Source organism: Chiloscyllium plagiosum, chromosome 2, assembly GCF_004010195.1.
Source record: "Chiloscyllium plagiosum isolate BGI_BamShark_2017 chromosome 2, ASM401019v2, whole genome shotgun sequence".
In the NCBI taxonomy this organism is placed as follows: domain Eukaryota; kingdom Metazoa; phylum Chordata; class Chondrichthyes; order Orectolobiformes; family Hemiscylliidae; genus Chiloscyllium; species Chiloscyllium plagiosum.
The window spans coordinates 82160322-82288565 of NC_057711.1; the positions used below are offsets into that span (position 1 = coordinate 82160322).

A 128244-nucleotide genomic window follows, 5' to 3' on the forward strand; every position below is an offset into this window, starting at 1 on the left:
AGACTTAAACACAAAAACTGAGCTGATACTTCAGTGCCAAGGGAGTGCAGTACTTTAAACTTGCCCTCTTTTAGACAAATATCGAACCAAAACCCTGAGTGCATGCTCAAGTGGATGTAAGATCCAACAAAATTGAAAGAGCTTGACATGATCCAGGACAAAGGAATCCCCATTTGATTAGCAATATATGCACAGACATCCACTCCCTCCAGTAGCAACAATCTACTATCTACAAGATACATTGTAAACATTCGCCAAAGATCCTTAGACAGCACCTTGAAAACGCTCCGCTTCCATTTCGAAGCAAGAGGACAGCAAATTCATGAGAACACTACTATCTGCAGTTCCCCACCAAGCCACTCACCATTCTGACTTGGAAATATATCGCTGTTCCTTCACTGTCACTGGGTCAAAATCCTGGAATTCCCTCCCTAAGAGCATCGTGGATCAACTTGCAGCACATGGACTGCGGCTGTTCAAGAAGACAGCTCACCACCACCTTCACCAGGGTAACAACGTCCAGGGAATAAATGATCAGCCAGTGACATACACATCATACAATTTAATTTAAAAAAGACATGATATTATTTGAAGAACATTTTAACTTTCTTTTGAGTCCTGGACAACATTTATCCCATAATGAACCTCACTTAAACTAATTATCTAATCATTCATCTTACTGGTGCAACTGAGCCTTTTTGTGTGCAGTATTTCATACTTTATAACAGCGACTGCAGTTCAAAAATACTTTGTTGGGTGCAAACATTTTGGAGAAGGCCATTCTATGTTGAATGGTTATAAGCTAGGACTCGAGATTGGACAAGATAGGATTTTTTTCTTTAGAGCATAGGAAACTGAGGGGGGGGGGGGATTGGAATCTGAGAGAAGTCTATAAGATCATGAAAGGTATGGATAGGGTGAATGCACTGCCTTTTTCCCAGTTTTGGGGAATCAAGGACTAGAGTGCATCAGTTTGCAGTTAGAGGGGAAAGAATAAAATGGAACCTGAGAAGCAACTTTCTTTTCACAGAGGGGAATAGCAAATGGAAAGAGCTGCCAGTGGAAGTGGTAGAGGTGGGTACATTAATAGCATTTAAAAGGCATTTGGAAAAGTATGTGGCTAGGAAAGGTTCAGAAGTTTATGGGCCAAGTACAGGTAAATGGCATTAGTGTGGATGGACATTTTGATTGGTATGGACTAGTTTGGGCCAAAGGGCCTGTCTCTTGTTTTGTAGGACTCTATGACCATGGAAACCACAATCTAAAGGGAAATTCTTTCTAACAAGCAATGGAAGAAAATTAGAAGCAATCCCTTTGAATTGAGGATGATGTTCTCTGACATCTATGTTATGGATCCTAAGGTTACTAAATGGTCCAATACTGGATCTGCACACTAGGCCATAGGTGAGCAAGGTTGATTGGTGGGATGTTTACATTTCTGCACGTTGTTGTGTTTGCACTTGATCTATGTCTGGGCATGTTAGAGACTGTGAAAATGCTGTGCACCTTCATGAATGCTTTTCCATCATTTTGTGTGGCCCTGGGCTAAAAATGCCCACACAAGTAAGTGGGGATATTGCATATTTTCAGGTAGGCTTTCAGGACACTTTGAATTATATCTCAGCCCTCCTGGTAAACAATTTCTATGAAGCTCAGAGTGCACAGCTTGTTCTAGAGGTCTTGTGTCAAGCACGTGTAGCCCATCCAATGCAGCTCATTGGCAGGAAATAGAAACCTGAGAGAGGACACTTGATATTAGAGTGGCAGCCTGGCAGTGGATTTTGAGGAGATACTGTTGGTGATACTTCACAATGGATTTGAAGTTTATAGCCCATGTCTCCAACATTTACAGGAGGGCTGGTAAAACTGCTGTTATCAAACACTCTGATCACCAAAAGGCCAAAGTTTGTGCTGGCACAGTGGTTGAGGAAATTATCCATATTTTCCAGTACCTCACCATGAATCTTGATAGTAGGAGTGCAATATTGAGTGGTAGGAGAAGACCGATAGAGGACTTTTGTCTTTCAGCTATTTAGCCTAAAGCCAATTCTCTTGCATGCTTCTGTGAATGCACCAACAACAGTTTGGACAAAAAAGAAGAAAGAACTGCAGATAGAGTCAGAGAGATGTTCAGCACGGAAACAGACCCTTTGGTCCAACTCATCCATGCCGACCAGATATCCTAACCTAATCTAGTCCCATTTGCCAGCACTTGGCCCATGTCCCTCTAAACCCTTCCTATTCATATACCCATCCAGATGCCTTTTAAATATTGTAATTGTACTAGTCTCCACCAATTCCTCTGGCAGCTCATCCCACACACACACCATTTGTGTGAAAAAGTTGCCCTTTAGGTCCTTTTAAATCATTCCCTTCTCACCCTTAAACCTATGCCCTCTAGTTCTGACTCCCCTACCCCAGGGAAAATACCTTGTCTATTTACATTATCCATGCCCCTCATGATTTTACAAACCTCTATAAGGTCAACAGAAATTGCTTGAAAAACTCAGCAGGTCTGGCAGCTTCAGATCCAGTGACCCTTCTTCAGATCAATAGTTTGGAGTTCGGTCTCTGAACGAGTGCAAAAACAAGTATTGTCTGGACACTACAGCTCAACAACAAAGGCTGGGGTTATAGACTTGAGAAAATTTGATCTGATTTGATTTATTTAGTGTCACGTGTACCTAAGTACAGTGAAAAGCTTTGTTTACAAGCAGTACAGGCAGCAGATAGTTAAGCAAGGACATAAAGAAAACAAGGTGGAAAAAAAACGTTGAGAGGCATGAAGATGTTCCTAAACCTCCTGGTGCATGTGTTCAAACTTCTGTTATCTTCTGCCTGATGGAAGAAGTTGTCGGAGAATATTACCAGCATAAGAATAGAATCTCTACAGTGTGGAAGCAGGCCATTTGGCCCATCGAGTCTACACTGACCCTCTGAAGAGCATCCCATCCAGACTTACCCCTCACCCTATCCCTGCATTCCCCCTTGGCTAATCCACCTAACCTACACACCCCTGGACACTATGGACAATTTAGCACAGCTAATCCACTTAATCTGCACATCTTTGGACTGTGGGATGAAACTGGAGTATCTGGAGGAAACCCATGCAGACACGAGGAGAGTGTGCAAACTCCACATAGACAGTCACCCAAGGATGGAATCATACCTGCGTCCATAGTGCTATGAGACAGTAATGCTAACCACTGAGCCATCATGCTATCACTATGCTCTATGATTCTATTATTCTAGAATGTTCCCTTGATTTAGTACCATCTCCTGGAGGTCCTTCAGGACTATCATGCGGCACTGGAATAAGCACAGCAGGTCAGACAGCATCTGAAGAGCTGAAGACAGGACTGTCCAATGTAGTTTACAAAGAGGCAGACATAGCTGGGGCCCATCTGAGTGCCCACGAACACCTCTGGATTCTCAGATGGGCACTTGAATGGGCCCCAACTACGCCCGACTTTTTGTTGGCTACAACAAACAGTTCGTCTTCAGTACCTTCACAGGAACTGTGCCCCAACTCTTCCACTGTTACATCTATGACTGCATTGATACAGCATCCTGCAACCCAGGTTGAACTGGAGCAGCTCATTGACTTCGCCTACAATTTCCACCCTGCCCTCAAATTTACCTCCCTTCCCTTTCTTGACCTCTCCATTTCCATCTCCGGTGACAGTCTCCAGACAGATGTTTATTATAAATCCACAGACTCTCACAATTACCTGGACTACACCTCCTCCCACCCAGTATCTTGCAAGAACTCCATCCTGTTCTCCAAGTTCCTCCACCTCTGTCATATCTGCTCAGATGAGGAGACATTCCACTCCCAAGCATCCCAGATGTCGACCTAGTTTGAACAACGTGCTTTCCCTCCGCAGTCATCCAGACAGCCCTCTACAGCACCGCCTCCCCTCCCCGTTCCACTGCTCTAAACACCAACCCCCCCCTCCAAATGCAATAAAGACAGGGTCCCCTTTGTCCTCACCTACCATCCCACCAGTCTCCATGTCCAACGCATCATCATTAAACAGTTCTGCCAACTCCAACTAGACCCCACCACCAAGAACATCTTCCCCTTTGCATCCCTCCCTGCCTTTCACAAGGACTGTTCCCTTCGCTAATCCTTGGTTTGCACTACTCTCCCCACCAACACCCCCAAACCCTCAGAGCCCCTCCATCCAGGGTCCTAAACAGTTCTTCCAGGTGATTCACTTACCTCTCCTCCAACCTAGTTTACTGTATCCGGTACTCCCAATGAGGTCTTCTCTACATCAGGGAGACCAAGCATAAACTAAGGGAACGTTTTGCTAAGCACCTCAGCCGAGCCTACAGGGGCTGCTTGGACCTCCTAATCACCACCCATTTTAATCCCCCTTCCCATACCCCTTCTGACATGACCATTCTTGGCCTCCTCCATTGCCACAACAAATCAGACTGCAAATTGAAAGAATACCTAAGTTTCTGCCTGGGCAGCCTCCATCCCCAAGGACTCAACATTGAGTTCTCCAATTTCAAATAATCTCCCTTCCCATTACTGACTCCCTTCCTAGCAACTCCCACTCCCATTCCTCTCATCGACTCTTCCTCCTTGCCACCAACTGGATTCATTCCTCCCATGCACCAACCAGGTCGTACCCTCTACCTGTGTTCACCTATCCCCACCTCACCACCCTCTCCCCCACCCCTTTATCTGCAGTTTCCCTTTAACCACCCCCTGTCCTGAAACATTGACTTCCCTACCTCCTGCTGCTGCCTGCCTTGCTGTGTTCTTCCAGCCTCCTCCTTGTCTACCTTGGATTCCAGCATCTGAGGGTTTTTTTTGTCTCTAATGAATTCAGTAGACAAGTCAGGCGGAACAATGAGGCTCGATTTTGGAGTACCAGTGGAATTAGTTGGTACACGGTGGTGAGGAAAAGCTGGAGCAATCTTTGAAGGAGAACCAGGCAGCACGGTGGCTCAGTGGTTAGCACTGCTGCCTCACAGTGCCAGAGACCTGGGTTCAATTCCCACCTTGGGCAACTGTCTGTGTGGATTTTGTACATTCTCCCCGTGTCTGCGTGGGTTTCCTTCAGGTGCTCTGGCTTCCTCCCACAGTCCAAAGATGTGCAAGTTAGGTGAATTGGCTATGCTAAATTGCCCGTAGTGTTACGTGCATTAGTCAGGGGTGAATGTAGAGGAATGGGTCTGGATGGGTTGCTCTTCAGAGGGTCGGTGTGGACTTGTTTGGCCGAAGGGCCCGTTTCCACACTGTAGGGAATCTAATCTTTAAAAAAACCAAGAGCTCCTACAGAACAAATAAAGGAGTTAGTCAAATACCCTGCTTGATAGTTACTCTGCAGATGAGCACGCATTGGTTTCGCACTACTATCCCTCTGTTGAAGGGTTTTACACTGATATTCGCAGCCATCTCTTGAGGAGATATCTCCTGTCCCCCTAACAGCCTTCCACAGAGTCTTGCTGCATGCTGGGCTGGTTAATTTATTGCTGAAGTCAATCTGGAAGGACAGCGCAGGCGTGAGCGTGCAGTCTGGGTCCCGGAGATCTCGTGATATGTGAACGGGGATTCGGGGAAGGAGGCAGCGACGGGCGGAGGGACCCGGGAGATGATCCTCATCCTGATGGGGGTCAGCGGCAGCGGCAAGTGAGGGAGTGGGAGTGGGAGTGGGAGTGGGAGTGGGAATGATAATGATAATGATAATGATAATGATAGGAAAGGTGACAGGCTTTCATTATGTTCATTCTCTCCTAGGACCGCTGTGGGCTCATGTCTTGCAAATAAGGTACGACTGTCAATTATTTGTGAATTAAACAATATATTTCGTTTTCTTTCCTGTAAAGGCTGTTGTTTTATTTCACCTTTTACTTTCTTCAGTCAGCAAGTACTCGAGCAATTGTAAAGCAACAAACATTGCTGAAGTGAGAAAAGAAAGTGATAAGTTGAGCTGGATTTTCCGAAGGCCAGAATTGAGCAGTGCAGGACTGGAGTTAGACATAACAATCTCTGGGAATTGCCCAGTAAATAGGAGATTCTTCACCTTCACCTGAACACTTCGAAAGAATCCATTAAAGGCAGATTAATTTAGTGTTTACCCAGGAAAAGCCAGAAGATTGAAAGCCCAGTCTGCCTCCTGGGTAACAACTTAAACTGTGTCTCCTCCAAAAAGAATCAACAAACCTCCCCACCTCCAACTCCCGTGAACCCTTACAACATACCACAGATTTCTGACGATCACAGTTCCCTGACCACACCATCCCAATCCTACACGATTCCAGAACCCTAACCCTTTAACAGACTGCCACTCTGTAACCCTACTCTTCCCTTTCACAGCAGCTGTCAAGCTTTCTGACTGTGTATTGAAACCTCAGAATTTGGTAGACTAACTGCTGTAAGAGGAGGGGGGGGGAGGTTATTGTTGGATTGCTGAGTGTATGGATGGAGTGGTGATTAAACAGTAACTGCTGTGTGTGTGTATATGGGGGGGGCTTTGGGAAGTGGGATTGCAGAGTGATTAATAAGGAGTGGGATCCCAGTTGTGGAGAAGGGTTGCTGAGTGAGTTGAAACCTACATGTAATGTATACATGAATTAATATTGTCACAGTATATTAAAATAATTTCCATAAACTTTAACATTCCAAAAGTTAATAATTGTCCTTTTAATGGTGTTTTCTTTTGTTTTGCTGGTGTTTGGAGTCATGTTAATTTCCAAGTTTTTGTTTTTATTCTTTTGTGGAATTTGGGCACTGCTGGCAAGAACAATCTTTGTCCATCCTTCAATTGTCCTCAAGATTGTAATGTTGAGTTAAGATGGAATCATGCTGGAAAATAGTTTATGAAGCACTACCTATCATGGTGGTTTTACTTCACTGCACGTGTATAATCCAGCAAGATCATATTAGAGTGATAATCATAGATATCTATAGCACAGAAAAAGCACAGCAGGTCAGGCGGTGTCCAAGGAGCAAGAGAATCAACATTTTGGGCATAAGCCTGTCATTATTCCTGATAAAGGGCTTATGCCTGAAATGTTGATTCTCCTGCTCCTCAGATGCTGCCTGACCTGCAGGGCATTTCCAGTGCCACACTTTTCGACTCTGATCTCCAGCATTTGCAGTCCTCACTTTCTCTTTTACAGGCAGTGTGTTCTGGATTTCCACCACCATGTTCGTGAAAAAGTTTTCTCTCACATCTCCTCTTAAACATGCTGCTCTTTACCTTAAATCTATGCCCAGTCATTGATCCCTCCAGCCAAGGAGAAAAGTTTCTTCCTGTCTGCTCTTTCTATGCCCTTCATAATTTAATACAATTCAATTATGTCCTCTTTCATAATCTTCTGCTCGAAAGAAAACAACTCCAGCCTGTCCAATCTCTCTTCATAACTGAAACTCTCCAGCCTAGGCATCATCGTGATAAATCTCCTCTGCAGTCTTTCCAGTGCACATTCATCACTTCCGTTATTAATATTCATTTCATCCTCTATTATGTGCACTAACTGCATTGTTCACTGAAATGGTGAGGTCACATTAGTGATTTAATAGAAGCCAAGTGAATACCAAGCACAACATGGCTACCGCCTGTGACCTGAGCTGGCCACAGGATGCATTCCATGTGCCATGATGTCAACATCAGACACTGTGTTGCTGTCAAGCAGTCAGGAGGCAAGGTGGTTGCTGGGGCCCCATCTGGAGTGGGACACAGGTCAACACCAAGAGCAGGGAGCAGAGGAGTACTGAGATGGTAGGTCCTGTCGAGCCACTGTCTCTCTGCTTGCCCCAGAGTTTTGGTTGGCCCAGTCAGAGCTGGATAGGGTCCTGCCATTGTTAACATTTCCAGAAATGTCATTTCCTTCTGTGACACGTGTCTTGACAGCATTACACCTTTGCTCTTTGTGCCACTAGGTGGTAGCATTCGCATTAAATGTGGCCTAATGCAAATACATAATAAGAAAAAAGATTAACAAAAGTAAAACTAGTGTTTTCCCCCCACTTGACTATTTGGTAGTCCTTAATATGCTGCAAACATCATCATAGATCATTGTTGAACAGCACAATCAAAGAGCCAATTGTATGACGTAGCCTCGTCTGACTGTCACTTCATGACTGTCAGTTAAATTCAATGGTTATAGTCATTACTTTATTTCACAAGCCATCCTTATCTTCCACTGCTGATAATTTAATAGGAAGAAATATTTAATTCCCAGAATGTGCGCCCTGTACCTAGAGATTTACAACACCAGAGGTAATTCAGCTCTTTGTATCTTTGTTAACTCTTTGCAAGAACTATCCAAAACGATTTCCAATTTCCCACTCTTTCCCTGAAAGTTGCTGTTGCTGCCTGCCTCGTGTTTTGCCTATGGCAAAACATTCCATGCTCCAGCAAATTTTGTCTAACGTTTTTCCAAACTTTCCTCTTCACTCAATAACAATTATAAGGTAATGACTTCTCATCACTAACTTCCCACTTGGAGAAAATGATCATTTTTTGGTTGAAGCCAAGATTTATTAGTAACGTCTCTCCATTTCAATTAGTGTTCTGGATTCTTGATTAATTTCCAATGATTTTCACTTTTGTTTATGAACATCAAAATGCTATCCTTGTTACGTATTTCTTTTCATATCCCTCTATCTGCATGCATCTTTCCAGTATCATGGGGATATTTTGCACTGCTTTACCTGTTTAATAATCTTAATCCCAACCCTATCCCCTACACTCCATGGTTTGCTTTTTTCCCTCATTAGTTTAAATCATATTTTCCGATAGCTCTTGTTTTTTCTGTTCGCGTATTAGGTTTTGGTATGAATTTTGGTAAAGCATTTGACAAGGACACACATGGCAAACTGATCAGAAAGTAAAATTGCATGGGATAGAAAGGAATTTAGGCAAGTTTGATCTAAAATTGACTCAGTGGCAGGCAACAAAAGGTAATTGATGCATGTCTTTGCAAATGGGAAGTGGTTTCCAGTAGCATTCCAACAAAAGCTCCTTCTTGGGTCTCTTGCTGAAGTCTGTACTCAAGATCTTGACTTAAATGTGGGAGTCAGAGTGTGGGGCTGGAAGTGCACAGCCAGTCAGGCAGCGTCTGAGGAGCAGGAGAATGGACATTTCAAGCATAAGCCCTTGATCAGGAATGAGGCTTAATGGGGAAATTTGCACAAAGATGACACAAAATATTGATAGTGAAGATGACTGTTGACTCCAGAATACTATCAGTGGGTGCGAATGTGGCAAGTGGAATTCAATCCAGAGGAGTGAGGTTATATATCTGGTGAGGACAAACAAAGCAAGAGAATACACAGTAAACAGGAGGCATTGAGAGGAGTAGAGGAAGTGAGAGACCTTGCCTCAAGGACCTGTGGACAAGATGTAGATTAGATGGTAAGGAAAGTATATAGATGCTTTTACTTGACACTATATAGTCTATAAAAGCAGGAATGTAGTACTGGAACTGTGTAAAACATTGATTAGGTCATAGCTGGAATTTGATGTACAGTTCTGGTTGCCATTTTAAAGAAAGGATATAATTACTGTGGAGAAAATACTGAAGAGATTTCTAAGACTGCAAAACAAAGACTTGAAAATTGCAGCCATGAAGATTAGATTATGTTGTTTTCCTTGGAATAGAAGAGGCTAAGTGTGATCTAATTAAGGTGCACAAAATGATGGGCATAGATATACAGGAAAGACCTGTGTCTCCTAGAGGAGACATCAATTACCAAGGGACACAATTTTAAAGTGAATGGTAGAAATATTACAGGGAATATACCGAAAAATATTTTCACCCAGAGAATGGGGAGATATAAGCAATTTGCTGCTCAACTTTATGGGAGTGAAAAACCTCAAACTGTTTAAAAGGATTTACATACTAAGTGCTGTAACCTTAAGGCAACTGACCAGATGCTGGGATGTAGGATTAGAATGAGTGGCAGAGGAATGATCATTGAACGGTGCCTTTCTGTGCTGTAACCTTTCTCCTCTCTTCAAATAATCCTTACACAAGTTAACCCCTAGTATGACACTCTTAACAAAAAGACAAAAATCAAATGATAAATGGCAAACTTAGAACTGTAATGGAGACGTAATTCCTCTATGGCTATAGTCCCATGATCTTTCCACAATGCCTGAGAAATCTGAAATGTCTCTTCGATAGCATCTGACAGAATACAAGGCAAATGTGCTTCTCCTCAATCAGCTCTGGTCCTTAAGCTTGCTGTTTGTATTATTCCCATTAATCTGCCTTACTTTAAATAATTAAACCATTTAGCCAGATTTAGTATCAAATGAATGGAATTTTAATTGTTATATCCTTAAAGACTGATGTTTTCTTGGATTGTACAATGTTTTATTAAATATGTAAGATGTTAAAATATGCAATGCGATCACCTAATTCTTTTCCATGAAGCTTTTGTATGAAGTTGTAACAGGTAGCCAGTATAGATCAGATGCAATGAATCTCTTTAATCTAACTCTGGTTATTTAAAATCATGAGTGCAATTTTTAAGCTGCATTTGGCTGTCCCTTTAAAGGCTATTTGGGTTATGTTCAAATATGATAACAAAGACTGCATCTTATCTTTCCCCAGAGATTACAATCAGGACAAATAATTGGGCAGCATGGCTCAGGAGAGAAGCTCTCCTACTTCCCACTACCTGACTAAATTCTAGGTGAGATGGTCCATAAGGAACCTTCTTGATCCGCCACCAATTAAAACCCTTATATGGTCAGTGTGTTACAGTTAAGAGCCATAACACACCACCTTCCTAAGTACTTTCCTCTCTGACAGGTAAGCAAGTTTGGTTAGTTTTTCAACTGGAAGACAATAGTGACCTGTCAGGCTCTTGAGCCGAGAGACCCAAGTTCAAGCCGCACTTAAGTAACATTTCTGAACAGGTTGATTAGAGGAAAAGAATGTTTTTCTCAAAAATAAAATGGTGACCTGTCTGCTGGGTTAGGCTGAGTTGCTACCAATTACATCATTCTGGAGACAATCGTGCATGGATGTATGGACCTCTAAAAGCTGCACCCTGACCTTGCCTCTGACCCCACCCTTTAGTAGTAGGATATGAGGAAATGGCCGAGACATTGAACAGGTATTTTGTGTCAGTCTTCACAGTGGAGGACACGAATAACATGCCAGTAATTGACAAAGACATGAAAGTAGGTGAGGACTGGGAAACGATCATTATCACAAAAGAGGTAGTGTTGGGCAAGCTAATGGAGCTAAGAGGAGACAAATCTCCTGGCCCTGATGGAATGCATCCCAAGGTAATAAAGGAGATGGTGGGAGAAATAGCAAATACACTTGTGGTAATTTTCCAAAATTCACTTGATTCTGGAGCAGTTGGAAAACGCAAATGTAATGCCACTGTTTTCTAAAAAAAAAAGGAGGTAGATAAAAGCTGGGGAATTACAGACTGGTTGGCTTAACTTCTGATGTGGGGAAAGTGCTTGAGGCTATTATCAAGGGAAAAATAGGAAGGCATCTAGATAGAAATTGTCCTGTTGGGCAGACACAGCATGAGTTCATGAGGGGCAGGTCATACTTAACTATTCCACTGCAATTCTATGAAGACATTACGAGCACAGTGGACAACGGGGACAGAGTAGATGTGGTGTATCTAGATTTCCAAAAGGCATTCAACAAGGTACTGCACAAAGGCTGCTGCATAAGACAAAGATGTATTTGCATGGATAAAGGATTGGTTAACAACTAGGAAGCAGAGTGCTTTTCTGGTTGGCAATCAGTAGTGTGCCTCAGGGATCGTGTTGGGACTGCAATTATTCACAATTTACATAAATCTGGAGTTGGGGACCACATGTACTGTGTCAAAGTTTGTGGATGACACTAAGATTAGTGGTAAAGTGTGCAGAGGAATGTGAAACATTGCAAAGGGACATAGTTTAAGTGAATGGGCAAAGGTCTTGCAGATGGAGTACAATGTTAATAAATGTGAAGTCATCCATTTTGGTAGGATGTTGAATGTTGAAGCAGGCTCAAGGAGCTGAATGGCTTACTTCTGTTCCTATTTCGTATGGTCTGTGATTTTAATTCCAAAATGCCTTAAGTACTAAAAGACAGTAGCAAAAACTAGAGACTGTCAAAGTAAATGTAAAATACAGAAAATTGAGATTTTGTGAAAGTGTTGAGCTTTCCATCACCATAACATCGTATTTTGTAGCTAGTGAAGTGGAATGCTGTTGTCTCATGTAGGCCTGCACTTTATCAGTCTAAGAGGCCTGCAGCAAACCCAACAGATCTTAAAACAGAAATTACTGTGAACACTGCAAAATGTTGAAAATTATAAAGTCCTACTTGGCTAATTCTCTGCTTTCTTCACCCCCCCCCCACCCACCTTGCACCCCACTGCATTTCAAAACTTGGATGGAGGATGGTGTTCTTTGTTGATTCAGAGCACCTTATCTGTGGTATTCAGCTTAGTCAGATTGAATAAGTTGAGGATAGTCTGACAATGCAGGTTGTGCATGATGGCTATATTCGATTTGCTCAATAATTCTGTCTTCCTGTCTACTAAAATGAGCAAGGATAATTTTGGGATGGTGAACAGAAAAGGAAAGCTCCATTTGATTTGCTCGAAAAAAAAATTGCTTCACCTGAGTAATTGCAAGTTAAAGTTCATGTGGCATAATGGAATTAGAATTCTGCAATAACTTTGATACTGATACAAGACCTTTATTGATTTTCAAGTACTTGACAAAAAAAAGGAATGAACACAATAAGCTAGGAAACTTAATCAGTGGAATTCAATGGGTATTCTTTGAAGAAGCAGTTAAAAATGGGAGTCAATGTCGTAAGACAGAAGTTTCTAGAATAATGCAAAGTTCATAACAGCTAAGGGAATAGCAAAAAGGATGGTGGCAGGACGATGTTGAGAGTTGTAAGTTGACTAAATTTGGAAGAATGAAAGGTCTAAGCTTAGATGTTGGGCACAAGGAGGTTGAAAAGTTAAGAGCGAGGATGTGCCAAACAATCCAAAGATGTGCAGGTTAGGTGAATTGACATGCTAAATTGCCCATAGTGTTCACAGATATGTAGGTTAAGTGCATTAGTCAGGGATAAATGTAGAATAATAGGGTAGGGGTCTGGGTAGGTTACTCTTCAGAGGGTTGGTGTTTCCACACTGTAGGGATTCTATGATTACAAGAGAATGTTGAAATCAGTGCATTCTGTGAAGGGAATATTGCTGGGTTATGTGAATGTAGAGATAACTGGTAAATGGGACTTGGAATGTAGACTGAAGAAATTTGTACAGATTTTAAGTCTACCAAAGATGAATTTCTTAAGTTTTGAAGGGGGCGCATTGAGGGAAGGGCTATAAGTGATAATTGCAGGCAGGTTTCAGTGGTCGCTGGTGAAGTCAGGTCAGAAGTGAATAATAATACCATGATGGAAATAGTTAATTATTGTGATGTTTAGAAAGTTTGAAGGCCAAAGTAAATATGCTTTGGCTGCATATTATCTTGTTAGGTGGAAAAATATCAGGCAAATATCCTTGACAGTATCTGGCACATGGTACGATAGCAGTTATGTAATTCAAGATGCTGGCAAAGTTGGAGCTGTTATGGTAGCTGATCTTTCTGCTTTTACAGAATCTCAAACACAAGTATGAGCAGAATTAATTTGGGCACTGTATTAATTCTGAATAATTTTGATCCCTTACCCGTGGCATTGCTCAACTTTGACCACTTAAATAAATTGCCTGTTGCCTCACTTCTGCCAGTCCTGTGCTGAAGGGAGGCATCTTCCGTCAGTTTTCCCTCTCTGTGAAACAGCATCTTGTATTCACTTTGCATACTTGCAAAGGAGACAAACCGTCCTTTTCTCAGTCCAGAATTTTTTGCTTGTTACTTGACATGTCTTTTCTCACCTTCAGTGTGTTTTAAATACATTTTTATTGAAAAATAGATTTTTTAACAATACAACAAATGCAAAACAATACAAAAAAAAACCAAAAAAATGTAAAAAAAATCCAATCCTCCCTTCTATACAAATGTATAAGTATGTATAGAAAAATACATAATTAAAAAATCTGCAATTAACAACTTAAGTAAATAAATAATAAGATATAAATTAATAAATAATAACACTGCTCAGCCAAACAAAACACTCGCTCTCGACTATCGAGGGCATTAGTTTTCAACATATTCATACGTTAGCAGTTTCCCCTGTCTGCTTATTGGACTCGCAAAGCCCTTGTTAGTGTGGCAAACAAATCTGGTCAATTATTCGACCAAATCAAATAGGGCCGCCATGTCTTAAAAATTCTCAGCTTTGTGGTGTACCATACTTGTGAAAAAATCCAAGGGGATATGCTCCATAACAATCTTCCGCCAATCCGACAGGCCCGGGGGATTTTCGGATCCCCAAGATATTCTTGCGCAGAAAGTGAGGATGTTGAAAAGTCTTTTCTCATGCACATCTACAGGGAGTACACTGGGCAGGCCAAGAAGAGAGATCTCCACCCTTACACCCAAATTCCCCTCCATTGCACCTGCCACAGAGTTCCAGTATGTTTGAAGCCTACTACAGGACCAGAGACAATGGCTAAGATTAAATTCCCTACAGTGTGGAAACAGGCCCTTCGGCCCAACCAGTCCATACCGACCCTCCGAAGAGTAACCCACCCAGACCCATTTCCCTCTGACTACTGCACATAACACTATGGGCAATTTACCATGGCCAATTCACCTGACCAGCACAGGGAGGACACCCGTGCAGACACAGGGAGAATGTGCAAACTCCACACAGACAGTCGACCGAGGCTGGAATCGAACCTTGCACCCTGGTGCTGAGAGGCAGCAGTGCCAACCACTGAGGCACTGTGCTGCCCCAAAGAGTGCCCATACCACTTAGGACATGCTGAAGATACCCCTGGTTTAAATTTTGACAGATGATCCAGAGACAAGTGGAGCCTTTGGAGAATCTTTGACTGTAAAGCGGTGGGACCTATTGCAAATTGATATCTATCTTGCATTTTCCCAAATATCCTCCCATGCTTTCGAGGAGACCTCAACGCCTAGCGCTCTGTCCTACATCCTGCAGAGTCGATCAAACTCATTTGAGAGGGCACCCCCAATTGATGATGGAAAGTGCTGACAGAAAGTGCACTCTTAGCACTGAGCACCCTCCTCTCTGGCAGATTTATAGGGATCTGTCAAAAGTTTAGTCTTTTTTTTGAATAAAATCCCTAACTTGAAAAAAAAGTGAGGTCCCTGTTAGATAGCTTGTATTTCCATGCTAACTGATCAAATGATATTGTGTCTCCCTCAAATAAATCGCTCATACAAGACACACCTCTAGCTGCCCAATGTTTGAATCCTGAATCTATCATCCCCGGTTGAAAACCAGGCATACCCATTGTAGGTGTAAGAGAAGATGTTTTGCCAATATTGCCTTCCGTCTGCTGAATTGCCCTCCATGCTTTAACAGTATTGATAACTATTGGATTATGACAATATTCCCTAACCGTCCTCATTTTGTCCAAAAACAGCGAGGTAGTAAGGGGGCACTCTGCCTGATATCTAACCATATTGAAGGAGGGTCCCCACAATCCCAATCACTCTCATAAGATAAAAGCGAGCTTAGTTGATGGTTTTTAATGTCTGGGAGATCACTCCCCTCCAACCTCCTGCCCCGATCTGTGAGGCAATTGTAGTTTATCTAATTTAATAAGGGGCCGATTACGATGCAAAATAAAAGAGCTGAACCAGCCATTCTGTCTCCTAAATGTTTGCTTATTGAAGATCAGGCAGAGTATCTGTATAGGGTACAACAAACTGGGGAGAATATTCATCTTCATAAGCGCTGTCTGACCCAAACACTAGACCAGAAGTACCTCCCATATTTGAAGGTCTTGTTTGATTTGGTTGAATAATTGAACAAAATTAGCTTTAAACAACTGATCAAGAACTGGAGTGATGAATGTGCCCAAATACACAAATCCCTGCTGTGACCACTTAAATGGGAATTGATATTCACCCTCCAGACCTAGCTCCTTCATAAAACCACCCATAGGCATAGCCTCTGAGTTTGCAAAATTAATCTTGTACCGCAAAAAGGTGCCAAACGGACTGATGCATTGTATCAGGCGAGGCACCAAAACTGCTGGATTTGACAAAAAAATGAGGACATCGTCCACGTACAACAAAATCTTATGTAATTTTGACCCCACTTCTGCAGTGATATATTGGGATCCCTACAAATGGCCTCTGCCAATGGTTCAATCACCAATATCGGCTGCCCCTTAAAATGTTAAAATTGCTTGATCATATCCCATTGGCGATGACCGCAGCGAGAGAGTCACTGTAGAGAATCTTTACCAATCTTACAAAGCTTCGTCCAAACCACACTGCTCCAGAGTATAAAAAAGGTACAGCCACTCAATTTGGTCAAATGCCTTTTCTGCATCTAGAGAAATTACCAGCTTCTGTATTGATTGTTGACACGCTTGAATTTAAACAGCCTCCTAACATTATAGGAGGGTCTACGGCTCTTCATGAAGCCCATCTGATCCTCTGTAACAATAGAAGGTAACACAGTCTCCAGTCTTAATGCAAGAGTCTTTGAGAGGATTTTGAAGTCCACATTTAATACTGAAATGGGCCTGTACAAAGCACAGTCCTCTGGGACCTTCCCTCTCTTAAGAATAAACAAAATATTAGCCTATCTTAGAGATGGTGGGAGATGATCATGACGAGTCATTGAACATGTTGAGCATCGGGTCTGACAATATGCTTATAAATTCCTTTATAGAATTCGATGAGAACTCCATCAGGACCAGGTGCCTTTCCGTTCTGAAGCTGCTTCACAGCCTCCTGCACCTCTTGCTCTGATAAGGGGGCATTGAGAAAAGACTCTTGTTCGGGGGTCACGCCCGGGAGCTTCAGATCCTTAAAAAAGACTCCATCTTGGCCCGCCCCTCCTCACACCCTCAGATTGGTATAACTTAGAGTAAAATCTCTGCAATGCCACATTAATCTTTTTTGAGTCAATGTTAAGTTCCCAGATCCTTCCCTAATCGCCGTAATGGCTTGTGGGGCACTCCATTTCCTGGCGAGATATGCTAGGTACTTGCCTAGCCTATCACCCTGCTCGTATAACTTTGCTTTGAGAAAATAAGCTTCTTTGCTGCCTGCATGAGCACTGAATTCAATGCAGACCGCAGCACCGTAATCCTCTAGAACTTAGCCAACGAGGGCCTGTCAAATGAAACCTCCTTGGCTGTCATCAACCGTGCTTCGAGGAGACGTTGCTGCTCACCCTTCTGCCTCCTACTGGCAGAATAGGAAATAACTAACCCCCGGCATAGGCTTTGGCAGTTTCCCAAAGGACAGATGGGCTACTAACTGAGCCTGAGATAATGTCTAAGGACGCTCAAAATTCCCTAGAGAAGTACTCCACAAACTAAGGAACAAGGGATCCATTCGCCAGTGACTCGGGCGGGGGGGTCCTGAAACGTTCTTAATCTTAACCAACAGGTACACTGGGGCATGATCAGAAATGGTAATATTACCAATCGTGCAAGATGCCACCAAGTCCAGGGTTGCCACAGGGGTCAGAAAAAAAAACAATTCTGGTGTGATATCCATGTGGATTGGGAAAAAACATAAAATTCCTGCCTTGTAGGGTGGAGACACCTCCAGACATCCATCAACCCTATCTCCACACACACATCCACTAATTGTTTAGTTTGTACAGATTGTATCGGGGGCCTTTGTGTAACCTGTCTACTGTGGGATCCGTGAGACAATTAAAATCTCCTCCTAAAATGACATGCTGGGAATCGAGACTGATCAGTTTGGAGAATGCTTCTACCAGAAATTTGAAGGGATAGGCCGGAGGGCATTAAACATTTAAAACACCATATTCTGCCCTGTTTATCCAGGCTTTGAGAATTACAAACCTCCTCTGTGTGTCTTTAACACGCCTAGTAACTTAAATGGGAGATTCTTTCTAACCAATATAGCCACTCCCCTACTTCTGGTATTAAAAGATGAAAAGTAAACCCAATCAAAGCTGTTCTGCTGTAGTTTCAGATGCTCCCTATCATCCAAGTCTGTCTCCTATAACAAAGCAATATCCATCTTTTTCTTTCTAAGACTTGAAAGTACCTTCTTCCTCTTAATTGGTGAATGACTCCCCTTAATTTTTCCAGGTACACCATTTAATCAATTCATTAGCCATAACCTTCCGCAGTAACATTTAGGTTCCAGAGAGGAGGAACTCAAACCACAAATCGCCAAGCCTTACTGTTATAAGATCCATCGAATATAAAATCTACATAAACTAAACCACTACAGTTAACAAACCTACAAAGCTGTCAAAGATTATATAGAACAAAAACCAAAAAACAAACCAACATATAAAGCGCCAACGGCACTGAATAGGGGAACTCACCCCCTGCCCCAAGGGGGCAACTACACATCCCAAAACCCAACTTCCCATCACACTGCCAATACTGCAGCCAGGGCATTTAAATACCTGAACCAGGTATAAACTGCCCATAAGCAGGATCTTGCCATCTCAACTATTTTCTCCCCTCCTAGCTAGAGCTGCAGCGCAAACACAAGCAGAAGAGAAAGAAAATAAATCATGGAATAACAATGTGAATAAAGAAAATTTGAAAGAAAGAAAATAAGTGCCCCACCCCTCCTTTGGTATAATTTAACTTAGAAATTGAAAGTACACATCTCAACCACCGCCAAACGTAGTGTAGACCAATTTAAAATAAAAGGAAAAGAAAGCCCCGACCGAACTTCCTCCTTTTTTTTAAAAAGAAAAACAGAGACATACCCAAATAACTATTTGTACATACTAAGTTGTTCAGATTGTTAATTTGTACACAGTCTCTTGCCTTCTCTGACGTATCAAAGAAATGTACGGATCCATCTCAGGTGATCTGAAACACCGCCAGATACCTCCAGAGAGTACTGGATCCCAAGCTCCCTCAGTCTTCTCTTGATACCATCATAACATTTTCTTTTATGGATCACCGCCGCTGAGCAGTCCTGGAAAAACATAATCTTAGAGCCCCATAAATTAGGGGCTTTGGATTCTGGAAGCTTCCACGATTCTCTCTTTATCTCTATAGTGATGAAACCATTCCAAGATAGGATGAGGACGTTGGTCCAAACCTGACCTCTGCGGCATGACCCGGTGAGCCCGCTTGATCTTCAAACCTCCGTTAACAAATTTCGGCAACCGGTCCTCAATAAATTCCACTGGCCACTCACCTTCCCTACCCTCCAACAGACGAACAATCCGCATTTTTTTTTTCTGCCCCTGTTCTTGAGGTTATCAACTTGGTCAAGCAACTTATGGACCTGTGTCTCCAGGGCTTGGATCCTATCCTCGGAGGAACCAGTATCAACTTCCACCACTGTGACTTTGCATTCTACGTCATCCGTCCTTTTTTCTCCAGGTCTCCCAGCTGTTGTTCGTGCTTCTGCAGCATGATAGAAATTGGGACCAACTTCTTTATCTGCTTACCCACCATCTTGAGAGGTTTCACGATCTCCTTCACCAGGGCCTGTTAAGAAATAGAGTCTGAGGATCTGGGCCTGGTCTGTGCCTGGCCTCGGATGCTGCTCCTCCCTTCTTTGGCATTCCTCGATTGCGAAAACCAGGGTAAGTTGATTTTTAACAGTTTGCTGGGACTCCACGACCTTTCCAGAGTCCCAGGATATTACAGTGGTCCACGTAGGGTGGGTTAAAAGTTCGTCCTGCTTGCGCTGTGGTGCGGAGCTCTGCTACATGATATTCCTAGATCGCCACGATCTTGGATCACAGTGTTTTTGGTGTTTTTTTTCTGCTATTTCTGCAATGAGCAGATCATATATCGAGTTGTTTAATAACATTGCCCTTCAGGTGTATCCTCAAAGCAAATTCATCAATCTCCACAGCCTCCTAAAAACTAATTTGCACATAGCGGTTCCTTTTCAATTTGCACTTTAGCAAAATTTGTAAACTAATATCCATTTTCCAACAAGCCAACAGGTAACTTCACAGCTCTAAATTAGTGTTCCACCAGTTTCTGTTCAATATAAAAGTATCCATTCAGATTTCTACAATAAGTTGTTTTGAAGTTTGAAATAAGTTGTACCATTTACCATAATGCAAAAAAAAGTAGGTTCTCTTGCAACTTCCAAGTTCAAACTCTCAAGTCCAGAATTCTTATTTCCCTTGTATTTTACTGATCTCTGCAAGTTGTATTTGTTGTTTCTTAAGACCTAATTTCAGCGCTAGGACTTGAAGTTCCATTGGATATGTCGACGCTTGTGGGCAAAGTAGTGCAGTGGTTTGCTTTTGCTTTTTACATGACGGCTGACCACAAAATTCTCCTGCTCTTAACACCTGTCATCAAGCATTTTGGAAGAATTTACAGGCTGATAATCGACCTTTTTGGCTATGTTGCAATCACCTTTCATAACCAACCAGTCCTAATGTGGGGCTCAAACTTGGGACTTCTGGCCCAGAGGTAGGGATGTTACCACTGTACCACACGTCTTGAGAGAAGATAAACAAGACCAAATGACATTTTTACTACTGCTTAGGTTCTGTTTGATGAAGTAGAGTAGTAACATTGTTCATGGATGCATATGTAGCTATCTTTCAAAATTTAAAGTGAAATTAATAAGTATTCTGAAGTGTTTTTCTTTTCAATAGCGGGGATGGAAATTTTATGATGCTGATGACTACCATCCTAAAGAAAACAAAGAAAAGATGGTGAACGGAATACCACTGGATGATGAGGTATATTTAATTACCTGTATCCAATCACTGTTTTACATATTGGTGGAAGTATTACAGTTGCTTATCTTTACAAAATGAAAAGATATTTGTAAATTTGTACTTAATATTGATGCAGTTATTGCGCATTTTCTTGTCAAAGGATTTCCCAAGAAGCTACATTAATGCCCTTTTTTTTTGGTGGGATTTTAAATTTGCTGTAGTTTCTTCCACTTATCTGAACTTTTATCAACTTTTAGGTCTAAGATTTGAAAGTAAAAGCACAAACTCACCGTACAACTCTGTTCACTATTTTCTTCCATTTGTTTACAGGATGCAGTCATGGCTATCTAATTTAAAACATTTTGATTCCATGCCTTTTTCAAAGGAGCAAGAGATTCTGTCTGTACTAGTGTGATTTTAAAAGTATTTATCTTTTAAAAGGTTGTTACATACAAAACACAGAATAGTCTCATCTTGAGTGAGGTAGATTTTGCCATTGGTTTTTAAAGCCCATTGATAGGGTTGCCTCCTGTTAGACAGAGAAGACTCCAGAGGAACGCAACAGGCCAATTATAGTTGAAAACGTCAATTTGGGTTAGCAGTAGGGTCAGTGGTGATTTCTGATTCTAGGCATGGGCACAAATTCCAAGAGTTAGAAGGAATTTTCTAACACTGGTTAGGGAAGCAGTGGGTTGGGAGAAGGAACCACTCTTGATCTGCCTGAAATATAAGCAGCCCATACTTCCCTTTATTTCTTCTCCGTTTTTGCCTACCTACTTTAACCAGACCTCATGATCCTGAAAACTTCTTTCAGATTGTCTTAGCCTTCTCTCCAAGGAGAACAGTCCCAAACTCTTCTTACTATCCTCATAACTAAAGTTTGTCCTTAAACCATATTTTGTTTTTAAAGTTTCTGATGCATTCACATCTTTCCTATAGTGTAGCACATGAACTGTAAACAATAGTGTAGCTGAGGTCTAACAAGTGTCTTATACAAAATCAGTATCACCTCCTTGTTCTTGTACTATAACTTCTATTGATAAAGTCCAGGATACTGAATGCTTTATTAACTGATGTCCCCACCTATTTTGCCACCTTCAATAATTCATCTAAATCCCTGTGCTCTTGCACCTCATTAAGTTTAAGAAAAAATAAGGTTTCCAATACTAACCCCTGGGAAAACTCAACGACAAACTGCTCTCCAGGATGCAAAATGTCTGTTGACTCTTTCTACTTCCCATTTTTCAGCCAATTTGTATCCAAGTTGGTACTGCCCCTTCTATCACTTAAGATGCAACTTTGCCTACTATGTGGCACAATTTCAAGTATCTTTTGAAAGTCTGTGTGTACCGTATCAACATAATTACCCTCATCAACCCTGTTAGTTATCTATTCAAACCACAATTTCCTCTTTTGGATATTCATACGGAGAGTCCCTAAATTAGCAAGCTTTTTCCCGTATGGCTACTAATTCTAAAATTAAACTGACTGGACTGTAATTACTTACTGGACTTATGCTTACAATCTTCTTGAAATAAATTTCCTTTATAAAACTACAATATGTTTGAGACTTGTGTATTATGGTAGACATAACGGCTTAATTGCAGTGAAGTATTAGAATTAATGTAAATATCTGGAACTTATGAGCAAATGTAATGACGGTCCTTTTATTCATAAGCCTTTTCTCAAGTGGTGCCATAATTGTGGAACAGTGTTAACGCACACCTGGTTTTCAAAATCTCAGCTGGCAGAGAAAAGACAACTTGTTGGAATGTGGGAAAATTGCAAGAATGATTTGACCCTGTGCATCTTCTGGGAGCCAACTGCAGTGATTTAGGAGAGCCATTTTACTTGACTATACCATTTTGTACTCAAACACTGAATGGGAAATTGAGAGAAAAATAACATTTATTTCCCAAGTTTCTTTTTTTCAAAAGAAAATTGTATAAATAAAACTTGTACCATCCCAATTTTTTAAGACACTTGTTTCTGTTGGTCATAGGATCGAATCCCCTGGTTGTGCACTTTGCATGAAATATTAATGAGGTAAACTGAAAATTTTAATTTTTTTTGTCAAATAAGATTAGAGTTAAGTAATGGAGCAAAAGTAGACATTAACCATAAATTTGTGCATATGTTATCTGATCAGATGAGTAAATTCTGTAAATAATAAGCTTTTCGTGCTTGACCTTCAATTACAAAATACTTTAGTTCAGTACTGATGAAATTTTGTAATGTGGTGAAGCGTGATGGATGTAGATCTTGCATTTATTTGTAGATTTGAATATTTATTCATGATGAGTAACAATTATATTTAACAATAGGGAAATTTCATTTGGAGAAAACGTGATCCTTGCTTGCTCTTCTCTGAAAAGAATGTATCGAAGAATTCTGACTGGTGAGCAAAGTGCTGTCAACAGAACTTTAAAAGAGAACGAGGAGCGATCACAACTTGGCTGCAGCAAGAACATCTTGTTTGTATATCTTCATGGCCCCATACAATTGATTACTAAGAGGTTAGACAGTAGAAAAGGACATTTCATGTCACCTTCTTTGCTACAATCTCAGTTTGCCACACTAGAGCCACCGGAAGGTACTGAGAATTTCATTAATATTAGTATTGAGAACAGCATTTCAGACATAGTGACTGAGATTGAAAGACATTTAGGTTAAAATTTTTTGTTTGAGGTCAGCAGAAAGCAATGGCTGCACTGTACTGATAGGAATAAATGTTCCATATCACTAATTGCCAGTTATATTGTGACATGCAATTAATAGAGTGTACAGTGGCATTAAAAAAATTCCCATACATAAAACCTTAAAGACACCTCAGTAATTCACTGGGCAGTAGAAGTTGCAATTAACTTGTATCATACAAATCACATTCTCCAGCCAGCACCAGCATCCAGTAGTATTGGTAAATCAAAACTGATAGTCAATCCATTGCATTTTGGAGTATTAGTAGTGATTGAATGAAAAAAGGTCTTGACATAGGAAGATTAGCCTTTGGTTTGTTTGATTGTGAGCAGAAGGAAAAAGAGTCAACAAGTTCTTCTCCAAACACTTCAGACTGATAATTGATACTTGTGACATCGACAGGAGTTAGCAATTCTGGTTGGATACCATCTACACACAATCGTAATATTTAATTTTGGACTGCTCTGTTTTAAACAATCAATTAATGACCTGATTTTAAGATTGTTTAATGTTCAGACTTAATTTATCTAAATATAATGAAATACTTCTGCAGTGGTTTGAAAATCTGACAAGTTCAAAGTTCCCTTCTTAATAAAGCAAATAAAAGAACCATCCACATTTCCCACTACCATGAACACAATGAGAAAATGTTGCGCAGTAATGATGTTACTGGACTAAAATTCAGCAAATCAAGCAAATTCTCTGGGGACATCAGTTTAAATGTAATCGTGGCAACATTGGTGGAATTAAACTTAATAAATCCAGATTTTTTTTGTAAATATATTTATTAGCAAATATTTTAACTTTACAAACATATAAACTTATTGAAAAATACAATCAATAACAAATATCAGTATAATAAAAAAAAGTTACAATACAGCTACTGTCTACTAACTAGTAACCTACCCTATAATACAAAACAAACCCTAACACTGTGCAAAGCAACACCAAAAAAAATGCAAAAATCCCCAAAAAAACACATAATACAGAACAGCTATGCTCAACGCAAAGCTCCCAAACAAAGGAACAGGAGCATTGTATATACACCCGTATTAACTCAGGAGATCCCCCTCCAGGGCCCACAGCTTGACAAATCTAACCATCCTGGTTAAACAAACACCCTTGTTAAGATAACTGACAAATTTATCTCCAAATAACTCAATTAGGGCTGCCATGTCTTATAAAAATGATCTGTTGTGTGGTGCACCGTGTTTGTAAAAAAAAAAAAGTCCAAGGGAATGTGCTCCATAATTAATTTCTGCCACCCCAGCAAGCCTGGCAGGTTCTCAGACACCCAATTCATCAGAATATTCTTCCGTGCACAGTATGCAAGAAAATAATTTCTTCCCATGCCCATCTAAAGATGGTAAATTTGGTAGACCTAAGAGGAGAGATATTGGGTCTACTTTGACTTCAGTCCTCAATACACTCTGTATCTCTCCTGCCACAGCGCTTCAGTAAACACTGAGTCTGTGGCATGTCCAGAAGCAATGGGTAAGAGTACCTACACTTATTTTACATTTGGGGCACACTGAAGATGCCCCTTTTTTAAACTTCGCCAGACAGTCTGGTGCCAGATGAACCCTGTGCAGAATTTTTAACTGTGTAGCACATGTCCTATTACAGATTGCGATCTTTCTAGTATTCTCCCATATGTTCTTCCATGTTTCAGAAGAGCTCTCCACTCCTAACTCTTGCTCCCAGACCTCACGTAACAAGTTAATATCCTGTTAGGCCTTGCCACCCAGCAGGCGATAGAGGGCCCTAACCAAAAGAGTGCTTGTGGAACGTAGCAATAACCTCTCCGTATCAGGCTGATAGGGCTTAGTGAGAAGCGTAGTCTTCTTATATCCCCTTTCAGAGACCCTTGAACCCCTCAGAGGGAGAACCCTGCTTTCAAAGCACCGAGCACAAGTAAGTAAAGACTCATAGAGTCAAAGAACTATATATACAAAAACTACTCTATCATAACTATAAACAACTATTACTACCAAAAAACGACAAAGAAAACCAACTACAAAACCTTGACTGGAAGACTTTTCCCCCTACCCATAGAGGGCACTCACCCAACCCATCCCTCCTTCATAGCTCCTTCAAACCTGGACTGTGCCCCAGCCTTAGACCAGAAAAAAACACAAGGAGATGATCCTTAAAACAACAGAAAAAAGACAAAGTCAGGATGAGTACTCCACCCATCCCTGGCTTCATGTCACCCCTACTTGTGACTAAAAGAGAAACAGAACAAACAAAAAAAAAGGGGGAGAGACAACAAAGAACATCCACAAAATTTCCCATCAGAAAATCCAGTTATTAAAAAAAAGGAACAGCTTATTCCAAGGTCTTTTCCCCTCTTTCCAAAAAGGAAATTAATAGGGAGAAAGAAAGGAATAAAAAAAGGAAGGGAAAACATGGGGGAAAGATAGAAAAAAGAACAAACATTAACCGTATTCTTCAGGCCAATCCGTCGATTTTAAAGTGTCTACAAAGTTTTTAGCTTTATGCGCTGCATCGAGTGTATAAATTGAGTCCTCGTGGCTGAAATGGAGCACTGCGGGGTATCTCATGGAGTACTGGATGCCCAGGTTCCTCAGCCTCTTTTTAACTTCATCGAAGTTACAGCTGCAGAGAAATCCTGGGAAAACATGATTTTTGACCCCTTGTACAGCAGCGCCTGTGGATCTTTTCCCAGGGATCTGGAAGCATCTATGACTTTTTGCTTGTCCTTATGAGTGGAAGTGCACTAGCACTGAGCAGGGGGGTGCTGCACTGGGCCTGACCTGTGCACTGTAACCCGATAAGTCTTTTCAATCTGCAGCCTGCTGGACTCATTGCGAAATCCAAAAAACTTCGGCAGCCAGCTTTCAAAGAAGCTGACTGACTGCTCACCTTCCTCACCTTCAGGGAGCCCAACAATTCGGAGATTTATCCTCTGACCTCAATTTTCAAGTTCATCGATATGGTCTCGCAAGGCCTGCACCTCTCACTCCAGCACCTGGATCCGACTGCACGAGGACTCCATCTCAGCTTCTGAGGCCTTAGTTCGACCCTCCACCTCCTCGAGCCTCTCCCTGAGGCCCTGGATCTCCTGTTCGTGCTTCTGCAGCATGGATGTGATAGGTTGGACCTGGGCACGAATCTCCCCACGGATCTCCTCAATCACAGCCCCAACCTTCGAGGTAAGTCTCTCTATCGCAGCAGTCAATTCCTGTGAGTCTGTCAGGTCCCTGGGGGGTTCAGGAGAGGCTGCTGCTGCTGCAGTCTATGGTGTGGTAGGTGCTGCAGGGGAGTGCCCTCCCTGCTGCTGTTTGCTCACTCCTTTTCCCTTTGGTATCCTTCCCACTCCCAAATATTAACAAATGTGTGTTCTGTAAGGTTTTAAACTAATAATTCCATCACATAAGTTGGCCAGGGATGGCAAAAAACACCAGTATGCCTTGGCTGTTAGGCAGACCCGTCCACAGCAGTTCTACAGAATCACCGCCATCTTGCCATGTCCCCAAAAAATCCAGAATTTAAAAAAACTAGCCTCAGTAATAATGGTCAGAGCCTACTGGATTATTGTAAAACCCATTAAATTTACCGTTTGTCCTTTAGGGAAAATTCTACAGTCCTTATCCTGTCTGGCCGACATGCGACTGCAAAACCTACAGCAATGTTGTTGAATGTTCACTGACTGTTCCACAGCTTGGTCAAACCATGGACAAGAGAGTTGGATTCAAGACTTGGTTGTTTTTCTTTCATGGAATCTCTACAGTGTGAAAGCAGGCCTTCTGAAGACTATCCCACTCAGAGCCCCCACCACATTTACCATGGCTAACCACATAACCTACACATCCCTGGACACTACAGAGAAATTCAGCATTGCCAATCCATCCATCTTTGTGCTGAGAGAGGAAACTGGAGGAAACCCACACAGGCAGAGGGAGAATGTGCAGACTCCACACTGTCACCCAAGGCTGGAATCGAGCCTGGCTCCCTGGTGCTGTGAAGCAACAGTGCTAATCACTGAGCCACTATGCTACCCCATCCCTTACATAAATACAACATATAACAGGGAATAGCATCATAGAACCCAAGTAAAATTGAAGGCAACCGGGAATTGGAGAAAACTCTCCTTTTGCAGAAAGGTAGGTAGCCGTTATTATTTGATAGCAGTAATCTCATTTGGAGGATATCACGCAGGGGTTCTTCAGTAGTGTCCAAACATCATCATCATAGTCTGACCTTCTCTATAAAGGTGGTAAGTGAGAATATATGACATTCAGTACCATTCACAACTCTCCAGATACTGAAGCATATGCAAAAACACCTAAATGTTCCAGTTTAGGTTGATATAAAATCCCTATGTTACGGAAAGAGGCCATTCAGCCCATCGGGTCTGCACTGACTCTCAAGAGTATCCCCCTCCAGCCCTGTAACCCTGCATTTACAATGGCTTATCAACCCAGCCAGCGCATCACTGGACACTACCCAGGTCCTGGCATTATGAAGCAGCAGTGATGACAGATGTTGATTTCAATTCCTGGTCTTGAGGGTCTGACAGCATCGTCTTTGGGTACTCACATAACTGGCTTAGATTTTCTCAGCTTCAAATAACTCCTTCAGGGTTCTAACCAAAAACCTGAGGTCTAGAACTTCCAAACTAAAATCCTTGCACTGACCAGACCTTTCTGAGCTAACTGTATGTTCCAGAGCTGATACAATGGATCCAGCTTCAACCAGAATGTCTTTGCATAGAACCCAAAATGCTTTCCAAGCTATAGATGTTTCTGTCAGCAAATCAAATTAATTCCTATTCCTTCTAACTGAAAGCAGACTAATGACCTTCAAGTCATTATTCTTTCTGTATTTCAAAAGCTGCCAAATTCCAATGAGAAAACCAGGAACATTGACTCATTTTGACTCGGAGATGTCACCAAGTCATTGAAAAGGTAGGGCTCTTGTGACATAGTGGGAGTGTCCCCACCTTCAAACCAGGGGGCTGTGCTCCAGAGGTGTTTCATAATAAACCTGAATAGATTGATTAAAACTATCCATCAATGAAATGGTTAGCACTATCTTGAGTGATGAAGGACTCAAAGTACTTTAACCTGATTTGTCCTGTTGCTCATTCTAGACCAGTTTATTTATGAGGGCACTTTGAGGCACAGGGACCATCCTGTTCAGGAAAGTGACTGTTTGCAATGTTAGTAATTCCAAAATAAAAAATACTGATTCAAAAGGTCTCCAGAAGGGAAGCAGATCAGCTGAAAACAAGGCTGTCCAATATAAAATTAAACAAAAATGCAACCCTCAAACGTTGCTCACGTTTCTGACTGAAGCTCAACATACATGACCTCCATTTGATACATGCATTCTGACTCAGTGCAAGGCAATTAGTTTATTTTAGTTTATTTATCTCCATAAATAATGGAGATTTATCAAATGTCAATTTGACTTCAGGAGGGAAAGGTTTTTAATTAATCAATACAGGCTAGGTGAAGTTTGTTCATATTCCTAGGACTATAATACATTACAATTAATCAAGGTCTTACTTTCTAAAGTAAGGAACTCCTGCCCTTGTATTAATAGGGAACCCACTTTTAGACTAACATTTTCTACCATATGATTAAACAAAGGGTAATCCAGAAACAGACCAACAGGGGCATATTGTCAAATACTACTACAGAGTTCAAAATCATCACTATTTGTTACTAGTTACTCGGAAAGTTTCAGATAGTTTCATATTTTAGCATATTTGATTTGGCTTCAGATGGTAATAGACAAGTTCTTTTGCGACAACTTGCTTGAGGTGATTGAGCTAAATGCATCTTATAATGATAAGTTTTGTTTTTAAATACATTTTTGGTTCTTTCAGTTAAAACTTGTTTTAAAAAATGCACAAGCCAGTGAATCATATGATCCATGTGTCTTTGATAATCAATGTTGTTTAGCGTCTTAAATGCTTACCTCTTCAATGATAGGATCAGTAAATTAAACAAATGATTTTAATTGAAATGCACCAAGAGATGATCACCTTGTTGGGCTTGTTCTATAGAACTCCCAATAGTCAGTGGGAAATAGAGGCGCAAATTTGTAAGGACAGTTCAGTTATCTAAGAAGAACAGGGTGGTTATGGAAGGGATTTTAACTTTCCAAATATAGACTGGGACAGCCAGAGTGTTAAGTGCATGAATGGAGAGGAACCTGTTATGTTTAAAAAAAAAACTTTCTGATTCAGTACTTGAATGTACCTACTAGTGAAAAGCAAAACCTGACCCACTGTTGGGAAATAAGACAGGGCAGGTGACTGAGGTGTCAGTGGGGGGAGCACTTTTGGGGCCAGGAATCTTAATTCTATTAGACTCAAAACAATGATGGAAAAGGATAGACCGAATCGAAAAGTTAAAGTTCTAAATTGGAGGAAAGCCAATTTTGATGGTATTAGGCAGGAACTTTCAAAAGTTGATTGGGGGCAGACGTTCGCAGGTAAAGGGACGGCTGGAAAGTTGGAAGCCTTCAGAAATTAGATAATGAGAGTCCAGAGGCTGTATGATCCTGTTAGGATGAAGGGTAAGTCTGGTGGTGTTGGGAATGCTGGATGACTAGAGAAATTGAGGCTTTCATCAAGAAAAACAAGGAAGCATATGTCAGGTATAGACAGCAGAGATCAAGTGAATCCCTAAAAGATTATAAAGGCAGTAGAAGTATACTTGAGAGGGAAATCAGGAGGGTAAAGTGGGACATGAGAGCATTTTGGCAAGTAAGGTTAGGGAGAATACAAAGGGATTCTACAAATATATTAAGGACAAAAGGGTAACTAGGGAGAGAATAGGGGCCTTAAAAATCAGCAAAGCTGCCTATGTGTGGAACTATAGGAGATAAGGGAGATACCAAATTAGTATTTTGCAACAGTATTTACTGTGGAGGAGGCTATGGAAGCTTGACAAATTGGGGAAATAAATAGTGACATCTTTAAAACTGTCAATTTTACAGAGGAGGTGGTGCTGGACATCTTGAAATGGATAAAAGTGGATAAATCCCTGGACCAGATCAGGTGTATCTGAGAACTTTGTGTTAGGGAAGTGATTTCTGGGCATCATGCTGAGATATTTGTATCATCGATAGCCACAGGTGATGTGCCGGAAAACTGTAGGTTGGCTAACGTGATACCACTATTTAAGAAAGGTGGTAAGGAGAAGCCAGGGAACTATAGTCCAGTGAGCCTGACATCGGTGGTGGGCAAGTTGTTGGAGGGAATCTTGAGGGCCAGGATTTACATGTATTTGGAAAGGTTAGGACTGATTAGGGTTAGTCAACATGGCTTTGTGCTTGGGAAATCATGTCTCACTCACAACTGAGTTTTCTGGAGAAGATTGATGAATGCAGAGAGGTGGATGTGATCTGTATGGACTTCAGTAAGGTGTTTGACAAAATTCCCCATGGGAGACTGGTTAGCAAGGTTAGATCACATGGAATACAGGGAGAACGCACCATTTGGATTCAGAACTGGTTTGAAGGTAGGAGACAGAGGGTGGTGGTGGAGGGTTGCTTTTCAGACTGGAGACTTGTGACCAGTGGTGTGCCACAAGAATCGCTACTGGGTCACTACTTTTTGTCGTTTATAAATGCTTTGGATGTGAACATATGAGGTATAGTTAATATGTTTGCAGATGACACCAAAATTGGAGGTGTAGTGGACAGCAAAGAAGGTTACCTCAGAGAATAACAGGACCTTGATCAGATGGGCCAATGAGCCGAGGAGTGGCAGATCGAATTCACTTTACATAAATTTGAGGTGCTGCGTTTTGGAAAAACAAATCAGGGCAGAACACATACACTTGATGGTAAGTTCCTGAGAACTGTTGCTAAACAAAAAGACTTTGAAGTGCAGATTCATTGTTCATTTAAAGTCGAGTTGCAGGTAGATAGGATAGTGAAGAAGGCATTTGGTATGCTTGCCTTTATTGGTCAATGTTGAGAGTGTGTTGCTGGAAAAGCACAGCAGGTCAGGCAGCATCCGAGGAGCAGGAGAATCAACGTTTTGGGCATAAGGCCTTCATCAGGAATGAAGCTTGTGGATCGGGGCTGAGAGATAAATGGGAGGGGCTGGGATTGGAGGGAGGTGATAAGTCGGGGGGGAGTGATAGACAGGTCTGGAGTGAGGTGCCAAGTTGGAGGCTTGGGACTGAGATAATGTGGGTGGAGGGGAAATGAGGAAGCTGTTGAAATCCACATTTATCCCGTGTGGTTGCAGGGTCCTAAGGTAGAATATGAGGGAGGTTCTTCCTCCAGGCATCGGGTGGTAATGGTTTGGCGATGGAGGAGGCCCAGGACCTCCATGTCCTTGATGGAGTGGAAGGGGGTGTTGAAGTGTCCAGCCATGGAGTGGTGGGGTGGGGTGTGGGTGTCCCAGAGATGTTCTCTGGAACGATCCGCAAGAAGGCGTCCTGTATCCCCGATGTAGAGGAGACCATACCGGATGCAACAGATGCAATAGATGACATTGGTAGAAGTACAGGTAAATTTCTGATGTGGAAGGATCCCTTGGAGCCTTGGATGGAGGTGAGGGGAGTGGTGTGGGCGCAGGTTTTACAATACCTGCTGTAGCAGGGAAAGGTGCCAGGAGTGGGGTGTGGGCTGATGGGGGGTGTGGACCTGATGAGGGAGTTGCGAAGGGAATGGTCTTTCTGGAATGCTGATAGGGGTGGGGAGGGAAATATATCTTCGGTGGTGGGGTTCATTTGGAGGTGGCGGATGTAGCGGAGGATGATGCAATGTATGCAGCGGTTGGTGGGGTGGAAGGTGAAGACCAGGGGCATTCTGTCCTTGTTGCATTGGGGAAGTTGGGGTTCAAGGGCGGTGATGCGTGAAGTGGAGGAGATGCACTGGAGGGCATTGTCAACCACGTGGGGAGGGAAGTTGCGATTGTGGAAGAAGGAGGCCATCTGAGACTTTCTGAGGTGGAATTGATCATCTTGTGAACAGATGCTGTGGAGGCGGAGGAATTGGGAATAAGGGCATTTTTATAGGAGGTAGGGTGGGAGTCGGTGGGCTTGTAGTACATGTCTGTGGATAGTCGGCTGCCAGAGACATGTGAGATCTGGGAAGGGGATGGTCCAGGTGAATTTGAGGTCAGGTTGGAAGATGTTGGTAAAGTTGATAAACTGTTCAACTTCCTCATGGGAGCAATGGCGGCGCCTATACAGTCAACAATGTAGTGGAGGAACGGGTGGGAAGTGGTGCCGAAGTAATTGCAGCCAGTGCATTTCTTGGTCAGTGCATTGACTATAGGAGTTGGGAGGTCATGCTGCAGCTGTAAAGAACGTTGGTTAGGCCACTTATGGAATACTGTGTTCAGTTATGATTTCCCCTGCTTTAGGAAGGATGTTGTAAAATTTGAAAGGGTTCAGAAAAGATTTAGAAGGATGGTGCCATGTTTGGAGGATTTGAGCTATATGGAGACGTTAAATAGGCTGGGGCTGTATTCTCTGGAGCATCAGAGATTGAGGGGTGACCTTATAGAGGTTTATAAAATCATGACGGGCACAGATAGTTTGGATAGTGAAGGTCTTTTCCCAAGGGTAGGGGACTGCAAAACTAGAGGGCATGGGTTTAAGGTGAGAGGGTAAAGATTTAAAAGGGACCTAAGGGGCAACTTTTTCACACAGAAAGTGATGTGCGTATGGAAAGGGCTACCAGAGGAAATGGTGGAGGTTGGTCCAATTACAACATTTAAAAGGCATCTTGATGGGTACATGAATAGGAAGGGTTTAGAGGGATATGGGCCCAGTGCTGACAAATGGGACTAGATTAATTTAGAATATCTCGTCGACAAGGACAAGTTGAACAGTAGAGTCTGTTTCCGTGCCTTACAGTACAATGACTCTATGACTCTAAATGGTAATAAAATCAACCCATTTCAAGATCAAAGATACCCATGAAACACCTATAAGGATAATTACACATCATAATCTGCTTAAGTCCTTGCCACAGAACATAAATGATTAAAAAGCAGTTTGTTTCTCAAAATGCCACCCATCTTATTTTGATGTGATTAAAAAATATTATATGTGAAAGGTATTCGAGGAAACAACCACCTATCTAATTTTAAGCATACCAAGCACAAAACAATACATAAATAAAAAGAACATTTCCACCAAATGAATTAGCAACCAGTGCAATAAGTTACATGAATTCATTTTTACATTCATAATTTATGCACATGAAATGATCTATCAGCAGTGTTGAAAGCAAAACACATGATCACTAAAAGAGAAACGGATAAATATATATATTTTTCAAAGTGAATGACCATGGAGACCTTCCATGGCCTTCGAAATGCCTCAACTAGAAACCTGTTGGCAAAATGAGCCAAATGTCTAGCATTAACCTGCATTCAGAAGGGATTAGCTTCTCGCAGATGGAAGAAGAAATTGAGTTTGGTTTGAGGAGGTAGAAGTGGGCCTTATTGCTCAGGTTTCTTGCCATTTCTGCTGTATCTCTTGAATCTTCATGATAGGAAATACAGCACTAAAGCATGACATTGCCCTACTCTATCGTAATGTTACTAATCTAAAAATCCAGATTACATGAATTCAGAGCCCACATTGCAAGTGGATTACCTGCACTTGGTTTAAGAAAGATTTTAAAATATAAAAGCTACTAGCAGTACAAGTAACCACATAACTGTCAAATGCAGAAAAAAACCTATTGATTTATAAATATTTGTTTGAGAAAGTAACCGGTTGTTCTTATTTGGACATGCTAACTACTCTGGTCCCAAATCAATGTAGTGGACTCTTTATTCCCCTCGAAAATGAATTATAACATCACTTAAGACAAAGTCACTGGAGCTTGGCAATAAATGACATTCCTGAGAGGGCAATAAAAGAACAACAGGTACTTCACAATCACTCCTCCACTACTAAATGCAAACAAACAGATGAACTATAGCCCTGAACAAATGTAATCCCAGGCCCTGAGAACTGACACCTCTCCAAAAAGCCACACATTCCCACACTCAAATGAACAAGAGCATATCATGTGCACAGACTATAAGATGCTCCACACCCAGAGAAAAGACAAAGGAAAAAAAACTTAAATTAATTATAAGCAAATGCACAAGAGATCAGCATATGCAAAAATAAGCACCTGGAGTGTATTACAGTTATGTTTGTTTTCACACTTTGAAACAGTTATAGGAAGGATATTAACAAGCTGGATAGGGTTCAGAAGAGATTTACCAGGATATTGCCGGGTATGGAAAGTTTGATTTATAAAGAAAGGCTGGATAGTCTGGGACTTTTTTCACTGGAGCGTAGCAGGTGGAGAGGTGACCTGGTAAGTTTATAAAATAACGAGAGGTATATATAGAGTTGATGGTAATTGTCTTTTCCCTAAGATAGCACATTTTTAAGGTGAGAGGAGAGAGATTTTAAAAAGACATAAGGGGCAAATCTTTTACACAGAGGGTGATTCAAATATGGAATGAACTTCCTGAGGAGGTGGAGGATGCAGGTACAATTACAACTTTTAAAAGACATTTGGATGGATACATGAATAGGAAAGGTTTGGAGGGATATGGGCCAGGAGCAGGCAGGTGAGGCTAGTTTAGTTTGGGATTATAGTCGGCATGGACTGGTTGGACCAAAGGGTCTGTTTCCATGCTGTATGACTCTATAAAGTATTAAAGCTCAATCAACTTCAATATACAAAGAATTAAAGTAAAATATCTATACTTTCCAATGGAGATTAGTTGCTCTTAAACTATAATCTGAAACTCCTAATCTGCAAAGATGTCTGACCAATAAACATTTAAATGCTGAACAAATTAATTGTCTGCTGATTTATTGTATATTGTGGTTTGTGCAACATAGATCCACAACAGCAGCTGAAGAAGAGATCAGCTGTGTAGAGAGCGGTCAAATAATCGTGTCTCCAGAAAACAATGTGTCAGCTGTCACTGTGGGATATGGTGATGGTGGCAGCACATGGAGAAGGATAGGCTGCCAAACAAGCAAGATACTTTTTCCTTGATGGTATCAAGCTTCAAGAGTTATTGGAGCTGCACTCATCCAGGCAAGTGAAAAGTATTCCATCACAATCCAGACTTGTGCCTTGTAGATAGCACACCTGCTTTGGTGAGACAGGAAGTGTCTGACCTGCTGTTGTAGCCGTATTATTGATATGGTTGGTCCAGTTCAGTCTTTGGTCAATGGTCACCCCAGCATATTGATAGCAAGGGATTTCAGTGATTAACAATGCCCAAAGGGTAGCTGCGCTTATCTAGTTCTGATGAAACATCATGACTGGGAACACTAAAATGTTTCTCTCCACAGATGCTGAAGAGATTGCTGTGTTCTCATGTTTTCTGATTTTATTATACCATAATCCAGTGACTTGGCTAACCACCCAAAAAACTGCTGGAAGGTGTAATCTATCCCAGTGCATATGGTGCATGTCTCATTGCAGGCATCACTCTTCCTTTTTCACATATATACATTGTGAAACATTCTTAAAGGTAATTGGCTGAAATCATATGTTCATAAAACAAAATTTAACAAATAGTTAGATAACATAAGGCCTAAGGAGCCAGCAGCCAAGTCTTTGGCACTACAACTGGCTCTGCTGTAAAACAGGATTATGGTATATTCCAAGTGAGCAATTATAATAGGGCACTGTGTTGTCAGGAGCACAGATAAGCATCTCTGCAGCTGCAAGCGCGATTTCAGGATACAGTGTGTTGTCTCCCTCGTGCCAGGATCAAGGATGTCTTGGAGCAGTTGCAGCAAACTCTCATAGGGGAGTGTGAGCAGCCAGAGGTAATTTTACACACTTGTACCAGCGACAGGTAGAAAAAGGGATGAGATCCAGGCATGAAGTTAAAAAGCAGGATCTCAAGTGTAAGCAAGCTCTGGACTATTCCCAGTGTCACATGCTAGTGTGAGTAGGAATAGGAGATTAAGGCAGATGAATGCGTGGCTGAGATACAGGGGGCAGGGATTCAGATTTTTGGGATCTCTTCTGGAGCAGAGGTAACTTGTACAAGAGGGATGGGCTGCACCTGAACTGGAGAGATTTGCTCAGGTATCTCATGGAATACTGAATTTTTAATTCCCTCAGACACTTCTTAACCTCATAAAATTCTCTTGCGTACCACGACCGGAGAGAAGTCCTGGAACAGCATTATTCTTGATCCCTTGTACACCATAGCCTGGGGATCCTGTGGTCTCGGAGGCTGAAACCCTTTGCTCTGCCCCTCCGACACGCTGCCAGAGGCTCTTGATCTCCCGGTCATGCTTCTGCATTGATCCTCTCTCGGAGCTTGACTATTTCCAAGACCAGGCTTGCCTCTGCCAGTAAGTCCTCCGGGACGGCCGGGGGCGCATCTGTTGCTGCGTGGCGGGGCGGGGGGTCCTGGGCAGAGCTCAGCAAACTCAGGCCTACTGGGTCGCCACCATCTTAAATCCCCTGGAGAGATTTGCTTGAGCGATTTGGGAGGATTTAAACCAGTCTGGTGAAGGGAGGGGGCGGGGGCAGTGTGGCTAAACAGCAGTGAGACAAGCAAGAACGTTGAGGCTAGTGTAGAAGTTAAAGCAAGTTAAATTGACAAGGCAGGCAAGAACACAGCAGGGAATGAGGGAAGACTGAGAAATTAAACTGCATTTATTTCAATGCAAGAAGCCTGACAGGTAAAGCAGATGAACTCAAGGCATGGAAAGGAACATGGGAACTGGGATATTACAGAAACACAGCTGAGGGAGAGACAGGACTGGCAGCTCAATGTTCTGAGGTACAAATGCTATAGGAAGGAAAGGAGAGTAGAGAGGAGGAGGAGTTGTGTTTTTATTGGGGAAAACCCATGGCACTACTTAGGCAGGTAGTCCTAGGAGATTGTCCAGTGAGGCTTTGTGGATGGACTGAGAAATAAGAAGGGGATGATCACTTTGATGGGATTTTATCATAGGCCCTCAAAGAGGAAATATGTAGGGAGATCACAGACAGCTGTAAGAATAGTAGGATTGTATAGTAGGGGATTTTAAGTTTCCAAACATAGACTAGGACTCCCACAGTGTTAAGGGGTTGGATGGAAGAAATTTAAGTGTGCTCACGAAAACTTGCTCAATCAATAAGTAGAAGGCCCTACTACAGAAGTGGCAAAACTTAACCTCCCCTTGGGAAATGTGGCAGGACAGTGACTGAGGTGTTAGTGAGGGAGTACTGACCATAATTCTACTGGTTTTAAAATAGTTACAGACAAGGATAAGCTGAACCACAAGTTCAAAGTTTAAATTGGGGCAACGTCAATTTTAATGGTATTAGACAGGATCTTTCAAAAGCTGCAAAGAGATGCCTGGCAAGTGGGGAGGCTTTCAAAAGTGAAATATGGGGAGTTCAGGACCAGCATGTCCCTGTTAGTGTGAAGGGTAAGGCTAGCAGGAGTAGGGAACACTGGATGACTGCAAATGTTGACTCTCTGGTCAAGAAAAAGGAGGCAAATGTCAGGTATAGACAGCTGGGATCAAATAAATCCTTCAAGTCCGTGGCGGTGGGGGGGGGGGGGGGGGGGGTGCGGTGGTATAGCAGTACACTTGCAAAGAAAATCAGAAAGGCAAAAAGGGGACATGAGGTAGTTTTGACAGATAGGGTAAAGGAGATTCTACAAGTGTATTAAGGGCAAAATAAGTAACAAGGAAAATAGGGCCCAATAAGTCTGCATGAAACCACAGGAAATGGGTGAGATCCAAAACGACTACTTCTCATCAGTATTTACCGTGGAGAAAGATATGGAAGCTAGGGAACTCTGGGAAATACATAGTGATGTCTTGAAAAATGTCCACATTACAGAAGTGATGGTGCTGGAGGCCTTAAAATGCATAAAGCAAGATAACTGGGTGACAACTCACAGTGCCATGCACCTAGGTTTGAGTCCTTGGGCGACTGCAAATTCCACATGGACATTCTCCCCGTGCCTTCATGGATTTCCTCCGCATGCTCCGGTTTCATCCCACAGTCCAAAGGTGTGCAATTTAGGTAGATTGACCATGCTAAATTGCCCATAGTGTCCAGGCTAGCTGGATTAGCCATGGGAAATGTGTGGTTACAGAGGTAGGAAAGGGGTCTGGGTAGGATGCCCTTCAGAGGGTTGACTTCCGCACAGGAGGGATTCTATGATTCTAAATCCCCAGGACCTAATCAAATGGCTTTGTGGCTCAGAAGGCAAGGGGGGAGTTGAGGAGAATGATAGTGATTGGAGATTCAGTGGTGAGAGGAACAGACAGGAGAGTCTGTGGTTGCGAACGAGACTCCCGGATGGTATATTGTCTCCTGAGTGCCAGGCTCAGGGATGTCTCGGATCGAGAATATAGGGAGTTAGCTTGCAAGCTCGAAGGCAGGACAAGCAAAGTAGTAATCTCAGGATTGCTACCGATACCACGGTCTAGTGAGCTAGGAACAGAGAGCGGTGCAGATAAACAGGGCTGGTGAAGGAGGGAGGGCTTCAGATAAGTGGATCTTTGGGATACCTTCTGGGGAAGGTGAGACCTGTACAAGAAGGACAGGTCTCTGAACTGAAGGGGCACCAATATCCCGGGCACGAGGTTTGCTAAAGCTCTTTGAGAGGGGTTAAACTAGTTTGGCAGCGGGGGTGGGTGGGAACCGGAGCTACAGATCTGAGGATGGAGTAGCTAGTGAACAGCCAGATACAGTGTGCAGAGAGTCTGTGAGGAGGGATAGACAGTTGATAAGGCAAAGTTGCAGTCAGTGTGATGGCTTGAAGTGTGTCTATTTTAATGCAAGAAGTATCAGGATGAAGGGTGATGAACTTAGAGCATGGATCAGTACTTGGAGCTACGAATGTTGTGGCCATTGTGGAGACTTGGATATCACAGGAGCAGGAATGGTTGTTAGATGTTCCAGGGTTGAGATGTTTCAAAAGGAATGGGGGGGATGCAGGTGGGGAAGATAAACGAGGTGAAGAAGTGGCACTGCTAATCAGGGATAGTATCACAGCTGGAGAAAGGGAGGTCATCAAGGAGAGTTTGTCTACAGAGTCAGTATGGATGGAGGTCAGATACAGGAAAGGAACAGTCACCCCGCCCCACCCAATATCAATAGAGACACAGAGGAGCAGATTGGCAGATTTTGGAAAGGTGCAGAAGTAATAAGGTTGTTGTCATGGGTGACTTTAATTTCCCTAATATTGATTGGAATGTCCTTAGTTCACATAGTTTGGATGAAGCAGCTTTTGTCAGGTGTGTCCAGGGAGGATTCTTTGACTCAATATGTTAGGCTGACTAGAGAGGAGGCCATCTTGGATTTGGTGCTTGGCAACGAACCAGGCCATGTGTCAGATCCAGCTGGGAGAGCATTTCGGTGATAGTGATCACAACTCCCTGACCTTTGCTATAGTCATGGAGAGCGATAGGAACAGACGGTATGGGAAAATATTGAATTGGGGGAGGGAGAATTAGGCAGGAATTGGGGCAACTAAATTGGGAACAGATGTTCTCAGGGAAATGCATGACAGAAATGTGGAGGTTGTTTTGGGACAATTGCTGATAGTGCTGGATTGGTTTGTCCCACTGAGACAAGGCATGGTAGGGTGACAAAGGATGTGGAACATCTAGTCAAGAGGAAGAAGGAAGCTTATTTAAGAAGAGCTAGAAGGGGACATAAAAAAGCTTTAGCAGGTAGGATTAAGGAAAAACCTAACGGATTCTACACTTGTGAGGATAGCCAGAGTGAGGGTGGGGCTGATTAGGGATAGTGGAGGGAACATGTGCCTGGAGTCAGAGGTGATGGGGGTGGTCCTTAATGAATACTTTGCTTCAATATTCACTACGGAGAGGGACCTTGACGTTTGAGAGGACGGCATGAAATAGGCTGATATGCTTGAACAGGTTGATGTTAAGAAGGATGTGCTGAAAATTTTGAAAAACAAAAGGATAGATAAGTCCCCTGGGCCAGACAGGATATACCCTAGGTTTCTACAGGAAGCAAGAGAAGAGATTGCTGCATCTTTGGCGATGATCTTTATGTCCTCACTGTTCACTGGAGTAGTGCCAGATGATTGGAGGGTGGCAAATGTTATTCCCTTGTTCAAGAAAGAGAATAGGGAGAATCCTGGGAATTATAGAGCATCAGTCTTACATATCTGGTGGGCAAATTATTGGAAAGGGTTCTGACAAATGGAATTTATTATTACTTGGAAAACTATAGTTTGATTAGAAATAGTCGACATGGCTTTATGAGGGGTAGATCATGCCTCACAAACCTTAATGAATTATTTGAGGATGTGACAAAACACATTGATGCAGGTAGAGCAGTGGATATGGTGTACATGGATTTTAGCAAGGTGTTTAATAAGGTTCCCCAAGGTAGGCTCATTCAGAAAGTAAGGAGGCATGGGATACAGCCTGGATATAGAATTGGCTGACTCATAAAAGACAGAGGGTGGTGGTGGATGGAAAGTATGCAGCCTGGAGCTTGGTGACCAGTGGTGTTCAGCAGGGATCTGTTCTGGGACCTCTGCTCTTTGTGACTTTTATAAATGACTTGTATGAGAAAGTGGAAGGATGGTTTGTAAGTTTGCCGATGACACAAAGGTTGGTGGAATGGTGGATAGTGTGGAGGGGTATTGTAGGTTGCAACAGGACAAAGACAGGATGCAGAACTGGGCTGATAAGTGGCAGATGGAGTTCAATCTGGAAAAGTGTGAAGTGATTCATTTTGTAATACAGTGTTAAAGGCAGGATTCTTGGCAGTGTGGGGAGAAACAGAAGAATCTTGGGGTCCATGTCCATTGATCCCTCAAAGTTGCCACCCAAGTTGATAGGGTTGTTAAGAAGGCATATGGGTGTGTCGGCTTTCATTAGCAGGGGAATTGAGTTTAAGAGCCGCAAGGTTATGCTGCAGTTCTATAGAGCCCTGGTTATACCACACTTAGAATATTGTATTCAGTTCTGGTCACCTCATTATAGGAAGGATGTAGAAGCTTCAGAGAAGGTGCAGAGGAGATTTACCAGGATGCTGCCTGGACTGGAGGGCATCTCTTATGAAGAAAGGTTGAACAATTTAAGGCTTTTCTCATTGGAGCGAAGGAGGATGAAAGATGACTTGATAGAGGTGTACAAGATGGTGAGAGGCATAGATAGAGTGAATAGTCAGAGACTTTTTCCCAGGGCAAAACGGCTATCACAAGGAGGCATAACTTTAAAGTAATTGGAGGAAGGTTTAGGGGAGATGTCAGAGGACGGTTCTTTACACAGAGTGGTGGGTGCATGGAATGCACTGCCAGTGGTGGTAGTAGAGACAGAGACATTAGGGACATTTAAATGACTCTTGGAGAGGCACATATGGATGATAGTAAAATGAAGGGTATGTAGTTAGTTTGATCAAAGAGCAGGATAAAAGGTCGGCACAACATCAAGGGCCAAAAGCCTGTACTGTGCTGTATTGTTCAATGTTCTATGTATCCTAGGGCATTGTGGGAAGCAAGGGAAGAAATTGCGTGGGTCCCTAACATAGATATTTGCATTATCAACAGCTATGAGTGAAATGTTGGAAGACTGAAGAATGGCTAATGTCGTGCCTTTATTTAAGGCAAGCTGCAAGGAAAAGCCAGGGGACTACAGACTGTGGAACCTAATGTCAATGAAGGGAAAGACAGGATCTACAAGCATTTGGTAATGCAAGGACTGATTAGAAATAGTCAGCATAGTTTTGTACATGGGAAATCATGTTTCACATATTTGATTCAGTACTTTTGAAGGGGTGGCCAAGATAGGTTACCTATCTGAAGGCAGAATGGTAGACGTTGTCTACACGGACTTTTAGCAAGGCTTTCGAGAAGGCTCTGCATGGCAGACTGGTTAGTAGGGTTAGATCATATGGGATCCAGGGAGAGCTAGCCAGTTGTATACAAAATTGGCTGGATGGTAGGAGACAAAGGATGGTGATAGAGGGTTGTTGATCAGACTGGAAGCCTGTGATTAGCAATGTACAACAAGGATCTGTGCTAGGTCCATTGTTGTTTATTTATATAAATGATTTGGATGAGAATATAGGAGGCATGGTTACTAAGTTTGCAGATAACACCAAAATTGGTAGTATAGTGGACCATGAAGAAGATTGTCTAAGAGTACAACAGGAGTTTGATCAACTCAGAAATTGGGCCAAAGAATGGTAGATGAGGTAAACCAGAGCAGGAATTACATAGTTGATAGCAGAGTCCTGGGGAGTATGTCCCCAAACCAAACAGAGACCTAACAGTGCAGGTACACAGTTTCTCAAAAATGGGGTTTGGCATGCCTGCCTTCAATCTGAGCATTGAGTATAAATGTTGAGATAATGTTACAGCTGTACAAGACATTGGTAAGGCCACATTTGGAGTACTGCATACAATTCTAGTGGTCCTGCTATTGAAAGGATGTTATTAAACTGGAAAGAGTGTAAAAAGGATTTACAAGTATGTTACAGAGACTGGAAGGTTAGAATTATAAAGAGAAACTGAATAGGCTGGGACCTTTCTCCCCTGGGGCATACAAGGCTGAGGGGTGATCTTACAAAGATTTATAAAAATCATGAGGGAACTAGATAAAGTGAATAGCAAGGTCTACTTCCCAGGGTAAGGGAGTCTAAAATTAGCGTGCATTGGTTTAAGGTGGGAGCGCAAAGATTTAAAAGGGACCTGAAAGGCAACGTTTTCACACAGACAGTACAGCATATATGGAATCAGCTGCCAGAGGAAGTGGTAGAGGTGGCAATTAAAACATTTGAGAGAGATTTGGAGAGGTCCCTGGTAATAAAGCTTTAGAGGTATTTGGGCCAAACACAGGGACTAATTCAGGTTAGGAAACCTGGTCAGCATGGACAATTTAAGCCAAAAGGACCTGTTTCCGTGCTGTATGATTATGACATAGCAGCTTCCATGAAATTGTGAACTTCAATAAACTTAGTAAGAAAAACAGGAAGTCACACTTAAAAGGTAAGTCCATTGAATCCAATACTTTGAAAATCCAGCAGTAGTTAATTTGCGGATCTGTTTTATAACAAAGGTGTTAAAGTATTTACAGAGAATCACAGTACAGTGTAATCAGATGCAGCAGTTCCAACTTCTTTAGTATCAAGGCTCACTTCAATGAGGTAATTCCATCTACTTTTTTCAGCTGAAGTGATTGTTGGAAAATGTAACATTTACTTGAATTTACCATGGTTACAGCCTCACTAGAGATTTGCAACATAGTGCATACAAAAAAAATTAAAGGAGGATCACAAGCATTAATATTTTAAACCCACCAGCAAATGCACTTTTTTCAACTGCAAGCACAGACATTTTCAAAATCTGCTCAACTCTGACTTTCATAAACAATGTCTCAACGCAAAATAAGAGTAAATTTACTCCTCAGATTAGTGGGAAACCCGGGCCTGCCAGTGTATGCAGAATCTTTTGATCCTGAGAAGAATTGATGAGAAGACTATCCACAAATCTTGCTCCACTGTCAAGCGTGTTTTTTTTTAATACCGGCGTAGATGAAAAACAAGTAGCCTTGCAGCACCTCCTTGAAATGGATCTTATTGCCATTTAACTATCAGAATGGAATTTTGTCGAGTTCTTTTGCAGCATTAGCTCCTAAAGTCACACCTACAATTTATATTTTACAAACAGACTTGAATAAGGCCTCAATAATAGTACGGAATGCTTTGATTTTGCTACAAACTAGCTTTGAGGTATTCAAGTGTTGGGTGACCCTGATCTATACAGGAAATCTAAGTACGATCTTCGCAATCCAATCAAACAATACAGTCCCAGACTAACCACACAAACACGTTGACTGTGACAAGGCTTAGAAGATATAATAGGCTACAAAGCAAAATCGAATAGAATCACTGACAACGATGCATCCCCGATGAGCACATTCTATGCTCGCTTTGAACAGGTCAGTGAAATGATGTTACCTGCCCCGACAGCCTTGGGTGCACCTGTACCCACAGTCACTGCTGCAGACGTTAGATCAGCGTTCTTATACAAGATGGTAAGAACTAGGAGCAGGCGTAAGTTGCCTGGCCCTTTGAGCCTGCTGCGCCACTCAATAAGATCATGGCTAATCTTTTTGTGGACTCAGCTCCACTTACCCGCGTTTTCACCATATCCCTTTATTCCTTTATTTTTCAAAAAAGTATCTACCGTAGCTTTAAAAGCAATTACTGAAGTAGCACTACTACTTCCCTGGGCAAGGAATTCCATAGATTAACAACCCTCTGGGTGAAGAAGTTCCTTCTCAGTTCATTTCTGAACCTGCTTCCTCTAACCTTGAGGCCACGCCCTCTTGTCCTAGTTTCACCTACCAGTGGAAACATCCTATCTATTTCTATTTTATCAATTCCTTTCATACTTTTATATGTTTCTATAATATCCCCCCCTCATTCTTCTGAATTCCAGTGAATATAATCCCAGTCTACTCAGCCTCTCCTCATAAACCAACCCCCTCAACTCTGGAATCAACCGAGTGAACCTCCTCTACACCCACCTGTAGTGCCAGTACATTCTTTCTTAAGGAAACCAAATCTGCACACAATACTCCAGGTGTGGCCTCACCAGCACCTTGTACAGCTGTGACATTACCTCTCCACTTTTAAACTCAACCTCTCAAGCAATGAAGGACAAAATTCCATTTGCCTTCTTAATTACCTGTTGTACCTGCAGACCATCCTTCTGTGATTCATGCACAAGGTCACCCAGGTCCCTCTGCAAATCAGTATGCTGCAACATTTTACCATTCAATTAATAATCTATTTTACTGTTACTCCTACCAAAATATGACTTCACATTTACCAACGTTGTATTCCATCTGCCAGACCTTTGCCCACTCACTCAATGTATCTATGTTTCTCTGCAAAGTTTCACAGTCCTCTGCACACTTTGCTCTGCCACTCATTTTAGTGTCATTGGCAAATTTTGACACCATACACATGGTCCCCAAATCCAAATCATCGATGTAAATTGTAAATAATTGTGGTCCCAGCACCAATTCCTGAGGTACACCACTAGTCAGCAATTGCCAGCCAGAATAGCACTCATTTATCACTACTCTTTGCTTCCTGTAAGTCAACCAATCCTCTATCCATGCTAATACTCTACCCTAATACCATGCATCTTTATCTTATGCAGTAACCTCATATGCGGCACCTTATCAAAGGCCTTTTGGAAATTTAGGTATACTACATCCACTGGGTCCCCATTGTCCACCTTGCTTGAAACTTATTCATAGTACTCTAAAAGATTTGTGAAGCATGACCTGCCCTTCATGAACCCATGCTGCGTCTGTGCAGTGGGAAAATTTCTTTCGAAATACCCGATTTCTTCCTTGATAATAGTCACAAGCATCTTCCCCACTAGAGGTTAAGTTCACCAGTCTATAATTACCCATCTTTTGTCTACTTCCCTTTGTAAACAGTGGTGTCACATTTGCTATTGTCCAATCTGCTAGGACTGTCCCAGAGTCCAGTGAATTTTGGAAAATTACCACCAATACCTGCTATTTCTCCCACCATCTCTTTTAGTACCCTAGGATGCATTCCATCATGACCGGGAGACTTACCTATCCTTAGCTCCATTAGTTTAACCAATATTAGCTCTTCCATAATACTTGTTTCCATGCCCTCGTCACTTGCTGGCATGTTATTAGTATCCTCCACTATGAAGACCTATGCAAAGTATCTGTTCAATGCCTCAGCCATTTCATCTTATCCCATAACTAACTGCCCCTTCTTATCCTCTAAAGGACCAACATTTACTTTAGCCACTCTTTGTTTTATATATTTATAGAAACTTTTGCTATGTCTATATTTGGTGCTACTTTTTTTCTCATTTTATCTTCTTTAAAGCTCTTTTTGTAGCTTTCTGGGAAACGTTAAAGGTCAACAATCTTCTAGATTCCTGTTGTTTTTGGCCACTTTGTATACCTTCTCTTTCACTTTGATAGCCTGCCTTATTTCCTTTGACACCCATGGCAGATTACCCCTCCTCTTACAGTCCTTCCTTCTCACTGGAATATACTTTTGCTGAGCACCTTGAAACATTTCTTTGAAGGTCCTCCACTCTCGTCAAGCAGAAAGTGCATAGTGGCATGGTGTAAAGATAACAATCTCTCCTTCAACATCAGCAAAATAAAGGAGCTGCTCATCAACCTCAGGAAGCCAAGTGGAGCACATGCCTCTGTCTGTATCAATGGTGCTATCACTGTGTAGCGTTGGAGGTGTGCCAGGACAAGAGAAAACTTCAAGTGTAGAAGGACACTTTATGACACTGTAATATATTCCAAATGTTTACAATACCCTTGTGTTTGTGCTATATGCCTTACAGCAAACCTTTCCACTGACAGCACCTATGGGACCAGGAGTGTAATGGAGCAAAATTAACTATTTTTGGTATAGACAGTAGCAAAGCACAATGGAAGGAAATATTGCAAATATGTGGGACAATTCTGAAAAGGGCCATCTAAATGTCTTAGTTTATTAAATACAGTTTGCAAATATTTAATATTTGCATTGATATTGTTTAATATTTGGAAAATATGGTGTGCCACAAGGATCAATGCTATATCCCCTGCTTTTTGCCACTTACATAAATGATCTGGCTGTACATATAGGAGGAATGGTAAGTTCGCGTGATAACACCAATATTGGTGGTGTGGTGGGGCGGTAAAGGAGGTTAGAGTCAAGAGCTTGGTGCTGGAAAAGCACAGCAGGTCAAGCAGCATCCGAGGAGCAGGAAAATCGATGTTTCGGGCAAAAGCCCTTCATCGATTACCCTGCTCCTCAGACACTCCCTGACCTGCTGTGCTTTTCCAGCGCCACACTCTCGACTGTAATCTCCAGCATCTGCTGTCCTCACTTTCGCCTAATAAAGGTGGTTGTCAGAGTATAACAGGACCTTGATCAGATGGGTGGAGTGGCAGATGGATTTTAATTTAGATAAATGCAAGGTGATGCATTTTGTTAAGGCAAACCAGGGCAGGACTTACACAGCTGATAGTAGGGTGCTAGGGAAGTGTTGCTGACAGAAATCTTGGAATGGAGGTTCATCGCTCCTTAAAAGTGGAGTTGCAGGTAGACAGGATAGTGAAAGAAGCATTTAGTACATTTGTCTTTATTGGTCAGTGCATTGAGTATAGGAGTTCAGAGGTCATGTTGTGGATGTATAAGTGAGTTATTAAACTTGAGAGGGTTCAGAAAAGATTTACAAGCATGTTGCTGGGGTTGGATGGTTTGAGCTACAGGGAGGCTGAATAGGCTAGGGTTATTTTCTGAGGAGCCAGAGGCTGAGGGGTCACATTATAGAGGTTTATAAAATCATGAGGGGCACAGATAGGGTAAATAGACAAGGTCTTTTCTCAGGGCATGGGAGGCCAAACCTAGAGGCATGGGTTTAAGGTGAGAGGGGAAAAATTTTGAAAGAGACCAAAGGAGCAATGTTGTCATGCAGAGGGTGGTGGAAAAAGCTGCCAGAGGAAGTGGTGGAGGCTGGTACAATTACAGCATTTAAAAGGCATCTTTATGGGTACATAAATAGAAAGGGTTGAGGGGGATATGGGCCAAGTGCTGGCAAATGGGACGAGATTAATTTAGGATATCTGGATTGCATGGACAGGTTGGTCGGAAGGATCTGTTTCCATGCCATACAACTTACTGACTGTATTCACCATTGTTCAAATGGATTGTAGAGATCACATATAGACAGAATTCGTTACAAGTACAAAGTTATTAACTTTGTACACTCCAGCTCAACAAAGGAACCTCCAAATCAGAGTTACAAATGCAACTGCAAAGGAATATATGTTATCTGCAAGAAAAATATTTATTTTCCTTTCATGAATTATATTAACACTTAAATCACTGCTGGAAAGAAGTTTTTCCAAACTTTACCACAAGAGATTTGCTTTCCCACTTTTGTATTCTATCACCCTTGGAACTCCATAATTTGTGAAATCCAAAAGAGATCTGCTAACAAATGGTTCTCACAGGGAAGAGCGGCCAGCAAGAGGTCATTGTCCACATTGGAACCAATGACATAGGAAGGGAAAAGGTCGAAAGTCTGAAGGGAGATTAGAGAGTTAGGCAGGAATTTAAAAAGGTCATGGAGAGTAGTAATATCTGGATTAGTGTTACGAGCTAGTGAGGGCAGGAATAGGAGAATAGAGCAGATGAATGCATTGCTGAGGAGCTGGTGTATGGGAGAAGGATTCACATTTTTGGATCATTGGAATCTCTTTTGGAATAGAAGTGACCTGTACAAGAAGGACGGATTGCACCTAAATTGGAAGGGGACTAATATACTGGCAGGGAAATTTGCTAGAGCTGCTTGGGAGGATTTAAACTAGTAAGGTTGGGACCCAGAGAGATAGTGAGGAAAGAGATCAATCTGAGACTAGTACAGTTGAGCACAGAAGCGAGTCAAACAGTCAGGGACAAGGTCAGACTAATAAATTAAACTGCATTTATTTCAATGCAAGGGGCCTAACAGGGAAGACAGATGAACTCAGGGTATGGTTAGGAACATGGGACTGGGATGTCATAGCAATTACAGAAACATGGCTCAGCGATGGTCAGGACTGGCAGCTTAATGTTCCAGAATACATGTGCTACAGGAAGGATAGAAAGGGAGGCGAGAGAGGAGGGGGAGTGGCATTTTTGATGAGGGATAGCATTACAGCTGTGCTGAGGGAGGATATTCCTAGAAATACATCCAGGGAAGTTATTTGGGTGAAACTGAGAAATAAAAAAAGGGATGATCACCTTATTGGGATTGTATTACAGACCCCCTGTCAAGAGGGAAATTGAGAAACAAACTTGTAAGGAGATCTCAGCTATCTGTAAGAAAAACAGGGTGGTTATGGTAGGGGATTTTAACTTTCCAAACATAGACTGGGACTGCCATAGTGTTAAAGGGTTTAGATGGAGAGGAATTTGTTGTGTGTACAAAACAATTTTCTGATTCAGTATGTGGATGTACCTATTAGAGAAGGTGCAAAACTTGACTTACTCTTGGGAAATAAGGCAGGGCAGATGACCGAGGTGTCAGTAGGGGAGCACTTTGGGGCCAGTGACCATAGTTCTATTAGATTTAAAATAATGATGGAAAAGGATAGACCAGATCAAAAAGTTGAAGATCTAAATTGGAGAAAGGCCAATTAGGCAAGAACTTTCGAAAGCTGATTGGAGGCAGCAGTTCGCAGGTAAAGGGACAGCTGGAAAATGGGAAGCCTTCAGAACTGAGATAACGAGAATCCAGAGAAAGTATATTCCTGTTAGGATGAAAGGGAAGGCTGGTAGGTATAGGGAATACTGGATGACTAAAGAAATTGAAGGTTTGGTTAGGGAAAAGAAGGAAGCATATGTCAGGTATAGACAGGATAGGTCAAGTGAATCCTTAGAAGAGTATAAATAAAGTAGGAGTATACTTAAGAGGGAAGTCAGGAGGGCAAAACGGGGACATGAGATAGCTTTGGCAAACAGAATTAAGGAGAATCCAAAAGGGTTTTTACAAATACATTAAGGACAAAAGGGTGACTAGGGCCCCTCAAAGATCAGCAAGGCGGCCTTTGTGTGGAGCCGCAGAAAGTGGGGGAAGATACTAAATGAGTATTTTGCATCAGTATTTACTGTGGAAAAGGATATGGAAGATACAGACTGTAGGGAAATAGATGGTGACCATATGACAGAGGAGGAAGTGGTGGATGTCTTGAAACGCATAAAAGTGGATAAATCCCCAGGACCTGATCAGGTGTACCCGAGAACTCTGTGAGAAGCTAGAGAAGTAATTGTTGGGTCTTTTGCTGAGATAATTGTATCATCGATAGTCACAGGTGAGGTGCCGTAAGACTGGAGGTTGGCTAATGTGGTGCCACTGTTTAAGAAGGGTGGTAAGGACAAGCCAAGGAACTATAGACCAATGAGCCTGACGTCGGTAGTGGGCAAGCTGTTGGAGGGAATCCTGAGGGAAGGATGTACATGCATTTGGAAAGGCAAGGACTGATTAGGGATAGTCAACATGGTTTTGTGGATGAGAACTCATATCTCACAAACTTGATTGAGTTTTTTGAGGAAGTAACAGAGGATTGATGAGGGCAGAGCGGTAGATGTGATCTATATGGACTTTAGTAAGGCATTCGACAAGGCTCCCCACAGGAGACTGATTAGCAAGGTTAGATCTCACGGAATACAGGGAGAACTAGCCACTTGGATACAGAACTAGCTCAAAGGTAGAAGACAGAGGGTGGTGTTGGGGGGTTGTTTTTCACACTAGAGGTCTGTGACCAGTGGAGTGCCACAAGGATTGGTGCTGGACCCTCTACATTTTGTCATTTACATAAATGATTTGAATGCGAGCATAACAGATACAGTTAGTAAGTTTGCAGATGACACTAAAATTGGAGGTGTAGTGGACAAAGAAGAGGGTTACCTCAGATTACAACAGGATCTGGAGTTTAATTCAGATAAATGAGAGGTGCTGCATTTTGGGAAAGCAAATCTTAGCAGGACTTATACGCTTAATGGTAAGGTCGTAGGGAGTGTTGTTGAACAAAGAGACCTTGGAGTGCAGGTTCATAGCTCCTTGAAAATGGAGTTGCAGGTAGATAAGATAATGAAGAAGGCGTTTGGTATGCTTTCCTTTATTGGTCAGAGTATTGAGTACAGGAGTTGGGAGGTCATGTTGCAGTTGTACAGGACATTGGTTAGGCCACTGTTGGAATACTGCGTGCAATTCTGGTCTCCGTCCTATCGGAAAGATGTTGTGAAACTTGGAAGGGTTCAGAAAACATTTACAAGGATGTTGCCAGAGTTGGAGGATTTGAACTATAGGGAGAGGCTGAACAGACTGGGGCCGTTTTTCCTGGAGTGTCAGAGGCTGAGGGGTGACCTTATAGAGGTTTACAGAATTATGAGGGGCATGGATAGGGTAAATAGGCAAAGTCTTTGCCCTGGGGTCAGGGAGTCTAGAACTAGAGGGCATAGGTTTAGGAAGAGAGGGGCAAGATATAAAAGAGGCCTAAGGGGCAACTTTTTCACACAGATGGTGGTACGTGTATGGAATGAGCTGCCAGACGAAGTGGTGGAGGCTGGTACAATTGCAACATTTAAGAGGCATCTAGATGGGTATATGAATGAGGGTTTGGAGGGATATGGACCAGGTGCTGGCAGGTGAGACTAGATTGGGTTGGACCAAAGGGTCTGTTTCCATGCTGTACATCTCTATGACTCTATGAATGAGTAAGGAAAGACTTCCATCTAACAAAGCTATCAATACTGCCAAAAATGACATTGTTCTGGATCTGGAACACAATTTGTTTCAACTCAGTACTGCTCTAGAGGCTTAAAATGCATGTTACAATGTTCCCTGATTGTTGACATCAGTTTAGTAGTACTTACTAACTTGATTTGCCTACATGACTTCAAAAGGGAATAAATGAGGTTGGTAGTTACATTTGGACATAATGTTTTGAGATTATTCATTCCTTTATATGTATACCAGAGTTAAATCTAGAGATATTATCCCGATACCACAGATAATCACTTTTACTTTATAATTAATTCTCTGGCAATTTTTAAAAGCTATTTCAAAGTAACGACAGCTACAGGATTACTGGACTACAAATGCTGAACAGGAATAGTTGAGATTAAATGATTTGCTTTTTAATGAAGGCACAGAACAATTTTTTTCTTAAATTCAGTTTAATGATGTGTGCACATAAAGTAATTGCTACTGATAAAAACTGACAGGTTAAATATTTTGTACAAGGCAGTTCAGAGAAATAATTAGATTAATATTACAAGTGACACTCAAGAAAGTAAGTGACACTTCATGTTATAATGCACATACAGTATGCTAGGATTTTACTGGCCAAAGCCAATCTGCTGTAGTTGTAAGCACAGAGTTTAGAATAAGGTGCTCATTAAAGCTGCACAAAGATTTGAAGTCATCCAGAATTAGGAAGCTCAAAACCACACTGCAATTGCATTCAACAAGACTAGAAAGGTACTGAAATCTTTTTAGTGAAATAATATGCAATGAAGTACATTTTTATGCATTTCATTTTGTATATAAAGCAAAGTAATAAATATTAGATTTGGTGGGATCTTGCATTTAGTCTTTTTGATGCTATTTGCCTTAACGCATGCTTCAATCACAATACGCAGTGGGCTGTCAGACACTGCGGCTTTGATCAGTTTCTTCTGCATCTCTTGCAAGTCTTTGTTCTATACAAATTGCTATCAAGAGGCTACTGATTAGCTAGTGACTACTAGTTACTAGCTACTACAGTAAGACTTGAGATTTAAACAGATTTTCAGGTCAGACCAAAAAACTTATTCACATGACTCAAGTTCCTAAAAATTACAAACGAAATAAAGTTTTTATGCATGCACAATATCTTGGCCTGACCAAAAAAATCTCAATACTTATGTACTGTACAAATGCCTCTGTGCACTCATTTATCATGTCATTTTCTCCAATCGCCAACTACAAGACTGAACCTCAAAAGTCAAGCTGAAAAGAACATTTGTTTTTAAAGATTTAACTGCTGTTATATCAAAAATAAATTACAATTTATTTGCAAGCTGCAGAATATTTGCTAAGATGGCTGAGAACCCAATAGCCGTTCAATGGCTGCATTGACATCTCCACCTGTTGCTATTAGAGCTTGAAGATTGGCTTCACGATTCAGAAATCCCATTGCACTGAGTTGATCAAGTTGCTGCTGAAACTGTACCTCAGGATTCGGAGTGAAACTCTGCTCAGCAGTGACATGCAAAAGGTAAGAAATAAAAAATTGTCACCAGATATTCCCTATTCATAATAAATAGAAGAGTATTGCATAGATCTCCAGGTGCCTATCTTCAGAAGTAAGCATTGACAATGAGTGTTGACAGATTATACAATGGGAGTACACAGTAAATCAATATAAACTGGTCTTCAGCCAACGAATGACTCCACTCACATATAAACACAGATTTTTCAACTAGCAATCATGGAACTGTAGCTCAGTGGTAACACTGCAGGTTCAAGTCCCATCTAGAAACCGCAGATTTCTCTAGCTTAGAGAATGATCAAAACAAAAATAATGCAGAACAGAATAGTTAAACCAACACAGTATTTCTTCAAAGGCATGTACTTCCCCCTTCATGATGCCCTTCAAATAAGCATTTCACCAGCTGCTTTCAACACACAAGCAGGCTGCTGATAGCAAAAGGGGAAAAAATGATCAAAGATAATGGAAATCAAATGAAAACAGAAAATACTGGAAAGCATTTTGTGGGGAGAGAAACAGTTAATATTTTGGATTGATAAACATTCATCAGAAGCAAATGTTTAGGACCTGTAGAATCTTTCCAGTATTTTCTGCTTTCAGTTTAGCCTAGAAAAGTAATATGTCGCTTGAGAAGACCAAGAAATTATGTTAAAAAAAAATTTGGCTTGAGAAAAACAATAATAGGAAGTAATATAATGGTAAGAAAGTTATGGAGCCTCTTGCCAACTATCCAAATAACTAAAATAAACAAGGAATTAAAGATGCCAGAAATGTGAAACAAAAACATTGCTGGAGAAATCCAGCAGGTCTGGCAGCATCTTTGGAGAGAAAACAGAGTTAATGCTCAGTACAACTCTGTTCTGAAGAAGAATCACTGGACTCAGTTAATTTTTTTTCTCTCTTCAGAGATGCTGCCAGAACTGCTGAGTTTCTTCAACAATTTCTGTTTTTGCTTTCCAAACAACTGGTTTGTCATAAATCATTAGACAAGGTTGCAATCAGCAGAAAGAAAACCAAAATTGACAATTGTATGGATGTCATGTTTTCACTTTGTTTGACAAAAGCAAAATCATTACTGCCTGAAAGATATGGTATGAACAAGCCTAGAAAAGTCACTGACACATGGCCTCATTACATCCATTTACAGTAAATTTTGAAATGGGGCTAATACTCTGCTTTAAGAGTGTTGAAGATTAATGTTTTGTCATTCATAAATTAAATGAAACAAATATATGATAGTACCTTTAGTTATATAGATCTGTTTATTGGGCAAAGGGTTTAACTGTTACAGTGTAGTACTGAGATAGGGCTTGAGTGCTGGGGGTGTTATCTTTCAAAGATGTTAAACCAAGGGCCAATCTGCCCACCGGGTGGACATTCAAAATAGTGCTAGGGCAGCTACAGGAAGTTCTCACTCCCAACCAACATCAAAAGAATGGATTATCTGGCCATCGTATTGCAAGTTTATCACAGGATTTTACAGCACATTTTATCCATCTGTTTCAGCCCTTCAACAGCATTATCCCATTAGTTTTCCATCGCTTCCTTCATTGTCCTGCAAGCATTTTTCTTATTCCCTTTTTAAAAAGCTATCATACACCACTATCAGACATTGCATTCCAGATCATTTTAACTTAAAAAAACTCATTTTCACCACCACTGTATTTGTCACTTTAAATGTGACTCCTGGTTACTAATCCTACTCCTTTTGGAAAAACTATTCCTTATTTATTTGATCAAACCTTTCTGAATATTTCTATTACGTAACTTTCTGTTTGAAGGACAACAATCTGAGATTGTCTAGTTTCTCAACCTAATTGGAGCTCCCCTCTCATTAATACCATTACAATAATTCTATCCTGCACGCTTTCAAACCTGCCCTTCTTCCAGAGATATAACGACTCAAAACTACACAATACTCCAGATGAGGCCTATCCAGATGATTTCTAAGGTTTGATTTATTTTATTTTAAAATTTGCTTATGGGATGTCTGCACTGCTGGCTTGGGCAGCTTTACTGACTATCCCTAATTGCCCTGAGTAAGGTAATGGTGAGCCAATTCTTGAATTATTATTATTCTATAAAAGTTGTCAATGTTGTCATGTAATTTGCAAACTTTAATTATGTCCCATATATTTGAAACATAAGGAAATGTCAAACAGGCAGCAAACCTAATACTAGTGATTTACAGCATACTTCCCTCTGGTCTGAAAAATCATTCGTCACCAGTCTACTTTCTTTCCCATGACAATTTCTTATCCATATTCTTCTTTAAGCCCATGGATTTCAGTTTTGCCAGTAAGTCTATTACGTACTGCTTTAACAACAGTGAAAACACCAACTGCCTTATTCTTGTCAATCCTTTCCTTACTTTAATCACTGAACTCAAATTAATTCAGTGAAAATTGGTTTGTCTTTTAAGCAACCTGTACTGATTGCCATTGATTATATCATGCTTTTCCTAAATGACAATTAAATTTCTCCCTATTATCATCTTTAGATTCAATTGCCTGTATTTAGTCAATTACAGGTAGTTCTTCTTTAATACTATGGTTGCGTTCTTGTGCAACCCCACATTATGGAAAAATTGTGCTTTAGAAACAGAGTTTAAAGTGTTGGCGATGTAATCACATTACAGGCAACACACGTTTCAAAAGTTTGTGCTTTAGAAATAATGTGCCCAATTCAAATCGCATTACAACAAATTCACATTAACTAAACACACATTACAGCATAACCACCTGTATCCCTTCCTGCTTTTTACTGACCAGGGCATAACATTTTTATTCCTTCAACCCTCAGAAACCAGATGTGTATCTAAGTGGTGGAAGATTGTGACTAGAGCCTCAACAATTTCCGTGTTCCTACCTAAAGTGTCTTTTCCAATTTTATAATCTTTTGATTGCCTCTTTAGTCTAATCCTAGTCATTTTCTCTAATATCTTTCCCTTTACTGTAACATTCGCAGGATTCTCTTCTCCAGTGAGCACAGACACAAGTGTGCCATACAGTGTGACTGAGTAAATGGTTTTATTCCCAAAATTGCCCATTTGATCTCAATTAAACAACTGTAGGGAAGTCCCAATGCATCATCAGGCATTTCCCATTTACAATTTAGGATTGCAATCTGAAAACCTGGCACCCTTCCAAAATCATAGGACATTTCGAAAATTATGACAAATGGTTTATGAACACAGTTTCAATTCCATACCCCAAGGACTACTCCCTCCCCCTTAAGAGAAACTGAAACTCATTATGTTCTATCATAATTCTTGATCAATTGTATTTTTATTTAATTTTCTACTACCTGAGAGTTTGCCCCAGCTAATGCTTGCAACATTTGCTGCACAAAATGCTGTTGTCCATCAGTTCCCATTGTGCCACCTGCTCCACCAGCATTCTCATTTGTGCCAGGTGCAATTGTGCCAATTCCTCCAACACCACTGCCATACCTTTGTGGGAGAAAAGTTAAACAGAATACTTCAATCAAAGCTTCCAACAGGGAATAAATGAGATATTAACAACATTAACTTCAATGTTTAAATGAAAAGTTTCCAAAAGCTGCACCACAAGCACCATGCTTGAAATTAAGTCAGCTTGAGGCTAATGTTTGTAACAAGAATATTCAAGCAAAATAATATAGATGGAATTTGCCCTGATGATTTTTTAGATTAGATTACATTACAGTGTGGAAACAGGCCCTTCGGCCCAACAAGTCCACACCGACTCGCCGAAGTGTAACCCACCCATACCCCTACATTTACCCCTTACCTAACACTACGGGCAATTTAGCATGGCCAATTCACCGAACCTGCACATCTTTGGACTGTGGGAGGAAACCGGAGCACCCGGAAGAAACCCACGCAGACACAGGGAGAACGTGCAAACTCCACACAGCCAGTCGCCTGAGGCGGGAATTGAACCCGGGTCTCTGGCGCTGTGAGGCAGCAGTGCTAACCACTGTGCCACCGTGCCGCCCACTCATTCAAGTTGAAGCAGCACTGATTACAGATCAAGGAAAGTTTAACAACAGCAGTTTGAACACATCAACTTTTAAATAAAAGCTTGTACACAGCAAGACAATCTTGTTAGAAAGGGGGTTTCAGGAATTTGATCCAGCTACAGTGGAGGACCAGTGATATCATTGAAAATCAAGATGTTGTATAGGGAGTGAATGCCACAGGTTGTAGATACGATGCCAAAGAGCAGGTTTTGTCCTGGATGGCACTGGGCTTGTGTTGCTGAAGGAACATTTAGAATCATAGAATTGTAGAGATGTACAGGGTGAAATAGACCCTTCAGTCCAACTTGTCCATGTCGATCAGATATTCCAACACAATCTAGTCCCACCTGCCAGCATCCGGTGCATATCCCTCCCAAACCCTTCCTGTTCATATACCCATCCAGAAGCCTTTTAAATGTTGCAATTGTACTAGCCTCCACCACTTCCTCTGGCAGCTCATTCCATACACGTACCACCCTCTGCATGAAAACATTGCCCCTTAGGTCTCTTTTATATCTTGCCCCTCTCACCCTAAACCTATGCCCTCTAGTTCTGGACTCCCCGACCCCAGGGCAAAGACTTTGCCTATTTATCCTATCCATGCCCCTCATGATTTTATAAATCTCTATAAGGTCACCCCTCAGCCTCCAATGCTCCAGGGAAAACAGCCCTAGCCTATTCAACCTCTCCCTATAGCTCAAATCCTCCAACCCTGGCAACATCCTTGTAAATCTTTTCTGAACCCTTTCAAGTTTCATAACATCTTTCCGATAGGAAGGAGACCAGAACTGCATGCAATATTCCAAAAGTGGCCTAACCAATGTCCTGTACAGCCGCAACATGATCTCCCAACTCCTGTACTCAATACTCTGACCAATAAGGAAAAGCATACCAAATGCCTTCTTCACTACCTATCTACCTGCAATTCCATTTTCAAGGAGCTATGAACCTGCACTCCAAGGTCTTTGTTTAGCAACACTCCCTACGACCTTACCATTAAGTGTATTAGTCCTGCTAAGATTTTGCTTTCTCAAATGCAGCACCTGGCATTTATCTGAATTAAACTCCATCTGCCAGTTGTCAGCCCATTGGCCCATCTGATCAAGATCCTGTTGTAATCTGAGGCAACCTTCTTTGCTGTCCACTACACCTCCAATTTTGGTGTCATAATTTATCTAGACAAATGGAAAATATTCTATCATTTAACTGATTTGTATCTTGCAGATTGTGGACAAGCTTTGGAGAGTCTGGAGGCAAGTTGCTCATTGCAGAATGTCTACTGTTCAACTTGTCTTGTTACCAGATATTTATGTGGTTAGTCCAATTCAGTTTCTGGTCAATGGTAACCCTCAAGGTGTTGAAGGTGGGGGATTCAGTAATGATAATGGAATTGAACATCAAGGTGCAATGATGAGATTCTCTTTTGTTGGAGATTGCTATTGTCTTGCACTTAAATGGCAAGTGACACCAAAGCCACACATCAACCCAAGCTTGGTTGTTGTCTCTGCCAGGCTGGCTGTAAACACAGACTGCTTCAGTGTCAGGCACTGCAATCATCAGCCATAAGTCTGCATCTGACTTTTTTGATGGAAGAAAGGTCATTGTTTAGGGTGGCAGGGCACCATTGTAAGTAATGCCTGCATTAGAGGTCAATTAGACTGGGGTCTAAGTCTATAGCTGTGATAATGTAAATTCTCAGAAACTAGGAGACTAGATTACAAGCCAAACCTGGATTGTCTATGTTTCATACAATAGTTATATTTAATCCATATTAATTTCCCAATATCAAGTACACTTGGATACATTAAAGAGGGCTAACTTTCCAGTAGGAATGGAGACACAAAGAAAAATGGAAGAGAAGAATATGTTGATGGGGTTAGGTAGAAGAGAATGGGAGAACATTGAGAGGGACCACAAATGCAAGTATAGACCTACAGAGGCATATGGCCTCATTATATTTACAAAACAATGTATTATTTAAACCTAACATTTTTTGTTTATTCATGGAGCAGCAAATAACTTGTGCCATAACAAAGCTCTTACCCTGGCAGAAGCCCTGGAGCCTCAGTCGACAATGTCTGCAGGCCTTGCTGAATCTGTAGCAAAGCCTGCATGGCTCTTGGATTTGACATAGCAGACAATGTTTCAGGGTTCTGCATCTGAAATTACAAGAACATGGTAGTTTGCTTAAGGCTGAAAAGTTTGAGTTTCAAACATTTTCTGCATCATGAGTTTTAAGTGACTCCAGCACACACTGCAGCATAGGAACAATTCACCGAATGACTGAGTCACATTTGGTGCTAAGTTGCATTACAGAATTAGCAGCTGCACATCTGCATGCCATCAACTCAACAGTTGCACATTCTATCAATGTTTAAGTCAAATCAACCTCCCAGAGTATATAAGAAAATGCAAGTTACCACAGATCACTGAATATTGCACCAACGCAGCAGTAAACTTAGGAGGGAAAGGGCACACAAGATTGAGAACAAATTTGAATTGCACTGAGAAACATTCAATAAATGGATCTTGGATTTTAGACAGTACCACAATGTTTTGAGAAGTATTAAGAAGTTGATTTAACAAGTATAGCTGTCACAACCACCTGATGAAGGAGCAGCACTCCGAAAGCTAGTGCTTCCAGATAAACCTGTTGGACTATAACCTGATGTTGAGATTTTTAACTTTGTCCATGGCAGTCCAACACTAGCACCTCCAAATCGTAATTTAATTGAAGCACTCTCGCAAAGATTAAGCCATTTTATGCATTAATCGCCAATCTTGGATGTGGATGATCTGTAACAGATCATTTTACTCTAGAGCACTCATACAATTTATATGTAAGTCAACAGCAGCATATATTTACAGGTGGAAATAGTTTAATACCTTCCACTTGCTCTCAATCACTAGTAAATTCTGCTTGAGGAAATTAATGAAGCCAGAAACAGACCGATTTACCTGCTGGAGAAAGTTAGGGATCTGTTGCCTCATTTGGTCTTGTAGCTGAGGGTTGCCGGCAAACAATGGATTGTTCAGCATGATCTGCAATATACAAAGAACTACCTCAGTTCATTCATTTTTTAAAAATCTTATTTTCTGATATTACTGTTATAATGGAACCTTGTTAACAAATTTGATCAATTTGTTAACTTCATGGAACATGCAATAAGGACATAATGCAGTGGTTCATGCTAAACATGAACCTAGAAAAAAAATCACTTCAACTTCGATTACACTTTTATAACTGTAATGGAAATATTTTATAATTAAAAGAACGCATTTCCATTGTTCAACTTTGGAAATGATACTAGCATCTACAAATTAAGTTCTCAGACATATTGAGTTATTCAATGATCGATATGAGACAATGTTACGAAGTATCTGCTCCCTCCCAACGAGTACTACACAGTCAAACATTAGTTTGCATCTAAACAAAGTGAAGCAATTCCACAAAGTTAGAATAGAAATAAGTACATGTTAAAAGATCCACAACTGGGAAAGAGATGAGAAAAATGGAAATGTTTCGGAATAGAATTCAAGAACTTAGACTGAGGTAGCCGAAGGCATAATGGCAAAGTGATTAAAAACAGGTAGGAGATGATGGCTGAGTGATAACAGCTCAGGTTGTAAGTTTGCTCACTGTGCCGCCAGGTTTGTTTTCAGATGTTTCGTCACCATGCTAGGTAACATCAGTGAGCCTCCAGTGAAGTGCTGGTGTTCTGTCCCACTTTCTATGTATCTTGGTCTGTTGTGGTGGGTGATATCATTTCCAGTTCTCTTTCTCAGATTGGTAAATGATGTCCAAACTAATGTCTTTATTGATGGAGTTCTGGTTTGAATGCCAGACCTCTAGGAGCAGCAGAACAAAAATACTTATACAGCATATTCAAGAAGAACGGGTCCACAATAAACACAGTCCGCTGATTCTTAATCAACAAATCCAAACAAATAGACAACACCCCAGAAACTCTAGCCACAATACTTTACAAACACATTAGAGATGACTGCTAGACTACTCTGACCCCATGGCATCAGGGTAGCCCACAAACCTACTAAGACACAGAAACAGCTACTGATGAACCTAAAGGACCCACAATACCAACCACCAGCAAAATGAATGTTATTTACAAAATACCATACAAAAACTGTAACAAACACTACATCAGACAGATAGGCAGAAAATTAGCCACCAGGATACACAAACACCAACTAGTCACCAAAAGACATGACCCACTATTACCAGTATCCTATGTACAGACAAAGACGACACCAGTTCAACTGGGAAAACATATCCATTTTAGGACAGGCTAAACAGAGAAATGCGCAGGAATTCCTAGAGGCCTGGCATTCCAAGTGGAACTCCATCAATAAACACATTGATTTGGACCTCATTTATCAACCTCAGGGAAAAAAAACAGAAATGTTATCATCCATCTTAAGAGACCAAGGCACAAATAGGAAGTGGGAGAGAACACCAGCGCTTCACCAGAGGCTCACTAATGTTACCTGGTGATTAAAATGTCTGAAAACAAACTTGCCAGTTCAGCGAGCAAACTTACAACCTGAACCTCAATCTGAGCTACAAATCTTCTCAAAAATCACATAACAACAATGGACAAATAATCCAGAGGCCCACATAAACGCTTTGGGATTTACAGGTTCAAATCCCACCACAGAAGCTAGTGAAGTCTTAATTAAGTAATTAAATCTGGATTGGAACCTAATCATCAATAATGATGCCAAATGAGCTAGTACTGATTGGGTGTTTAAAAACTCATCTCATTCACTGTTGTTCCTTACAGAAGGGAATTTGCCACCACTATCTGGTTTGGTCTACATGGGACTTTAGATCCATTGTAGTGAAGTCTTAACTTTTAAAAAAAAACTTATAGGACACGTACATCACTGGCTAAGCCATTTTTAAATGGGCATCCCCAACTGCCATTGAAAAAAGGTGGTTAAGAGCTCACTTCTTCAACCACTGCAGTCCATATGATGCAAGCGCATACCCAGTATTCTGAGGAAGGGAGTTCCAGGATAGTGATCCAGAGACACTGAAGAAACATTGATATAGTTCAAGTCAGGCTGTTGGTTGCTTGAAGATAGTAGCGCTCCCATGCATCTGTAACCCTGGTTCTTCTAAAAGGTAGAGGTTGCAAGTTTCATAGGTCCTGTTACAAGATCTTTGGAAAGGTCTCACAATGCATCCTATAGATGGTATGCACTGCTACCACTGTTTTCCAGATTAAAAAATGAGTGTTGAAGGTGTTGGATGGGTTGCTAATTAAATGGTTACTTTGTATGGTATCTATTTCTGGAATAGATTTCTGGCCATTAATTGCAAAATGTCTGCTCTGCCATTCAATGAGATCCTGGCTGATCTAATAATCCAAATTACAAATTTTTACCCTTTCCCCACTACCCTTGATTCACTTACTGGTTAAAAATCTGTCCAACTCAACCTGAATATGCTTCATGACCCTGACTCAGCAATCCTCTATAGTAAAGAACAGCATAGATTCACCGCATGTCTGCCTTAAATGGGAATTCTGTATTTTAAGATTAAGCCCTCTCATCCTGGTCTCTCCCACAAGGGAGAATACGTTTTCACATCTACACTGGCAAGTCCCCAGTGAAAGCTATTTATGTTTCAATAAGATTGAAGTTTAGAACAATGAGATACAATGAGTACACACCCAACCCACTCAGCTTCTTCTCCAAGAGGGTTCCTGCATACCTGACATCAGCCCAGTGATTTTCTCTGTACTGTCTCCAATGTCCTCCTTTCCTCAAAAAGAATTCCAGCTGTGGGCTGACTAGCACCCTGTACAGTTTTAGTAAGGCCTCTGAAGTAGTAAAAGCCAAAATTCCATTTTCCTTCCACATTTTCTGGTGAACTTGCATGCTAACTTTTCACATATGCAAGAGGACTCCCAAATTCTTCAGTTCAATGGCTTTGTAGTCCTTCCCTATTTAAATAACATTCAGACCCTCTATTCTTCCTGCCAAAGTGCAAAGCCTCATATTTTCCCACATTATATTCTGTCTGTCAGGTTTTTGTGCCCGTTTGCTTAACTTGTCTTTATCCCTCTGCAGACTCTAATCCTCACCACCTGCATTTTCATCTATTTTTATGCCATTCACAAACCTGATTATAGCACATTGACTTGACAGGTCAATAATAATCAACAGTTGCTAAGCATTGATCCCTGTGGCATCCTCTATTAGTTAGCCAACCCTCTATGCTAATATGCTACCTCCAACACTACAGGCTCTTAAGTAGCCATAAGAATTAACTGCCTTCTGAAATTCCGTATACATTTTGTTCACTATCCTGTTTGTACCCTCCTCAAAGAGATCCATTAAATTTGTTAGGCATGATTCCCCCTTCATGAAGCCAGGCTGATTCAGATTGATCATATTATGAATTTCAAAATGATTCTATCCTTTATTATAGTCTCCAACATTTTTCCAATAGGATGTTAAGTTTACAGGCATTTAACTACCTTTTTTTTTGTTTTTCTCCCTTTATAAATAAAATTAAGTTATAAAATTACATTGCCAACTTTCCAATTCTTGGGAACTTCTGTTTAAAATAAAAATTCTAGTGCATCCACTATCTGTGCAGTTACTTCTTTTTATATCCTAAGTTGCGCTCATCAAATCTAGGAGACTGATGGGTCTTTAGCCCCATTCGTTTCTCCAGTACATTCTCCTCTACTGTTAATCATGGTGTTTATTTGCTCTTCTCCTTTTGTCCCTTGATTATTTAGTAATTGTGAAATGCTATTAGCATCTTCTACAAAGTACTTATTCAACCCCTTTGCCATTTCTTAGTTCCCCATTGTTATTTCTCCAGCCTCACTCTTTAAAGGGCCTGTGTCAACATTGGCCATTCTCTTCCTTTTAAATAGTCTTTTGCTGTCCATCTTGATATTATTTGCAAGTTTGCTGTCAAAGTTTACCTTCTCTCTCTCTCTCTCTCTCTCTATTATTAGTTTGGATGGTCTTTTGTTGGTTTAAAAAACACTTTCCCCAATCCTCTGGCTTACCAAAAATCATTGCCACATTTAATACATTTTCTTTTGATTTTAAGCTATAACTATGCTTGGCTTATCCTCTTCTCACTGGGACATATGTTTTGCTGCAATCCATTAACTATTTTCTGAATTACCTACCATTGCTGCTCAACTAGTCCTTCCTTCCAGTCCTCCAACTAGCTGTGTCCACATTCCTTTGAAATTACTCTGAAAGTTTATGTCCAGTTTATGTTGTTAGAGTTGCACTCAAGGTGAGTGAACAGTATTCCACTGCACTTCAGACTTGTGCTTGTAGAGCGTAGGTGGCTGAGGCATGACCTTTCAGAGGTTTATATAATCATGAGGGGGCGTAGATAAAGGAGAACAGCAAAGATTAAAAAAGGGACCTGAGGAGCAACTTATTCAGAAGGTGATGCCTGTATGGTATGAGTTATCAGATGAGGTGGTAGAGGCAGGTACAATTACATTTAAAATATATTGGACAGGAAAGGTTTAGAGGGATATGGACGTGGGCTATACGTATTTCGCCAGTTCCACCATTTCCAGCTCCACTCTTCCATCACTCCTCACACTTCCTCATTCCCCATGAGGCATGCCCATGAAATCGCAGATCTAACACTTAGCCATTCATGTGTAACCACACCATTCAAAACCCAAAACAAATTCAAAGGTGAAGCAGCATTTTACTTGCACTTCTTTAAATCTAGTCTATCTTATTCACTGCTCACAAATATGGTCTCCATTACATTGCTGAGACAAAACAGAGACTTGGTGACTGCAAAACTTTACCTCACTGCAGAATGCCTCCACTCTATTTGTTGTAGGATTGTTTACCCTTCTCTATTGAATAGAGCTTTTGTGATTTAGCATGCAAGCAGTCCTGTGTAGTTACTTCACGAGGTTGATACCTTAGTTTTAGACAGATCTGGCACTCCTCCTGTACCCTTCACTGAACCAGGGTTCATACCCTGGCTTGATGATGATGGTAATGGTAATGGCAGTATGGGGAATATGCGGTGGCTGATCACTTACAGTATCTCCTGAATTCTATTCAGCCCAAAGCAGGACTAAAGACCTAAAATTAACTTTAAGGGTAATTCAGGATGGGCCTTCCCATCAGCACCCATATCCCATGACATAACTTACAAAATGATGGATTAAAGGAACATAGATATCAGAGGGGTGTGTGGCTAAAGGAGAATAGAGGAGGAGGAGGATTGGAAAAGAATGAGAATTTTAAAACAGAGGCGTTGTCTGATTAGCTGACACCACAGACCAACAAGCAAGTGGGAACACGATTTGGAGACAGGCTGTGCACAGATATTGAGTACACTAAATTAGCAAACTGAGGGTCATTGGAAAGAGAGTGTGTTGGAATTATTGGGAGTACCACTGACCAGAGTTTCAGCAGATGAACTATGACAGATGTGAAGTGGAAACAGATGCTCTAAGTGATGGCATGGATTATGTAGTAGAAGCTCATTCTGAGGCGAAGTATAACTCCCAAGGTTGTGAATATTCGGTTCAGCCTAGAGTTGCCATGGATAATAATGTCATTCAGAGACTACAAGTTCGTGACAAGGACTAAAATGGTTTTACTTTTCCCAGTGTTTAGTTGGAGGAAAATTTCTGCTTATCCCAATTTGGATGTCAGACCATCAATTGACAATTTAAAGACAAAGGAATGGTTTAGACACTGGATGGTGAGGAAGAGATGGATTTGTAGTAACTGGCACTGGGCCTTCTGTCACTGTGATCAGACAAATAGAAGGGGCCAAGGATTTATCTTTGGGAAACATCAGAAGTATAGCCAGGTGAGAGTAAAAAGATAAGCTTTTACAGTTAATTCCCTGACTGTGACTAGATAGATATGAATGGAACTCAAAGGCAATCCTGAAGGAAGAGAATGCAGTCAACCTATCAAAGGCTGCAGATGCCCTGCACACAATGCCCTTTTACTAAGGCAGGTGAGATGGAGGAAATTTCAAATAGGGGTTCTGATCTAATGGGATATCCAGTAACACCCTTCAGAAATTGTGTACACAGTGTTTGATCAGACCAAGATCAAGTTCAGCTGTAATCGAAGTCCACAATCAAGTAACCATGGAGATTTCTAGACTGACATTAAATTTGGACATTTTTTTTGATTTAATCATCATGTTTCCATATTGTTTCAAGGGGAAAAATTGAGAGAAAAAAAACACTTTTTGATGTGGATTGTGCTGCAAGCAAGAGTGATTATAAAGTCACAAGCTGAACATGTCAAAATCATAGCAGTTGAAATCACAGGTATCAAGGCTACATATCATGAATTTGCAAAACAATTCAATGCTTATGTTCATTAGTTTGGACCTTTGAACACCAAAGTCTTAAGTGACCAATTAGTTACCAACATTGAAAATGTAACTGGTTAACCTTGAACTCAAATGCAGTGTAACTTCAAATTTCAGACAGTAACAATTTACTAACCAAGAGATGAAAATGTGGTTTGAAATCCCAATCGAGAACATCATCACTTAAGATGGCACTGCACAAGTGTTACATTGTTACCTGTGCTTTTGTTTGTATTAGACATTAAACTGAAGCTTGTCTGTTTTAGGTTAATATTAAAAAGCCTGTTGTATTAAAAAGTAGAATAGGGAGCTTTCCAAATTTTTAGTATCAAGACTCTTCCCTCAACTATCACTGAAAAATAGTAATTTGTCCATCTTAATGCAGTTTATAGAATATTGCTGTAGCAGAATGGTGATCACATTTATCTGTTAAATGCTGCACTTTAAGTAAGTCACAGATTATTTCAAAATACAAATGTTATTGTCTGGTACAGTTAATTTATAGAGAATACAATGAGAGATATCTGGGTCTGTACCTGTGCTGCAAGGTCAGGATTCTGACTCAAGGATTGCATTATACTCCTCATGTAAGGCGCTGAGAGCATGTTCTGCATGAGTTGTGGGTTTTCTGTGATCTGCTGCAATAAGCTCTGCATACCTGGTGTGTTGAACATACCAGATCCTGCTGTGAAAAAGATCATTTAATAAGTTTAGGACTTCACAAATGTAGGTAGGCAATGGATGTTCCAGTAGGTTGCCCCTGGAACTGAGCTCCTACTCCCAGGATTAGCACACCAGTGGTGCAGGTATGGGAGAGGTAAAGAGGGAGGGAATAAAAAAATAGGAAAACATCATGTGTGTAAGAGATACAGCTGGAAAGGGAAAGAGAAAAGGAAACAGAATAAGAAATATACTTATCAGGAGATGCCTGCCATTAAGAAATACCAAATTATCACTTGGCACTGCTGCATACAATCACTGCGCCACAGCAGAGGAGAGTTCTCAAGAAGGATGATGCAATGTCTTTTTAAAAAGATTTGTTATATTAAGAACTTCTTTGTAGTGCACTGCAAGCCTTTGGAACCTTTTCTTTTGAGGCATCAAAATATTAAACTATTTTTGAAAAATTGAGTTGTCGCTCGTTAATACAGTTTCCTTTGCAAGACAAATTTAACAAAAAACAAATGCAATTCTAGCATGTACTGGCTTGTATTCAATTTAATAAATTCATTAAATGAAGTTATCATTTTTTGCAATTTATGGTTTTAAAAATGTAAAGAAACAGAGCCAAATGAATGCTTACACTCTCGTGAGCTCACAAAGGATCTTTACCTCCCAATCCAGCTCCTAGACTGGACGCTGTAGATTGACTGGTAGTTCCACTTGTGGTTGTACTTGTAGGTGTCTGTGCACTTGACAGGGGAGCCCAGGGATTAGGCAAAGGGTCTCGATTCTCTGTGCGTAATGGCTGATTACCTCCGTCAGGATTACTTACTAAGGATGCAAAGGGATTGCCCCCAAACTAGAGTAAAAATGAAACACAATTTAGACCTCACAAAGATCATATTTCAACTTACTGACATCAAAAACATAGCTCAAGCTTCATTTAAATGTTGCCAACATCCTGTACCATCCCATTCAAGATTTGAAACTTAAAAAGCCCGAGAATCAATTTTCAAACTGGTGGCAACAGTTTACTTTTGGAAGCTAATTTAACCACCAACAAAAAAAAAACTGCTTTTGTTTTGGGACAAAACATCACAACTTCAAAAACTGGGTTACCAAATTTTTGTTTTAAAGTTTCAAATTTCATGTATGCACAAGATATGATTTGCTGACTAAAATGTTCTTTTTCAAACATAAATTTTTAGCAAATCATTTTGGCAAAATATCATTTGGAAAATTGCTTATTCCTTGATTTAACTCAAAACTTTTGATAATTTAGCCACTTGTTTGCAAAACAGCTTTATGGATTTTGGTTTTACAACAGGCTCTTATAGTTGGGAGGTTTGAGCAACAGGATATATTTAGTAAACAAATTATGGTATTCATGTATTGAATATGGAGTAGATTACTACAATTGAAATAATTTATTCCCTTCAGTTGATCGAGATATGAGGAGTCTCTACTAGTTCAACATCAACTACACGTGGTTTCTTCCCCGAACACAAATTTGGCGAATTCATTGTTTCATGTATCCATTGAGTCCATAAGTATGACTCTGAACTTCTTGGTCACTAGCTATTTCAGACCTCAACTTTGCAGATGTCCAGTCAAGTTCAAGGAGCGCCATATCATCTTTTAAAAGATGCATTTTACAATCTTCCAGCTTTAACATGAGTTAACAATTTCAGATCACAATGAGAGTTTCAGTTTTTTTCTGACAACTCTTCCAGACTCATCTCTAGTTTCTTTAGATTTCATATTGCCTTTTTGTCTTCCACCATCATTCATGTCACCTTATCATTGCCATCCTCCATTCTCACACAACTATTACAACTTGTCTTGCCTTTTTTTCCTGCCTGTGCGTTAAAAGAATTGGTACATCTCTCCACAATTGCTGCCTGACCTGAATATTCACAGCATTTTTGGCTTTATTTCAGGTTTACAGCAACTATAGAATTGCTTGAGAGTTAACATTTCATATATACACAATTAGCTTTTTGCATTTACATAGAAATGTAATCTTAGAATCATAACACACAACGTAGCCATTTAGCCCATTAAATCTATGGCATATTGACAAATGGAACATATACTGCAAAGACCAGGGTCAGATGTTGTACAGCTAGATGCAGAATAATGATATCCATGTGCCTCAGCCCAAACTTAAGAAGGATGCACCTAGTTCTGGAGTGAATTAGTTTTCTACATGAATCTTCTTCAATGTGCAGTAATCTCTTGTAGCTTATTTGGGGAGCTCTGGTACAGTGGTAATTTTACTTGACGAGTAATCCAGAACCCAAACTGATGCACTTTGTAGCCGGGTTTGAATCCCACCGGAAGCTGAATCCAATAAAAGCCCAATGACAATCACATAACCATTGTTGATTGTGCAAAAACCCATCTGATCCACAAATGACCTTTAGGGAAAGCAATCTGCTGTCTTTTCTTGACTTGGTCCACACGTGACTCCAGACCAACAGCACTGTGGCACTTAACTGCCCTATGAAGTGGTCTAGGCAGTCAATCAGTTCAAAGAGAGCCAGGGATGAGCAAAAGATGGTCTTGCCAATGACACCAACATCCCACACAAGAATTTTCTTTAAAAAATCATTTGCCCTCAGTCTTTAAATAAAGCAGCACTCAATTAACAAAAAAAAGGTATATATTATTTTTAAAAACCCGAATACTTTGTTTCAGGAATGAGGGAAAAGAGGATGTCAGTGCGGAGAAACAATTTACAATTCAGGCTAAAGGCAATTTTGTTTGTGAACAAATAGTATTGACTCATCCATTATTCAAGTAATGTGCACAGAACAGACAGGAACCAAAAACTCTGAAAAGAGAATATTTCTTTGAAGCGTCATTAGAAATACTAAAACTTGTAGTGTCATCCAACTTGGATTTAAAAAGACCAAGCATTAACCTTTTTGAAGATTGTTGGAAACTATCAGAATTGCCTATTTAATCTCAATTCAAATTTATCCAAGTCTGCAACTGAATATTTAAAATAAAAAAAAAATCAGAGATAAAAACACCAGGTTATAGTCCAACAGGTTTATTTGGAAGTACTAGCTTTTGGAGCGCTGCTCCTTTGTCAAGTACTTCGTACTTCCAAATAAACCTGTTGGACTATAACCTGGTGTTGAGAGATTTTTAACTTTGTCCACCCCAGTCCAACACCAGCAACTCCACATCAAAATAAATCAGTGCAGAAGACAAATCATTGACGCTTCAGCATTTGTTGATCACAGAAGGGGGGCCAATTTTTTTTAAATTTAAAAGAAAATTATAAAAATTAAACAAAAATATAACCAAAATAGAAACCATAGGAATCAATGTCCTTGAAATGTAAAGAAATTATCAACATGCAACTTAGGACCATGTACCAGTCTGAAAATTACATTCAAATCCTTTAATCCATATTGTAACACAAGTATGACAAAAATTTGGTTAGTGTGCAGTTAAGCATTCATGTATGCCACCTGCCTTTATAAAAGAAAAATTAGGGCACAAATGCAGTATTTCTACCCAATTAGGATGTGGAACTGGAACAAAAATTTAAAAAAAATATTTTTTCCTGCTGAAGGAATGACAATAATTGCTCACTTGCCTGTTCTTGGGCAGCATTTAACATTGGTTCCTGGATGTCAGTGTACATTCGCCTTAAAGCATTGTAACCACCTGGGATACTTTCTAGGTTGCTAAGTGCTCGGTCTTGGTTTCGCATCATTTCCTGCATCATAGCTGGATTTCGAGCAAGTTCCAAAGTCTAGTTGTAAAAACAACGATAGTTAAACTAACCAGGCGGACAATAGTGCACAAGTGTTCAAAAAGACAAAATAAAATATGGCCAAAACAGTAACTTGATACACAGAATTTAGACTTACTGAAAATTATGCTTGCATCAATACACTTTCTACAATGAAAACATTTTTAAAAGACCATCTATTGCAAATCTCTATTAAATATAGTCCCATGGCATTTGAGGCAAGTAAAATTGTACTAAGTATGGAGATATACAGCAGAACAATGAAAGGCAATTCAGCGATTAGAACTGCTCTTGCCTTCTTTGAGGTTTTCATAGGACACCTCAGCCTGTCAGCATTGTGAAAAGAGAATTTAATTTGCTCGGTTCTGAAAGAATAGAGTAGCTTTTGCAATACAATTATTTTTTCAGGACATGGAAAAAAGTGATCTCTCCATTTGCTCATTCCGACTTACTTGTCTCATTATGTCTGGATTATTAAGCATGTGACTAATCTCTGGATTTCGCTGAATCAACTGCTGCATCTGTGGGTTAGTCACAATTAACTGTCTCATCATGTCTGGGTTAGATAGCATATTCTGTACAAATGGGTTTTCCATTATCTGAGACATCATTTCTGGATTTGACATAAGCTGTCGCTGCATCTGAGTCTGTAATTCCAGGAAGTTGGAAGAATTCAGTCCCAAGCTGCTCAAACCTGCAAGTCCTCCCAATCCACCTGGAACACACAAGGTAATAGGTCACTGCTGGAATATAACTCACATACTTCAAACAAGTTTTTTTTCAAAGGAAACATCATAGGTTCAACAGAACTCTACAGCCAACTGTCACATGCAATCACAAATGAATAAACTTCAGAGAAATTGGCTTGCAGTCATACCAAACACAAAGATTATTGGAGGCTAATTATCTCAGCCACAGGACATCCCTGTACAAGTTCCTAGGCCCAACCACTTTCAGTTGTTTTGTCAATGACCTTCTGCCATTAAAAGGTCAGAAGTGAGGCATGATTCAATAATGTTTGGCACCATTTCCGATATGTCAGATGCTGATTTATTTAGTGTGCACATGCAGAGACCTGGACATCATGCAGGTTTGGGCTATAGGTGGCAAGTAACATTCATGCCACACAAATGCAGAGCAATACCCTTGCTCAAGAGAGAATCTAGCCACATCACTGCATGTTCAATGGCTTTGCTATCAATTCGTAAACCTGTAAATAAAAAAGCTAGTCTAACGGGAACCGGGAAACCATTGTCAATTGTTGTTTTAAAAAAAAGAGTTGGTCAAAAATTTCTTTATGGGCTGTTGGTGTTGCTGACTGAGTCAGGAATGTTTTTCCCATCTCTAGTTGCTGTTGACAAAGTAGTGGTGAACTGCCTTTAGAACTGCGCAGTCCATGTACCTTATGTAGGCCCACAACCCTGTTATGGAGGGAGCTTCAAATTCTGAATGAACAACATTGAAGGAATGGTGATATTTCCAAGTCAGGGTTGTAAGTGGCTTGAAGAGAAATGTACAGGTGATAATGCTCCTATCCATCCCATGGCCTTGCCGTTCTAGATGATGGTGGTTGAGAGTTTGTAAAGTACTAAGAAATCATGGTGACGTCCTGTGGTGCATCATGTAGATAGTGCACATTGCTGCTGCTGCTGCGCATCAGTGGCAGAGGGAGTAATCAGTTGAGGATATCATGCCAAGGAAGTGGGCTGCTTGGTCCTGGTTGGTGTCAAGCTTCTTCAGTATTGCTAAAGCTTTAAGTATCCAGACAAATGGGGAGCATTCCATTATACCCCTAAACTGTGCCTGTAGACTGGACAGGCTTTAACAAGCCAGGAGGTGAGTTCTGCACTGTAGCCTCTGACATACTTTTGTAGCAGGAAGCCAAAAGTAAGTAGGTCCCTATCATCGTGATAGAACATAGAACATTACAGTGCCGTAGAGGCCCTTCGGCCCTCGATGTTGTGCTGACCTGTCATACCAATCTGAAGCTCACCTAACCTACACTATTCCATGTACGTCCATATACTTGTGATTTACATGGTTCCAACATGCTACTTCCAACTTTTCATCTAACATGACTTGTAGCTGGAAGGTTGGCTATAGTAATAAGTAAAGTAACATAAACAGCTTTACTTTCCCCAATGCAAAATTTAATTTGTTGCACAATGGCAGATCATTGTGAAAAACCACATTCCTCAAAATAACAAAAATTAAGACTTCTGAAGGCACAGAAGCATAAGCAAAAGATGGAGCTTGTCTGATTACATTCAAGGATCTGAGAGATGAATTGGCCATGCTAAATTGCCCGTAGTGTTAGGTAAGGGGTAAATGTAGGGATATGGGTGGGTTTCGCTTCGGTGGGTCGGTGTGGACTTGTTGGGCCGAAGGGCCTGTTTCCACACTGTAATGTAATGTAAAATGTAAAAAAGATACATTGCAAAGCTCTTCCTAAAGTAGCCTAAACTGTTTTCCTCACATTGTTGCTGATTATTCAAAATATATATGACGGTGCTTGTAAAATGCACTTTCAGCATCTGGGATGTTTGACAGACTCGTTGTCCTTGTCAAGTTTTCTTAGCTTTGTCTGCACATTAATTCTTTCCCAATCTCACATACAACCTGCATCAATTCTAACAGGATTGTAAAAGCAACATATATTTACCAAATGAAGACTAACGATCATGGTAATGAAAGGGATTTTCTCTTACTGTGTAAACGCATTCGCATCTAACAAATTTGTATGAATAATGAGATAATTTGGAAGTGAATTTAGTGCTTACAGTACTGAACAGGCTCTTGGTGCTCAGGCCACCAAGCTGATAAGCTGGTAGCCTTCTGCAGACTTATTGAACTTTCTTTTGATTAGACTTACCAAGGCTACTGGTAGTTGAGGCTGTACTATCAGACGTTGCTGAAGTAGTTGCAGTACTGCTTTGGCTGTCAGGTTGGCTCTGTTGCTCCGGAGGCCTTAAAGACAATGGGAGACTTTTTAGAACAATGTTGTTTTGATAATTTGTGGAATGTGAATGCTTTCAAGTTGATCACAGTCAAGTATATTTTTGGTGAGGTTATGGATAACTACACATCTCAGACATCTAATCTCAGCTCAAGCAAGCCCAAACTTTAGTAGTGAGGTCCCTTAACATTGTGCCTTAGGTCCACATCAGAACAGCATCTCCTACCATGTCCAAAATTTGCTGGCCTGAGGTGGTTCCGGCAGATTGGAAAACAGCAAATTTGACGCAAATAAAGAGGTGGGTGAAAAGCGAGTAGCTGTAAGCCCGTTAGCTTAACCTCTGTAGGGAGGAAAATACTTGAATCTATAATCAAGGAAGAAATAGCAAGGCATTGATATAGAAATTACTCCATCAAGCAGACACAACATAGGTTCATGAAAGACAAGTTTAACTTGTTTAACTAATTTACTGAAATTCTTCAAGGACATTATGAGCACGGTGAACAATGGGGAAACTGGTAGATGTGGTATATCTGGATTTCCAGAAGGCATTGAAACAGGGTACTGCACAAAAAGCTGTTGCATAAGATGAAGGTGCACACTGCATTATGGATAATGTATAAGCATGGATATAAGACTGGTTAACTAACAGAAAGCAAAGAGTGGGGATAAATAGATGTTTTTCTGATTGGCTAGTGGCGTGCCTAAGGGATCAATGCTGGGGCCACAACTGCTTATAATTTACACAGATGATTTAGAGTTGAGACTAGGTGTAGCATGTCAAAGTTAGCAGATAACATGAAGATGAGTGGTACAGCACAAGTGTGCAGAGTTCACTGAAAATCCAGGAAGGGATATAGGTAGGTTGAGTGAGTGGGCAAGAGTCTGGTAGATAGAGTACAATTTTGGCAAATGTGAGGCCACACATTTTGGTATGAACAACAGCAAACTAGGCTATTAATTGGTGAAAAATTGCAGCATGCTGCTGTGCAGAGGGACCTGGGTGTCCTTGTGCATGAATCACAAAAAAGATGGCTTGCAAATGCAGCAGGTAATTAAGGCAAATAGAATATTGCCCATCATTGGCAGAAGAAAGGGAGGTTATGCTGCAGCAGTATAGGGTGTTGGTGAGGCTACACCTGGAGTACTACATACACTTCTAGTCTCCTTATTTGGGAAAGGATGTACTGGCACTGGAAGGGGTGCAGAGGCGGCTCACTAAGTTGAATCCAGAATCGAGAAGGTTAGCATATGTTGGGAGATTGAGTAGATTGGAACTATATTCAATGGAATTTAGGTGAAAGGGAGGTTTGGGGCGGGGTGGGAAGTCCTATACGAACATTTTAAATTATAAAAGATAGAAACAGGGAAGTTGTCTCCACTCGCAGGTGAAACCAGAACTAAGGGGCATAGCTCCAAAACAAGTAGGAGCAGATTTAAGACTGAGTTGAGGAGAAACCTCATCACCCAAAAAGTTGTAAATCTGTGGAATTGTCTGCACAGTGAATCAGTTGAGGCCACCTTATTGAATGTTTTTAAGGCAAAGATAGATTGATTTTTGAACAGTAAAGGAGTTAAGGGTTATGGTGAGCAGGTGGATAAGTGCAGTGGAGTCCATAAAAAGATCAGCCATGATCTTATTGAATGACAGAGAAGAATCAGTGGACCAGATGCTCCTATTTCTTATGTTCATATATTACACCAAAATTCTATTTCCAACAATAGCAACCCTATGGTCTCAAGAGATTTTAATCAAAATAAACTCAACTTCTAAGCAAGATTGTGCTCCAGGCTCATGCCCAATTGTCAATGAATGGTCACCAACACTTCTGGTAATACCCCTGCAGTCAGAGAACACTTCCAGTTTGTCAATATTGGATTAAACCCAAAGCTGAAGATGTAAGGTGTACTGTTTTAAGAAATGGAGTTGAACCCTACATTTTCCTTTCAAAATCCTGGAATTCCTAACCATCATAATTCTAGAGGTTTAAATGACTGTGCATTATAAATTAAACACATAACTTCTAGGTCTTTACAGACGATTCCAAATAATGAAGGGACATAAGATGACCTTGCTTTTTAGCTTATCTTTTGTTCAGGTAGCACTTTTTTGCAAAAGTTAAAGAAGGGAGGGTGATTGACATTATTATGTGGACTTTAGCAAACTCCTTGAAAGTGCCACAGTGAAAATAAAGTGCATGGGATTAAAGGAGCAACAGCTCCATGGATGCAGAATTGGCTAAGGGACAGAACAGAGGTAGGTTGTTTCTCAGACTGCATAGTAGTGCTCCCAAAAGATCAATATTAGGACCACTGCCCTTAATAACTTGAACACAAATAGCCAATTTCAAACTATGTCAAAAACAAAAGGGGACATCATCCCATTAGGCTGATTGCACACCTGACCAAAACATTCTCACTGAGCAACCAAAAGTAATAAATATTAAAATTGCCTCAAACTTTCTACAATTGCATCTTTCAAATTGTTCTAAAGACAGTAACTGACGGGAGAAATAAAATGCAATTCTGTGGCAAAAAGACAGAACAATGCCCAAAGTCAAATGACTGAAACTTGTTTTGTCTCCAACCCCCCCCCCCCCCCGATTATGTTTAACCTCAATATTTCTGAAGAGGAATAAGAAACAGAAGAAGTAGTTACTGCTGAAGGTTTTGCATTCAGCAGCCCACACAAAACATGGCCCTTTTCAAGGCCCGAAAGTTGCATTTAAGGGTTTTAAAGGAAGCAACTAGAGACAAAAGAAGATTAGTGAGAAATGCTCCAGAACTCACTGGACTCCAGGAGGTTCCAGTAGATTGAGAAGCTGATATTGTGACATCCCTGTTCAAGAAGGGAGACAGAAAGCAAGAAACTACAAGTCAGTTAGCTTAACATCTGCCATTTGACAAATCTGCTAGAGCTGTTTCAACACGTAAGTAGCAAAGTTCATAAAGTGGAATTGCTAAGGTTAGGGTTAGTGTATTTGGATTTCCAGGGGCATTCAATAAAATGCCACAAAGGTTTATTGCACAGGGTAGGAACTCAGGATATTGGGGGTAATGGATGGATTGAGGATATTTTAAAAACACAGAAGATAAAGTTGGGATCAATGGGTATTTTCAACTTGGAAAAACACAATCAGTCCTATGGCCTCATTTATTTGCCATCTATATTAATGACTTGGAGGAGGGGCAAGTATGCGATGTATCCAAACTTGATACAAAAATAGATGGAAAGGCATGCTGTCATGAGGATATCAGGGATTTGCAACAGGACATCTAGAAGTTGAGTGAATGAGCAAAATTGTGGCAGATGGAACATACTATTAATTAAACAGACTCCAAAAAGTGCACAGGGATCTTGGTGCTCTTGTATATGAAGCATAAGAAAAATTACTATTGCAAGTACAACAAATAGAAGTTTGACCTCTTATTGCTAGGAGTTTACAAATAAATCTTATTAACTGTACAGCATGTTGCTGAGTCTACACGTGGAGCACTGTGTACAGTTCTGATCCCCCTAAGAAAGGATGTACTGTGTTATGGACCAGATTCAACCCCCTCAAAAGGATATAGCCTGGACCGTAATATTACTTAAAAGCAAGTATAAGACACAGCATTCCAGATATGATTTGATTGGTCAAACTACTTGGCTTTAAGCAAAACACACTCTATTCTTACTATGGTTAAAATACAAAGGAAAAAAGCACAACTTTAACCATATCAAAATATTTAAAACAATATAATACTTAAAAACTACCAGTCATCATCAACTGTTCAAATATAGCAGCATACCATAAACACACCCTTGGCAAAGGTAAATTTAGCAAAACACAGTCGGTCATGTGCTATCTCCAGTCCATAAACAATGAGTCTAGCAGCAAAGATTGAACTCAAGCTTTTTGCAGCAGAGAGAAAACTACATTGAGCAGCCTCAACTGCAAAACCCCAGCTTCAACAACTGAAAACAAAACTCCACCCACTCATGCTTTTATCTATATTTTTTAAAACACAGAAGTTATTCACTCTGCTTTCCATAGAGCAGATACCTTAGTCCAGGTTTACAACATGCCTCTTCAAGAGAAACAGGACAGAACAAAACCCTCTTAAAGACACATCTCGTCACAACTGATATACAGTGCAATTAACAGATTATTTAGTAGACTGATTACTGGGATAAAAAGGTGATAATTTAAAACAATCGGATTAGGCATTTGCAATTTAGAAGGTGATTTTACTAAAACAGACAATATTGAGATTTTTAACATTGTCATGTTAAAATGATGTTTCCAATAATGGACAGAGCTTGAACGAGGATTTAGTCACAGAATAAACAGATAGTCATTTAAAACAGAGATTATGAAGGAATTCCTTATCTTGGAGTAGTGAATGTTAGTAATTCTTTACCATAGAGAATTGGAAAGGCTGAGTCACTGCAAATACTTAGAGGAGATATACCATCAGTTTCTAGCAGAAGCAGCATTATTAACTGGGGGGAGTGACTTAAATATTTGCCAAAAAAAAAAGTGATGACATAAGAAAAACTTCATTTTGTATATACAAGCAGAAGTTGCTAGGACCTGCAAATGCCCTACCAGAGGAGATGGTTAAAGCAGATTCAGTAACTTATAAAATAAATATTAGACAAACATTTGAAGCGAAAATCTTGCAGAGCTACAGAACAGAAACAGGGCAATACGGCCAACTGGGTCTCTTTAGAGCCAGCAGAAGCACAGTGGGAAAATTGTCATTTCAGTGAAGTGACTTGGCCGAGATACTCCAGGTATTTTTGAATCAAATAAAAAGGTTTTCCGCCAGCTATTATATCTTCTACTCAAAAGTAGATGCAAACACTGAAGCAACTTCATATATACTCAGCAGCATTCTCCGTTGCAATGGTTCATACTAGTTAACTTAAACAGGTCTTCAGATATCCTGGATTGTACTTTGACCAGCCAATTCCCTTTCACGGTGTTTGATATGAATTTCACAGTGCAAATGGGTATTTACCTGTTTTGAGTTTTGATAACTAAATGAACTGTAAGTCCATCTTGTATTCCATGCTGCGCAAGTGTGTCGACATCTTTAAGGATTTTTCCAGCAAATATCAGCACAAGTTGTTCTGGCTGTGCTTTGAATCGTTTCGATATATCTTGCTTGAACTTTTTTTTTAAAAAGAAAAGAGACAGTAATTACTTTGCAAGTAATAATCTTTAACATCTGGCTGTTGTTTCAGACATTAATAGACAAGTACAGGCAGTCCGTGGGATGTAAACTGATTCCATTCTTGAGTCAGTTAGCAAGTCAATTTGTACGCACGTCAGAACAACAGGACAAAAAAAAAAGCCATCTGTAAGTACGAGGAAATAGAATCACATAATCCCTACAGTGTGAGGCCATTCAGTCCATTGAGTTCATACTGACTCTCCAAAAAAAAAGAAACCTGCTCAGAAACCTCAACCCCCATCCTTGTGACCCTGCATTTCCCAGGGCTAATTCACCTAGACTGCACATCCCTGGACACCAAACAATCTAGCATGGCAATATTGAATTTCAGCAGAAAATGGGTCAGTTTGCTGCGACTTTGCCTTCAAAATAAGACACATTGTATCCTTACAAATTCACAGAACATTGTTACTAAGGATAATAGCATGCATTAATAACAGCTGTTACCTGGAATGGATTGTTTCAATAGGTTATACTTATTAGGGGAAGAAAGTTAGTTCTTTGTTAGAACATTAAAAATAGAATACTTATCACAAGCTATATTTATGGTCAGTGGATCTAGGTTCATTGTAAGCAGTTTTTGGTGCAAACAATATCTGTAGTATTATAGAAGCACAAGAACAAACACTGGGAAAGGGAACATTTTATTCAGCAAGATGCAGAAATTCAGAACACTTCAGGAAAGGAATGAAGAATGTTGACCGATGTTCGTATTTTAACATATTGAATAATTAGCGTATTTCTGCTGTTTACAGTTTGTGCTCAAGTAAAATCTGGTCAATAAATGACAAACTTGGTAGCAAGGAAGGGAGACAAACTAGTCCAGAGCTACTTCTCACAAAGTAGAGAATTAAGATCAATGTGACTTCTGGTGCAGTGGGAATTCCCTATCTCTTCATCAGGGGGCCTGGGCTCCAGCAGGTATATAACAGCATCTCTGAACAGGCTGACTAGAAAACACCTAGTACATTCTTGGATACAGGGAGATTGCAGGGGGCGAGATTTTTAACTGCTACCCAGGCAAACACTAAAGTTGAGAATTTGGTGCTAGTATACAAACCACCTGATTAGATTAGATTAGATTACATTACAGTGTGGAAACAGGCCCTTCGGCCCAACAAGTCCACACCGACCCGCCGAAGTGTAACCCACCCATACCCCTACATTTACCCCTTACCTAACACTACGGGCAATTTAGCATGGCCAATTCACCGAACCTGCACATCTTTGGACTGTGGGAGAAACCGGAGCACCCGGAGGAAACCCACGCAGACACGGGGAGAACGTGCAAACTCCACACAGTCAGTCGCCTGAGGCGGGAATTGAACCCGGGTCTCTGGCGCTGTGAGGCAGCACTGCTAACCACTGTGTCACCGTGCCGCCCATCTTAATCTTGTTTTCAAACCGAAGGCTGAAAGCTAGTTTCTCATGTCAAACTTGCAGATGCGATGTTGAAAACCAGGCCTGTTTCTGAGTTACACTTACAAAAGACCCAAAACGTCAATTCAGTTGCTGCCTGGTACATGGCACAGACACATCTAATAAAAATGGAAAGGAAACACTCCCTCAAATTGGAAGTGCAGCGGATCTCAGCCACAGCATTGAGGCCAGGATGGAGATGTGACTCCCTACCACTGCCCAGTGATATTAACTAGGAATGAGAACATGAAGTACCATCGATATTGTGATATTGCATGTTTTTATTGGAAGGTGAGCACATAACAAGGAAATCCTTTCAGTATTGTTCAACAGGAGAACTTTGTCTAGTTAAAGGAAGGCCACTTAGTCCTGTTTTAAGTGTCTGAAAAATATGGTCGAGTCAACGTTTATAGAGAAAAAGTATGATTAAGACCTGATTATGGACGATCCAACCGTGATAATAAAATGATTTGGGATGGTAAGATGAACGGAGTACAGTATATTTTCGTGTCCATGTTGTTATTATACTAGCTTCATGTGCGTGATGTTCAGAATTGTGCTTTAATATTTGGTGGAAGTACAAGAATTTTCAGTAAAGCACTACTTGCTACAGTCATGCTAGAAACATGAAACTGGAGTCTTGTAATAAATTGTGAACTGAATAATAAAGAAATAACATAATACTAGAATCATGTATGTTTTTATTATGTAACATGGACTGGTCAGTGCAATTACAGAATCAATCATTTTAACAATAGTTGTAACAAACTGGTACTTAAAATTAATGAAGAAACAAAATCGAAAGAAAAGCAATCACCTTCACTGGGATCTGGATACAAAGAATCAATATTATCTTAATTTTTGCAGAATATACTTTTTTACTGGCACCATGACCTAGGATTTGAAGTTTATTTATCAAGGGATACTACAGAGATATAGCATGCTACAGATTAGCAAAGACAATTGCTAAATAAACTTTATAAGCTCAGTGCTGTATTGGGGGTGGGCACAGTATGAATATTATACACTCACAAGAGGCTTGAAATTAGCACAAACTAGTCTGATGTTGCTATTTTGCATCAAAAATGAAATAGGATAATTTAAAAGAATGATACACGCTCATGGTGCTTACACATGAACCTTATGAATTATGTCACTAACTATTAAAAAGCACCCAATGAAACCAAACACAACTTAAAATGTATTTGGAATTAGCATTAAGCAGAAAATCAGTAATGACAATGATGAAGCAATTTGAAGTAATAGATTAAAGTTCTTCACATAATATTAATGCAAATGCAATTTTCTTTCCTTCATATCATACAATTAACAAGACAAATGGAAATGAGTAAATTAAATATCCAATTAGACAAGGCCAATATCTGAATCTCTGGTAAAGAGGAGCCATTCTTATGATGTACAGTATAAAGATGACTGACATTGTTTTCTAAAAACTGCCATTAACATTAGTAAGCTTTTACACTACCACAAACAGACAATACAAATAAAAAGCTGGGAGGACATACACTATAAAGTCTAATCACCCTTGAATATTGGAATTGTTTGCATTGCAATGCATAGCTAAGTAAATATTTTAAATCTGAAAATAAGGAAGATACTGTTTGTAGACCGTGCACAGGTGAAATATTGATTAATGGGCAACATGTGGCAGTGGTTAGCACTGCTGCCTCGCAGCGCCAGAGACCCAGGTTCAATTCCCGCCTCAGGCAACACTCTGTGTGGAGTTTGCACATTCTTTCCGTGTCTGCGTGGGTTTCCTCCGGGTGCTCGGGTTTCCTCCCACAATCCAAAAATGTGGAGGTTAGGTGAATTGGCCATGCTAAATTGCCCGTAGTGTCAGGTGAAGGGGTAAATGTAGGAGAATGGGTCTGGGTGGGTTACGCTTCAGCGAGTCGGTGTGGACTTGTTAGGGCAAAGGGCCTGTTTCCACACTAAGTAATCTTAAAAAAAAATGTTCACATCAGTCAAGCAGCCTGGACTATTCCACATCTATTGCAGCATAAAACAGCTCAGTAATCAAAACCTCCCTCACTGTAGTCCAAATAAAACTACAATGCCCACCCAGTTCTACAAATATAAAACAGCTCTCGGGTCAATGGAACACAAATGAAAATACAATCTTCTGCATTCTTACCCATTACTGTGACCAAAATCATTCTGAACACAAATCCTTCTTGTTATGCATGGCTTGTTTGATTTTCTAATCTGCTAGAAAGTAGTTGATCTTTTATCAGGCTGCCCTTCTGCCCTTGCACAGTGATGTAGTACTTTGTCAACGTGCTCCTTCCAACTTGTTATTGGGTTCACAATGTACATCTACTAGTACCATCATGCTATCAACACTGGAGTTATCAGTGACCAGAAACTCAACTGGACTTGCCATATAAATACAGTGGCTATAAGAACAGGTCAGGGCCGAGGAATATTGTGGCAAGGAACTCATACCATGACTCCTCGATCCTACTATCGACAAACAAGGAGTGCGATGGAATACTTTTCACTTGCCTGGATGAGTTATACAACACAAAAGAAGCTGGGCAGTGTTCAGGAGAAACAGCCCCCTTGACTACCTCTAACATCTTAAGCAATCATTTCCCAACCACCTTCAAATAGTGGCAGCAGTCTATACTATCTACATGATGGACTGCAGCAACTCACCAAGGTTCCTCCAACAAGGTTCCTCCTGTGAGATTGACCATCTAGAAAGACAAGAATAGTAGAGACACAAACATGGGCAAATTCCCCTCCCAGCCTTGGAAATATATCACCATTCCTTCACTGTTGCTAGGTCAAAGTCCTGGAACTCCAAGCAACACTGAGGGTTTTCCTAAACCATATGGACTGCAGAGATTCAAGACGACAGCTCACGATGCCCTCTCCAGGTCTAGGGATGGCTAAGCCAGTGATGCCCACATCCCGATGGTAGAGGTAGAGGTGATGTGTTAGTGTGGGTTGAGAACTGGTTAACACACAGAAGACAGAGTCGTCTTAAATCCATCTTTTCCAGGTTGTAAAGACCACCTCAGTACTTTCTTCAATTTGCATTCAATATAGACAGATATTGATTCAATATTAGCTAGCTGTCTACGGTTCTGTCCTGATGGTGGGACAGGACATATTTCTTAGGGCTAAAGGAATCAAAGGTATGGGGTGAAGGCAGAAACAGAGTACTGAGTTGGATGATCAGCTGTGATCACATTGAATGGAGAACCAGCTTGAAAGGACTGAGTTGCCTACTCCTGCTCCTATTTGCATTTTTTCTAGACCATAAGACATAGGAGCGGAAGGAAGGCCATTCAGCCCATCGAGTCCACTTCGCCTTCAACCATGGCTGATGGGCATTTCTACTCCACTTACCCGCATTCTCCCTGTAGCCCTTAATTCCTTGTGACATCAAGAATTTATCAATTTCTGCCTTGAAGACATTTAGCGTCCCAGCCTCCACTGCACTCTGTGGCAATGAATTCCACAGGCCCACCACTCTGGCTGAAGAAATGTCTCCGCATTTATGTTCTGAATTTACCCCCTCTAACTCTAAGGCTGTGTCCACGGGTCCTAGTCTCCTCACCTAACGGAAACAATTTCCTAGCGTCCACCCTCTCCAAGCCATGTATTATCTTGTAAGTTTCTATTAGATCTCCCCTTAATCTTCTAAACTCCAATGAATACAATCCTAGGATCCACAGCCGTTCCTTGTATGTTAGGCCTACCATTTCAGGGATCATCCGTGTGAATCTCTGCTGGACACGCTCCAGTGCCAGTATGTCCTTCCTGAGGTGTGGGGACCAAAACTGGACACAGTACTCCAAATGGGGCCGAACCAGAGCTTTATAAAGTCTCAGTAGCTCAACAGTGCTTTTATATTCCAACCCTCTTGAGATAATTGACAACATTGCATTCGCTTTCTTAATCACGGACTCAACCTGCAAGTCAACCTTTAGAGAATCTTCGACTAGCACTCCCAGATCCCTCTGTACTTTGGCTTAACGAATTTTCTCACCGTTAAGAAAGTAGTCCATGTTTCTATTCTTTTTTCCAAAATGCAAGACCTCGCATTTGCTCACATTGAATTCCATCAACCATTTCCTGGACCACTCCTCCAAACTGTCTAGATCCTTCTGTAGCCTCCCCACTTCCTCAGTACTACCTGCCTGCCCACCTAACTTTGTATCATCAGTAAACTTCGCTAGAATGCCCCCAGTCCCTTCATCTAGATCATTAATATATAATGTGAACAGCTGTGGCTCCAACACTGAACCCTGCGGGACACCACTTGTCACTGGTTGCCATTCCGAAAAAGAACCTTTTATCCCATCTCTCTGCCTTCTGTCAGACAGCCAATCCTCAATCCATACCAGTAGCTCACCTCGAACACCATGGGCCCTCACCTTGCTCAGCAGCCTCCCGTGTGGCACTTTATCAAAGGCCTTTTGGAAGTCTAGGTAGACCACATCCACTGGGTTTCCCCGGTCTAACCTACTTGTCACCTCTTCAAAGAACTCCAACAGGTTTGTCAGGCACGACCTCTCCTTCTTTCTAGCCCATGAATGAGTAAGAAAACCACAATTTCACGAAGTGTTGAACAGATGCCTGGTGTTGCCCTTTGGTGATGGGGGTAAATCTGAAGCAAATGATTAGCGATCACTCCTACCCCACTGCTCTGTTAACTACCAGTAATCAAAGGCAAGTCAGAGGTCAGGTTGCCTTAATCAAAAATTTTACAACACTGAAGGAACTTGGTCAGTCCATCTTGCCTGTGTTGGCTCTTTGAAAGAAATATCTAACTACTCCCATGCTGCTGTTCTAAATCTGCATTCTGTCCTTTTTAACTACACTTTCTATTTGCAAGTGAGACAAATATCTATAAATAAAAGCTAGTACGACTTGAGTCACAGGCAAACTGGCATAAGGTACGTAAACTCATATGCGCTTAGAGGAGGAATGGATTTGTTCATGGGAGACTTACATCAGTACTGAGGTTGAAGGGTGCTGCATCAGTGGAATGGGCTTCACCAAAACTGTAATCTGGCAAATTGAATAACGAGGGCCGCAGAGAAAACTTTAAAATAGAAAAGGGAGGTGGTTTTAAAATGAGGATATATATGCCAGTTACAGATACAGGACATGTTCTCAAATAATATGTCGTGGATCAATGTTTTTTGCATCTGGTAATGTGTAACAAGGCAGGTATCATAAATTATCTCAAAGTAAAGGTTGCCTTTGGAAATAGTGACCGTAACACGGTGAAATTCAGCATGCAGTATGAAAGTTAGAAATTTGTTTAGAAGATACCTGTGCTAAATGTATGTTGAGTAATTAAAAAGATATGAGGGCAAACCTGAATGGAGTGGACTGGGAAAGAAGTTCAGCAAATAGGACAGTTGGCAAACAATGGCAGATGTTTAAGAGAATAGTTTAATGATTCACAACAAAGAAATATACCAGTGATTAAAGGATGTTGCCAGGGTTGGAGGATTTGAACTATAGAGAGAGGCTGAATAGGCTAGGGCTGTTTTCCCTGGAGCGTAAGAGGCTGAGGGGTGACCTTCTAGAGATTTATAAAAATCATGAGGAGCATGGCTAGGATAAATAGACAAGGTCTTTTCCCTGGGGTGGGGAGTCCAGAACTAGAGGACATAGGTTTAGGGTGAGAGGGGAAAGATACAAAAGAGACCTAAAGGGGCAACATTTTTATGCAGAGGGTGGTACATGTATGGAATGAGCTGCCAGAGGAAGTGGTGGAGGCTGGTACAATTGCAACATTTAAAAGGCAACTAGATGGGTATATGAATAGGAAGGGTTTGGAGGAATATGGGCCGGGTGCTGGCAGGTGGCACGAGATTGGGTTGAGATATATCTGGTCGGTATGGACAAGTTGGACCGAAGAATCTGTTCCCGTGCTGTACATCTCTATGACTACAAAATACATATCTACTGCTTTCAGCTTGTTCTTTACATTTCTTCTTATACATTGAATCCTACAATAATATCATTTGCATTTCCATAAAAACACACCAGTTTCCAAATTTAAATCCACCATATATCATTTCAATTTGTCCAAAGTATGGACAAGTCAATAAATAGTGACCTGGTACTATCTTAAACCAAGTGCAATATCCCATCTGGTCAATTCTAGGCTGTTTCAAACATTTCAAGATCAACCTCAAGAGGTTGTCTAGGAATGAGACTGGTCAGTAAGCTCAAACTATACAAATGAACATTTTGAACATAAATTTGATGAAAGGCAAACTGCAGAAATTCAACAGAAATAAAAATGGGAATGAAGATTTTGGGTCAGTATTAACAACACTTGCAGATCCAGGCTACAACAGTGTATCAGACTGACAATCCAGGAGACAAGTTCAAATTCCACTATGACAAGATGTGAGGTTCAATTTGATGTCTGACTTGTGATTTCACTCCAGAGAAAAAAAATGCAGTATTGTTAAAAAATCCAACTGGTTCACTAATATCCTGAATACACACACAAAAAAAAAAGAAGAGTAAAAATAATATAAGATGGAAATGCTGAGTAGATTGGGAAGCAACTTCAAAGCAGAGGTCAGTCAGTTGAATTTCAGGGATAACATACTTCCTTTGGATTAAGGATTCTGCTCGTATGCTCAGTCCAGCTAATGGCACTACCTGGTTAACAAGTAGTGCACTCTGCAGACAAACGAGTCACAGTTGTAAAAACAATTGCTAGAAAGCTGCCACTCAAGGATAGTTGGGTTGAACAATGATAGTTTACCAGCATTGTCCACATCCAGGAGAACTTTAAATTACAAGAGTGCTGTTTTCCTTTTTGCATTTCAGATCTGCTATTCACTACTTCTTTGTTTCCCCATTATGTTTTTGTTTGCCTATACTTCTGCACATACTTAAAGGGAACATAGGTAATCATTTGAGAAAAGGATGAAATAAACAATAATTGAAGATATCAATGAGAAAAAAAATGGAAAAACGAGAGGGGAGCATAAACAACAGCATGGACCAGCTGGGCTGAATGCCTCATTAGTCAAGAATTGAGCTATCACTAGCTTAAAAGCATGCAACTCTCTTGGAAGGAGTGGTCCAAAGATGCTCAAACCTCAAAAAATCCTGACCATCTTAAATGGGAGATCCATTAATTTAAAGTGTTGACTAGTTCTCATCTTTCCTTCAGCAGCACAACAGCGGCCCCTGTCCCAGTCATTAATCAGTTCTGATGAAAGATCACTAACTTGATTTCATTTGATCTATCATATGTATCCAAGTACAATGATAAGCTTTGTTTGCGAGCAGTACAGGCAGACCACAGTCAGCAAGGACATATGGATCTTAGGTTAAAAAACTTGGACAGAATGAAGCAAACAGGTTGTACTTCACAGGATGCAAGACAATATCAATGTTAACAAGATCAGCATTATGTATTTGAAGTTAGACAGCTCATTCAGCAGTCTAACAACAGCAGGGAATAAGCCGTTCATGAATCTGCTGGTCCATGTATTCAAGCTTCTGTAACTTCTGACAGAAGAGGTTGAGGGGGCACATACTGGAATGGGATAGGTCTTTGATGACGTTGACAGCCTTTCCCTGACAAAAAAAGAGGTATAAATGAAGTTCGTAGATGGGAGTGGAGTGTGTGGTGCTAGAAAAGCACAGCAGGTCAGGCAGCATCAAGATGAAGGGCCCATGTCTGAAACATCAATTCTCCTGCTCCTCGGATGCTGTGTGACCTGCTGTGCTTTTCCAGCACCATGCTCTCAAGTCTGATCTCTAGCATCCGCAGTCCTTACTTTCTGCTCCATTGATGGGAGGTTGGCTTCTGTGATGATCTGGGCTGTGCACACAACCTTCTGTAGTTTCTGATCGTCCTAGACAGATAAGTTGCCATACCTGGCCATTATGCACTTGGACGGAATGCTTTCTACGGTGCTTCTGTGAAAGTTGGAGAGTGTTCTTACGGACATGCCAACTTTCCCGAGCAGCTAGAGGAAGAGGAGATGTTGTTGTGCCTTCTTGAGTGTCACATCTACATGGGAAATCCATGACAGGTTGTCGTTATCATCACTCCGAGGAACTTGATGCTCTTGACACTCTCAATCCCCGCTCCGCTAATGTAGATGAGGGCACAATCTCCTCCTTTCTTTGTGAACTCAATTATCAGTTCTCTCGTTTGGCCGACATTGCGAGAGAGGTTATCATTGCAGCATGTCATCAAGCCCTCTATCTTATGAAACATTAACTGTTTCTTATCTGAGATGTTGCTGAATCTGAGATTTTTTCAGCATGTTTTTGTTTCAGGTTTCTAACATCCATAGCATTAGTTTTCAAAAGTACTAATTAACTCAGAAGTATTATGGGGCATATGGTAAATGTGGAAGTTTGCTCTCTTAAACGTCACATTCTTTCCATAATTTCACTAAAATGCCTGTTTAGATCTCCATCTCTAGGAGTGACAAAGATGAACACATTCATTTTTTTCTTCTTCACAGATGCTTTACAACCCAGTATGTATATCAACATTTTATTTATTTTTGTTCTAAAACTGAATATTATTCTTGAAATTTTAAAATTACTTTAATTGCATGTTACATGAAAGAGTTTCCAGTCTGAATCAGTGCGGAGTAGAATTTCATCAGCAACGTCAGTTTGTCTTAGTCACCGATGCTGGTTTTACGCACATATATCTTTCTGTAGCATCTAGACCATGGACAGGAGCCACTGGATCAAGCATCACAAGTGAGATCTTTCTTATCTGATGACTCAACTACTTGCTGCATAAAGTCATTGAACCACAAAACAGGCCTAGATTTTACTGGGGGGAAAAAAAAACAACTACTTGAGATCACAATGGTTCAGAGAGAGAGCAAGCAAACCTTTCAAGTCTAAATGACTCTTCAGAGCTGAAGTGAAGTGTGGAGAGGACAGCATTTATACTATAGTTGCGGGAGGGGGGGGGGGGAAGAAGGGAGTTGGGGACGTGGTAGGTGTAGACTACTGGTGGAGAAAGGATGCAGATTGTGCAGATTAAGTGATTGGAATGTGAAAATGGCAGAACAATGGTGCATCCAACTGTCAGACTTGAAAGAGAAGACAGACCCACTAGGATGGGAGGAGGGCAGAAAGGACATGGTGACAGAGAACGTAACAAGTAACGCTAAAAGAATGGGAAGATTTAGGAGTTGGTTCACAATTTGAAGGTGTTGAATTCAACACTCTAGAAGGTGGTAAAGTGCCCAGCCTAGTTTTTACCCTGTATGGTGTTGGCCGATGCCAATTTCAGGACTGTTAAAATGCCTGTTTGGACATTGGGAAAATTAAGAAATACATTCTGTTGGAGTAATTTCTTTTGGTCAAATAAGTCACTTGAGAAAACTCACTGACGTTACAGGTGAAACCTAACTTTTTGAGTAGCCCACATGCTGTCAGTTGAACCATAACACCCTTAGGGAAGGAATTCCAGGATTTTGACCCAGTGACATTTAAATAACCGCAATATATTTCCAAGTCAGGATGGTGAACGGCTTGGAGGGAAACCTGAAGGTGATGGTATCAAGAAACTTAAGACTCGGTCTCATATTTGGTACAAAGGTTCATGTGTTTTACATAAAACCATGTACTTTTAATAAGTCTGCATATTAAGCATAGAGATTCACATACTGGATTTTATAATTTATTTACTCATCTCAGTCAGGGACAGGTTACATGGTTAGTGTTCCAAAAAAGGGGCCTCAATCCTGAAATCTTGCATCATCTGGACTTTGCACCATAATAAGAACATATCAAAGTTCAAAGTGGGATATAGCAGTTATACCATGACAACTGTTCAAAACAAATCTTACATCCATAAATTTACACAAATAACATTTAATTGTGCCAAAAATAACACTTATCCAACAGTATATTTCACTAGTTGATTTGCCATTGTCACCAAAGTTTCTATTTATACACAGTCATACCTCAAAATATTTCATATAATGAATTACTGCAAAAAAAAACTAAGATACTGGAATCAAAACAGCAGCACAGGCGGGCATATATTTGTATGCCACCATTCAGGACCTCAGGAGATCATCCCAAAGCCCTTTACGGTTAACCAAGTATCTTAGAAATGTGCCTTTTTTTCTGATGTGTATGCCACAATAAACCGTCAGCCTTGTTTCAGTATCAGCAGTCACTTGTGAATCAAAAGATTGTGGGTTCAAGTTCAATACCAATTTTTAAAAAAACCATAAACTAGACACTTCACTGCTGGACTGAGGAAATGCTTAAATGTGGAAGATGTCATCTTTCAGATGGGATATTAAAAAGGATTCCATCAGTAAAACATCTCATGAAACTATCTGTAAAGGAAGCAGAACATTCTCTGAATGTAGTGGCCAATACTCATCTCTGAACAAAAAAAAATCAAAAATTATTGGAAAAACTCAGCAGGTCTGACAGTATCTGTGGAGAGAAAGTAGACAATGTGTTGATTCTGAAGGAGGGCACTGGACCAGAATCGTTAACGGATTTCTCTCCATAAAAGTTGCCAGACCTGCTAGGCTTTTCCACCAATAACTGTTTTTGTTTCTGAAAAAAAAATGTTTATTTCTCTTTTGCTTGGTGCTGTATTTCCCTACACTACAAATCACTACATTTCAGTTGTGAAGCACTTGGGGACACAATGAAATTGCTAAGCAAATTACTAAAAAAATCAAGTTTTTACAGACACACTATGTTAGATCTTCTTCAGCTTTTCCAAAGTTTGGTGCTCATTTAAAATGAAAGAGCTCAAAATATTCAGAAAAAAATATTCTGAATAAAAAATAATTGGTAGAACAGACTGGTAAACTGAACAGCCTACAGTCCTTCCATTTCATTGTTCCTAGAGTTAGCTAATACATTTAGCAGCATGTCTGCTTACCAGAGTTCTAAATCTAATATAAAAAACTGTAAAACTTGAAGGTAAAAGCGAGAAGTATCTATTGGGAGCCCATATCACAGAATCCAGACCAAAAATAGAATGCTGTCCTCTTGACCACACACGTAAACATTTCAATTATTTGCAAGCAACAAGCATGACAGCAAGCCAACTGCACAGTGAAACTCCTATATAACATACCCCCGATAAGGGGAAGTTAAAAATATACCAATCACCCTTTTAATATATCCATGCTAAGATAACAAGCATAGCAGTTAAAAACATAGAAGCAAAAACATCAGATTTTATCTTACAATCTTAGTGGCTAGGATAGATCACAAATGATCTTAAGAATATAGTAAAGCTCAAGACGATGAAGACAGAAAATAAGGGCTATTAAGGGACCCTAAGGTTAATCTGTGCATGGAGGCAGAGAATGTTTGCATTGTTACTAAATAACAAAGTAATAATGGATTTAACATAATTGTAAATTAATAAATCATATGGGTATAAAATGCCTTCGAGATGAAGAGAAGTAAAAGACAAAGTAAAACTCCTTATTATAATTTTCTCATCCTCTTTGGTAACAAGTGTGGTGTCAGAGGACTAGTGGACAGCATATCTATTTCATGGATGTGATTGTCAGGACAAAGGCCAATTAATTTTCTCTTAATTGTCTAGGAAGATAACAGTGAGTCACATTCTTGAACCATGGCAGTCCGTATGGTGTACTGCCACAGTGCTGTTAGGAATCCAGCATTGGGCCATTGTTTAAAAAGAAAGGAAAAGACAATAATTACAATCCACCCTGTGCAGGTGGGAAAAATCACTGAAAACTGAGGGAATCTTGATTTAGAAAGATAAATAAGTTCCAAACAACAACAATTTGCTGTTGTAAAGTTCAATTAACATGCAGGAATTTTTGTGGTGAAAAGGAGGGCTGATGTTGGCCAGGGTTAATAAATGTCCAACATGGCAAATTGGTCACAAAAATAAAAGCCCATGGGAGCCATAGCAAGGTGATAAATTGGATACAAGATTATCTCAGCAGCAGGAAATAAAGTGCAATCACTGACAGATGTTGTGATTGAAAGGCTGTTTCCAGTTGGGCTCCTTGCTTTTTGTGGTAGAGATCAATGATTTGGACTTGACTGCAAGGGATTACAGATTATAACAATATTGTGGAGGGGGGTCACTAGTGAGATAGAGAGAGACTGCAGAAAGTACTATGCACACTACAAGTCATCTTATTTAAGGATGGAAATAAATGCCCTGATAGAAGCTTTACAGCGCAGTACAGACCCTTCAGCTCTTGATGTTGCGACGACCTGTAAAACCAATCTGAAGCCCATCTAATCTACACTAATCAGTTTTCATCCATATGTTTATCCAATGACCGTTTAAATGCCCTTAAAGTTGGCGAGTCAACTACTGTTGCAGTCAGGGCGTTTCACACCCTAACTATTAAGTCACCTCTCAACATTTTCTTTAACGAAAAAAGCAACAAGTGCCTCAGCCTTTTCTCATAAGACCTTCCCTCCAGACCAGGCAATACCCTGGTAAATCTGCTCTGCACCCTTTCCAATGCTTCCACATCCTTCCAATAATGTGACAACCAGAACTGTAGGAAAGACTCCACGTGCAGCCGCACCAAATTTTTGTAAAGCTGCAACCTGACCTCATGGCTCCGAAACTCAATCCCTCTACCAATAAAAGCTATCACACCTTACGTCTTCTTAGCAACCCCATCAATCTGGGTGGCAACTTTCAGGGATCTGTGCACATGGACTCAGATCTCTTTGCTCATCCACACAACCAAGAATCTTACCTATAGTCCAGTTGTCTGCATTCCAGTTACTCCTTCCAAAGTGGATCACCTCTCACTTTCTTGTATTAAACTCCATTTGTCACCTCTCAGCTCAGTTCTGCAGCTTATCCACGTCCCTCTGTAACCTGTAACATCCTTCCACACAGTCCACAATTCCACCAACCTTAGTGTCATCTGCAAATTTACCAACCCATCCTTCGATATCCTCATCTAGGTCATTTATAAAAATGACAAACAGCTGTAGCCCCAAAACTGATCCTTGCGGAACACCACTAATAACTGAACATTTCCCATCAACCACCACCCTCTGACTTCTTACTACTAACCAATTTCTGATGCAAACCACTAAATCACCCTCAATTCCATGCCTCCGCATTTTCTGCAATAGCCTACTGTGGGGAACCTTATCAAACGCCTTACTGAAATCCATATACACCATATCAACCACTTCACCCTCATCCACGTGTTTGGTCACCTTCTCAAAGAACTCTAAGGTTTGAGAGGCACAATCTACCCTTCACAAAACTGTGTTGACTATCCCTAATCAACCTATTCCTTTCGAGATGATTATAAATCCTTCCTCTTATAATCCTTTTCAATACTTTACCCACAACCGAAGTAAGGCTCACTGGTCTATAATTAGCATGGTCGTCTCTACTCTCCTTCTTGAACAAGGGGACAAGAGTTGCTATCCTCCAGTCTTCTGGCACTATTCCTGTAGACAATAACGACAAAGATCAAAGCCAAAGGTTTTCCAATCTCTTCCCTGGCTTCCCAAAGAATTCTAGAATAAATCTCATCCAGCCCAGGGGCCTTATCTAGTTTTACACTTTCCAGAATATCCAAACACGTCATGAGCCTCAACCCTGTTTAGTCTAATAGCCTGTATCTTAGTATTCTCTTCAACATTATCTTTTTTCTGTGTGAATACTGATGAAAAATATTCATTTAGTGCCTCTCCAATTTCCTCGGTCTCCATGCACAACTTCCCACTACTGCCCTTGATCGGCCCTAGTCATTCTTTTATTCCTACAGAAAGCTTTAGGGGCTTCCCTTGATCCTACCTGCCAAAGACTTCTCATGTCCCCTCCTGGCTCTTCCTAGCTTTCTCTTTAGATCCTTCGTGGTTAACTTGTTACTCTCAAGCACTTTAACTGAGCCATCACATCTCCTCTTTACATAAGCCTCCTTCTTCCTCTTGAGAAGAGATTCAACTTCTTTTGTAAGCCACAGTTCCCGCCTGCCTGCCAGGTACATACTTATCAAGGATACACAGTAGCTGTTTCTGGAACAAGTTCCACATTTCAATTGTGCCCATCCCCTGCAATTTCCTTCCCCATCCTAAATCTTGTCTAATTGCGCCATAATTGCCTTTCCCCCAGCTATAACTCTTGCCCCGCGGAACATACATATCCCTTTCGATTGCTCAAGTAAACGTAACCGAATTGTGGTCACCATCACTGAGTGCTCACTTACCTCCAAATCTAACACCAGACCCAGTACCAAATCCAACTTGGCCTTGCCTCTTGTTGGCCTACGTGCGGTGTCAGGAAACCTTCCTGCACATACTGGACAAAAACTGACCCATCTCAAGTACTCAAACTATAGGATTTCTAGTCAATATCTGGAAAGCTAAAGCCCCCACAACAACTACCCAGTTGCCCTCGCTCCTATCCAGAATCATCTTTACAATCCTTTCCTTTAGTCTACATCTCTGGAACTACCCTTGTAAATCTTTTCTGAACCCTTTCAAGTTTCACAACATCCTTCCGACAGGAAGGAGACCAGAATTGCATGCAATATTCTTTATTCTAGCTCTAAGCCTCCACCCTTGCTCCTCGAATTTCTGCCTTACATCCCCATCCCTTTTCCTACCTATGTCATTGGTGCCTATGTGAACCATGACTAGTGGCTGCTACCCCTCAAGGATCCCAAAATCATGATCTAAGACGTCATGGACCCTGGCACCTCAGAGGCAACACACCAACTACGAGTCTCTCTCACAGAATCCCTGTCGCCCTAACTACGGAATCCCCAATGACTAATGCTCTACTCCACTCTCCCTTTCCTTTTTGAGCAACTCTGTGCCAGAAACCTGTATCCCATGGCTTACTCCTGGTAAGCTGTGCCCCACCCCATCCCAACAGCATCCAAAATGGTATACTTGTTATTGAGGAGAATGGCCGCAGGGGATCCCCTTATCAGACAAACATCTGTAAAGGGTGGGTTGTGTTAGGCAATGGTTGGATAGTCTAGGATCTGTTGGCGTTTAGAAAGCAGGTTAAAAGTCAGATAGTCAAAGACGTACAACACGGGAACAGACCCTTTGGTCCAACTCGCCCACACTGACCAGATATCCTAAACTAATCTAGTCCCATTTGCCAGCATTTGGCCCATATCCCTCCAAACCTTTCCTATTCATATACCCATCCAGATGCCTTTCAAATGCTGCAATTGCACAGCCTCCACCACTTCTTCTGGCAGCTCATTCCATAGATCTGCCCAGTGAGTCCCTTTTAAATCTTTCCCCTCTCTAGTTTTGGTGCCCGCCCCCCCCAATCCCAGGCAAAATAGCTTGTCTATTCATCTGAGCTATGCCCCCCAAGATTTTAATAAACCTCTAAGGTCAACCCTCAGCTGCCAACGCTCCAGGGGAAACAGCCCTAGTCTATTCAACCTCTCCCGACAGTTCAGACCCTACAACCCTGGCAACATCCTTGTAAACCTTTTCTGAACCCTTTCAAGTTTCACAACATCCTTCCTATAGCAGGGAGACCAGAATTGCACGCAATATTCCAAAAGTGGCCTAACCAATGTCCTGGACAGCCGCAACATGATCTCCCTACTCCATGCTCTGACCAATACAGGAAAACATACCAAATCCTTCTTCACAATTCTGTCCACCTGTGACTCCACTTTCAATGAACTATGAACCTGTACTCCAAAGGTCCCTTTGCCCAGTAACATTCCCCAGGACTTTACCATTAAGTCCTGCCCTGATTTGCCTTTTTAAAATGCAGCACCTCACATTTATCCAAATTAAACTCCATATGCCACTCCTTGGCCTGACTGATCAACATCAAGTTTTACTCTGAGATAATCTTCTTTGCTGTCCACTACACCTCCAATTTTGGTGTTATCTGCAAACTTACTAAGTATACCTCCTGTGTTCACACCGAAAGCATTTTATATAAATGACAAAAAAGCAGTGGACCAACACCGATCCTTGTGGCACACCACTGGTCACAGGTCTCCAGTTTGAAAAGCAGTCCTCCATTACCACCCTCTGTCTTCTACCTTTGAGCCAGTTCTGTATCTAAATGGCTAGTTCTCCCTGTATTCCATTTGTTCTGACCTCACTGACCATTCTACCATGAGAAACCTTGGGAAACGCCTTACTGAAGTGCATATAGATCAAAGCCACCCCTCTGCCCTCATCAATCCTCTTCATTACTCCTTCCAAAAAAACTCAAGATAGTGAGACAACTTCCCATGCACAAAGTCAAGTTGCCTAGCCCAAATCAGTCCTTGCCCTTCCATATACATGTAAATCCTGTCCCTCAAGATCCTCTCCAACAACTTGCCCACTACTGATATCAAGCTCACAGGTATATAGTTCCCTGGCTTTTCTTAAATATTAGCAACACGGTAACCAACCTCCAGTCTTCCGACACCTCACCTGTGGCTATTGATGATACAAATATCTCAGCAAGGGGCCCAGCAATTCCTTCCATAAACTTCCCACAGAGTTCTCAGGTACACCGGATCAGATCCTGGGGATTTATCCACCTTTATGCGTTTTAAGACGACCAGCACCACCTCTCTGCAACATGGACATTTTTCAAAATGTCGATAGTTATTTCCACACATTCCATATCTTTGTCCACAGTAAACACTGATACAAATACTCACTTAATATCTCCCCAAAGTCCTGTGGTTCCACACACAGGCTGCCTTGCTGATCTTTATTCTCTCCCTGGTTACCCTTTTGACCTTAATATACTTGCAAAGTCCCTTTGGGTTCTCCTTAGCGCTATTTGCCAAAACTACCTGTCCACTTTTTGCCCTCCTGATCTCCCTTTCAAGTATATTCCTACTGCCTTTGCACTCTTCTAGGGATTCACTTGATTTCTGCTGTCTACACCTGACATATGCTTTCTTCTTTTTTCTTAATCAAAACCTCAATTTCTGTAGTCATCTCACACTCTCTACATCTACCAGCCATGCCCCTCACCCTGACAGAAACACACTGTCTCCGGACTCTCATTATCTCATTTTTGAAGGTTTCCCGCTTTGCAGCCACCCCTTTACCTGTGAACATTCAACCCAAAATATATTTTTGAAAGTTCTTGCCTAATACCCTCAAAACTGGCTTTCCTCCAGTTTAGAACTTTAACATTTAGATCTGGTCCATTCTTTGCCATCACTATTTTAAAACTAACAGAATTATGGTCACTGGCCCCAAAGTGTTCCACCACTGACGCCTCCATCACCTGCCCTATCTTATATCCCAAGAGTAAGTCAGGTTTTGCACCTTCTGTAGTAGGTGTATCCACATCAGTGATCATGGGGGTGATTTTAATCTGAACATAGACTGGGCAAATCAAATTAGCAACAATGCCATAGATTAGGAATTCCTGGAATATATACTCCAGGACCAACATGTGGAGGAACCAACTAGAGAGCACATCATCTGAGACTAGGTACTGTGTAATGAGAAGGGAATCAGTGCCAACCTATCCATGCATGACCCCTTGGGAATGAGCGACCATAATATGAAAAAAAAACCAAGAAACTCTATCAAGGTAGAGAGTGAAGTAGTTGATTCAGGAGATTAGGGTGCTTACTCTTAAAGGAAACTATGAAGATATGAGGCATGAGTTGGCCTTGACAGATTTGAGAGTTACTTAAGTGGACAGTGGATAGGCAGTGGATTCTCCTCCTTTGATGCTGCCTGACCTGCTGCGCTTTTCCAGCAACACATTTTTAAGCTCTGATCTCCAGCATCTGCAGTCCTCACTTTCTCCTAGTGGACAGGTAATGACAAACACTCAGGGAATGCACGGGGAACTGCAACTGTTTATTGCTGACTGGCGCTAAAGCAAAACGAAAAAGAGGACCGATCCATGGCTTACAAAGGAAATCAGAGATAGTATCATTCCAAGGGAGAAGCATACAAATTGGCCAAGAAAAATAATAGGTCTGAGGATTGGGAGTTGTTTAGAATTCAGCAAAGATGTACCAAGGGATTGATGAAGAACAGAAAAATACAGTATGTTCCCCGCAAGTTTACTTTGGTAAGACTGGCACTAAGAGCTTCTACAGGCATGACAAGAGAAAAAGATTGCGTCTGTAGTGCACCTACATTCACCAACGGGGAAATGTATAATAGAGGACAAAGGAATGGCTGAGCAACTGAATGCATACTTTAGCTCAATCTACATGAAAGATGACATAAATCAGATATCAGATGTATTGGAGAATGCAATATTTATTGAGGGGGAAGAACTGAAGGAGATCAATATTAGCAGAGAAGTGGTGCTGGGAAAATTGATGGTATTGAAGGTGAATTAATTCCTGGGGCCTGATAACCTACATCCCAGAGTACTTTAAGGAAGTGGTTCTAGAAACAGTTGATGCATTGGTGATCATCTTCCAGAATGCTATAGACTTGGGAACAGTCCCTGCAGATTGGATGGTAGCTAACATCACTCCAATATTCAAAAGGGAGATAGAGAGAAAACAGGGAATTATAGACCAGGAAGGCTAAAATCAGTAGTGGGGAATATTCTCAAATCCACTATCAAGGACTTTACAGCGGAGTATTTAGAAAACAGTGGCAGGATCAGATAGAGTCAGCATGGATTTATGAAGGGGAAATTATGCTTGACAAATCTGTTGGAATTCTATGAACAAGAGTTCACAGTAGAGTTGACAAGGGGGAGCCAGTCGATATTGTATACTTGAGCTTTCTGAAAGCGTTTGACATAGTCCCGCATGATAGATTATTGTGCAAGATTAAAGTGCATGGGATTGGGAGAAGTATATTGATGGATAGAAAACTGGTTGGCGGAAAGGAAACAAAAAGAAAAGTAGGAATTAATGGGTCCTTTCCAAATTGACAGGCAGTAACTCATGGGGTGCCACAGGGATCGGTGCTGGGATCCTAGCTATTCACAATATATGTTAATGAATTGGATAAGGGAACAAAACATAACATCTCAAAGTTTGCAGATGATAGCAAGTTGGGTGGGAGGGTGAACTGTAATGAGGATGCAGAGATCCTTCAACAGGATCTGGACAGGTTGGACGAGTGGACAAATCAATGGCAGATGCAGTATAATTTGGATAAGTATTAGGTTATTCACTTTGGAAGCAAAAACAAGATAGCAGATTACTACCTGAATGGCTGTAAATTGGGAGAGGAGAGTGTGCAGTGGGACCTGGGTGCCCTTGTACACTGGTCACTGAAGGTAAGCATGCAGGCGTAGCAGGCAGTATGGGTGGCAAATGGTACATTGGCATTCATTGTGAGAGTCAAGATTAGAGTGGTGCTGAAAAAGCACAGCAGGTCAAGCAGCATCCAAGGAGCAGGAAAATCAATGTTTTGGGCAGGAGCCCTTCATCAGGCAAGAGGGGGAGGTTGTGTACAGAATCAGGGATGTGTTGTTGCAGTTATACAGGGCCATGGTGAGGCTGCACCTAGAATATGGTGTGCAGTCTTGGTCTCCATTTCTGAGGAAATCTCTTGCTCTCGAGGGAGTGCAGCAAAGGTTTACTAGGCTGATTCTGGGCATAGCAGGATTGAGAGATTGATTACTAGGTTACAACTGTTTTTGCTGAATTTCAGACAAATGAGGGGGTAATCTCACAGCAACTTATAAAGTTCTAACAGAACCAGACAGGGCAGATGCAGGAAGGATATTCCAGATGGTGGGTGTGCCCAGGACCAGGGGTCACAATCTGAGGATTTGAGGTAAACCATTTAAAACGGAGATGAGAAGACATTTCTTCACCCAAAGGAAAAAAAAGTTCTAGCAAATTCATTACCACAGGAAGTAGTTGATGCCAAAACATTGAATGTATTCAAGAGGCAGCTAGATACAGCACTTTGGGGTGAATGAGATAAAAGATTATGGGGAGAAAGCAAGATTAGGCTACGGAGTTGGATCATCAGCCATGATCATGAAGAATGGCCTCCTCCTGCTCCTATCTTCTACGTTTCTTGTACACATTTAAATTCCTCTCCACTCAAGCCCTTAACACAATGACAGTCTTAGTCTATGTTTGGCAAGTTAAAATCCCCAAGCATAACCACCCTATTGCTCTCACAGATATTGGAGATCTCCTTACAAATATGTTTCTTTAATTTCCTGCTGACTGTTAGGGCATCTGTAGTATAATAAGGTGATCATCCCTTTCTTATTTCCAGGGAAGTTACTTGGGTGGAACTGAGACATATCCCCAGGAATATCCTAAGTATAGCTGTAATGTTATCAAAAGTGCAACTCCCTGTCCTCTCTTGCCCTCTCACTTTCTATCCTTCCTATTGCATCTATACCCTGGAATATTAAGCTGCCAGTCCTGTCCATTCCTGAGCCACCTCTCTAATTGTTAGGATATCTCAAACCCATGTTCCCAAATATGCAGGGTTCATTTGCCTTCCCCGTTAGGCCTTTTGCATTAAAAGTGCCTTTATTCCATCATTCCCACCTTGTTCTCTGCTTTGTTACTGCCTGCCTTGTTCCTTTTCCCAACTGCACCAGTCTCAGACTGATCTCTTTCCTCATTATTGTCCTGGGTCCCACTCCACCCTGACTAGTTTAAATCTTCCTGAGCAGTTCTAGTAAAATCTCCCCACTAGTATATTATTCTCCTTCCAATTCAGGTGCAATCTGCCCTTCTGGAACAGGTCACTTCTACCCCAAGAGATTCCAATGATCCAGAAGTGTGAATCCTTGTCCACTGCACCAGCTCCTCCTGCTCTATCCTCCTATTCTGACCCTCTCCATCACATGGCACTGGGAGTAAGCCAGATATTACTACCCTCAAGGACCTTGTTTTTTAAATTCTTGCCTAATTTCCTATATTCTCTCCTCAGAATCTTATCCTTTTCTCTTCTTATGTCATTAGTTCCAATGTGTACAATGACCTCCTGCTGGTCCCTCTCCCCTTTGAGAATATTCTGCATCCTCTCCTAGGGATCCTTGATCCTGGCATCAGGGAGGCAACACTATTCTGATCTCATTGTCAGGTGCAGAAACATCTGCGCCTCTGACTAAAGAGACTGGATTGAGAAACAAAATTCCATGGGGCCTGTCAGGTAGATAGGGAGAGGATGTTTCCTCTGAGAGGATCTAGAGCAGAGATTTAAAACAAAGATTAGGCAAAATATTTTCTGAGGGTTGAGAGTCTTTGGAACTTTCTTCCTAGAAAGGTGGTGGTTGAATATTTTTAAGGCAAAGGTGGATAAGTTCTTGTTAAGTAGCAACCAAAAGGTTATCTGGATAGGCAGGAACATAGATTTAAAGTTACAATCAGATCAGCCATGACGTTATTGGAGATTGGAGCAAGTTTAAGAACCGAATAGCCTACATCTGTTTCTGAATCATGTGTTCATACATATGCATCCCTTGAGAGTTTCATGATGAGGGAGTATAGAAATAGACTGATGGGTAGTGGTTTAGAGGAGATTTGTTAAGAAATGTTTTTCATCCAGAGAGGTTGACAGGGATCCATAACTCAGTGCCTGAAAAAACCCTCAAACCATTTAAGAAGAATTAGGATGTGCACTTGAACAGCCATTACAAGGCAATGAACCAAGAGCTGAAGTGTAGGATTAGGCTCTGTGCCACACACACACACACACCCCTCCTGTACGGTAAGCAAATTCTAGGAATACCTGTACTTGCAAAGTGGGTTTTTCAACATTGGTACATAATTGTGCCAAAGACAAAAGTTTTTTTTTATTGCATTTGTATAGATGCTGTAAGGTAATTTTACTTCGTTCCTTTCCTTCATAACCTTCCACAATCAAATACTCTAAAACATGGTGAATTATTTTCTATATTTCCTGCAAAGTCAACAGGATTTCAATAAATTAATTTGAAAATAAAGTTCCTGAGCTCTTCCTGTTAAGAATAACTCCTTTTTGATAGTACTAATTCTCAGGACTCCACGTTTGCCGAAAGCCTTAAGCAAGTCAAACTGTAAAATTTGACCAAACACACACTGCCAACTGAAAAGTAACTGCAGTACTGTCCTATCTGGAATTAGGTTAAGTACAATACTTAGAGCACACTTAAAATTTTAAATTATAGCACAGAACTCTGCACATCATTTAGAAGATCACAGGTGTCATACAAATATTCTCTCAGTAATTGTTTATATTCTTAGATATAGACAACAGCTGAGTCAGTGAAACTACTTTTGGTATTCCAGTTATTGACATAATAATCAATCCAACAATGAATGCGCAAGCAAAAAGTGCCTTGGATAGCTAGGGTTTGAATCTTCAGCTATTTCAGTAATTAAAATGTACTTGTACTAGTCTAACTTAATTATGTCATTATGAATTATTTTTAAGTCATATTATTTTCTATATTTGAACACAAACATTCTTCCAGTTGTGGTAACAGCAGACCAAAGATCCAAGAATAACCCCATGTTGCATAATGCACAATTGCATGTATGGCCTAATTCACTTTATATAGTGTAAGAATTTGCTGTGACAGTAAGCACTTGGGTACAACCCCTACGTTGAGATCTGCAATCCACAAAAGAACCATAGACATCCCTCTCAATCACAGGGAGAGGACTAGTCATACACAGACTGAGGAGCATCATTTCTGGGGCAAAGTGAGGAAGCAGATCTCCATGATGTGCCAAAACTGGCAGAGGGATTGAACACTCATCACTGGAATGATTCCACATCACACACTAACCATCTAGCCAATTGAACAAAACAATCTCCCAATGTTTCTGCCTGATTTGAACAAGCACTGAGTGCACTTATTTACCACAGGCATAATTTGCTATTTCAGAAATAAAAACATATGCTCCAAATGATAAATTTACGAATCTAAGATTGATGTTAGACCAATGTCATATTTATATTTACTGTATTTTGAAAGCACCCAATATACAGGTCTAAAACAATAATCAAAGACAACTTGATTTATTAACAAACTAAATTCAGATTCTGCCCAAATACAAGCACAATCCATATTATTCTTAAACTGAAGAAATTAAAATGTTCCCCAAAATAATAAATCCAATTCAAACTACATTTTACACTGGGCACACAATGTAATTTAAAACCCAAAACAATTTTCATGTGCATTTCCACATTAGATGTTTGCGTATCTCACAGTAAGGAAAGATATATTCCCAAAAATACTGCACAACAAAAACTATTAATTTGCATTTGGGATCATTACCTTGAAAAGAAAAATGTCAAAACAAAAGAACGAACTGCAGATACTCAAAACCTGAAACAAAAACTGAAATTGCTGGAGAATCTTTCTTCTGTTGCAGAAATATCATAAAACTACTAATGTATTTTATAGCTATTATAAAAAGCTAAAGATTGATCAAATGATGTCAAATCAATAAAACACAAGGTTCCATCACAACTGAAGATAAATTTCATAATAACTACAATAAAAATAAATTCTATTGGATGCAAAATGTTGTGTATCAAAATTTTTTTTTATCATTTCATATATTGTACTGATAAGAAAATTCTCCAGAAGGAACAGCCATCAAACTGATTCATTCAGCTTCTAAACAGCACATATGTTTGCCATTTAAATCTGATATTCAATTAAATATATAAATATTTCCTAGGAAATCAAATAATATTACTTGCAATCAATCAAGGTTAAATGCAAAATGTACAACAACGTCAATAGCAATTTTATTGTATGTGACAATACTCAATAACTTTACACACTGATTCACACCCTCCAGCAGGGCTTTTCCAATCTATTCTTTTTGTCCATTTAAATATTAACATTCCAGATTTATTTACAGTTTTAAAGAATGACTATTCTAACAACACAAGAAAAGAGAAATAAAATGCTCCTCTCCTGTTTTTCTCAGCTCATCTGCTGTTGAAATTTTCTTCCATGTCATTTTTACTTCTAGAATCAACTATCTTAACACACTAGGAGAAAATGAGGACTGCAGATGCTGAAGATCAGAGTCAAAAGGTGTGGTGCTGGAAAAGCACAGCCAGTCAGGCAGCATCCAAGGAGCAGGTGAGTCAACATTTCAAACATAAGCTCATCAGGAATACCTTAATGCGTTGCTGACTAACCTTCTAAATTTCATTCTCAGTAAGCCGGAGACCATCCAAATCTATGCCAGCTTGTGTCTTAATTTGCAGTAAGCCCTTTTGTCCCTCATTTGATGACCTACAGCGGCTTCCAGTGAAACATCTTGACTTCATAATTTACAACCTTATTTTCAAATCCCTTCATAGTCTTTCCCCTCCTCTAATGTCCTTCACATGTGTGCTGGGTTTATTGTATTCACAATTACAATGGTGCTACCACTAGTGGCTACGCCTTCAACTGCCTTAGCCAGAAGCTCTAGAATTCAAACCCACACCTCTCCATTTTACTTTCCAGCCCTAAGACACTTCTTAACACCCATTTCTGATTTAGCTTTAGCCATTTGACATATCATTCCTATGTGGCTCAATGTCATACCTGTTTTATAATGCTCCTTTGAGGAGCATTATAAAACACACAATGCTTTATTATATATAATAAGTTATACAAGTTTTGTTATCACCAATAAATCCAAGTATTTTGGTAATCTTGGAGGAACTCCTGAGATACTGTTATGATCCCTAGTATCCTGGGTCTCCAGTTGGAAAACACCTTAAAGTCTGAAGAAAATTCTGAATGATGGCAAACTGTTCTAATCAGTGACTTATTAAACAAAGTAACTGTTTACCTTACAGGTATTGGACATATCCCATCTAGATTTCATTACAAAGGAAGCAAAGCCCATAATTAAAAACTGCAAACAAAGCTGAAGCAAATTCTATTTAAATCAGTGCAAATATTTCACTACCTTTGGGTGCCAATTATTTCAAGGAATGATTCATCTGTACAAGAGAAAGAGAAATCATTCCACATAATAATCAATACAAATTTACAAATACAAACAAATCAAGTTGTGCTTGTTTACAATGTCCAACACTGGAGGAACAAATAGCTGCTAAGGCAAAATATTCCAAACATTTTCAAGCCACAACTAAGGGGCTCTGACGATCAAGTGAACTGAGTTAAGACAGTCACTTCCAAATTCTTCCACAGTCTCACAACACCTAGTTGCAGCTGCCACAATAATAAAACATATGCACCCTGAAGACTGTGTTCAGCACTCCCATAGTCATGCCTTTGGTGACTATTCTTTTAGCCACCGTGTCCTTACGCTTTGCAGCCTGGTCTACCTAAATCCTGAAAATTTATTGTCACCCTTATTTCATCATTCTTTTCAACTGCCTTCATGATCCTCAATGCAGGACTGCAGACTTAAAGACATCTCAAAGCTAAATTAATAAGAAACACTTTGGAAATTTAAAAAAAGTGTCTCACAGCAAATCCAATATATTAATATGGCTCAGCAAAAATGATTTACGTGAGGCTTGTGAGAAGACTAACCACAACACACGAATAAAACATATGGGTGATTATGGTTTGATCTGAAATCTGGAACAGGTTAAAATACATTAACCAGCACCCAGCCTAACATTACATCAGGACATGTTCACGAAGTCCTGCTCAAAATGCTGCGTACATCAAAAATCACAACTAACTTTAAATCTGCTGAATACTCTAGGAACCACTGGTGAATTAAACTGCTTGGGCTATGACAAGCACGATGTTTAAAAGTCTGGGGTGACACAGCAGAGCCTGAACATTTGGAAGATTCATCCCTCTCGTATCTGAGCTCAGCCAGAAAAGCTCGGAATAACACTGACAACGTTAAGGGTGGCCGCCGGGCCGCGCGATGTGGTTTTCTTCCCGGCTCCTACTCGTGTTGACACACTGCGGTGAGGGTCAGTGTTAGCCGGTGCGGCTCCCTAACGCACTCGCCTCTTTAACGGTGCAGTCCTGCACCAGCTCGAACTCCTCTTTGTCTTTCGGAGTCTTGACAGTAACCCGGATGGTTCTGGCTCCAGTTCTAGAACACCGCTCCGTGTTCTCCGCCATCCTCGAGCTGTCTGTCAACCAACGGCCGCTTCCTCATTGCACCATGGCACCATGGGTAATCCACTCGCACCCTAAAAAAAAACAAGAAGGCCGTCAAATACTGAAGCAATACCTCTCAGAGTCGGACAGTCGCTATACCATTTTCAAAATAATATTTGTTTCTCAAAAACCTATTCAGCGGACTTGTGGCGTTTCACACCCGTCTCACCACTAAGGGATGACGTTGCAAAAGGAACTTACTAGAACCGGAAACGGAAATAGATGGAGTGTGGCTGCTGGGGAGATTCTAATGAGTAGACAGTCAAATGTGATCCTATTGAGTCATTGCAAACTGCACATTTACTGCATTACCCCATTTACACATGTATTAAAGCTGTACATTAATTTATTTCCTTTTCAATTTTTTTTATTTCAGTATAAGAACTCTTTCCATCATTTTACATTTACAGAACGCAGTTTGTTCTGTAAAGAACAATGGATTTGTGAAGTAATATCGTTCCTAGACGCGTAAAGTGTTGCAAGTTTTATCCCAATTCATATACTTAGAAACGTTAATTAATATATTTTGAGTTTCTGTTTCAACTACATAGTTCTGCGCTTAAAAATAATAGTAATTGAATTCTCTCGCATGTTTCTAAGTAAATGACAATGACTTGTTATGACCAAGGTTGGAGTGTGCGCTGTTGTTTTCTGGTCCTACCATGTGGACTGGTCACAATTTAAATTTAGACACTTTACCCAGCTAGTAATATGGCCAAAGAATAAGATGATAAATTATGAAATTTATCTACATTAGGTTGGATATTACCAAATATGGATTATTTTGATGCTTTTTATCTTGTCCACTCATCAGGACAATTCACAAGTATACCAATTCAAAAGGAAAATAACATTTATGCCACATGACTGAAGAGTGCTGACTGGTTGGCAACTGGAATGATTGGTTGATGCATTACCATAAAGAAGGCATGTCTCCATAACAATATATATTTAGAGTCATAGAGATGTACAGCATGGAAACACTTTTGGGACCAACTTGTCCATGTCGACAGATATCTAAATTATTCTCATCCCATTTGCCAGCCCCTGGCCCATATTCCTTTAAACCCTTCCTTTTCAAATACTCATCCAGATGCCTTTTAAATGTTTGTAATTGTACCAGCCTCCACTATTTCCTCCACTATTGCCCCTCAGTCCCTTGTAAATTTTTCCTCCTCTCACCCTAAACATATGGCCTCTAGTTTTGGACTCTCCCATCTCAAGGCAAAGACCTTGGCTATTAATCTTATCCATGCTCCTCATGATTTTTTAAACCTCTAAAAGGTCAAACCTCAGCCTCCGACGCTCCAGGGAAAACAGCCCCAGCCTATTCAGCCTCTCCCTGTAGCTCAAATCCTCCAACCCTAGCAACATCCTTGTAAAATCATTTCTGAACCCTTTTAAGTTTCACAACATCCTTCCAATTGGAGGGAGACCAGAATTGCCCATAATACCAAACATCTTCTTCACTATCCAACTATCTGTGGCTCCACTTTCAAGGAACTATGAACCTGCACTCCAAGGTCTCTTTGTTCAGCAAAACTCCCCAGGACCCTGCCGATAAGTGTATAAGTCCTACCCCGATTTGCCTTTCCAAAATGCATCAACTCACATTTACCTAAATTAAACTCCATCTGCCAATCCTCGGTCCATCTGATCAAGATCCTTGAGGTAAACATTATGAAAGGTACTTTATTGAGGGGCTGTACAAAATGATAGCAAAACAATATTAATTTGCCTTCAACTGGAAACCTCTAATTTGACTCTGCAAAAGAAGTCAGAACATTTCCCATATGAACTCCGGACTTGAACCACATATCCTTTCACCTAAAAAAATTCCTTTTTAGGATATTAAATCAGTGAGAGCTTCAGAATCACAATCTTATGGCACAAAGGTAAGCTGTTCAGCCATTGTTAAATAGCATTCTTAGCGCACACCAATCTCCTGCTTTTTCCCCATACCACTGCACATTATTTTTATCCAAATGATTGTCCAATGTCCACTTAAATACCTTAATTGAACCTGCTTCCACCACACTTCCAGGCAGAGCATTCTCTCCCATAATTACTCCGAGTGAAAACAGTTTGTCTTTGCTTTTTTTGCAAATTAAATTAAAATCTATACTTTGTCCCTTTTTACAGGAAACAGTTTCTCCCTATCTTCAATTTTGTAAACCTCTATCGGATTTCTTCTTTACTGCTTTCTCTCCAAGGAGAAAACACCTAACTTCTTTAATCTATCCTCACAATTGAGGTCTCTCATTATTGTGGTTCTATTCGCCGAGCTGGGAATTTGTGTTGCAGACGTTTCATCCCCTGTCTAGGTGACATACTCAGTGCTTGGGAGCCTCCTGTGAAGCGCTTCTGTGATCTTTCCTCCGGCATTTGTAGTGGTTTGAATCTGCCGCTTCCAGTTGTCAGTTCCAGCTGTCCGTTGCAGTGGTCGGTATATTGGGTCCAGGTCAATGTACTTATTGATTGAATCTGTGGGTGAGTGCCATGCCTCTAGGAATTCCCTGGCTGTTCTCTGTTTGGCTTGTCCTATAATAGTAGTGTTGTCCCAGTCAAATTCATGTTGCTTGTCATCTGCGTGTGTGGCTACTAAGGATAGCTCATCCACAGATTCAATCAATAAGCACTTTGACCTGGACCCCATATACCGACCACTGCAATGGACAGCTGGAACTGGAGTGGCAGATTCAAACCACTACAAATGCCGGAGGAAACATCACAGAAGTGCTTCACAGGAGGCTCCCAAGCACTGAGGATGTCACCTAGACAGGGGACGAAACGTCTGCAACACAAGTTCCCAGCTCGGCGAACAGAACCACAACGAGCACCCGAGCTACAAATCTTCTCACAAACTTTGAGGTCTCTCATCCCAGGAACCATTCTTAAAAACTGATTCTGCACTCTCGCCAATGATCACATCGTTCCTATGATGTGGCACCCAGAACTGTACATAATACTGATGTGTTACAAGTGTCATATACAAGTTCAACATCAACCTTGCTCTTGTACTCTACATACTTATTAATAAAGCAGATGATACTGCATATATTCCATAACATTCCCTCTACCTGCCCTGCCAATGACCCGTGCACATACACACTCAGGTCCCTCTTCTTCTGCATCCCGATTAGAATTGTACTCCCTATTTTACATTGCCTTTCCGCACTCTTCCTACCAAAAGTCATCACCTCACTTGTATGCATTGTAACTTGTCTGCCATCTATCTCCTTATTCCACCAACTATAACACAATGTATTAAAGCCCAACAATTCTGCTCCACCATTTAATGAATGATCTGATAATCCTCAACTCCACTTTCCTCTGTAACTTCTAGCTCCTTAAAAATTCCAAAGTTTACATACACTTTGGTTCACCTCTCTTTTTTTCCCAACCAACCCCATCCCATTTTTTGGTCAGACAACAGTCCTCAGTCCAATTTTCTGTAAATCCTCACCCATTTTATGTGCGAAAACTTTGTTTAATCAGGAAGATATCTTCCCCCAATCCTTCACACCATCACCATCATACATTCATGAACCCCATGGCATTTTTATTAGATCCACGTAGATGACATTGATGTTGTTTTCCAATTGGGTATTAAATTAAATAAGTGCTCCTTTGAGATTGGAAGTCCATTTACTTTCACTGTAACCAAAAGCTTCTAAAATTCTACCCTCTCAAATTACTTAGCGAGGGGAAAGTTGGAGTATAGCTGCACAATTAATAATTAAATCCCATTCCAAACTAAGATTGCTGAGCGTTTATCAGCTCACATCTTAACACATTACGTGACTTGCTTTTAACTCTTACAAGTTAAACAGGGGTCTCATTTACTCTGTTAGCAGTGGAGCTGAAATGCACAACCACAAACAATCAAAAAGTCCGAGTCACATTCCTTGCCTCATCAATATCTAAAAGCCAACCTCTGTTTCAGGCAACTACAATTTGAAGTTGAGCAGCTGCCATTCGGATGAAGCAGGCCCGCAGCTGCTGGTGGTCCCCTTTGGAGTTTGTGGGCTATTTGGCAACATAAATAGAGGAGGTACAGAGACAATAAGACGGCCAAAAGATTCAGAAAACCCTTGGACAGCCATCCACCCCAGGACTGAGGATGGATGGCCAGGGATGGTGGTGATTTCAAACAGATTCACTGGCTCACCACTCACCATCTTCCTTAAACTATTTCCTGTTTCACTAATTGTGTGACCAGCAGTCACATATAAATAATCTCATCCTTATGAATTTAGTTAAAAAATCACACAACACCTGGTTATAGTCCAACAGGTTTAAATAGAAGCACTCGCTTTCGGAGCGCCGCTCCTTCATCAGGTGGTTGTAGAGGACACAATTGTAAGACACAGAATTTATAGCAAATGTTTAGAGTGTGATGTAACTGAAATTATACATTGAAAAATACCTTGATTGTTTTTAAAGTCTCTTATCTGTTAGAATGACCATGATAGTTTCACTTCTTTCATATGTACATTACAAAACTTTTTTTAAAAAAAGTTATATTCTCAGGTTAACTGTAACAATTGGTGTCAGTGCAGATAAGATATTGAGACATTGAAGGTGTTAGCCCCGTGTTCCCTGTCTGTGCCATAATGTTTAGACTGATTCTAATCTAAAAAGTGAATTAACAGAGTCTTACATGGATTCATGCAGTTTTTGAGCAAAGTACAATGTAACTCTGCGAGTACAAATTCACCCCACAAACGTATATGTGTATGTGTGCGTGTGTGTGTGTCTGGGGTGGGGGTTTGTGAGTATCTGTGAGAGAGAGTGTATATGTGTGTGTGAGTATAAAGTGGTCTAAGTCTGTGAGAGGGTGCATGTGGGAGTGTGTGTGTGTCTGGGGTGGGGGGTTGAGAGTGTCTGTGAGAGAGAGTGTAAGTGTGTGTGAGTGTGTAAAGTGTCTAAGTCTGTGAGAGGATGCATGTGAGAGTGTCGGTAGGAGTGTGTGTTAGTGTCTGTGTATAGGGGTGCCTGTGTGTGCGCGCAGACACATGTAGGAGTGTCTGTGTGTGTGTATAGTGCAATGGTGGTCACCTGTAGTGTGACATAAAATCAAGGTCCCAGTTGAGGCCCTCCCAATGGGTACCGAACTTAGCTATCAGCCTCTGCTCGGCCACTTTTCACTGCTGCCTGTCCCGAAGTCCGTCTTGGAGGATGGTCACCTCAAGGTCCAAGGTCGAATGTCCTGGACCACTGAAGTGTTCCCCAACTGGGCGGGAACACTCCTGTCTGTTGGTTGTTGTGCGGTGCCCGTTCACCCGTTGCCGTAGCCTTTGCTCAATTTCACCAATGTACCATGCCTCAGGGCATCCTTACCTGCAGCGTATGAGATAGACAACGTTGGCTGAGTCACATGAGTACCTGCCACGTACATGGTGGGTGGTGTCCCCACATGTAATGGTGGTATCTATGTCCACACTCTGACACGTCTTGCAGCGCCTACCGTGACAGGGTTGTATGGAGTTGTCCTGAAAGCCGGGCAGTTTGCTATGAACAATGATTGAGGTTTGGTGGTTGTTTAAAGGCGAGTGGAGGTGTGGGGAAGGTCTTGGCGAAGTGCTCATCCTCATTGATAATGTGTTGCAGGCTGCAAAAATCATGGCGTAGTTTTCATTCTGATCCTTATGAATGTTCACCCTTAACATTATTACAATAGGCTCACTACATCTACAAATTAAGATTAGTTCTCTGATCTTATAGGTTTTCATGAGAAGTCAGGCTTTGAACTATTTGCTTTTGGTTCAATACTCAAATAAAATCCTGTTTCTTGGAAACAGTACTTCGGCAGTGAAGGATCAAGTTCTGGCAGGAGGTTGAAATCATGCTCATTCTTTTGGTTTATCCATTGCCTGGATCATGTAATCTACACGGACGTTTCACACCTTTCCATTAATTTTAGCCAAATATCTCTTCGTTGTATAGAGAAATGCTCAGTTTCCATATCCCACTTACATGACTTAAATGTGGACCCAAACCATGACTGTGTCCATTTTGCCTGAAACTGTGTCATACAGTATTGACAACTTTGACTGAGCTTTTGTGTTTGTCTATAACAGTTGGTCTATAGTGCACAGTTGTTATATATTATAGCAGAAAATTATCAAGTCATTGTTTCATATTAAATCTTGAACACCCATGTATGTAGGACTTGCTTCTTAATTATGTGCACCTTTTATTATCCTGACAAATCTTTGAGTTTAGAAACAGGAATAAGCTGTCTTTGATATTATTTTGTTTCATGCAATATTTGGATGAAACAGAACAAATTAAAAACCTTCCACTGAAACAAAACCTTAAGGTAATCCATGACAAGCAAAAATAGATGGTAATGGTTCATTCAGTGTTGATGCTGTGCTTTACTGAATCCACTTAGAGAAGCTACTAATAAGTATCAAGAAATTTTCATTTTCTTTTTCACAAAAGTCTGCATGAATTATTTTCAAATGACCACAACCGCAGAAGGGCAGTAATTATGGCAGATAATACATTTGCTTACTAACATATCTAGATCACTGTCTAAACTAGCCAATGAATAAGTTCTGTTGCTATGGAGTTCATACTGTTTATTCCTGTGTGTTCAGTAAGTTCTATAAAAGTGTTATCTTTTGAAGAACTTGCTACTACCACCTTGTGACCTCAATGTGGAGGTGCCAGTGTTGGACTGGTGTGGACAAAATCAAGTCACACAACACCAGGTTATTGTCCAACTGGTTTATTTGAAATCACAAGCTTTCAGAGTGCTGCTCCTTCCTCTGGTGATACCACCTTATACATGACTGCTCTTTGTAATGATAATAGAATGGTTTCTGTTCCTCATGTGTACATTCACTGAATTCTGTCCATTCTTTCAAATATCTATTCAAAATGGTGGAGGCAGCAAGGTAGGTAGTGTTTGGGCTCCAGGCCCACCTAGTTCCTCTTGCATGACTAACCATATCCTTTTTTTTAATTTTATTTTTCTTCATTTCACTTTTGAATCAAATACATTTTTTTCTTCTTTCTGTGGCTGCAGTGGTGGAAAGAAGTTGCAGGGAGCTGTTGCGTGGCGGATCTGATCCATTCCTCACAGCCATGGCAGTCGCAATCGAGCAACTTTTCCTGTGTCGTTGAATTGGGATCTGTTCTTCTCTCTGATGTTAGGTCGGGAGTTAATTTGGATGGCTAGCCAGTTCACGAAAGTGGAGATGGAGACTGGTCCTCGAGAGTTGAGACACTCTTCTGGCGATGGCAGCAGCTGGAGTATCAGTAGCGATGAGGCTGCTTTGGTAGAGGCAATGTTCTGAGTCTGTTCAGTGGCAGCAGGGATTGCTTCTTCCTTGCTGTTGAGTCCACAGGGCATGGTTTGGTGGCTGCAGAGTGTGGCAACGTTCTGTAGCCACTTAGGAAATCAAGAAGCCATGCATGAAATTTGCCCTAACTTTATCTGATTTAATTCTATTTGTAATTTACATAATTAAAGTTGTGCTGGCTTATGGCAACTTATATTTATGAAAATACAGTAAAATGTGTATATGTAACCATAAATTACTGTTACTATTATTAACAGCAGTTCATAGACTTGTTTTGAACACTAAATCTTGCTGAATTGCAATGGTAATGATTGCGAAGTCATCATCTGAAACCCCTATTGAGAAAATTGCACCTTAAAAACCATCTACTGAGTCCTCGTGTGGTAAATGTGACAGTGTGTCATACAAGCATTGTTTATCAAACAATGATGTTAAACTTTATCCTCACACTGTAGAAGATGTTCAACCAACAGCTGCATGAATGAATGTATTCATATTTAATATTCATAGGCTGATGAATTATTTAAAAATTTAAGTATTTACTTATTAGTACTTGTTTTATTAGTATTTATACATACAATTAAAGAGAATCATTAATATCTCCGGAAATATTTGAATTGTTTTGGACTTTGATCCCCGAAAAAGCTAGGGTCAAACTATGATGAGGTGAATGAGGCATTTGAAGAAAGAATTCTTTGTGGTGTAATGGTACAGAGAACACCAAATGGAGAATTCACCCCAAAGGTTTACAGGAAAGCCACACACACAAACCAAGTCCTGAACTACGAAAGCAACCACCCCAACACACACAAAAGAAGTTGCATCAAGACACTATTCAAAAGGGCCACAACACACTGCAGCACACCAGAACTGCAAAAAGAGGAAGAGGAACACCTATACAATGCATTCACCAAAAATGGATACCCACGCAATTTCATCAACAGATGCTTAAGGGAAAGACAACGGAACGAGGACATGCCACAACCCAAAGGACTAGCCACACTACCATACATCAAGAGCATTTCCAAACTGTATATAACAACCAACAAGCAGCATGAGTTCGACTGGGACAACACTACTATTATAGGACAAGCCAAACAGAGAACAGCCAGGGAATTCCTAGAGGCATGGCACTCATCCACAGATTCAATCAATAAGCACATCGATCTGGACTCAATATACCGACCACTGCAGCGGACAGCTGGAACTGACAACCAGAAGGGGCAGATTCAAACCACTATAAATGCTGGAGGAAACATCACAGAAGCGCTTCACAGCAGGCTCCCAAGTACTGAGGATGTCACCTAGACAGGGGACGAAACGTCTGCAACACAAATTCCCAGCTCGGCGAACAGAACCACAACAACGAGCACCCGAGCTACAAATCTTCACACAAACTTTGATTACCAAATATTTGAATACTCTCCCAAGGACATTTTGCCGATTCTAAACAATGAATAATAATCAGTATATACCCTCCATCAGTAGCTAGTCCTGACAATAACAAGAACAAATCCCATAAGCTAGACAGAATTATTGCACAACTATGGCAACCTAGGAACCCTCGAACCACAAGGGATGAACTCAGACTTCTCCAGTTTCCTCATTTCCCCTCCCCCCACCTTATCTCAGTCCCAACCCTCAAACTCAGCACCACCTTCCTAACCTGCAATCTTCTTCCTCTCCACCCCCAAACCCACTCCGGCCTATCACCCTCACCTTAACCTCCTTCCACCTATTGCATTTCCAACGCCCCTCCCCCAAGTCCCTCCTCCCTACCTTTTATCTTAGCCCGCTTGGCACACTTTCCTCATTCCTGAAGAAGGGCTCATGCCCGAAACGTCGATTCTCCTGCTCCTTGGATGCTGCCTGACCTGCTGCGCTTTTCCAGCAACACATTTTCAGCTCTGATCTCCAGCATCTGCAGTCGTCACTTTCTCCCACAACTATGGCAACTCAACTATACTCCATGCAGATGGCAAATCTCTCCAAATGGCAGGTCAGTATTAAAGGGCTGAGCACCTTAGAAATGCATTAAACCACCCATCCACCATACATGTTGTAGCTACAGAAAAGTTTCCAGAGTCGCCCAAATACGAAAGCTTTGGCAAGTTCTGTTGGAGAGATTGACATAGATATCAGATTCCTAATCTCAAGGAAAGCTTCAAATGCAGATGGACTTCAGAAGAAGGAACAGATCTGGAGACCCCAGTTAGCCATCAAACTGATGCAATTATATCACAGAATGTGTTCAGTAACTTCAGTTGCTTGTTTCATTCACCGTCTCTCACACACACTCGTTGTGCACAATCTAAGAAAATGCCAAACGACAGAAGATTGCGTTCCAGAGAGAAGGTTCAACAGGGGAGATGAAAAGCCAAAATTAGAAGAGATATCAAGGGAGTCAATAATGCACAGAAATTATAGGCCAGGTAAGGCACAAGGGAGTTTGGTAAGTTTGGATGGTATTTATTTTAATGCAAGGACTCTGACAAACAAAGCAAATGAGTTGAGAGCATATATAAAACATTGGGTATGACATAGTTGCTATGACAGATACATAACTGAGAGAGGGGAAGGATTGGCAGCTTAAGATTCCAGGATACAGGGTCTTCACGTGAGACAGGAAAGCAGGTAACAGAGGATTGGATATTGCAATATTGATCAGGGAATCTATTAGGTATAAACAAGGACTGCAGATGCTGGAAACCAGAATCTAGATTAGAGTAGTGCTGGAAAAGCACAGCAGGTCAGGCAGCATCCGAGGAGCAGAAAAATCGACGTTTTGGGCAAAAGCCCTTCATCAGGAATAGAGGCAGGAAGCCTCCAGAGGGGAGAGATAAATGAGAGGGGGGTGGGGGATGGGGATGGGGAGACGTTGTCAGAGGCGGAAGATGAGGCGTTGTTCCTCCATGCGTCTGGTGGTGAGGGAGCAGTGGTGTAGGAGGCCCAGGACCTCCATGTCCTCGGCAGAGTGGGAGGGGGAGTTGAAATGTTGGGCCACAGGGCGGTGTGGTTGATTGGTGCGGGTGTCCCAGAGATGTTCCCTAAAGCGCTCTGCTAGGAAGCGTCCAGTCTCCCAAGTGTAGAGGAGACCACATAGGGAGCAACGGATACAATAAATGATTTTGGTGGATGTGCAGGTGAAACTTTGATGGATATGGAAGGCTCCTTTGGGGCCTTGGATGGAGGTGAGGGAGGTGGTGTGGGAGCAGGTTTTGCAATTCCTGCAGAGGCAGGGGAAAGTGCCTGGATGGGAGAGTGGGTTGTAGGGGGGGGGAAAAGAGGACCTGACCAGGTAGTCAGGGAGGGAACGGTCTTTGTGGAAAGCGGAAGGGGTGGGGAGGGAGATATATCCCTGATGGTGGGGTCTGTTTGGAGGTGGCGGAAATGTCATCAGATGATGTAGTTTATGTGAAGGTTGGTAGGGCGGAAGGTGAGCACCAGGAGGGTTCTGTCCTTGTTATGGTTACAGGGGTGGGGTTTGAGGGTGGAGGTGCGGGATGTGGATAAGATGCGATGGAGGATATCTTAAACCATGTGGGAAGGGAAACTGCGGTCTCTATAGGAGGAGGCCATCTGGTGTGTTCTGTGGTGGAACTGGTCCTCCTGGGAGCAGATACGGTGGAGGCAGAGGTATTGGGAATATGAGATGGCATTTTTGCAGGAGTTTGGGTGGGAAGAGGTATTTTAACAGAAGGCCTGTTTTAATAGAATCAGATATGATTTGGCCAGAGTGGATTGGGAGAGATACTTTCACATAAATCTGTGTTAATGCAATGGACTGCATTCAAGGAGGAAATAGGGAGACCCTATTTTCACATTTAAGTTCCAATAAAGACAAAAGGTGGGACCATCAAATCCTGTGGGTCCTGGATATCAAGGCAGGATATTAAGGATGAAGAGAAAGATGGAGGCTTACAGCAGACACCAAGGGCTCAAAACAGCAGAATCCCTAGAAGAGTATGGAGTATCCAGGGGAAACATAAAAAGGAAACTAAGAGTAAAAATGGACATGAAAGAATAATGGCAGGAATATAATCCGAAGTAATTTTACAAGTATATTAAAACGACAAATAGGAAAGAGTAGGACTCATTAAGGACCACAGTAGTAGCTTGTACATGGAAAATATAGGTAGGGTTCTAAATGAATATTCTGTCTTACTGTTCACTAGTCACTGGGATGATGTTGGCATAGAAATTAGGGAGTAGGACTACAGGATATATTTAAAGAAATGAACAGAGACAGAGAGGACGTTCTAAGTGGTTTGGCAGACTTAAAAGTAGATAAATATCCAGGACTGGATGAAATATATCCCAGGTTGTTCAGTGAGGCAAGAGAGGAAATAACGGGGTGTTGGCAATAATTTTCAGTTCCTGTCTGGCCACAGAAAAGGAGCCAGAGGACTGGAGGACAGCCAATGTGGCATTGTTATTCAAGAAGAGAGCAAGTGATAAGCAAGGAAACAGTAGTGGATGTAGGTTTGCTCGCTGAGCTGGAAGGTTCATTTCCAGATGTTTCGTCACCCTACTCGGTAACATCTTCAGTGAGCCTCAGACAAAACACTGCTGAATATTCCTGCTTTCTATTTATATCTTTGGGTTGGTGATGTCATTTCCTGTGGTGATGTTATTTCTTGTGGTGAAGTCACTTCCTGTTCCTTTTCTCAGGAGGTGGTAGATGGGGTCTAACTCGATGTGTTTGTTGATAGAGTTCCGGTTGGATTGCATGGTAGACCCCATCTGCCACCCCGAGAAAAGGAACAGGAAGTGACTTCACCACAGGAAATATAAATCACCACAGGAAATGATATCACCAACCCAAAGATATAAATAGAAAGCAGGAATTTTCAGCAGTGCTTCGCCTGAGGTCCACTGAAGATGTTACTTAGTAGGGTGATGAAAGGTCTGGAAATGAACCTTCCAGCTCAGCAAGCAAACCTACATCCAAACCTCAACCTGAGATACAAATCTTCTCAAAACTCGTTAAGGAAACAGTAGGCCAATCAGTCTAATCTCAATGGTGGGGAAACTATTGGAAACAATTCTGAGGGACAAAATTAGTCTGCACTTGAGAGGCAATGATTAATCAAGAACAGTTAGAATGGCTTTGTTAAGGGGATGTCAGTGTCTGACCAACTTGACTGAATTTTTCAAAGAGGAAACCAGGTGCATAGTTATGTGTAATACATTCAACATGGCTTACTTGGACTTCAGCAAAGCTTCTGATAAAAGTCCCATGTAGAAGACTGATAGAGAGAGTAAGAACTCATGGGCTCCAAGGAAATTTGGATAATTTGGATCCACAATTGGCTGATTGGCAGGAAGCAGAGCTTGATGGTCAAGGTGGGTTCCATAACGATTCACTTTGGAGCCCTTGCTGTTGTATTGTAAAACTTGAAAGGGTTCAAAATGATTTACTAGAATGTTGCCAGGTTTGCAGGATTTGTGCTATAGGTAGAGGCGGAATAGGTTGGGGCTGTTTTCCCTGGAGCGTCGGAAACTGAGGGGTGACCTTAATAGAGGTTTATGAAACCCTGAGGGGCATGGATGGGATAAATAGACAAGGTCTTTTCTCTGGGGTGGGGGAATCCAGAACTAGAGGGCATGGATTTAAGATGAGAGGGGAAAGATTCAAAAGGGACCTAAGGGGCAACTTATTTTACGCAGAGGGTGGTACATGTACAGAATGAGCTGCCAGAGGAAGTGGAGGACGCTGGTATAATTACAACATTTAAAAGGCATCTGGATGGTTATATAAACAGGAATGATTTAGAGGGATATGGGCTGGGTATTGGCAAATGTGACTAGATTTATTCAGAATGTCTGGTTCGTATGGACGCATTTGACTGAAGGATCTGTTTCTGTGCTGTACATCTTTGTGATTTTATGATGAATGGTAGGACCCTGGGAAACTGTGAGGATCAGTGGGACTTTGGTGTGCATGTCCACTCATCCCTTAAGGTAGCAGGACAGATAGATAAATTGATTAAGGCAGCATTGAGACACTTGGCTTTATTAGCTGAGCGAGATAGTTTACAGCAGGAAGGTAACGTTGGAGCCATATAAATCATTGGTTAGGCCACAGCTAGAGCTTTGTGTGAAGTTCTGGAATCCACATTATTTGTATTTGCACTGGCGAGGGTGCAGAGATTTACCAAGATGTTTTCTGGGCTGGAGTGTTTTAAATATGAAGAGATTAGATAGAATGGTGTTTTTCTTGGAGCGGAGGAAACTGTAAAGGGGATATGATTAAGATTTATAAGGGGTGGTGGGATCAACGACCAGGTAAAAGGCATAGGTTTAAGGTAAAGAACAGGCAATTTGGGTGAAAATATTTTCCTCATATCCCTTCCAATCTGGAACACTGCCTGTCGAAGTAGAAACCTTCATAACATTTACAAGTACTCAGATGTACATTTGTGATGTCATGGTGTATAAAATTATAGACCAAATGCTGGAAAATAGGTAGTAGTTGTTTTTGACCTGTGACTAATCAATGGCCTTTTTCTGCGCCATGGATCCCTATGACTCTAAATGACAAGAGTTTGAGCAAATCCCTGATCCTTAATCTCAATTTAAACTTGAACATCACCTGTGAATTAAGTTGTAGTGATAATTATTTTAAGTATCACAATGTACTCACACCTGATTTCCAACTTTTCTGATGTATAGTTTCAAGTTTGTGGGTGTTTGCTATTCCTCGTGTCTCCAGAATTGGAATGTTCAGTAACTTGGTGAAGATTATTTCAAATGTTTCCATTTTTCACTTTGTTTGGAAACAAAAGGCTTGTTAGAATATCCTACATTTTCAGGCCAATGCATGTTAGCAAATCTATTCTAGGAACATGGAATTCCTACAGCATAGAAGCAGGCCATTCACTGTTCAGAATACAGTCTTGCTGTTTAAGAAGCCATTTCACCAGTCCATGATGAAAATGTTTAAAAATTAACTCTACTATCGACAAGTCTTCTCAAAATAACTCAGGAGATCTGTGATAACCATCAGTTCTTTCTTAACAGGAGGATGACTCTAGTGGGCAATTGGACTTACGGAACCAATACTCAAAGAACCAGTGCTGTTATATCATAATACCTCACAGGCAAAATAGGAGCCCATCCTTAATTAACAGCTTGCCTGACACCTTTGACAGGGCCACATGCAAAACTTCAAAACGTAATGACAAAACAGTTTTGAGGTTGATGCCTCTAAACAGAACCCATAAAATACAAGACAAAAGAAAATTACAAAGGACAAAGTGTTCCATTCACTGATTGCAACATTCTTCTCCTGCGATGAGTCATGCTAAGTAATGAATTACAGATACAACTGAATTGTAGACAAGGTCAAAAATAAATAGAAAGAGACCTAAAAAGTTTTGGTCAAGAGATAAATAGGGATATAAGAAGAATTTGTTTTCACACAATGAATGACAATGGTCTGCAATACCACCTACAACTATGGTAAAAATGGAGACAATGAATGATGTTTTAAAAATTGAATGAGTGGGGTTACAGTGGACAATTTGAATGGAATGAATTGCTCTACAGATATATGGTATTATTTGATGGGCTGAATGGCCCCCTCTCTGCCATAATGTATTTATGAATAAGGGACATTAAAAAACTGCTTGGAAATACAGCAACGTCTTTTGTTGCATCTCTTTTCATGTATTTAATGTTCAAATTGCCTTAAATACCGCCTGGTACAAACCAGCAAAATTGATATATTTTACATTATATGACGCATGCTCAAAATTATATTCATATTATGATTTATAAATATCTGAGTGATCTAAAGTACTCCACTTCAGCACTGAAGTTTTCATTTGGCATCAGGGGATTTGATTCCATTACTACCTGGATGTCCATTCCACATTGCTCACTGTGAACAACTTCCTGATACCAATTCTAAACGTATTTTATTATCCAAATTCCGTGGTTCCTATTTCTATTCTCAGCTTAATTTCAAACAATTTATCAAAATTTTACCAAAGTTAAACTGCTAAATACCTCTCAAAAATTACCTCTCAAAACATCTTTCAAATCTCAAGAGTTCAAGTTTTTTCAGCCTTCACAACAGACCCTGGGATTATCCTTCTGGTTCATCCCAGCACCACTTGTCTTGGTGGAGACAGCTTAAAGTGCATCTGACCACAGTGCTGTTCAGTCAGAGTTATACAGCACAGAAACGGACCTTTCGGTCCAACATATCCATACTAACCAGATATCATAAATTAACCTAATCCCATTTGCCAGCATTTGACCCATATCTCTCTAAAACCATCCTATTCATATACTCATCAAGATGCATTTCAAATGTTATAGTTGTACCAGTCCCCACCACCTCCTCTGGTAGCTCATTCCATACACCCACCGTGTGTGAAAGATTTGCCCCTTAGATCGCTTTTATATCTTTCCCCGCCCACCTTAAACACATGGCCTCTAACTTTGGACTCCCCTACCCTGTGAAAATGAACTTAACTTTTCACCCTATCCACATCCCTGTAGTTTGTTCTTCACCAACAGATATTTTAAAACCTGATGATTTAAGCTATTATTACGGGCAAGTTCCCTCCCTCCTGCCCTTGCTGCTCTCCCAATCATAAACTTCTGTCCCTGGAGAAGCAGCAAGAACAGGAGGAAGGAAACCTGTGAATAGAAGAGCTGGAGTAGCAGGCAGAAGATAAACAGAATCTCTGATTGGAGAAGCATCTCTAGTTCTCTGAAACTCTCGGTTAATTTGATCGCAAGTCTACAGTCAGTGCCCAGTTTCACTGAATGACGGAAGGATTCAGCACTTTTTTTTAAGTCTAACTGCAAAGATGGGGACAAAATTTTTAAATGGCGGATTTTGGAGATGCCAATGACAGAAATTTACAAGACCACTTGCAAGCACCAGCACACTCCTCCATGACTTCTCAATGCTGGGTATCACCATTCCTCATTATCAGTAGCTATCAAAGAAGTTCTGATGAAAATTTTAAGCTTTAGTCAATGCTCATGGCAATAGTGCAACGCTGACGATCTGGTAGCTGGTCAACAACAAAAATATAACATCTTTAATTGTGGCTTTCAAAAGCAAGCAAAAGGAACTGAAGGGGGAAAAATATGCACACCTACTGGGAAAGGAAGAGTAGGACTAGCAAAACTGCACTTGGAGACAGCCAGCACAGGCTTGATTTGCCAAAACACACTTGCTCTCCTGAGAGATGCAAGATGTGTGTCTTATACGTATTTTAATATGTTTATTTTGGATTTTTGAATTTTTAATGATTGTCATATGAGTTTTCTGTGTCTCAAGGGTTTAATGCTAACTTGATACTATTTCTGTAGCCAGTGATTTCTTTTAAAATAGTATATTAGAGCATCTTCCTGCAGAGTGGTGTAGTTTGTTTACAAGGGAACAAAGTGAGCAGCGTAATGCATCTAGCTTTCAAATAGATTTTTGAGTTTGGGAAAACATCCATAGTTTGAAAGAAAGCTTTATAGTCTCAATTTGGGCAGGGTTGCAGAGGTCTTGACCAAAGCTAGGCATGCAAAACAGTTACTTCTGAGAAAAGGAACAGGTAACCTCAGTGTAAGGATTTTAATTTAAAAATTCCAGGCCAGAAATGTTCAGTTAAAACCCTGAAGGGGTTATGAGGCTTAGAAAGTCTTAAGCTCAGGCTTTTGATTAATCAAAGAAGACACAATTAGATCCTCTCAATGAGGAATTGGAGCCACAGCTAAGTCAATCTTATGTGGGATACAGAAGGAATTCTCACTAGTGTTTTGAGTACTATAATGGTATTGTAATTACAGGTTGTTTTGCTGTAACAGGCCTTTTGTTAATGAAAATTCACTATAACATGATTGACGAATTAGGGACACTTTTTATAGCATGAACTTTTAAAGCATGTATTGGTTATAATGCAATTCTGACTCCATCAGTTTAAATGGTGCTATTACACAATTTTCTTATAACAAGGGGTTGCAGAAGAATAGAATTACTACGTTGTAGCAGAACTGACTGTAATGGGATTGCATTTTCACTGTGTTTCAAAATCTTTAAAAATGTTATTTGTAAATAGTTTGGTTTATTATATTTTATCAATTTATTTAGCATAAATAAATTATGTTTCATTGTTAAAACTGAATTTGCATGGCATGTTTGTGGTGGTGAATTACAACGGAGTGTCGTTAATGTATGTGTGGAATCTGACACTATTCAGATGATATTTTAATTAACATGAATGGGCTAAGGATAGATTTTTGGGGCACACCAGGGGTGTTCAAACTTGGTCATGTGGGAAGGTAAGAGTTGAGGGAGAAAGGATGAATGGAACTAAACTGGCATCCATGTGTGAACTGAGAAGGAGTTGATAACAGCAGATATGAAATAGAAGGTACCAGTATTGAAGGAGGAACAAATTACATTATCTTCCCTTCCTTGTTAGGTCAGTATGGAAACATTCGCTGATGACTGCACAATATTCAGCCACATTTCTGACTCAATAGTGAAGCAGTTCTTGTCCATATGCAAAAAGACAAACATCCAAGCCAGAGTTGACAATTAATATTACTTACCACCAGTATGACATGAAGGACCATCACCAACAAGACAGAATCTAAACATCATCCTTGACATTCAATGGCATTACCATCACTGCAACTCCCACTATCAACATCATTGGGATTACCACTGATGAAAAGCTGAACCAGACCAATCATATAAATACTGTGATTACAAGAACAGGCTAGAATTTCTGAAGTAACTCACCTCCTGTCTCCCAAATGCTTACACTTCCTCATACCCTGCTTTCTGTAAAGATTCCATTCATCCTGACATTCTCAGTCTCCTCCGCATCTGTTCTAACATTGCTACCTTCTGCTGGGGTGCCTCCAAAAGTTCCTCAACTGAGGATTTCTCTCCATGGTGGTTGATAAGACCTTCTGCCATGCTCGACTCATTTTCTGCACATGCTCCGCACACCAGCATTCAAAGGATCATCGTCTGCCATTTCTGCTATCTCCAGTCGTATTTACCACCAAAAACATCTTTCCCTTCTCTGTAAGCATTCTACAGAGACCATTCCCTCTCCACCACCCTGGTCACTCCTGTATTACTCCAAACATTCCTCTCTGCCCCCATCCCCACCATGGCATCTTTCCATGCAATTCCAGAAATTATAACACACCTCCTCTTTCCAAGACCCCAAACATACTTTCTCGGTGACATGATATTTTACTTTTACTTCTTTCAATTTAGTGTATGGTATTTCTTGCTCACAATGGGGTCTCCTATACATTAGGTGAAAGTGAGGTACTGCAGATGCTGGAGATCAGAATCAAGATTAGAGTTGTGCTGGAAAAGCACAGCAAGTCAGGCAGCATCCAAGCAGGAAAACTGACGTTCTGGCAAAAGCCCTTCATCAGGAATGAGGCTAGGAGCATCCAGGGTGGAGAGATCAATGGATGAGGAAACTGGTGAAGTGCACATTGATGCCCTGGTGTTCAAGTGTTCTGAGCCAGAAAATGAGGTGTCTTTCCCCCAGGTGTCGGGTGGTGAGGGAGTGGTAGTAAAGGAGGCCCAGACCTGCGTGTCCTCGGAAGAGTGAAAGGGGGCAGTTGAAATGTTCGGCCATGGGGCAGTGGGATTGATTGGTGCGAGTGTCCCGGAAACGTTCCTGAAGTGCTCTGCGAGAAGGCATCCAGTCTCCCCAATGTAAAGGGGCACCGCAACGGGAGCAATGGATATAATGAAACAAAACGCAGACTAATTGACTGTTTTGCAAAACATCTTTGCTCTGACCTTCCAGTTGCTTGCCAGTTCAATAAACCATCCTGCTATCATGTAACATTTCCATCCTGGACCTGCTACAGTTTCCAACAAAACATAACACCATCTGGAGGAACAAAACCTCATTTTCCACTCATGCACTTTACAGTCTCTAGAACATAAACAGTGAATAACTACAACTTCAGTGCATGATCTCCATCCTCCATTTTATTACTCACCCCAGCCGTGTCTTGTTGCTTTGCTCTCAGCAGAATGGACCAATTTTTTTCCTTTTCACAACTATTGTATATTCACCTACTTTAGATCCCAGTCTTTCCTTCCCACCATCAGCACACCCATTGTATTTTTCTCTGGGCACCCTCAGCTCTGCTTCTCTCGCTCCTCCTCTCCCTTTCAGTACCATAGAACCATCATTTTCCAGCCTCTTTCAGTTCTGAAGAGCCTTCATCAGACTCAAACCATTAACTCCGTTTCTCTCTCCACAGATACTGCCAGGCTTGCTGTGTTTTGGCAACATTTTCTGTTTTAGTCTGTGAAATAAATGTTGTGACCTATCTCAAGACGAATGAACAAAACTGGATTTGGGTTAGTTAATTAAGAGCTAACCCATCTCTACAAAGTAATAACTATAGGAGGAGCTGCAAAACCGTGAGTAATCAAGATCCAGTATTGGTGCTTGAAAAGAAGTGGTGTATGTGCTTGTGTGTGCTCATGCACGTATATGCACACAAAATATGTCAATATTGGGTAAATTAAACTTCATTGTAATTTATTGGTATGTATTAAAAGTTTGGCATTTTAACATGCTTCAGTACTGATCAACAAAATATGAACTACTTCATATTCCAGAAACACAGGCTGGGTTACTTACAGATGCCCTTTTATTTTGTACATGCTCATAAGTACGGTAAGGATTGTAGGGAAACTGACTATTTTCCAACTTAACACGAAAGTCAAATATAGTCAGGACCACAAGAAAGAGAATCGTTCTTACATTATTATGAAAACCTTGCTCAACCTTGCCCTTATTTGGATGAACACAGCTTTCCATGCCTCATGGAGTTATGAATGGAAACTTCTCTGAAACCCCACAAACTAATGTTACTAGAAATTATTTATTTCCCTCTTATCTCTCCTGTCCTTTTCTAAGTTGGTTCTTGTGAAGTTAAATGAAAATATTGGAGCATACATTATAACCTCACATCATCTTGTACATTTTTTAGTTTCAATGTATATTGTCAAATACAGTCAATGAGATGGCTGTAAACAATGTACTTACTCACTTATTAACAGGCTATAAATCCTGCCTAAAGCAGTCATTAATCAATCAAAAATAACTTTTGAAAACCAAAAAAATTTTTTTTTTTTTAAGACATCACTTCAAATCTCTGTAATACTAAAGCAGAAGTTAACCACCCAAACATCATTCAGTTTTTGGTACCATGACAGTTCCGTCAGAAGTGCAACAAAATAAGATGTTTCCTCTTGGTCTGAGGAGTGGGAAGTTTTCACAAAAGTTTAAACAAGTGCAAAACAAATTAATGGCAAAATCCAATGGCTTTGCAAGAACTAGAAATATCCATGATGGCACCCTGAAGGAAGGCTTTATATTGTGGAGATTTTTTTTGCGTTGGGCTTCACAGTACGCAAATGTTGCAATCTTCAGTGATCCAATTCAGACATTTTCTTCCCTTTTTTGCCTCCCTACAGAATCCAAGAGAGAAAAATTAAGTTTAAAATTGACACCTTTTATGGAACACTGGAATGACTATCCTGTCCTATTGAACCGATAATAGATTAAAACATATACCAATACAAAACAGCGAGTTCCTCTTTACATCATCCATCAAAACTACTATCTAATGTTTTTGAGCTGAGGAACAAAACTTCAATTTGCTTTGCATTTCAGCTCTTTTGCAGAACAAGTCATAGTTAGAAATTTCTCATGTGCAGAGAGGTGGTAGAGAAAAAGATAATAATAATACTTTTTCAATGGTGTTCCTCTCCAGATTTTATTCTCTCCTGACTGAATTTGACACCTTGGCAAACTTCTGGGTTGGAAGTTAAGTGCTACATGGCTATAAGAGTGGTTGAATTTCTAGGAGTTTCACCAATGTTGATATCTTAATCATTGAAAACATCACATAACATGCACCACACACCTACATAACAAACTTTCTAAAAGCATAATGCACAGTGGTCAGCATGATTCAGGCCTGCAGATGCTGGAGATCAGAGCTGAAAATGTGTTGCTGGAAAAGTGCAGCAGGTCAGGCAGCATCCAAGGAGCAGGAGAATCGAAGTTTCGGGCATGAGCCCTTCTTCAGGAATGAGGAGGGTGTACCAAGTAGGCTAAGATAAAAGGTAGGGAGGAGGGACTTGGGGGAGGGGCGTTGGAAATGCAATAGGTGGAAGGAGGTTAGGGTGAGGGTGATAGGCCGGAGAGGGGGTGGGGGTGGAGAGGTCGGGAAGAAGATTGCAGGTCAAGAA

At 40.8% G+C, this 128244-nt stretch overlaps 3 protein-coding genes across 6 annotated transcripts in view; 1 reads left to right on the plus strand and 2 right to left on the minus strand.

Moving 5' to 3' along the window:
* Nucleotides 1-5518: 5518 nt before the first annotated feature.
* Nucleotides 5519-24240, plus strand: LOC122561256 (probable gluconokinase). Of its 3 annotated transcripts, none has more exons than XM_043712884.1 (5): nt 5519-5650; nt 5759-5789; nt 20689-20775; nt 22757-22800; nt 23079-24240. In XM_043712884.1, exons 1-5 carry the CDS (start codon nt 5613-5615, stop codon nt 23425-23427), a joined length of 549 nt encoding a protein of 182 aa, XP_043568819.1. In that variant the 5' UTR covers nt 5519-5612; the 3' UTR covers nt 23428-24240. The 3 variants fall into 3 exon arrangements, with proteins under 3 accessions (XP_043568819.1, XP_043568829.1, XP_043568838.1); XM_043712894.1 differs by having other exon boundaries at nt 5615-5633; XM_043712903.1 differs by lacking the exons at nt 5519-5650; nt 5759-5789 and adding an exon at nt 19627-19650.
* Nucleotides 24241-52148: 27908 nt separating this feature from the next.
* Nucleotides 52149-106876, minus strand: LOC122561274 (ubiquilin-1-like). 2 transcript variants are annotated; one of them, XM_043712914.1, is made up of 12 exons: nt 106788-106876; nt 106501-106688; nt 79017-79168; nt 73926-74020; nt 71506-71768; nt 70895-71053; nt 67951-68140; nt 67155-67303; nt 60204-60287; nt 59289-59404; nt 56550-56694; nt 52149-53225 (listed from the first exon to the last, which is right to left on the minus strand). In XM_043712914.1, the coding sequence occupies exons 2-12, from the start codon at nt 106615-106617 to the stop codon at nt 53067-53069; spliced, it is 1629 nt and encodes a 542-aa protein (XP_043568849.1). In that variant the 5' UTR covers nt 106618-106688; nt 106788-106876; the 3' UTR covers nt 52149-53066. The 2 variants fall into 2 exon arrangements, with proteins under 2 accessions (XP_043568849.1, XP_043568850.1); XM_043712915.1 differs by lacking the exon at nt 106788-106876 and having other exon boundaries at nt 67155-67300; nt 106501-106687.
* A 19626-nt stretch (nt 106877-126502) lies between these two features.
* Nucleotides 126503-128244, minus strand: part of gkap1 (G kinase anchoring protein 1) — a 57523-nt gene continuing 55781 nt past the window's right edge. Inside the window, exon 11 of the mRNA XM_043712928.1 lies at nt 126503-127458. Within this exon, the coding sequence (XP_043568863.1) occupies nt 127417-127458 (42 nt within the window). The 3' untranslated portion in view covers nt 126503-127416. The remainder of the gene's footprint in view (nt 127459-128244) is intronic.

Bases quoted from the DNA above. Each gene is read 5' to 3' on its own strand.
- LOC122561256 (XM_043712884.1), top strand. From the start codon at position 5,613: ATGATCCTCATCCTGATGGGGGTCAGCGGCAGCGGCAA. The intron at 20,776-22,756 runs GTATATTTAATT...TGTTGGTCATAG, and splicing joins GAATACCACTGGATGATGAG to GATCGAATCCCCTGGTTGTG. The intron at 22,801-23,078 runs GTAAACTGAAAA...ATTTAACAATAG, and splicing joins TTGCATGAAATATTAATGAG to GGAAATTTCATTTGGAGAAA.
- LOC122561274 (XM_043712914.1), bottom strand. From the start codon at position 106,617: ATGGCGGAGAACACGGAGCGGTGTTCTAGAACTGGAGCCAGAACCATC. The intron at 71,769-73,925 runs GTAAGTCTAATC...TGTGTGTTCCAG, and splicing joins CTCAACTACCAGTAGCCTTG to GTGGATTGGGAGGACTTGCA. The intron at 71,054-71,505 runs GTAAGTCGGAAT...TTTTACAACTAG, and splicing joins ATCCAGACATAATGAGACAA to ACTTTGGAACTTGCTCGAAA.